Here is a 144,179-nt window from a genome sequence, read left to right as displayed (position 1 = left end):
ATTAGGTTGCTCTGACATCCCAGACTTCTGTCTCCTCATGTAAGGCTAAATGTCAAGTCCCCTTCACCCTCCAGTTACACGTCAATTACACGTCATGCTGCTGCGCGCGCATCTCTGCCATATATTTCTGCTGACACTGCAGGATTCTCTTATGGATCCACCCACCTGTGACATCTCATAATGACGTCTCTAGTACATGCCCTCATGCACGCCTATTGTAACGCCTCTTTCATTACGTATGTGTATTCTTATCTCTCCTCTCAGCTGTTACGCCTCCTGCATCTGCCTTTACTGTAATGCATTGACTATATATATGATAAGCTGTCAATAAAGTATTGTCTATCCCTTCCCGAACCTTCGTGGTGACGGAATGCGATTTGCCTGGTTCGAACCATATAACCAATTCCTTTTTAAGGAATAAAACTCCTTTTAAAACCTCAAATACCACGGATTCTGCCTCTTATTTTTGACTGAGTTATTCTTATTGAACTTTACCGCATAAATTAAGTATAGGTAATTTATATTTACCACATAATTGGCGCCCGAATAGGGACCCCTCCCCCACCTTACGCGCCGGCGGTGCGTTGCAGGCCCGGTCCCCTGCCACAGCCAGACGGACAACTACGCGTACCCGCAGGATTTCCTGTATCTCCCTCAGGCCAACGGAGGTGACTGAGGCTGCGATCAACACCCATACGAGGCGGTGAGGAGTGCGGAGGATCCCGACCAGAGCCAAGCTGAGAGAGCAAGATCCGAGGTATACGGAGGCCCACCAGGTTCCGAAGTTCCGAAGTATCTACGTCACAAGTCGAGTCCAGTCCAGTCCAGTGTCGAGTTTCCGAGGCCTTCTGTTCAGTGCTTCCCGGTGAGTACCGTTGCTGGGGACGCATCTAGACGTGCGCATTAATTTGTGCCGGTCAAGACGGGTTTGGGTACACAGACCCGGTATGCACTGTTTTTAACGGTGTATCTGTACTGTTTAGCAGTATATCCGGTATGCACTGTTTTTAACGGTGTATCTGTACTGTTTAGCAGTATATCCGGTATGCACTGTTTTTAACGGTGTATCTGTACTGTTTAGCAGTATATCCGGTCTGCACTGTTTTAGCGGTGTATCTGTACTGTTTAGCAGTACATCCAGTATCATGCAGTTAGCTAGTTTTATTCTAATTATTGTTGTTCGTATTAAAAATGTTTTAATGTGGTTTTAAATGTCGTGGTATGAGTGATTGTTCGATCTTCGTTACTGTGTTCATTGTATTAACTGTGTTCAAGTTCGCGTAAGTATCAAGTAGCAGGGTTCAAGATGCCACTGTTCTCCAAACTAAGACAGATAAAAACCAGAAAAGGGATACTCGTGGAAGCTGTTCCTATTCCACCTAGGGACACTCCAGGGTACTTTATGTACCATAAGCATGGCCTAGATGCCGTATTATATCTCGATTTGTGGGTAGATTACACCAAAGATTTAACAGAGAATCAGAGATGGCCCGCTGCTGGGACATGGGTTGCTGATTGCATCATGAGAGTAGAAGAAGCATTATGGAAAAAGAAAGCCAGACAGTCACAGAAGGATGCCATTGAATTATGGCGTAAGGAATCGCACAGACGCACAGAGAAAGCGCTCAGAAAAGAAGAGAAAAGTAGGGAGGAGTCTGACAAAGCCCGAGAAAACGTATTAGTTGAGGAAGGTATACGAGTAAAAGCAGAACAAGTAGACAGACAACGAAACACTCTTATGAATGGTATGTATCCTCTTATGGCCGAGGGTTTAACTAAGGCCACCCCGGAAGTACCAAAAGATCTGCCACCTCCATTGCTTCCGACTAAATTACACCACAAGACTGCAAAGGACATATTCCTTTCATCCTACTTAGACGATGTAGCTCCCGCATATACAGATCCACGTGTCCAGGCACCACCCGCTGATGGCACTCCGCCCGAGATAATCCGCCCCCACTTCTGCAGCAACATACTCCTCCTCCCGTTCCACACCTTCCGCCCGCTCCACCATTCCCTCCTTCCTGCACCTATTCTCCCTGCCTTACACTCAACGAATCCTTTTGGACCTGGCACCTCAGGAGGTGCCACAGGAGGTTTTCAGACCCCACCACAAGCGCATAGACTGACTTTTAGGGATTTAGCACACCAACGTACACCTCAAACAGCGAATTACGACATACTTAATGAGCCTCTTACAGACTGTAGATATGATCCAGTGCCCGGTAAAGGTGATGACAGAATGATGCTATCATCAGTACGTCTACGACGAGTTGCAAACTATTTAATGATACTACCAGGAATGATTGATCATCTAGATAAAATATATCACTTTGTCCAAACAGGGCAAGGTCCTGAAAGCATTGGCGAGGCCATGGCATACCAGAAAGTAGACACTCAAAAACTGTTGTTACGTTTCTTCATAAACTGCTTGATAAGAAACAGAGATAGGCCTGGTGTAGACCAGGAAGAAATGAAAGCACTTAACAAATGGGGTCAGAATATAGCAGACGGAAAACATGATAAACAGAGTAGTATAGAAAATATGTACCGAAGGATCCGAAAAGCAGTAGAACAGATACATGAAAGAGAACAGCCTGAAAGAGAAAATGATGCAGATAAGACTGAATCCTCGGAGGAGGACGAACAAACAGGAACAACAACAGGACAATTACAATTACCAGCTAGAGAAATGATAGCTTATGTAGGTAAGGAAAGACCCTTGAATAATTCAATGCGTCCGGTATGTCCAGAAAGTAAGAGACTTTTTCAAGCTGCCATGTCAAATCCAAAGACGCCTGAACACTTATTTCAGGCTACTGATAAAATACTTCGAGAACGAATGGGGTACCATGTACTCGATTCTATGGATGAACAAGAATTAGCCAGGTCAGCAGTACAATGGGCTGACAGTTCTGATAAATATAGTGATGATGCGCTAGCACACACGTTTTTGAATCTTTCACCAGACGAACAGCGTTTAGCTGGTATGTACATGATACAACATCTCCTTATATTGTATAAAAGCCAACACTCTGATCCAGGTCCCCTACCCGATATATTGATAGAACTACTCATGGGGAAATGGAGAGGTCTAGGTACTGATTTAATTAAAGTAATTCTCGAACATCGACACAGATATAGCGCCTTCCTGTGTCCACAGTTTGATCCAGCTACATCCATGGAAAGAAAAACGTATTACATAGACAGACAGAATCCCTTACGAGAAGTACACCCAGTCAAGAATGATGATGATACTTTTAGACGCGTGTTTGTGTACACGCCCATAACTAAAATAGAACTATTGGAAATGAAAAAATTAGTGCCCAGCCATGACAAAGATCCAGCAGGTTTCCACCGTGAAATAAAAGACATGTTACTAATGGGTGATTATACCTATCCCGATATCATGAAAATCTTGAAAGTATTATTGCCTGCCGGTATATACGAGAAACTCAAAGAAAAAGAATGGGAGGTGGGAGAACAAAAGATTGAGTGGGCTGCCTTAGAAAACGAAGAAATCACTCGAACTCCAGGCCTAGGGCTTGGGGACAAAACTAAAGCATTACCAGGATTGTTAGTACAAGTATTGCCACGTTTATTAGCAACGAAAAAGGAAGACTGGGATGCAATCTCAGCCTGCAAACAAAAACCCGATGAAGACACTAGTGATTTTTATTCCCGATTTGAGAAATGTTTTGGTATTAATAGTGGCCTGAAAGCAAGTAGCGAGTCATATCCACATCTTTTTGTATCCAAATTGGTCGAGAATTCCCTGCCACAGGTTAAGAACCGAGTATTGAAAATCGAAAGCACCTGGCAAGCTAATACCCCTTCACAAATGTTACAAATGTTACAGTACCACCAGAATAGATTTAGAGAAGAACATGAACACGAACAAAGACGTATGAAAGACACGAAAATGAAAATGCTAGTTGCTCAGTCAGTTCCAGCTGACGGTCAGAAAAAGGGTACAACACAGTCCAATAATTCAGCAGGTCCTGTTAAAGGGACATGTAACTATTGTAAGCAGCCAGGTCACTATATAAACGATTGTGCAGTTTTGAAACATAATATCTCTACGGGTAAAACCAAAGAGAGACCACGTCCACCCAGACAAGACCAGGTCCAACAACAAGTACCACAGAATATCCAGCCTATGCAAGCCTCACAACAGACAGTACAGACCGTAGCGGTGCCACAGTCACAGCCCATCACCGCAACACAAAACACGACACAACAGATGTACCAGTATGCGCAAAATGATTACCCTGACTATCAGCGATACACATGAAACAGCCTAGAGAGGGAGGTTGGCTTGCCTCTTATTGAGGTTCCTGTAGATCAAGAGGGTCCTTATGTACATAGTCAAGTGTTAGGGAAAGACAGAAAGTTTTTAATTGATACAGGGGCAAGCAGGACAACTATCAGTCACGACGAGGTTCCAGGGGCACCCCTCTCAGGCTCACAGAATGTTTCCCTTGGATTTTCAGGAAAGCCTATTGTTAACGAAGTATCGCAACCACTTCCCCTTGCAGTTGGTCCTTTGACACGTACTACAGACCTGCTACTTACAAAATCATGCCCAGAAAACTTGTTAGGTATAAAGACACTGAAAGCTCTAGGAGCTGTAATATGTTGTTCTCCGGAAGGAGTACGACTATTTTTGCGCGACTTTAAAGGTCACTATGTGTTGAGAGATATTGATCCCAGATTACAGAATGTCCCCGCACATTTATGGGCGCAAGGCCCCACTGATGTAGGTTGTATGCACATCACACCATATCGAGTTACACTCAAGCAAGGAGTGGTATTACCACGAATGCGACAATACAAGTTACCCCCAGATGCTGTAGTGGCTTTACAAGCCCTGATCTTTGGACTGGGTAAGAGTGGTCTGCTCAATTCAGACACTCTGTTCATCACCACCCCCTTTTGTAAATCGATTTTGGCCACTATAGGTGTGGCAGGGTATACTCAGACATGAGTCCCTTTCTCACTGCTCCATCAGGATTCAAGCAAGCCGGGCCGAAGACAGCTGAAATGCCAGAAACCGGTCCCCGGTAGCTTGTCTCCTTTCTGGTAAAGAATTGGCTTGGTAGTTTAGTCTGCCCTGTTCCCATGATGCACTGGGCCAGGGACAGACTGATTTGCATATAGCCAGGTTCTGAGCTGGGATGGGGCAGTGAGATAAATAACGGTGATGGATCAAGCCCTGATCTTTGGACTGGGTAAGAGTGGTCTGCTCAATTCAGACACTCTGTTCATCACCACCCCCTTTTGTAAATCGATTTTGGCCACTATAGGTGTGGCAGGGTATACTCAGACATGAGTCCCTTTCTCACTGCTCCATCAGGATTCAAGCAAGCCGGGCCGAAGACGGCTGAAATGCCAGAAACCGGTCCCCGGTAGCTTGTCTCCTTTCTGGTAAAGAATTGGCTTGGTAGTTTAGTCTGCCCTGTTCCCATGATGCACTGGGCCAGGGACAGACTGATTTGCATATAGCCAGGTTCTGAGCTGGGATGGGGCAGTGAGATAAATAACGGTGATGGATCAAGCCCTGATCTTTGGACTGGGTAAGAGTGGTCTGCTCAATTCAGACACTCTGTTCATCACCACCCCCTTTTGTAAATCGATTTTGGCCACTATAGGTGTGGCAGGGTAAACTCAGACATGAGTCCCTTTCTCACTGCTCCATCAGGATTCAAGCAAGCCGGGCCGAAGACGGCTGAAATGCCAGAAACCGGTCCCCGGTAGCTTGTCTCCTTTCTGGTAAAGAATTGGCTTGGTAGTTTAGTCTGCCCTGTTCCCATGATGCACTGGGCCAGGGACAGACTGATTTGCATATAGCCAGGTTCTGAGCTGGGATGGGGCAGTGAGATAAATAACGGTGATGGATCAAGCCCTGATCTTTGGACTGGGTAAGAGTGGTCTGCTCAATTCAGACACTCTGTTCATCACCACCCCCTTTTGTAAATCGATTTTGGCCACTATAGGTGTGGCAGGGTATACTCAGACATGAGTCCCTTTCTCACTGCTCCATCAGGATTCAAGCAAGCCGGGCCGAAGACGGCTGAAATGCCAGAAACCGGTCCCCGGTAGCTTGTCTCCTTTCTGGTAAAGAATTGGCTTGGTAGTTTAGTCTGCCCTGTTCCCATGATGCACTGGGCCAGGGACAGACTGATTTGCATATAGCCAGGTTCTGAGCTGGGATGGGGCAGTGAGATAAATAACGGTGATGGATCAAGCCCTGATCTTTGGACTGGGTAAGAGTGGTCTGCTCAATTCAGACACTCTGTTCATCACCACCCCCTTTTGTAAATCGATTTTGGCCACTATAGGTGTGGCAGGGTATACTCAGACATGAGTCCCTTTCTCACTGCTCCATCAGGATTCAAGCAAGCCGGGCCGAAGACGGCTGAAATGCCAGAAACCGGTCCCCAGTAGCTTGTCTCCTTTCTGGTAAAGAATTGGCTTGGTAGTTTAGTCTGCCCTGTTCCCATGATGCACTGGGCCAGGGACAGACTGATTTGCATATAGCCAGGTTCTGAGCTGGGATGGGGCAGTGAGATAAATAACGGTGATGGATCAAGCCCTGATCTTTGGACTGGGTAAGAGTGGTCTGCTCAATTCAGACACTCTGTTCATCACCACCACCCCCTTTTGTAAAGCAAATCATTGACGAGCTCATTGCACAAGGAGTGGTTGTGGAAACCGACTCCAATGTATGTAATTCCCCTGTCATTCCAATTCTTAAACGCACCGATCCCAATGCACCTCCAGTTTATCGATTAGTTATTGATTTGCGCGAATTGAATAAATGTATTGTACCACAGTACCCCGTGGTCCCAGATATCTCTTCATTGTTGACAGCCATTGATCCAGAAGCAGCGTTCTTTACTGTAATTGACCTGAAGAACGCTTTCTTTAGTGTTCCAATTGACCCGGAAAGCCAATACTTGTTCGGATTCTGTTTAAATGGACGAAGCTTCAAATTTGCACGCGCACCTCAAGGATTCACAGAAAGCCCCAGCATCTATAGCCAAGCACTGAAAAGACAACTTGACAGTATTCATATGCCTGATAACACTGCTTTGCTTCAGTATGTCGATGATCTGCTGATCACCGCCCGAAGCGAACCGGAATGTGAAAAAGCATCACTGACGGTTTTACATTTTCTGGCCGACAAGGGGCACAAGGTGTCCCCTTCGAAGCTGCAATTCGGTGTTCAGCAAGTTGTTTACCTTGGGCACTTGCTGTCCAAAGGGGGGAGACAGCTCACACCTGATCGCATCCAGTTAATTGTAAATATGTCACGACCCAAGACACAAAAGGAGGTACGGGCCTTCATAGGCCTCACTTCTTACCGCAGACAATGGATTCCTCAGTATGCATTTCTAGCAAAGCCACTCATTCAGTTGACAACCCAGGAGGCAGCGTCTTCGACTGTCCTCCCTTGGACTCAGGAACATACACAAGCTTTTGAAGACTTAAAGAAAGCCTTATGTCAAGCACCTGTTTTAGCAACACCATGTTACAGTAAGCCTTTTACACTTTTTGTCACAGAACGCGAAGGTACTGACTTGTCAGTACTCACCCAGGAACAAGCAGGTTCACACAAACTGTGTGCTTACTTTTCTAGCACATTAGATCCAGTAGCCCAGGCTCTGCCTGCGTGCTTGAAATCAGTTGCAGCGACAGCTCTAGCAATCAGACAAAGTGATTCTATAGTGTTAGGACATCAGTTGACAGTACAAGTTCCACACTCCGTGGAAGTCCTTTTAAACCGAACACAGACCCAGCACTGGACTATAGCACGACTGACAGGTTATGAGTTGACATTGTTTCAGCCACACATAGAGATCAGACGCTGTAGTACATTAAATCCTGCTACACTTTTGCCGTTAAATGGAACAGACCCATTGGCACATGATTGTATTGAAGTCATTACTATTACGACGAAGCCTAGACAAGACTTGACAGACACTCCATTACCAGATCCAGACCTGACACTTTATGTGGATGGTTCATGTATGAGAACAAGTACAGGAGAGTTAGTGGCCGCCTACGCAGTCACGACAGACACTGAAGTCATAGAGACAAATTGTATTGACACCCTGTCAGCTCAAGCAGCAGAGCTCATCGCTCTGACACAAGCCTGTATTCAAGCCAAGAACAAGAGAGTTAACATATACACAGATTCCCGTTATGCATTCGGAGTTGTGCACGACTTCGGTGTATTATGGCGAGAGAGAGGTTACTTAACTTCTCACGGTGCCAACATTCAACACGGTCCCCTCATTCAAGCTCTGTTAGATGCAATACATCTGCCTACTGCTATATCCATCATGAAGTGTAAGGCACATACAAAAGTCACTGATATCGTTTCCCAGGGTAACGACCAGGCAGACCGAACAGCCAAGCACACAGCTCAGACTCACGCAACTGACTTGACAAAGACAATAGTTCCGACACCGACACACTGCATGACAGTTAGGGATCCCGCCCATGATGTAATTGACATACAGACATATGCTACATCAGACGAAATCAAGAAATGGACTGAACTAGGAGGGATCCAAACAGATCAGGGATGGATGACGAAGGGAAAATCTACATGGTTTCTCCCCGACTCTATGGTTCAAGTCATCATTAACACAGTACACAGTCCTGCACATCTAGGAGAAAAAGCTATGCTAGACAGTATTCAAAACATCTGGTTCAACAAACACTTACGAGCAGCAGCCAAACAGAAAGTGCGTACTTGCATGATTTGTTGTCAGTTCAACCCAGGTAAAAGCATTCCTGTAGAGCAAGGTGGATTTCATCCTCCCGATCACCCTTTTGAAGTCCTCCAGATGGATTATATCCAGATGGAACGTTGTCGAGGATTCAAATATGTCCTCGTAGTTGTATGTGCACTCTCCCGATGGACAGAAGCATATCCAGTCCCAGATTACACTGCTCCGACCACTGCCAAGCAGCTGGTTCGTGAATTCTTCCCACGGTATGGTTTGCCCCATATCGTATACTCAGATAACGGTCAGCCATTCTCATCCGAGCTTGTAAAACAAGTTACACTCCTGTTAGGCTATCAGTGGAAATTCCACTGTGTCCGACATCCCGAGGCAGCAGGTCTCGTGGAGCGCCATAATCAGACTCTGAAAATTTGACTTGCTAAAATCTGCAGAGAGAAAGGCGTTGACTGGATAGTAGCTTTGCCAGTTGCGCTCTTCTACATGAGAATGATAGCGCATTCTCGAACAGGGCTATCCCCGTATGAGGTGGTCTTCGGTAGGCCACCAAATATGTGGGGGACGCCTATACCTCGTAAAATAACTGATGTTGATTGTAATATGCTGACAGATTACCTTGCCTCCTTGATGTCTGCACTACAATCTTGTCGTTCACAGGTAGCTGCAGCCTTTCCCGACAACACCGAGGTGAAGCCCCATGAAGTGGTTCCTGGGGATTATGTGTTTGTAAGAAATTTCGACAGGAGGAGCCCACTGGAGCCCCGCTGGCAAACGCCGAAATTGGTACTTTTGACGACGAGGACAGCAGTGAAGATTGAGGGCCGCAAGGGGTGGCTGCACTCGAGCCACATCAAGAAATTTCACGGACTGCCTTCTGATTTGAACTCTCAGCCCTGCCCTCCTCCACAGACCGACTCAAACTCCCCCTGGTTGAGAAAACCGCTTCCCAGGAATATAAGCTGAAACTAAGGTCTAGCAAGTCAGACAGTTTAATTGTTTAAGTCCTCCCCTAGGTGAATCGGTTAAATTAGTCTCTGACATGTATCCCCTAGACCGAAATAGAGAGAGAGATAGACAGAAACAGCTCAAGAAACATGAATATTGTAAATCACTTCGTAGTCACTGTATAGTGACACTATTGATTATGTTTTTTCTAAGTCTTTTGATTATTGCTGCAAGTATACTGTTACACATATACTACCCTATTTTCAAGCGTGCACATTCTGCTTTCAACGTCACTGCTGAACATTCTTTTAGTGAATTACCCCCGCATGAATTATCTTACAGACTTGCGCTACGCAACAACACCTTCATTAGTATGTTACATCACTCTCATCAGACCAGCAACGCTACAAATTGTTGGATATGTGGCCGACTCCCTCCCTACCAGAAATACAAGGGAGTTCTGCCCCTTTTCCCGTACCCGTTCACACATAATGGTTCCTGTGGCGCATGGTTTAGTTTGATTAATTCTTTAGATTCAAATACCGTAGTTTACCAGGGCAACTGGGTATGGGGAAACCTGAACACTGTTCTACATAAAGTATGTTTCCCTGACAAGGAGGGACTTCCCAAAAGGACAGGGACTGATCTAGAAAATGAAGTATATGGATTAGGTAACTTTACCCTTAATCTCATGATTCTGAATGTTGAATCCGAATCCGAGCCAGTCTTGCCTGCTATGTCAGTATTACCAGTCAAAGGTGAATTATGTGTTAGAAAGAATGGTTCAGTACACCTGGGTCATAGTAAATGTACTACTGTGATCGAATTCAGTGATAAGGGCAAGTCTGCGTTTAAAGCTTCACGACATTCCTACTTCATTTGTGGTCATACCGCATATATACGTTTACCTCTAGATTGGGATGGTACCTGTTACATTGCATTCCTTCTGCCACCTGTTTTTCTAGCCCCTCCTGATTACCATAGGAATACCCATCTAGTACACACTAGACCCCAGAGAGATCTCCCGATTGTCGACTATACTGAAACGGCATGGGAGCAATACACAGATTTCAATAAAGGTTTCTTTCCCTACTTAGGTGCTATCTTTAATAGTAAACTGATACGCAAGTTAACCAGAACCCTCGAAGCAGTAGTGAATGAGACTACTTCTGCCCTAGGCAACTTAACAGAGGAGCAGTCTGCGATGCGGATTGTTGTTCTTCAAAATCGTCTCGTCCTTGACGTCATCCTGGCCGATAGGGGCGGAGCCTGTAGAGTCATCGGATCGAGTTGCTGTGTTTTCATTCCAGAAAACGCGCCATCAGTATATAGAGCCATTACTCGTCTTCACAAAATTGCAAGTTTGATACACCAGAATCCAGGCACCTGGACTTGGTCCGGTTGGTTCTGGACCACGTTGTCAGCCTGGGGATGGAAGGTCCTATCCTTCGTGGGTATTGCCCTTCTCATAGTATTCAGTTGTTGCCTATGTCTACAATGTGGGCCAGCGATTTGCGGCTTGTGCGCCACATCATGTATTCCTCATTCAAGTTCCCATTCAAAACGACATAAGAAGAAAGAAGGGCAAATGATACTACGTGAACAGATTGATAGATTTATGAGTATCGATATATCATGAAGGGTCTGTAGGGAACAAGGAGGGAATGAGGAAATATAAATTTTTATGGTCAGAAATGTTCCCTAACATGTACCCCACCTTCTCCATGTACGAGCTTAAAGTGCATGTAACTTCCCTTCTGTGCCAGCTATGAAGACGCAAATACATTTGCGTCCAACGTTAATATGTCCTCTTTCAGATCCACCATGAATGGGTCGGATATTCCGTTCCTAAGTGTGCCTTGCCAACGTCTTTTCATGGTGCACTTTTCACGTTTTCCCTGGCTCAGGCGAGTTAGGCCCTGATTTCTGTCATCGAGTCCTTTCCTGCTTTCTGCCTCTGAATGCTCCAGCCTGGATGAGCATCTGTATCCATGACCTTTGTCTTACTCCCGGCGCGGCTAACGGTGCCTGGCTCAGCCTGTTGCCTGCCAAGACTGTATTTTGCCTTCAAGTTATCTGTTCCGCTCCTCGAAAATACATTCCTGTCTAGTAGTTTAGGAAAACATCCTTCCAGCTGCAGAGCAAAGGGCCCGGCCCCACTGTCTCCATTCAAGTAATTCATAGCTCCTGTTACCATGGTAGGCCCATGCCCCCCTCGCATCTCATGTAGACACGTAGACGCATATGCACGCACTAGCAGTCAGTATAGAATAGCCTCTGCCCGAGAGACCTTTCCTTCCAGATAATACAGTTCCTTAAACACAAGATATTAGATACGAGTTGGGATTAGGTTGCTCTGACATCCCAGACTTCTGTCTCCTCATGTAAGGCTAAATGTCAAGTCCCCTTCACCCTCCAGTTACACGTCAATTACACGTCATGCTGCTGCACGCGCATCTCTGCCATATATTTCTGCTGACACTGCAGGATTCTCTTATGGATCCACCCACCTGTGACATCTCATAATGACGTCTCTAGTACATGCCCTCATGCACGCCTATTGTAACGCCTCTTTCATTACATATGTGTATTCTTATCTCTCCTCTCAGCTGTTACGCCTCCTGCATCTGCCTTTACTGTAATGCATTGACTATATATATGATAATCTGTCAATAAAGTATTGTCTATCCCTTCCCGAACCTTCGTGGTGACGGAATGCGATTTGCCTGGTTCGAACCATATAACCAATTCCTTTTTAAGGAATAAAACTCCTTTTAAAACCTCAAATACCACGGATTCTGCCTCTTATTTTTGACTGAGTTATTCTTATTGAACTTTACCGCATAAATTAAGTATAGGTAATTTATATTTACCACAGTGGAGTGGCTGATTCCCAGTGTTTCCATCTCACATAGGACGGCAACCATATACCCAAACCCTCAGCCATGGCACCCACCACACAGTGCAATCCTAGATTAGGCACCAGAATGTCTAAGTTCCCCCACTCCCGCCAGCCAACCAGATTGTGATTGTCACCCACTCAACTCTGTCTATTTATACCCCTCCAGCTATCTATATCGGATATTGGGTCTCTGCTGCAATCCTACAGTGAAACCTCTCAGACACCTATATTGCCAACTTATGCCATACAGATCAATACTAACACTGACATACGGAAACCAAACTGAAGAATACAACTCTATCCTCAGCTCCAGGGGCAGGACATAAATGCATGCTACACAACTACAGATCCATGGCCAAACATGCAACAGACACAGCAGAATCAATCAGACAAAGCTAGACGTTATGGGGCTTTCTTTTACAAGCCCTTGAGCCTCTGGTACATCACCTTATCCCATAATAAAAGTGAGGTACCAGCAATGCAAGGGGCTTGTAAATAATCCCCTATATTCCAGAATGAAATGTCGATAAATCACTCCTTTTACCCCAAAGGATAGCCTCATGGTTTTGAACTTCCAGATCAGCCACAGTAATAGGTTCACTGGATTACGGTCATTCAGTGAAACTCCATAAATATTGCTTCTTTCCCAATTGATAACTTTTCCACCTCTGAATGCAGGGGAGTCAAAAGTTTCACAGTACTAAGATCAGTAGCTAAATGAATCGCATATTCTTTGGCACTCGACCAGGGGATAACCAGAGTCATTATTATAGTAATCAATCAATCAATCAATCAGTACATTTGTAAAGCACACTACTCACCCGTGAGGGTCTCAAGGCACTGGGGGGGAGGGGTGCTGCTACTGCTCCAATAGCCTGGCCTTAAGAAGCCTCCTGAAGGTTAGTAGGTCCTGGGTATGCTGTAGGAGGGTGGGGAGGGTGTTCCAGGTCTTGGCAGCCAGGTGGGAGAATGATCTGCTGCCGGTGGTCGCTCTTAGGATGCGTGGGACAGTGGCAAGGGCGAGGTCACAGAGCAGAGCTGTCGGTTTGGGTATAGAAGGAGAGTCGTCTGTTGAGGTATGCCAGTCCGGTGTTGTGGAGTGCCTTGTGTACGTGGGTGAGGAGCTTGAAGGTGATCCTCTTGTTGACAGGAAGCCAGTGCAGGTCTCTCATGTGTGGTGTAATGTGGCTGTGGGGCGGTATGTCGAGGATCAGGTGAGCAGAGGCGTTCTGTATGAGTTGTAGGCGTTTCAGGAGTTTGGCTGTGGCTCCTGTATGGAGGGCATTTCCGTAGACCTGCCTGCTGCTGATGAGGGCCTGGGTGACCGTTCTTGTTTCGGTGGGGATCCACCTCAAGATCTTGCAAAGCATGCAGAGGGTGTTGAAGCGAGAGGATGAGACAGCGTTGACTTGCTTGGTCATGGAGAGTGTTGAGTTGAGGATAAACCCCAGGTTGCATGAGTGGTTGGTGGGTGTTGGTCCTGCACCCAGTGTGGACGGCCACCAGGAGACATCCCAGGCTGAGGGGTTGGAGCCGAGGATGATGACCTCTGTCTTGTCTGAGTTCAGCTTCAGAAGCTGTTCTTCATCCACTTGGCGACAGCTTTCATTCCTTCTTGGAGGTTGGTTTTGGCGGTGAGGGGGTCTTTGGTAAGGGAGAGGGTCAGCTGGGTGTACACTCCCTTCTACATACTAACACCATCTTTCTGATAATGATAATGATAATGATAATGCTGTTTATAAAGCGCACACATACCAAAATGGTGTCTCAGCGCTGAATTCAACCTACACTGGAATGATGAAGAGAAACACCAACTACTGCTCTAAAAGCCTTCTTTGCAGACATTAACATTCTACAAGCAAGTGGAGGAGTGTGGCTCAATGGTTAGAGCAGCTGACCCTGATGCAGAGTTCTGGCCAGGGACCAGGGTTCTATTCCCGCCTCGGCGGGGTCTCGGGCTCAATTTCCTCGGACCTGTTAATTCTCGCCTCAATGCCTATTCTAATCACGGGCCCCACGCTGCAACTCTGGGCAATAGCTTGCTTAGCCTTCATACCGGCCCCAACAGCGCTAAGGATGCCCGGCTTCACCCTGGGGGGGCCTAGGAGTGGACACTTCACAGGGAAAGCCAGGAGGGGTTCCACAGCGGTATGAGTATCAGCACCAGGAAGCTGAATAGACGACACCCCAAGGTGACCGTCTGGTGACAGTGCGCTCTATAAGTACCATGACATTTAGATTTACATTTACATGTACAGGCCCAAGACACATCAAAGAGAATATTATTGAACACATAGTCAAGGATAAAGTACTGCCCATCAAATCCACCCACCCAATTGACTGCTCAGACAGCCATTCAATCATTTTCCATCCCACTGTACACATACAGAAGCCAAGGGATCAAACTCAAACACTGGATAAGAGACACTAAAATGTAAATAGGAATTATCTAGTCTCACTTTTCAGGGGAACCTTACACCCACAAATGAATTGCAGAATGCACAGGAGCTAATTGAGCAGTACAACCTGACAATGACAGACACTATGGAGGTATTAGCTCCCCTGCGCCGCAGAAGACAGAAAAACAGAATCTATGACAGAAAATCGATGGACATAATATCAACCTACAGAGCATCGACGCAAGTATATCGACACCAAATCTACAACATGGTAAGTACAAAAATATCGAAACCAAAATATTGATAATAAAAATATCGTAATTTAAAATATCGTTTGTTTTTCTGTTAAAAAAAAGTAAAATAAAGTAAATAATACTTACAAATAAAAGATACATATTTAACATATTTAATAATGTTTAAAATTAATAAATAATACATAATTTTTTTTTTTTTTAGTTCTCATTTGCCATAAACTCCATCCACAAAGACGAGCCAACCACCTGCCTGCCTTGAGAAAACTTGGAGATCTTTCCTCCTTTATGTCCTTTCCCAGGCACGATTTGTTGGTAGGCGGGAGACCAAGCCTCAAATGTGGAAATGGAGAGATGGGCACAGCCCTTTTGCTCCCAGCCAACGGTATTCAACCTGACAGACCCAGAATTTTGTTTCGGAGGGGGCCACGTCCCAAGGTCCCCTGAGCATAGTATGCATAATCATAGGACCCGGGAAAAAAAAAACGGAAATCCTATCTCCAAATAATTAACAGATCCCAAAGGGACAGATTTCTTTTACTACACGATCTGGCCAAGTCCGACTTCGAGGTTTCATGCAACGACATTACCCAGGCTGCGTGCGATGGAGCATTAGAATCCACCCAATGTTTACATATTTGTCGTCTTGCCAGAATAATAGAATAAAAAAGAAAAGTCTTTGCCTGGCCAGTTACACTTTCCTCCAATCCAAAGATTATTATTGGAAGAGTGATGTTCAGGGATATACTTAAGATTGATTCCAGGGTAGCCTTTACTTCTTCCCAAAAAAACTTAATAGCAGGACAATCCTTAACCCCTTCCCCGCGGACTAATTCCCCTTTGGCCCGGGGGGGAGGGGGCGGCGCACGGTGCCGCTGTGCTGATGACGAGCCGAGGCTCGTCATGCAGCATGGTGCTTGTGTGCTGGTGATGAGCCTGGGCTCGTCATGAGCCCGCCCGCACAATGGAACGCTCAGTACAGCGGGAGAATTATCCCCGTGTGTGAGCGTTCCACGGCTCATGACGAGCCAAGTCTCGTCACCAGCACACGAGCACCATGCTGCATGATGAACCTGGGCTCGTCATCAGCACAGAAGGGGTTAAACATGTGTATGTCTGAAGCTGCCACAAAGTTACACTTATTACACTTCTTCCCCGGGAGAAATTTAGAGAGCCTTAGGGGTGAGAAGTAAGCGCGATGCAGAGTGAACAGATGATTGCGACTTAACCATGCTGGCTTCACTATTCTATAAAGGAAAGTGAAGGATCTCATCCATAAATCCTCGCACTGAAAGGCCAACTCGTTTCCCCATAGCTCATCTGGCAAAGTTAAATCCCTATCCGCCTCCTCCACTATACTCCAATACCAGGTTGCCACCTCTTTATCCCCCTCTCGCTTTTTTACCAATTGTTGTTCAAGGTAGCTGTATTTCCCCAGTTGGGGACCCCTCCTACTTACTGCTCGAGCCCAACTGTCCAGCTGTATAAATTTGAACCTAGAAAGAGTCAGCCCACCCTATCCCTCAACCCCTTCCAGTCCTGTGCCCTCCCATCAACCAATAGCTCTCCCAATCTGAGTATCCCAGCCTCATTAAACAGGATTGCCAGACTGTCCTGCATACAAGGTGGCTGCCCTGGAGACTCCCACACCGGGGCAAAATTAGAGTAGTAGTGTAACCCGACTTTCCTTTTAATCTGCACCCAATTTATTATGGCAGACTGTAAGGTCTTTAATCTCACTTTCTTGAAGTATTTCATATCTTCAAACTTGAATAGAAATCCGTCCGGTGGAATATCCACTCCCACTAACATGGACCTGAACATAACCCCCAAAGATGATCTTACTGGAGTTTTAAGGAGCATCCTAGATTAAGTCAGCTAGAATGCCCATGCATAGTATAACAAATCTGGTAATGCCAGCCCTCCCTTCTCCCTCCTCCCTCCTCTTTCTCAACTTCTTCCAGGCCAGCCTGGCTGTTTTATAGTTTCATATAAACAAGTTAAATTCGCACTGGCTTTTTTCCAATTTTTCCAATCAAACATCAAGGGGATGGAATTGAAAATAAAATTAAACTTTGGTAGGATGGACATTTTAACTAGATTTGTTCTCCCGAGAATAGAAAGTGGCAGGAACGACCAAGATTTCAAATGTTTCCTATACTCAGTGGCAACCCGATCTAAATTGGTCTGTGCCATATTGCCTATTTCTTGGGCAATTCGTATTCCCAAATATCTCATATATGTTGCCACTTTTAGTTGTAAATTAGGAACGTTCCAGCACATGATCTCTGTTTTACTGGCATTGATGTCATAGCCAGAGAACCACCAGAACTCCTCTGCCTTTTGAATTACAGTCGGGAAAGCTCTTTCCGGATCAGACGTGTAGATCAAAATGTCGTCTGCATAGAGCGCTATCCGCTTGTCCCACTCACCAAATACAAATGGGGGAATATCTACTTCCTCTCTCAACACTTGGGTGAACGCCTCCATGTATAGGTTAAATAAGAGAGGGGAGAGCGGGCAGCCTTGTCTGGTGCCTCGGGTAATTTTTATCGGGTCTGTTAAGGCGCCATTAACTAGCAATCTAACCCTTGGAGCCCTATGCAGGGTCTCGATGACCCGACCGAACACCTCCCCTAAGCCAAACCTTCTCATCACCTCCACCAGATAGGGCCAATTGACTTTGATGGCGTCCAAAGTCAGAGTGGCCAGTGGGAGAGAAAAGGTGGTTGCGATATCAATCGCCCCCACCAGGTCTCAAGTGTGATCAGCCAGCTGGCGCCTCCTAATAAACACCCTTTGGTCCGGGTGGATTATTGAACCAATTACCTCCCCCAATCCGGCTGCCAAAATAGATGTAAACATTTTGTAGTAGTTTTTTAGGAGGGAAATTGGCCTATAGGAGCCACACTCCACTGGGTTTTTACCTGGCTTAGGAATGAGAATGATCGTGGCTTCATTCCAGGAATCTGGGGGGCTCTCCCACCTCCAAAGAATACCATTAAGAAGGGCCGTTTATGCTGGAGCTATGGCGGAGCTTAACCCCCGATATAATTCTCCGGGTAACCCATCCGGGCCCGCCGCTTTTCCTTTCTTCAGATGACCTATCGCTTTTCCCACCTCCTCCTCTGAAATCTCCCTCTCTAAGTTGACCCTCTGTGATGTTAGCAGGGTAGGTAAGGCGATGTTATCTAGCCACCTATCCCTAGCCTCCGGATCATTCCTGACCACCTCCTTACATATTTCTTGAAAGAATTCTTGAAAAGCAATCCCTATCTCCCGGACCGAAGTCCTAGTAACGGTCTCTCCTTCTCGTTTGATCTCTTTGATGTGGTTTTTTGCCTGATCTGCTTTGACTTTCCATGCGAGGATCTTTCCCGCGGCTTCCGCAAATTCAAAGTGCGAGATTTTGCTTGCCTCTCACCTTTTAGTTAACCGTTCTTGTAGTATGGGTTCGAGCTGACTTCTCAGATTGGCCTGTTTCTCTGCCACACCCGGGGATGCCATAGCGGAACCCAACTCTTGATCTATTTTGGCCAGCTCCTGCTCAATATTTTTGATTTTCTCCAGTACACTTTCCTTCTATACGTGGCTCTGTTAGTTATGCTGCCCTTCATATAGGCATTCATGGCATCCCAAACTATATTGATATCTGCTGAGACCAAATTTGATTCCAAAAAAAACTTTCCCTCTGATAACAAAAAGTTAGTTTCATCCTCCTCTAAAAGAATCGAAAAGTCAAAAGACAAAGAGAAGTCTTTTTTATAATTACCCATTTGAAGATCAAATACAATTGCCATATAGTCCGAGTCCTTTAAAGAATAGCTAAAAAGGGCGTAGTCAATTCTTGACTTATGTTTGTATTTAAGGTTTTAGAAGGAAACCCCCAATTTTGTTTCCTACCCTTTCCCTCCATACATCAGCTAGACCCAGATGTTCCATTATATTTAACAGAGCCAGCCTTGATTTAGAAGGTATAAGCACTCTTGACTTGGATGACTTATCTAACAGAGGGTTAAGTACTATGTTAAAATCTCCGACCCAGATAACTGGATCCTAAGAAAGTATAAGGTGGTTCTGGATTACTTTCAAGTAAGAGGGGTCGTCTTGGTTTGGCCCATAATACCCCACCAACGTCAAAGTCGTGCCCTCCACAAAAATTCTCAAAATCAGCCATCTCCCGCTGCGGTCCTCCTTACATTCCAAGACTTGAGCTTTTGCTGATTTTTTGAAAATTATTAGGATCCCTTTTATATTTGCAGTTTGGTTCGTACATAAAAACGTATCTACCCATTTCTGTTTCCTTAACATCTCGCAGACCTCCGCTTTAAGTAAATGCGTCTCCTGAATGACTATGGGCTGCGCAGGAGAGTCTCTCAAATATTATAAGATTTTATACCTTCGACTCCTTACTCGCAGGCCATTGACGTTCCAGGATAAAAAAAATTATAGGGATAATCTATTTTTTACCTTCTCCCCTTACTTTTTTCCTCTGCCATAGGGTCAACTTTACAAAGAGCTGAGTGATTTAAAAACCATTGCAAGTACAGAATTTAGAAGATAATAAAAAGTTTCATTTAAAATACATTAAAAGTTCATTTAAAAGAGGGGATAAGTAATGTCCGATATGGGTGAGAATGACAGGTGAAGCCTGCCAAGACATTAAGCCAACGAGTGACCACAGACTGTGGGCCCCTCACAATGTTTTTTTGCTGTGTGATCCATAAATCTTACAAGGGCACAGTTTAGTTTAGAGAGCTGAGAAAGAGCTGAGATATAACAATTATCTGGTGATAAAGGCTTGTAAGAGAAACTAACCTTCTAACCTTTGTGAGGTCTGACTCCGGAGGAATTTTATTGTTTTTCCCACTTCCCCCCTGTGCCCCCCTACTTCCCTCCCACTCCTGGAAAACCCCTCCTTCCTTACGCTAGCCAGGTGTATGGCTAGGTTTACGTCCCCCACATCCCACACCCTCCTACCCTACTGTGCAACCTGTTTTCCAACTAGTTGATAATAGTGAATAATAGATGCCGGTTTAATCCCTCATCCCTTAATCCCTCATTTTACCAAATAATCTGCTGAAAGACAAAAAATAAGGAGAAGCTCCCCTACTAATATATGCAGATGTCAGTGTATACCTATTAAGTCATCTGGTAAAGTATAAGATATATAGTATCTCACTGTCTCTCCCGTCCCTATTTTTGGTTATAAACTATGTTTAATCTATATATATATTTTTTTTACCATGCTTCTACACCCCTCTTTTTTTTAATTATCTCCTTTTTTTGTCTTTTTTTTGGGAATAGGTAGTTCTTAAACCCCTTAACCCACACGATGCCTTACTATATTTCTACTAAGAATGCAAAAACATCCAGCTGACCTATCCTATTAGCTTTCCCCCCTTAAACTCTACCGCATTTTCCTCAAGAACTCATCCACCTCAAAGGGGGATCGGATGTTGTACATTTTATTATTGTACATTACCCGCAGAAAGGCGGAAACGGTTCTGGACCGTGGCCCCAGCTGCCCTGAGCTTTTCCATCCTCTGACCCAACTCCCATTGCCGATCTAATGTAGCTTTTGAGAGGTCTGACCTGACTTCACACAAAAAGTCGGTACCCTTGAGTGTCTTGGCCTTCAGTGTGAGATTCAGGATCTTCTCTTTCAGTGTATATGTCTGAAAATTTACAAACATTTTTCGTGGTTTGGTTCTCCCAGGGTTGAGGCGGAAGGGATCTCGATGGATCTGCTGGATATCTCTATCTAGTAACTGGACTGATTCATCCAAATTTAGGGGCTGATTAGGATGGAGGATTTTCCGCATCCTCCGGGCCGGCGGAAGCCACCGCCGGCCTGAAGGATGCGGAAAATCCTCTGCGGACCCACCAAGACCCACCGCCACATTAGGATGGCTGGTGGGCCCTGGTTTCCGTCCGCAGCTTTTCCTCCGCGGTTGGCTTACAACTACGGCGTAAAAGCACTAATATGGTGACAGTGTCTCTCAGACACCGTCAGCCAGATTAGGATGTGCTTGGAAACATGCTTTTTTCCGCAGCGGATTTTCTGCCGTGGAAAAGCATGTGTAACTTCACTGCGAGGGCCTGTTGCGGGCCCCCTAGGTGAAGGGGGGGTGGTGGGTGCACATGGTACCCCCCCTGCATTTGTATTCAGTAAGCGGCAGGCACCGAGCGGTGCCTGCCACTTTCTACATTCAAATGCATTGTGTGCATTTAACATTGCTGCGGGTGCAGCTTGAAGCTCCACCCGTTGCAATGTTAAAAATAGAGGATGTGACCGCCACCCTGGCGGTCACCTCCTAATCTGCACAGAGGGAACGCCGCAGCCCATGCGGACGTTCCCTCCTACTCAGGGGTCACGGACGGACTCAAGTCCGTCCGCCATCCTAATGACCCCCTTAGAGAGTCCTTCAAAAGCGCAACCACAAAAGCTTTTATATCATCCCCTTCTTTTCCCTCAGGGACTTTCAGAATCCGCAAATTATTCCTTTGTGAAAAGTTTTCCAATGACTCAACCCTCGCCTTCATAGCTTCTCCTTCCCTCTGTAAAGTTTGGATCTTGGACTCACCCACCTCCAAATTCGCTTTTATGGACCCCACCTCTCCCTCCAAACTCTCCGTTCTCTCAGACAATCCATCCACCTTTCTTTCCAGAATTTCGCAGGCCGCTCTTATGTCATTTTGGTTTGCCTTGGATACTGCGAAATCACTCCTGATCTCCTCCCTCATAGCTGACATAGCAATCAAGATAGTTTTGAGAGAGTTATTTGACTCCCCCTCCCCATCTCCACTCGCCCCCTCCTCCATGCCGGTGCCCGTCGTACTTGTCCTGAACATGGTTTACATCGCTTGTGCCTGGAGGGGCAGAGGTAGTGGTAGTGCTAGAGGTAAGAAGAATAAGAGGGGGGGAAGAGAAGAGGCCAATGCCCCCTGAGAGGGAGCCTGTAAAGACGGGGGTAGTGCGGGGGTAAGAGGCTTACTTGTTGGTCCCCCTTTGTTTAAACTCACAATTGGTTCGGGCTGATTAACCTCAGCCATACTCAACCGGTTTATCGGGTTACCAGATTTTACAGGGTTGATTGCCAGGACCTGGGGAAGCACTTTTAAAAAAAAGGAACAGAGTGACGGGGTAACGCGCACCGCGCTATTTTGTATACTCTTGTCTTTGCCTTTTCTTTTTTTCTAACCTCTTTACTCACATGTCCCCCCCCTGTCCTTCTCACTGGCCCCGGGATTATCTGAAACCAAACCTGCCTCAGCCTTATCTTTAACTGCGCTGGCTATCTTCAATGGTTTCTCCACCTCTCCTTTCCGCCCAGGGCCTATGGTTTTTTGGCCGACTTTGGTGCTTCTTATGCCCTTCCGTCTTCCCTGTCATTTAGCCTTGCCTTTCGGGGGTGTATCCTTAGGTGTTTGTCGACTTGGAATCAGCTTTGCGGCTGCCCCCCCTCCTCAGGTTCTCCCCCAGCCTCTCTGTCTCCTTCTGTCTCACACAGACCCCCTCCGCTACCCCTGTCAAATGCAATCGCTATGGGGTCCCCCGCATTAACTTGGCCGTCCACCGTGGCAGTCTTCCCCCCTCCTCCCTCTCCCCCGCCAAACCTCTTTGTAGGAGCCCGCGAGCCGCCGCACTGCAACCTCGCCTTAGCTCCATGGCTGCTTGTCTCCACTTCGGAAGGCAGGCGGGGGGGTGGGGTCTCTCGACCAGAGCCAGGCACATCGGCTCCCACTTCAGAGTTCGCTGAAAAAACCTCCACTAAGTCCAAGCGGAGCCAGAAATCAGCCGTATTCTGTCTCCTAGGTGCCGGGCTGCTGGAAATGAAGCCGCCCCTTCAAAAAGGTATGTCTCGCTCTTCAAGCTACTGGGCTGCCGGGGCCTTTTTTCAGAAAAGATTCTTGCAGTTTTTACCACTCGAAGTATCCATGTTACTCAGCCATAATCGGATGTACTCAGATAGGTCTCTGCCGGCTCAGCACGCAGTCAGGTGCCGCAGAGTAGGAGCGATGGGAGAGACGTGCGTACCGCGCTAGCCTGCGGCCGCCCTGTTTTCCCCGACCATTTGACTGTTGATAAATAATACATATTGAATAATATAACTTTAATTAAAAATAAACATAACATATAATATATACTTACCTAATAATACATTTTAATAATTATTTTAATTACTTATAAAATATTAAAGTATACTATAAATTACAAAAATATCTACACACATAAAATAATAACATAAATGAAAATAAACAAATATATTTAATAAATTGAAAAATAAAATATACTTTCAGTATTTTTAAACTTAATTAAATACAACAGTATCTAAAATAATACAAAAAATATTAAAAACATAAAAAATACAACTACTGTTTAAAGTCGAAAAAAAACTACAGTAATGAAAACATTAGATAGCGTAGAATGTAAAATTACTATTCCCACTCCAGAAAATTAAACAGTAGGAAAAGCGTTAAATAGCTTAAGGGTAATTATTAATATTCCCACTCCAGAGAATGAAACAGTAGGGATAACGTTGGATAGCGTAGGGGTAAAAATTACTATTCCCACTCCAGAGAGTGCAACAGTAGGAAACGCGTTGGATAGCGTAGTGGTACAAATTACTATTCCCACTCCAGAGAGTGCAACATAGGGAAAGCGTTGGATAGTGTAGGGGTAAAAATTACTACTCCAACTGCAGAGAGTGAAACAGTAGGGAAAACATTGGATAGCGTAGGGGTAAAATTTACTATTCCCTCTCCAGACAGTGCAACAGTAGGGAAAGCGGTGGACAGCGTAGGGGTAAACATTACTATTCCCACTCCGGAGAGTGCAACAGTAGGGAAAGCGTTGGATAGCAGGTGGGTAAAAATGACTATTCCAAATCCATGGAGTGAAACAGTATGGAAAACGTTGGATTGTGTAGAGGTAAAAATTACTATTCCCACTCCAGAGAGTGCAACACTAGGGAAAGCGTTGGATAGCATAGGGGTAAAAATTACTATTTCCACTTCAGAGAGTGCAACAGTAGGGAAAGCGTTGGATAGCATAGTGGTAAAAATTACTATTCCCACTCCAGAGAGTGCAACAGTAGGGAAAGGGTTGGATAGCGTAGGGGTAAAAATTACTATTCCAACTCCAGAGAGTGAAACAGTAGGGAAAACGTTGGATAGCGTAGGGGTAAAATTACTATTCCCACTCCAGAGAGTGCAACAGTAGGGAAAGGGTTGGATAGCGTATGGGTAAAAATTACTATTCCCACTCCAGAGGGTGCAACAGTAGGAAAAGAGTTGGATAGTGTAGGAGTAAAAATTACTATTCCCGCTCCAGGGAGTGCAACAGTAGGGAAAGCGTTGGATAGCGTAGGGGTAAAAATTACTATTCCCACTCCAGAGGGTGCAACAGTAGGGAAAGTGTTGGATAGCGTAGGGGTAAAAATTACTATTCCAACTCCAGAGTGTGTAACAGTAAGGAAAGCGTTAGATAGTGTAGGGGTAAAAATTACTATTCCAACTCCAGAGGGTGCAACAGTAGGGAAAGAGTTGGATAGTGTAGGGGTAAAAATTACTATTCCAACTCCAAAGGGTGCAAGAGTAGGGAAAGCGTTGGATAGCGTAGGGGTAAAAATTACTATTCCAACTCCAGAGGGTGCAACAGTAGGGAAAGCATTGGATAGCGTAGAATTTAAATATAACATACTTATAAATAATTTTTATATTTAAAATAATGTATACATTTTAAAATTAATCTACATCATTTACAAACAATTAATAATTATTAAAAGCAATTACATTTGAATAATTAATTAACAATAAATTAACAACAAATACCAATAAGTATTAATTAAAAATATTACTCAACAAATAATACATTTTAAACTATAAAATATTTTTCATTACAAAAAAATATTATTTAAACATAATTCACAATAAAAAATTATTAAACAATAAAATAATTATTTTTATAAAACATTGATTACCAATTAATTACAAATGTTTTCCAATCAATTAATCAGAAATAATTACCAATTAAAAATATTAATTGCCAATTTACAAAATTATTTACCAATTAAATAATTATTTACCAATTACAAAAATTATTTACCAATTGCAAACATGAATTACCAATTAAAAAAAATTACATTCCAATTAAAAACATGAATTACCAATTACAATTTTTGTCATCAATTTAAATAATTAATTGCCAATTAATAATTAATTATAAATAACATAATTATCCATAACAAAAAATTATAAATCATTAATTAATTACAATTAAATTAGTTCCCACCCAATTCCCCTATAAACCCACAACCCGCTACAGAAATAAAAACAAAAATTAATTTAAATTAATGTATAATTCCTATGCCCCAATCTCAATTCTTTCGATATTTGCAACTCCGACATGCGCTGCTGCCCAGTCTTACCAACCTTGACTCACTCCCTGATTTCAGCCCGATCGAAGCGAAAGTCTTCATGGGCGACCTTGGAGATAGAAAACTTTCGCGCATCTACCAGACTATGGTCATCCATTGCTCCTCCACCCTCCTCCCGCTGAAGGCGGCCTGGGAGGCCGACGTCGGTCAGTTAGATGAAGATGATTGGCGAGAGGCCCTGGAATCCCCGAGGGGTGCGGCTATTGCGATGCGATTTCGACTCATATAATTCAAAATTCTCCATAGGGCCTATTATACGCGTGAGCGTCTGTGGAAGGCGGGACTGATTGAGACCCCGGACTGCCTGCGGTGTGGGTTGGAGATAGGTACGTTACTCCACACAGTATGGTCGTGCCCCAGACTGATTGGCTTCTGGAGGGGTGTATGGGGCTGTTTGTCAGAGGTACTGGGCTGGACCCTCCCCCGTACCCACCGTTTGGCCTGCTGCACATCCTAGAGGGGGTGGGTGGGAATATCTACAAGAGGCACCTGCTTCTCCTGGGGCTGGTGGTGGCCAAGAGAGATCTGGCCCGAGCATGGAAGGATGCGAGGCCCCCCCCCTGAGTGCATGGAAGGCTGGCATAGACTTCTGTATGGGTTTGGAACGCCCGATCTTCGAGGCTCTGGGATGCCCCCGTAAACACTTTAAGATATGGAAAAGGTGGGCAGACTACAGGGGCTTGCAACTGGACCCCCCTGCAGAACCGGAGGAAGATCTTTAGCCCCATGTGGCCTAGTGACCCCGCTCCCTCACACATACACTTGCCGCACTAGGAATTTACGTCGACACTGTATATACACACATGCATGGGATTAGGGTGGGATCCAGGGGAGGGTTCTGGGAGTTGGGTTAATGGGTAGATGAAAAGATAAAGACGGGGTTAATGTTTCCTGTATCCTTGTATTACATTGATTTGTTGACTGGACGCTTAGTCCAATCTTCATGATTGTTTCGGTATGTTTGGTGGTGCCATCCTGATTGTAGGGGGCCACTCTATCACATGTGCTCATCTCTATCAATAAACTTGTTGTGAAAAAAAATTAATGTATAATTCCTAAAAATTATGAATTAATGAAGTATATTGAAATTACTTCCCACCCTATTCCCCTATGAACCCACAACCCGCTCTGGTACTACAACATAAAATGTACTTAAAAATAACATTATTAATATATAAAAATAATACACATATAATAAAAAAAAAATACTTAACAAAAACATATTACACATACATAATTAATTACATAAAATTAATACAAATATCGATATTAGTAACATCGAAATTAGTTACATCGATATATATGCTATCGATATTACTAACTTTGATATTACTTACATCGATATAAATAAATTCGATATTACTTACCTGAGGGTCCAACGATATTGTTGACATCGAAATTCTGTACCTTCGATATTTCCAACTTGATATTTGTGTAGGTCGACAATTAGGAATCGATATTTAGACTGTATACCAGAAAAACATAAGTTCCAGCCCTTGGTACAACTACAACTTAAATGTAGAAAGAAGGGGACTTGAACTCGCAGAGATAAGATGGAGACAAGACCATCCTCCATGCATGTAAGAGAACTCTAAGAGTTAGGGACTCCTTCATGAAACTAACATGGAGTGCCAAAGCCTAATTCTGCAGATTCTACCTCAAGAATGTGAAGACCAGCCTGGTAAATGTTTCAAAATTTACAAACAATAAGTAGGCACCAATACTACCACCAAGATCAGGAACAGGATGTACGTTGTTACAACACATGCTTTTAGCACGCATGCAGTAACAACGCGGTTTTTATTACGCATTCTTTTACAACGCATAATACAAAGGGGTGTTGGATAGTGAATATTTGTATTCACTATTCCAACACCAGTCCCTTTTGACACTAGGGAAGGTGTTGGATAGTAAATTAAAAGTATTCCCTATCCTTGAGCGCCCCCCAGAGTCATGCGTTGTAATAGAATGCGATTTAAAAACCGCGTTGTAATAGCACTGCGTGCTAAAAGTTGAGTTGTAAACGACGTTCCCCTCAGGAACGCCTCCATGGAGAACTTAGAGGAATTGCAACCTTTTGTGAGGAACACATTAAAAAAATGTAAAGATCTCTTGCAAATGACAGAGGCAATACAGACAATGAGAAAGTGCATGTACACTTCCTAATAGGAATACACAATCACTGAGAAGGTTTTTAGGCTCCTGACTATCCCCCTAAGACCTGCAACAATACAACATGTAGCAATTCCAAAACCCTCAATTGATACAACTCACCCACTGAAACCAACCTTACAGATCCGATCCCCTCAGCAATCGCAAAAGATCTCAGTCACCTTTTAACATTGGATGAATATTGTAAAAGCATCCCTAACCCAAGGCACAATTCTAGACTACCTTTAAAAAATCAGGTTTTGATCCAACTTAAATTACCTTTGTCCTGATATTAAAATCCCGTCCTGTTAACAAAGTACTGGAAAAAATGTGTACACATCAACTCTATCAATACATTAAAAAGTTTGACTTTCTCAACAACTTCCAAACAGTCTTTAGACCAGCACAGAAATAGCAATATGGACAAAACACTCAAGTTCCTGGACTAGAACAGCTCCAGCATGTTCGTTCTCCTCAACCTCTTCTCAGCTTTCAACATGATCAACTCACAGCAATATTTTGGAGGTGTTAGAACTCAGATTGGGGATCAAATACTCAAATGGTTCCCCTCACAACTAATCAAACTGAGTTCCTCAGTATGAGGATCATCCTCAGTTAGATGTGGAGTCCCACAAGGATCCATTATATGCCCCACAAAACTCAAGATCTATTTGGAACGACTGACTGAGGTCTTCCAGCATGCAAATCATGTGCAACACATGTACCTGGATGAGACTCAGTTGCACCTACAGATATTCTCCCTAGAGGATAATATCTGACTCAACAGTGCTTAAAAGAAATCCAAATCTGCTGACACAAAACCACCTCAAACTGAACTCCTTGAAAAACTGAATTCCTCCTCATCTCCCCATGACAGTTTTCCTGCATACAAGAAAGGCTCAACTTCCTCAAATGCAAACCTGTCATTATTGAGATGCCTTGGGATAACCCCAGACCAAAACCGTAACATGCCCACAGGAGTTCTTTTATGTGAAATGCAATTCTCAAATCAGCTTCCTCAAGAAGGTTAAACTGTGCCACCGACTTCAAGGCTGCAGTGCAATCCATGGTTGTATCAAAACTAGGATATGGAAGCAGTACCCTAATAAGAATATGGAGCACAATTTTTGCACAGCTCAAGGCAGCCCTCAATGTATCAGCACCAATGATAACAGGAACAATAGGTTTTAATCACAGGACATCTCTCTCATGTCCCGTCAATGGCGCCCAATTGAAGCCAGGAGCATACTTGAGGTAGCATGCCTGATACAGAAAGCACTACACAACTGAACCTCCAAATACCTATCCCTCAATCTCACCATCTCATGAGGCTGCTGCTCCCCTGAAGCTCAAGATCCTTTTTACTAGAGCCACCCAGATCCAAAAAAACGAAAGGCCTATGCCTGCACTTTCTTTGATCTGCCCTCAGAATCTGGAATTCTCTTCCACAAGAGATCTGTATAAACCCACCTACCATTGCTTTGAAGAAAGAGGTCATGACAGTGTATATTGATCATGCCAGCTCTACAGTGGCAGGCCTGGGACATCTTTTAAAGGGCTAGCGAAGTGGGAGGCACACTCAGTGCTGCATGCCCACTAGTAGAATTTTATTTATAGTCCCTGGGCACATATAGTGCACTTTTCTTGGGACTTGTATGTACATTAAAATATGCCAAATGTGGATAAGTCAATGTTGGAAAATGGCCCTCTCTGAAGAGTCACTGCAAATTTTTTCCTTCTTACTCCTCTTTTTCTGGCCATGTTTTTGTTGGCTTTAGGTCTCTGAGCACTTTAACACTCCTAACCAGTGGATGCATGTGCCCCTCCTCTAAATATGAATCCACAATTGACACATTTAATTTACCTTTAAGTCCTTATACAGTGCACTATATGTGCCCAGGGCCTGTAAATTAAATGCTACTAGTGAGACTGTAACACTGCTTGTGCCTCCCACTCAAGTAGCCCTTAAACACGTTTAGGCCTGCCACTGCAGAGTCTGGGTGTGCAGTTTAAACTGCCATGGCTGCTTGACATTTAAAAGCCCTTGCCAAGCTTTAAACTCCCCTTTCATTACATATGAGTCACCCCTAAGTTAGGCCATATGTAGCCCATAGGGCAGGGTCCTGTGTAAGGAAAAGGTTGGACATGTGCTTTTAAGTTCTGCATGTCCTGGTAGTGAATAACGCCCACATTCATTTTTCACTACTGTTAGGCCTACTCCTCTCATAGCTTAATGTTGGGAATTTCTTAAAAACACTTTTACGCGGGGGCGTGGCCAACTGCAGAGCATGGCGGCAGCTTGAAGCGGGAGCTCCGTCAGGCAAACCGGCCCGCACTATCTATCCGCACGTTGATCCGACCTATCACCCGCCCGAAGGAGCGACATCGGCTCGAGAACCCGAGCGGCGTTAATTGCTCCGCCCCGGTGGTGCTCAGACACCGGGAACAGCTCCTGTCAGAGGCGACGAACTGGGGCCTGCGCCTGCCTAGCCGCACCGACCTCAAGTGGCTGGCGGACCCGGGCGGAAGTCCATCCTCCCCGGCCCGGGCGCTCTGACACCGGCCGGCCGCTACTACATTCTGCCACGGGGGTTCCGCGAACGCACTGCCTCACTAGCGCACATCCCTGTGTGGACCGGGGGAGCTGAATATACCGGGACTAGCCACGAGCGCCGCCTGGAGACAGCGCAATAACCGGCAGGAGCGAGGGCCTCCCTGGGCCCAGGACGGCGCCATATTGGAGGGTCCGAGTGACCAGAAATGCCAATCGCACAACAGGGTAAGGCGATCTGCACCGGGGGCCCTGCCATCTTCCTGTGCTGCTGCCGGTCCAAGACTCACCCCAGATTAACGGAGGGACACGTCGGAGCCCCGATATCCTGACGCAGAGGCGGCGTAGGGTGGGGGTGTCCACGGTGCTGCCGGCCTCGTGTGGCGCCTTGTTGGTGCAAACAGTCCCGCATTGATATCACTGCAGTGGTGCGCAGAGGGAGTCGGAAGCACTACACAGGGGGCCCCCCAAAGAAACGTCTCAGCGCCGCGCTTGGTAGCGCTATAGTGCACGCGGACAACGTGAGCAGCCACGCTGTAGGCCTCACGAGAACTTCACAGAGGGCGGCGTGCTAGTCATCGCAACCGCCGGCTGCAACACTTCTGGCCCTGTGGGGAGCACACTGAACCCCTTGGAACCAGTGGAACGCACATTTACCAGCCCGATGCCCGGGGGACCTGCGTGGCTCGAAGGACAGAAGCGAACCCAGATGCCGAGTACGCACACCTCCGTCAGCACCGCGACACCATGGCCGGAAAGGGTACAAGGAGTACGTCGACACAGGCGAAGCTCGACAAATTTGCGTACGGCCAACATGGACAATCCCAGAATGGCGGCCGCCACTCCGCTGGTGCAACTCCAGAATCGAGTGGTACTCCGAAGGTGACCCTAGAAGACGTTATGAAGACCCTCAACGAGGTGCGGACGACAGTGGGCTCCATCTCCTCCGAGGTCACTCTGCTTCGAGCAGACTTCCAGAAAATGGCGGAGAGGGTGTCTCAAGTGGAGGTAGTTACAAAATCTCTTGTTGAAGACACCTCGGACCTGCAAGTAGCCATGGAGCGCATGGAAAGAGTCACTAAGCAGTTGCAAGAGAAGCTCGACGATCAGGAAGGGCGCTCCCGAAGAAACAACGTCCGCATCCTAGGCCTGCCGGAATCGGAGGGTAAAGCTGCAATGGACTTATATGTCGAGGACCTAATCAAAACCCAGCTGAAACCTAAAGGTCTATCTCACTTCTTTTCGGTTGAAAGAGCGCACTGAGTCCCTGGTGGAGCGGCCAAGCCGGGCGCCACACCGCGACCTGTACTGGCCAGGCTCTTCAATTTTAGGGATAGAGACGCAATCCTGCAAGCGGCGAGAATCTTCCCACCTGTAAGAATTCAAAACTCAACTTTGGCCTTCTTTCCAGACTACACAGCAGAGGTGGCCAGGCGCAGAAAATCGTTCATGGACGTGAAAAAGGCGCTGCGAGACAAGGGCCTGCCGTACTCAATGCTTTTCCCCGCCAAATTGCGCATTGTGGCCGAAGGAAAAACGTGGTTCTTTGACACGACGGAGGTGGCTAGAGAATGGCTTGATGGATGGAGACAGGTGGGGCAACCTCAGCGCCCACACAGGGACCGACAGCAGCATCGCAAAGGAGGACCGACGACACACCCTTCAGGAGGCCCCACGAACGAGGAAGGCGCGACGGCACTGGATTCGGACCTTGAAAGGGACCCACTTGACTCTGGACAACCTGTTCGGGGCTGATCTGAGTGGGCTACATGAGGGACAGCATGTTTATGGCCCTTGGGAACTTGACGCTTATGGAGCTGAGTAGGGCGGGCATCGGCCGGTGCCTGTAGGGGTCTCACCAACCCCACGAGCAAGTAAGATGGACGGGGATGGGACTAAGCATGCTGCCAAGTTGGGGATGCGGGCGGGTTTTCGTCCGTGGTGCAGGGGAGCAGGGAGGGGGTGGGGGGGGGAAGTTGTAATGTTATGGTTGGTATTGTTCTCAGTCATCACCACTTCAGTATGGAACACGGTCCCACTGCAGGCCGTACATTCCTGGTACCCTAGCACGGGTCATTGCACATATGCTACGCTCCACTTCCGCACATCAGTAACACTAATCATGAACCCGAATGGCCCAACAGGCTCGAGACACGCCCGCTGACGGCGGCCCGCAACTGACAGCGGTATCCCCCTTAAAACTGCTCACATGGAATGTTAAAGGCCTGGGAGACAAAATTAAAAGGGGATTGGTCCTCCAAACCATCAAACGTCACGGGCCTGACTTGGTGATGTTGCAAGAAACGCACCTGGCTGGGTCCACCTGCAAATCAATTGACAGACGTAGGTATGCAATGGCGGTACATGCGGAGTTCACTACATGGTCCAGGGGCACCGGGATACTCCTTAAGAAAAACTCCTCTTTTATGATTGAAAGCCACAGGACGGACGACCAGGGTCGGTTTGCGGCGCTGTATGGCCAGTGGGAAGGGAGACCCCTCAACGTGGTGTCCGTGTACGTCCCCCCGGCGCTGCACTCCACAGCACTGCCGGCGCTGGGTCAATTTCTCGTTGACCTCCCAGAGGGTGACATGATCATTGGGGGAGACTTTAACGCCATAACAGACCCACTGTTAGACACCTTTCCCGTACGGGACCGCCAGAGAGGGACTGCCACGCTTCCTGGTTTTCTGACCGCGCTAGGCCTCACAGATGTTTGGCGGCAATTGAACCCCACAGCGACTCAATACACGCACTACTCCTCTACACACAACAGTCTCTCACGTATTGACTACCTTTTCTTTTTAGGGGTGGGACTGGGCTCAGTAGACAAGCTCGAGATCCTACCCAGAGGTGTATCTGACCACTCCCCAGTGTCCCTCCACATTACGTCTAAGGAGAAGAAACGCGCCAGGCTCTATCCAATATACCCCAACTACTTGCAAATCCCTGGTATCAGGAAGAAGCTTGAATTGGCCACATCACACTATTTTGCAGAAAATGTAGGGACAGTTTCCTCGCCCTCGGTACTCTGGGAGGCGTACAAGACAGTCCTGCACGGCGCAGCGATAGCGACTATCACGGGGCACAAACGAGACTCCAGAAGTGAACTCGCTCAGTTAGAATTGGCGCTCCACGCCGCGAACGCTGCCCACATGTCCGACCCCACCCCTGACACCACACATGCACTACACCTCAGACAACAACAACACTTGGCCCACCTCAAGACGGTGACCAAGGGACACTTGGTGAACACCGCCCACAGGGTATACGACGTGGGGGATAAAGCCGGAAAAATGCTGGCTTGGTTAGATAGGAGGGGTGGTTGCAACAGAGGCATTCAGAGATTGTACGCACAGGATGGCCAGCTGCTGACGCACCCTGAACAAATAGTACACACTTTGGCACGCCATTATCAGGAAATATACACACCGGTTCGGGCTGTCTCAGAACGGAAGGCGTTTGCATCACTCGACCACATTACTGTCACACACTGTAACACAACAGGAACTAGACACTGACTTAACAGAAAATGAAATCCAATTGGCAATACAATCGTTGCAATCTGGCAAGGCGCTAGGTCCTAATGGGATACCCGTGGAATGGTACAAAGCGTTGGCCCCCCTATTGAGCAAACCCCTGCTGGAGATGTATGAAGAGAGTTTAGACAAGGCTGAACTCCCTCTGGACCAGCGCACAGCCACAATAGTAGCCATTCCTAAGCCAGACAAGCCACAGACGGTATGCACCTCGTACCGACCTATCTCCTTGCTCAACGTGGAAGCAAAGATCCTAGCGAAACTCCTGGCTAGTCGCCTGACCAAGCACCTACACACCCTGATACACCCCGACCAATCAGGTTTCATGCCACACAGAAGCACAGCACTGAATCTGCAGAGGGTACATGGGGTCCTAGCGCGAGCGCATCTTCTTTCGGAACAGGCTGTCATCTTATCCCTGGACGCCAAAATGGCCTTTGATCTGGTGGAATGGGAGTACTTATTTGCAGTCCTTGCTCGTATGGGCTTCGGCCCAAAGTATATAGCATGGGTTTGACTAATGTACAAGTCGCCCATGGTGGTGGCGAATGGTCACATTTACACCAAAAATGGGGGTTGCTGTACTGTTCCTTGAGAAGGTAGAGTAAGGAAAGTTCTTGCTGGCGTGACAGGGAGAGGGAGAGGGGATGTTATTAATACCCTGGGGAATCCATTATGTTGGATTTATTTGCCTCACACACCCCGAGGAGTGTCATGCTTCATCATCGGCGGTTGCTCCTCGTCGGGGAGGCGGTGCAACCCCCGACGGGCACACCTCAGAGAGGGGCTCTTTGGCGGAGATCTTTTTCCAACTGCCTGTAGGTGAAGTGGGGGTATGTGGGCGGGTAGATGTATACCTATATTGAGGTGGCTAAAATGTAGATCGGGGTACCTGAATTGACTTTTATTCTGGGGGTCCCCTAGCTACGGTTAAAAGGTGAAGCTAGTCCTCTAGGTGTTAACCAATTACGTTGTGTAACCCTAGAAGAGACTAGTGGTGCATGTGGTCAACATGTTTCTCGCTCATGGTGCATTTACCGCGATTCTTCAGGACCAAGAAGTGAAGATAACATCATGCTCGTATCATATGTTATTGAAATTTACCTTAGTGGGTCCTCCTATGTCTATGTCTAAAGATCAAGACCTAGAGGCCCCCTGAGTGTTCGGCAGGGCTGAACTGCAGCGCTGAGCCCAAGGTGTGGCTGTCGTCCGCTGCGTCCGGATGTAATGACCTACCCTTCCCCGCCGAGCTCACATTTCACAGCCCTTCCCATTGGGACGCGGAACCAGACAAGGGTGCCCGCTATCGCCCCTACTCTTCGCGCTGGTGCTGGAGCCGCTGGCTATCCTGCTCAGAGCAACACCACTGTTTCGGGGCATCGCATGGGAGGGCGGATGGGAAGATAAAGTATCCCTGTATGCGGATGATATGCTTATCTATATGACCAATCCCAATGAAGGTATCCCTGCCCTGTTGACCCTGTGCGATGAGCACAGAAAGGCGTCAGGCTACACCCTGAATTGCTCCAAGTCTATAATATTCGTACATAGGGGCCCGGAGCCGTTATTGCAGGATGACTGCCCCCTGCAGTTGGCGACCGGCTTATTTAAATACCTGGGCATTTTCATCACCGCTAATGCAGCGGACTTTTACACCGCGAACCTGGTGCCACCTCTGGCGCGTCTCCGTGCAGACGTTAAGTACTGGGCTACCCTGCCGCTAACCCTCCTTGGGCGAGCAGCATTATATAAAATGATGGCTCTCCCTAGATTTCTCTATGTGTTAGAAAATACCCCTCATGTGGTGGCCCCACGCTACTTCCAACAAGTCGCTGCACTTGTATCTGCTCTGTTGTGGAACAATGGCCCAGCCCGTATAGCTCACGACAAATTAGTTAAAAGCTGGTATGAAGGAGGGATTGCGCTACCCAATCTTCAATTGTATTATTGGGCATCCCAACTTAAGATAATAAATCACTGTATCCACATACCGCGGGATGACCCCGCATATAAGGCGGACTGGTCCCAGTTGGGGACGGACGGCATGCTCTCTGTGCTATACAATCACTCACAGGTCCGGAAACTGTTTGGACCGACGTTACACACGGCAACCTTATGGCATGCAGCACAATCTCGACTGGGGTGGAAGGGAAAAATCCCCAAAATGACGCCGTTGTGGGACACTAAATCATTAGGAAACTTAAGGTCCAGTAAGGGCTTCGCACACTGGGACAAAATAGGGATTTCGGTGGTAGGAGACCTTTGGGATAAGGGCTCGGTGATTGCGTTCTCACAACTACAGCAGCAGTATGGTATGGGCCCCAATGAAACATACAGATATGTGCAAATCGGACACGCCCTACTGCACGCAATCCCACCTGACACCACACTCCCGGAATCGTCACCACTAGAGGACAGGTTGCTAACAGACTTTATGGAGCAGAAGGCAACCTCTCTTACATACAAAAAACTAGTTAATAACCTGCCAGACCCCACGCAGACGCTTAGAGAGAGATGGGTTGGGGAACTGGGGGACATGGATGACACAGAATGGAATGAAGCGCTTGCGTCACCAAGGGAAGTGGGCATCTCGGCTAGGTTCAGGTTGGTCCAGCTCAAGATCCTACACCGCCCCTACTACACCAGAACACTTATGCACAAGATACAGCGGGCACCACACCCCTTCTGTCTAAGAGGATGCGGGGAGGAGGGAACTATACTCCACACACTATGGGATTGCCCGTTGATCCAAGATGTCTGGAAACAAATTATGCGCACAGTCTCCCAGGCCCTTGAGATGTCGCTCCTGCCTGAACCCCGTAAGTGTCTGCTGAACATTTGGGACCCTACTGACCTGAACAAATATGGACAGTTGTGGGCTACGTTGGCTGTGACAGTGGCCAAAAGAGACATAGCACAAAAATGGGGTGCTCCAGAATTACCTACGGTATCTGGCTGGATTAGAAATATGGACCTCCTCATGGTGAAAGAAAGGGCGGTGTACGTATTACGGGCCTGTCCACGTAAATGGAATAAGGTGTGGACGCCGTGGAATAAATACAGGGGAGAACCGTGTGCACCCTTACCAGAAGACGAAGACCTAGAGTCAGAGGAGGAAGAAAATTAGGGGGGGCGGACTGGTATGTGACACTCTGATTTGTGATGGGGTGGAGCGAGAGGACGACATTACCTTTGAACAATGTACGGATTTTGTGCAGTGGATGACACCTGTCTATGAAAGGGTACAACTTTATACTGTAGTGATGACATTAGTTGAGTTTTTGTAGAAGTCATTTTCTTTCTGTAAGTCAAAATTACTGAGAACCAAATGCTGTTTTCTAAGTGGGCAAGTTACGAACTGGAACTGGGTATGGAATGTTGATAAGTGAAATTCTGTAAGAAATGGTTGCGATTATTTCTCCCTTATCCATAATGTGGGAATAGACTCAAACATCAGTCTGTACTGTGATTTAGCCGTATCTGCGGAAAATATGTAATAATATGTAACTACTGCTAGACAATGATAATGTGAATAACTTCTTTGCCTTCTTGTCAATAAAGTTTTTCAAAAAAAAAAACACTTTTACGCTGCAATCCAGCATGAGAAGGAGAAGACCTGTCATGTTTTATATCATTAGCATGGTAATGATAAATCCGCCTTACTGGTAAAGTTGGATTTAACGTTATTATTTTTTTAGAAATGCCACTTTTAGAAAGTGCTGTGTGTTAGAGGGTTGGGCCCTTGACAGCAACCACTGTGGACCTCTATCAATATTCAAAAGAAAATAATAGGTTGCTGCATGATTTAAATATACTTTACTTTGAATAACGTTCACATTACTCAATAACCATGACCTTTAGATTTATTGATCATACTGTTGCACCAATTTCGACAATTTTGTGTACATTAAAGGAAGAAAGAATTCCAGCTCAATTCATATTCATGGTTCTTATATTCAAAGCAGAACAAAACCTAAATATCTCAATTATAAATTATAATGAAAGTGGTAAACATATCCAAATTGATTAGAGGGCCAGTATGTAAACAGACAAATGCCTGCACTTTCTCTGGATCTGCCCTCAGAATTGGAATTCTCTTCCACAAGGCGCCACATCTTGCCAGGCTTCCCAAATGGCTGCACAGCTTACCAATACCTGCTAGGACATCAGATCAAACTCCTGTATCTAAAAAAAAATCATTTAGCCTTCTTTGTGAATCTTGGATGAGAAAGTGAGAAATAAATCTTGTGTTTAATTGCTGTGCAAAGATTTTATAGTGACTATTTCAAGGCTTGTAGAAGGGGAGTGATAGAGAAGGTGTGAGGTGACCGAGAAGGTGTAATGGTCTAACAGCGAGAATAGGGGGTTGTCTGGTTCTACATAGGTTGATTGGTAAACCAATTAGCCTTAATGGACCCTAGACGAACAAGCCACATTGGTGTTTACTGACCTCACAGACACAACATCCACTCCATGAATTTACTCCATAATCACTGTCAGACTACCATATGACTCGCTTTCACGAGTGCTACGGCTCCTAGTTTTGAATTTTACCTTTCTAATCAAATATATGCAATTAATTGCATATTTTACTTTGATACTCATCATTCTACATCTACATGTCTTATTGATTTAAAATAGCCTGGAAATAGTCAAAGTCATGAAACACATGTTTAAAATAATGCAAGGTGAATGGAAGCCCATATTGCCTAAACCAAAGTGGATTGTAGAATCAATACACACCAAGCAATCATGTTGCATTAAGGGAGCGGTTTTACTCATTAAAAGACCTATCAAACTGTTTTACAGGAGTGCAAGGTAGATGATGGAGGACATTGGATTATTACAAATATGAAAATACAGAATGTATAGTATGCTTTGGCAGGATGTTATGGGACAAACATTGATGATGTCACACCCCTGAAATCCCTATTTTATCAGCTTTTGGAGTTTAAAGCCCCAATAATTCTGAGAGGGGATTTTAACGTGTTACTGAATCCTAATCATGATAAATCTACCAAAGGGGAGTGTACTACTTCTCCAAAAATGAAAAGGTTTATTAAGATAATGATGGAAGATCTAGGATTAAAAGATATTTGGACGGTTAAAACAAAGGGGTTTAGTGGAAATCAAAATTTTACTTTTCACGATTGAAGGCATGGTCATGCTTCCAGAATAAATGTTTTGGGTTGAAACTCACATGGTTAATATAGTGAAGAAGGTGGAACATATCCCAAGCATCTCTCAGACCCTTCAGCAGTTCTCTTAGAGTTACAATTAGATAAGGGATCTGCCTACAGTAGCTGGATTTTTGAGAGATCCCTATTAGATTCAACTGCATGTTGAAGAGAGATACAATGGATTTTTCTTTAGTTAATAACTTCTCAGCTTTAACACACATAAAATGTGACACTTACAAGGCCTCTATTAGGGGTTGAGTAGTCAGCCACACAGCGAAAAACCTAAGGAGAATCGATACAAGATAAAAGATCTGGAAGGTGACATCTTAAGCGCTTTGAGTGAGAGAGTCTTGCAATAAGAAGAGCAAGACCTGGCTAATAAAGACAATGAAATTAAAACTACAAGACAGGCCTGAGTAGACTACTTGGACTGTATATTAAAAAAAAATTGGAGGTCAGCAGATTAGTCCATTATGAATACGGGGAAGTATGTGGGAAGCTTCTTGCCTGGAAGTCAAAAACTGAATACACAAGATATATAATAAATAAATAGTATCTAAAGAATCTGGGAGGGGCTGTACAGAGAACATAAAACTAGAAAAAGCATTCACAGATTTCTTTCAATAATTACATAAGGAGGACCTTTCAGCCTCTGAGACACAGTTAAAAGACTATATCAGCGGTATAGCACTGCCTTTGCTCAGTGACGATTTAGCACAGTTGCTTACTCAGAATATTCCTCTAGAGGAGGTTTAGGCAGCAGTTGAAAAAGTAAAGAGAGGCAGTGCTGCCAGAATAGATGGTATTCCTAAAGAGTTTTACAAATCTCTTACCAAAGAAATTGTGCCCATTTTGGCTAAGCTGATGGAAGGAATATTTTTTGAGGATCTATCGAGCCTGAAGTCTTGGGACAAAGCAGCCGTTAGCTTAATCCTGAAACCAAATAAAGATCCTTAAAAATTGTGAGTCTTACAGACCAATTTCATTGCTAAATTGTAATTTTAAAATGTATGTGCAAATTCTAGCAAACAGGTTGGATTCAGGATGATCTGAAAGGTATTATTGAAGGCCATCGGCTGCATGATTTAACACATGATTTGACAGGTGCAATTGAATTAGCTATAATAGACAACTTTTCTTTATCTGTTCTTACATTTGACGCAGCAAAGGCCTTTGATAGAGTATGCTAGTCTTTCTTACTTCAAACTATCCATAAATTTGGTCTGGGTGAGAAGTTTGTTACAGCTATCAGTGCAATAAATAGGAAGCCTACTGCGAGGATTTAAATTAATGGGACCCTCACTTAAGTCAATTAAGATAGAACGAGGGACAAGACAGGGTTGAACCTTATCCCCTTTTTTCTTTTTGATTTATATATCAAACCTGTAGTAAGGAAAACGTAAGCAAATCAAACTCTCTTGCCATGTCTGGGAGGGGATGTAACCTTGGGGTTAGAGCGGTCGACCTCAAAGCTGGAGAACCGGGTGGGAGTCTCTGCAACAACGCTTAAAATCCTGTGATTTTGGGCAAATCACTTAATGTCCCTATGCCCAATAAAAATAAATGTGTCCTTCTGTAACGAAACCGGTGCTCATGTAAAGCACTTTGATACCCGATGTCTAGGGTCTATAAAACTTTTTTTAAAAGTGGCAAATCATGCTGACGATTTGATGGTTTTTACAAGGGACTTTGTTTGTACCTTTCCTGATTGATTTTGAGGAGATGTTTGGTATCGAATTAATCCACAAAAAAACTAGATCATGTCATGGAATACTCAATTAAATAAGCCCCTGATAAAACAAGCGATAAGCTATCTCAGGATACAGGTTACTCAAGACCTTACCAAGATGGCCCAATGATGGAAACTAGAACTTTGTTAAGGTCTTGGGGTGTTTACCACTCTCAATGATAGGCCGTTCGAATCCATTTACCAAAATGTACTTTTATTTTTGATACAATCCTGTTATCATTGAAACTAAAAGCTATAAAAACTCTACAAGGAGAAATTACAAGTTTAATTTGGTCTTGCAAGGGAGTGAGGATCGCTTGAAAGAAAATTTGAAGATCTAAATTCGATGGAAACATTGCAGGGCCCGATTTTCGTTTATACTGTTGGGCCTTCAAGCTAACAGATATTAGACCTCTCCTGTGTAACTCAGGTTGTTTTTCTCCTTGTTTTTAAGAATAGACAAAAGACTGACCTTTTGGTGGTGATTTCTTTCTTTTTAAATTTGGTCACCCAAAGTTTAGTGTTAAACTTAAGGTATTAAAACCGGCAAGTGAGCTTTGGTACTAGATCAGAAGAAGATGCCCTATTATAGTCTACCCTATTACAGTCTCTCTGAACCTATTTGGAACTCCCCAGGGACTCCTTATTGTCTACAGGATAAAATGGCTGTCCCATTGATGGAAGTAGGAATAAATAAATGGGGGTAATTACTGCATACTGGATAACAAAATAGTTTACTAGGAGACCTTAAATACTATCACAAACCAAAGTTTATCTAAGTTTACGTTTTATCAATTACCGACCTACTCACGCACCTTATGGTAAAGACGGGGAAGAATGGGAAAATAAACTCTATGCAAAGATGTTTCCAAGTGGTACTGTATGCTGGTAATGGGGAAAGATTTGGTTTCAGGACCTACTGAGGAATCCTGGAAGATAGACCTGCATATGATAGATGTAGCATACCTATGACATCTATGACATGTATTGATGCACACTCTATGGTCGTTTGTTAAAGCTGTACATCCCAAAAGAAATCATAATTTTACGATTCACAGAGCGTAATGGACCCCTAAAAGATTATCAAAACTGGGTGGTGAAGGATCCAAATCTTGCTCAAAGGGTTTCCACGTAATGCCGATGATGTACATATGTTCCGGCAGTGTCCTCAGATCCACGTCTTCTGGCAAGATGTTGGTAAGGCTATCTCAGAAATGTTTGAAAAAGAGATCGAGGTAAGCCTTGCTTTGGCTATTTTTGGGGTCTTGCCAGGAGAGGGGTTACACTTTAAACTTATTAAACAGCATGCACAACTGTTATGTTGCTAAATATTATTGGAAAGAAGGGAAATCTGCTTGAAATGGGTATCTCCTTCAGTTCCAGTATATCTGGATTGGGTCTGGTCTGTAAATAGAGTAAACAGTCTAGTAGCAGTCTACTAAAAACAAGATAGTGAACTTGGGTGGCTTTGGAAGAGTGGGTTAACAATAACCATTAGATAATATCTATTAAAGGTCCAATGATTATGAAATAAGTAAGACCATGGCAGGATGGAGGAGTCATTTTCAGGTTGTTATTAATCCTCTGTTTGATTGGTTCCCTTGAGATTGGCTCTTTGGAAATCTCAGAAATGGCTGGAATGCCCTGAGTAGCCAAGCCCCTCTCCAATTGGAATTGCTTTTGAACCCATAAGAAAAATTTCTTATTTGTGAATGAGGACTAAAAAATACAATAAAGAAAGAAACACGGTTGCTGTTTCCAGACTCACGGCATCTGCCATGACACTAATATTATCATCAATTGACCGTATTTGCAATACTGCCAGTCAAATTATTAAAAGGACCCCAATATATGTTTTGCACACCTCATGACAAGATCAACACATCTATATAGAGCAACACATTAGGACTACCTTTATGCATATTACAAAGGAACAAACTGTATATCAAACTTGCCAATAAACTCGGACCTTGTAGTCCATATCACAGGATGAGAATGTTTGCTTTTTAAACATACATTATTGCTACTGTGCATGGAAACATATAAGGTGTGCTCCAGACAGTCTGAGTATACTCAAATGAATCACACCTAATCATAAAACTGGATTTTCCTAATTTTTCACGTAACACAGTGCACTAATTTGCATCGTGCAAGTGGGAAAATCCAATGCAATTTAGAAATGACCTCCACTCCAGTGGTCATCACTGTACCTTGAGAAGTTTCCTTCTAGGTGCAAAATGTTTTGCCGGTGGTTGCCATCAGTTCCTCCAAACCATCAAACTGAATAGGAATTTGTATCTGAAAAACAAAAAGCTAATGCCCCTCACACCCTGAGATCTTTCTCACAGGGCAAAAGGGTTATTATTACAATTGTCTGTCATTCACTGTCAGGTTTTAGATGGTGGTGATGGGCAGAAAAAAGGAGATTACATTGTCTACCCTCAATCAATCAATCAATCAGGGGGATTATAAGCGCGCTCCTCACCCGCGAGGGTCTCAAGTCGCTGAGGGGCTGGGGGTCAAAAAGTCTGCTTAGCCAAAGAGCCAGGTCTTGAGGGTCTTCCTGAAGGTGTTCAGGGAAGGAGCGCGTCTGATGTCTACCTGTAGCTCATTCCAGGTCTTGGCTGCGATGTGAGAGATGGATCTTCAGCCTGCTCTGGCTCTATGGATGTGCAGGGTTTCGGCCAGAGTGAGGTTGGTAGATCGGAGGTTTCTTCTGGGTACGTGGAAGTTGATTCTGTCGTTGAGGTATTTTGGCTCATTGTTGTGTAGTCATTTGTGGTGAGGTTCTTGAAAGTGACACATTTCTCCACAGGGAGCCAGTGGAGTCTTCATAGGTGCTGGCTGATGTGTTCCTGCTTGGGGATGTCTAGGACGAGTCTGGCGGAGGCGTTCTGTATTGTCTGGAGTCTGCAGAGTAGTACTTGATGCCAGCGTAGAGTGCATTTCCATAGTCCAAAATGCTGGTGGTGAGTGCATGGGTGACCGTCTTTCTTGTATAATGGTTGGTCGATTTAAAGGTTTTGTGGAGGATTCAGAGTATGTGTAACGTTCTGGATGTGTTGGCATTAACATGTTGGTTCATGGTGAATGATGAGTCGAGTATGATGCGGAGGTTCTTGGCATGGTCTAGGGGGGAGGTGGGCTTCAGAGGACAGTCGGCCACCGGGTGTGGGCCCATGCAGGGGGGGGTGGTTTCAAGGATGAGGACTTCATACTTCTCGGCATTGAGTTTCAAGCAGCTGTTGAACATCCAGACTGGGACGTCTTGCATACCTTTCTGTAAGTTGGGTTTGGCGGTGTAGAGGTCTTTGGTGAGGGAGAGTATGAGTTAGGTATTGTCAGCGTAGGATACAATGTTGAGGGCGTGTTGTCGGACAATGGCAGCGAGGGGGGCCTTATAGATGTTGAAGAGGGTCGGGATCAGAGGCGACCCTTGTGGGACTCTGCAGGTGATTTTCATGAGATCAGAGAGGAAGGGTGGCAGTCTGATCCTTTGGCTTCTTCTGCTGAGGAATGATTGGATGCATTCCAGGGCTGTTCCCTGTATGCCGGCTTTGTGTAGTCTTGTGGCTAGTGTCCGGTGGGAGACAGTGTCGTAGGCTGCCAATAGGTCGAATAGTATGAGTGCTGTGGAGTGGCCCTGGTCCAGGAGGGTGCGGATGTCATCTGTGGCGGTGTGTAGGGTGGTCTTGGTGCTGTGGTTGCTTGGCAATCCAGATTAATAAGGGTTGAGGATTTGTTTTCTTCGATGAGTCGTGTCAGTTCCCTGTTGACTGTCTTCTCCGCAAATTTGGCTGCGAAGGGGAGGAGCAAGATGGGTCGGTAGTTTTTTAGGTTGTTGGGGTCAGCCTTGGATTTCTTGAGCAGGGGTCTGACTACTGCGTGTTATCAATCATCTGGGAAGGTGCCTGCTGTGAAGGTGGTGTTGATAGTGTGTTGTGGTTCGGGTGCGGTGGCGGCCGTAGCTCTGTGGTAGAAGTGAGGAGGGCAGGGGTTGGTGGGCGTTCCCGAGTGTATACCTTTAATGCTCGAGGCAGTATCTTTGGTCGTGATTAGTGTCCAGTTGGAGATTGGTATCCATATAGGGGTCACCAGTTGTAGCAGCTGTTACCACTGGCTTGTGTCTTGTGAACCCTGGTTGTTCCCTTGCACACCCTGCCTCTGAGCGTGCAGGAAAGTTGCAGGAATATAATGGACACCACAAACATTTTTTACCTTAACGAGAAATTCAACAATTCTGTCCCAACATCAGCTTTTAACCATTATTAGAAACTTAAAATCTGTGGAATATTGGGACATGGAAAGAAAACTACCAGCTCCTTTCATCCAGCTGTGGAATGAGAAGACCAGTGAATACTGCAAAGCAACAAAGTTGAAGCTATAAACAAGAATCTGAAGAGAAATGCCATGCCACCCTTACCATTGAGGATTGACGGGGCAGAAGTTTGCCAATTGTGCTAGCTTCACCAATATTATATTTAGTTAGTCATGGCATTTTGGCAATGACCATCTTGTATGATGGGATTAGTATCTTTTCTTTTCTTTTCTTTTATCATTGAGGGTGTCGGCCTACAAGTTTCAGCCTTCATGTTTTCTCTGAAAAACAATAAAACAGGACAAGCTAAATGTATTGATTACAACAAGAGGGCCCCTTTGAACAATAGGGAGAGAGAGATCCTGCAGTAAAAACAAAGACAACAAACAAAACTCTATTCGCCCTCAAATATATATTAGAGCTTAAATTCTATGGTTTATGAAAATTGATTTAAAGGAGCCAAGATCTTTATGATCAACACTTATTATTTTTGTGATTTTTTATTTCTTCACTTATACAACTGATAATGAATAAGAATGATTTAAGAAACACATATTGGGCCAAATACATAATTCTTTACTTCAAAGATTGATTAGATTACATCATAAATACAAATAAGCCACCCAACCATCACTCATACTAAAATAGCATGCACATACATGTCAGTCATAACCCATACACAAGACAATAGTAAATTGCTAGGACAGTTTATGTGTGTGTGTGTGTGTGTGTGTGTGTGTGTGTGGGTGTGTGTGTGTGTGTGTGTGTGTGCATTTGTGCATAATTGTGTGTCAAGTGGAGTTTGGCTAACAGTCTGCATGTACTGGCATTTGGCTGGTAGTGTGTGTAAACTGGGACATGGCTGGCGATGTGTGTGGACTAGCGCTTGGCTGGCAGTGAATGTGGACTGGCGCTTGACTGGTTGAGTGTGTGTGGACCTGGCACTTGGCTGGTGGTGTGTGTGGACTAGTTTTCATAAATATAGAGATTTGCTAGATTTCCCTAGCTGCCGGATGAGCTCGACCCAAAATCCACAGCTAGACAAATTACAAAAAAGTGTCTGTTTTCATTGGAAAAATGTGATGTATCCACGTTGCGTTTTCAGCCATTTTCTGTTACTGGCACTAGTCCTACCCACACAAGTGAGGTACCATTTTTATCGGGAGACTTAGGCAAAAACAGAACAGTATGGGTACCCACGAATTCAGAGATGTACAAATAACCACTACTTCTAAACTCCATAACTTGTTCCCATTTTAGAAATACATAGGCTTCCTTGATACCTACTTTTTCACTAACTAGAAGGAGGTTGAAGGCACATAAAATAGGAAAAATAGGCTATGTCCCTGTAAAATGGGTTGCTTCTATTAACTTTAATAACATGCACTTACCATCATCTGGATCAAAGGTCATGTGGGTTAACCTCATGCGATGTCATTGGGTGTTAAAAGTATGTAATATCATATCTGCCAACACAAGCATTTTTTGCGTAACTAATCTCCTTCGACCATTCCAGCCTGTTAATGACCACGTTTCAAGCCTTGACCCTTCCCCTCCTGTATGCAGGTTACACACTACTACTCCTCATCTCATCAAGCGTGTGAAGAACTTAGACCACGTTCCTTAAACTGACGAAAATGTAATGGCATCATATTGAAGCCAGCGGCATTGCCCACGATACTATCAGAAACAGCACTCCTGTTTACCTGGCTCAGGAACTATCTTTCTTGGAAAAGAATGCCTTACCAATAAACAGTAGAAAACAAATCAAAAGCCAATACTGCACACTTGATGCCTGATACTAATTTCTCAATACCTGCGATTGGAACGACAAGTAGATCCACACTTGTTGGACAGAATAAATCTGTTTTTTATTTCTTTAACTTCAGATTCTTTGTTTGGTTAATTTTCACCAATTTCATATTTGAAACATCTTATACAAACATCTCTACATTGAATACCAAAATTATTACCATATCATCACGCAAATATATTTACAGTTACATTTACATTTACAATATTCACAAAACACCATATGCTGATGGTTTGAAATCAGGGGTGCCGGCCTATACTAGGGAGCTCCTGCTGACCATTGGCCAGCAGACTAACTCTCGCTGCCTGCGCCTGGGAGAGGTAATGGAAGGGCCTTTTTGTTGCCGAAATTCTGGTTTTGACTCATGCCCTTCATGCCCTCCACCCCTCCCCGCACCATATAAGCCCATCCTGAGAATCCTACTCCTTAATGTCCGCTCCCTGATCAAACATGGAGATTCACGACCTAATTGAAGATGAAGCGCCTGATGTGTTTTTTATGATGGAATCTTGGCTAACAGACAATACTGTGGCTGAGCCTGGCCTTGCACTCCCCCCAGGGTACAGCATCCTGACCCTAAATAGGGAGACTAGAAGTGGAGGCATAGCTGTCATCTTCAGGTCCAAGTTCGCCTGTTCATTTGTCAGGGAGGACATAGCTGGGTGCGAATGCGCTCGCTATGTTTTCACTGCGAGCACTCACTTTTCCTTCACTGGTATCTTAGTTTATCGCCCCCCAGGTCCGGCTGCAGAATTTAAATTAGCTATTGTTGAGGCTGTGAGCACTCTTGCTTTGACTTCAGCTAATTTCACTCTCATCGGGGACCTTAACCTTCATTTTGATCGCCCTTCAGACCCAGAAATTGGCAGCCTTCTGGCCGACCTACCTGCTTGTCAATTGAGTCAATTGGTGGTGGGTGCTACTCACAATGCTGGACATCTATTGGATCCGGTCTTCTCCGATATTCCTTTGCTCACAGCCAAAGCGCCTAGCCCAGTATGCTGGTCAGATCATCACCTAGTGTCCCTCTCCCTTCCGCTTCCTGATACACTCCCCAGAGCTAACCTTAAGTCCACTCTCAGACGCTGCTGGCACAAACTCAAGTTGGAGGAGCTACTTGCCATTCTAGAGGCCTGTCCACTGACGTTAGGCACTGACACGGAACAATTGTACGAAGCATTCTGCAAATGGCTTTTACATGCTTTAGATACTTTGATTCCAGCAAAGCAGTCTATCAGTCGCTGTTCGAGCTCCAACCCCTGGTACAACGACTCCCTTGCTGCTAAGCAAAGTACTTGTAAAAAATTTGAACAGGCCTGGAGAAAGAATTATGACCGGGGGGTGAAAAAGTTGTATCAGGATGAGATCAAATGCTACCACAAGGCAGTACATCTGGAACGTGCAGCTCACCTTACTAGCGAGATTAAGTCCAGCAAAAAGCCCGCTAAATGCATTTTTTTAAATACTGAATGATTTTAAAAATAGGAAAAATCCCCCTATTCATACTTTCACGTCAGGTCAGCAATGTGAGGGACTGGCCAATTTCTTTGTTCAGAAAGTGGAAGTCATCTACAGATCTTTCCCCAGTTGCCCCTTGGACCTGGTAGCCCCTGTTGCACCCCTCCCCGCTGCCACTCTGACAGCGATCCCATCTATTACTCAGGACGAGCTTCTTTCTCTAAGTATGAAGGTCAAATCAGGGTCCCTATTAGACCCCATGGCGCCCGGCCCAATTTAAAGAATGCCTTCCGGTCCTTCTTGCACCCATAGGCCAAATGATCAATTCCTTCTTCACTTCGGCTGTGGTGCCAGTGGCATGGAAGCTTGCTAGGGTGGTCCCCCTGCTGAAAAAACCCTCCCTGGACCCCACTAAGCCTGAAAACATTCGTCCAATATCTCTTCTGCCTTGGGTCACCAAAATTTCGGAGGCCCACACTAATACTATCCTTTCAGGTTTTCTGAATAGTAATGGTATTTTTGACCCCTCTGAGACAGGCTTCCGCCCCGGCCATAGCACCTAGACCACACTTCTGGCGGTATGCAAACCATTCTGGATAAGGGACAGACTGCGGCTCTGATTTTGCTTGATCTCAGCGCCGCGTTCGATACTGTATCTCATCAGATCCTCCTGTGTCCCCTAGAGGAAGCAGGGGTAGTGGGTTTGGCACTGGATTGGTTTGGTTCTTATATTTCGGATAGGGCGTTCCAAGTCACAGCTCCCCCCTTCCTCTCCCAGGTCCATTCTAGCAAGCAGGGGGTGCCTCAGGGTTCAGCATTAAGTCCCTGTCTGTTTAATCTCAACGTCCAGCCTTTGGCGAGAGTAGCACACGACCATGGTTTGGCCCTGGTTTCTTATACGGATGACACACAACTGGTGGTGGCCCTTTCAGATGTCCTTGACTTGGGCCACATGCAGTTTCGAACTGGGCTTGAGGCGATCTCACGTTGGATGACGGCCAATTGTCTTCAACTTAATGCAAGCAAATCAGAAGTGCTGCTGGTGGGAAAAAATAAAGAGTATTGAAGTACTCAGTGGTGGCCTACATCCATTGGCAATGCCCCTACTCCCAAGTCAGTGGTAAAGAACCTAGGGGTCTGGCTGGACTCTACCCTCAGGTTCCAGGAGCACACCAAAAAGGTAGCGGGCACCTGCTTTGGACTTTTATGGGGGCTGAGGCCTATCCTGGGGTTCTTCGATCCTGCCACGCGCCAACTAATCATCCAGGCGACTATTCTGTCGCGAATAGACTACGCCAACTCTTTGTTGCTAGGCGCCAACAAGGCTGAGGTGAACCGCCTGCAGCAGCGAGTCCAAAATGCTGCCGCACGAGTCCTGCTCAGGCTCCCTAGAACTTGTTCTACATCAGGCGCCATTAGACGTCTTCACTGGCTGCCAGTTCCTAAAAGGATTCAATTTGAAGCACTTTGTCTGGCTTTTAAAATCCTCAAACTCTCGCCCCCCGAGATTCTATCCACTCTGTTGACCCCTTATGTCCCTAAGCGTCAGTTACGTTCTGCTGAGCATCTGTTGGCGGTGGTCCCCCATGTAACAACGGACTAGAGCTGGGGGCCGGTCTTTCCGCTATCTAGCTGCTAAGCTTTGGAATTCTCTCCCCGCTCAGGCTCGCCGCTTGGATGGCCTATTTTCTTTCTATAAGGCAATTAAAACCCATTTGTTCCCTGTGGGCTTGTCCTGCTGCCTTTCTGAGCCCGCTTTCAGCTCCGGGACGCCCCTTTGCTGGGGCAGCTGCGCGCTTTATAAAATTACATAACAATAACAACAATAACAATAGACGTTTGATAAATATAGTCTTTTTGAAATTTGGAGCGTTTTTTGAAAAAAGAATTGATGTAATCTTATTTCTTAACAAATATGGTCTACGCGTTTCAAACTCTGAATCAGTTAGGAGTTCTCATCAGGACCGAAGCTCCAATTAAAGAGCTTATTATTTATGTATTTATTTTATTATTTATTTATTATTACAATTTGTAAAGCGTATACGTATGCCCATGGGCGTCTTGGCGCTTATTGAGGAAAACACGAGGCAGGACATTATCCTACATGTATCCACATGCAACCATTCGTTGTTTTGATGCATGGGCCTTGTTTGTGGGGCCCATGCCACATAGAGGGCTTAAGATCTGCTGGCACTGTACGGCAGTCTTTTTTGAAAACGAGCTGTCTGCAGGAAAGCGTATTTTGTCGGCTCTCTCACGTAGCCTCGAGATGGACCAATAAACAGGACATATATGCACAGGAGGCAAAGAAGTACAATAAAGAAAGGACAAGAACATTTATCCACGTCTATGTCTGGCCTCAGGGTCTGGAACAGCATTCACATCAACATCAATTTTGAACATACCAAGCAGACATATCTTCAAAGAGCCCACACAGCGCACACCCTATATTAAACAAACTTATTCCTAGGCCTCGCCCACTGTTCAGCGCTCCATTAATCTCTAGATAGAGACACTTTTCTGTAAAATGGCCCCCGTTATTCCTGTATTTTAGGAGTGACATAGTAATGCAGCATTGGTTGTTATTTGCTGACAGCCGCATGGTCTATCTCAGGGACTACATCAAAAGGAACATATTACTAAAATAAATTCTGTAGGCTCACCAGCATTTTTCATCTGCTTGCTGATATATAGGGCAGCAATATTACTGGTGCTTTCTTGATATTGAAGTGTATGACCATGGTTCTAATTGAGGGTGAATTATGGGAATATGTACAGTGAAAAAGATATGACCAAAAGCAGCCTCCGACGTCTTGAAGATAGTTTAAAGCAAGTCAATTTCGATGTGTAAAATGATTGCCAATGTGCACATGAATAGCTGCCCTCTTACATTGAACTCAAGGTGGGCATTTTATTCATAATCTGACACTGATCGCTCCTTATCATATCAAGCCTGTGAATGCTAATTGTATAAGTGGCACTTGGTGATTCAGCTGCTCTTCCCACTGTCTCTGGTCTGGCTCTGGCAGCAGGTGTTGTGCACCACAACTGCACCACAACTGCACAACAATACATTAATACCATAGTGAGGCTGTTTTCTATTGCAGAGGATTAGCAATGTCATGACCACAGTCTGATAAGGACTTGGGTGCAGATATATACACAGGCATAGGGGGCTTTCTATATGTCATGTCTGCCTTCCAGCAGTGACCTATATTAAACAAACTTATTCCTAGGCCTCGCCCACTGTTCAATAAAGAGTATTGAAGTACTCAGTGGTGGCCTACATCCATTGGCAATGCCCCTACTCCCAAGTCAGTGGTAAAGAACCTAGGGGTCTGGCTGGACTCTACCCTCAGGTTCCAGGAGCACACCAAAAAGGTAGCGGGCACCTGCTTTGGACTTTTACGGGGGCTGAGGCCTATCCTGGGGTTCTTCGATCCTGCCACGCGCCAACTAATCATCCAGGCGACTATTCTGTCGCGAATAGACTACGCCAACTCTTTGTTGCTAGGCGCCAACAAGGCTGAGGTGAACCGCCTGCAGCAGCGAGTCCAAAATGCTGCCGCACGAGTCCTGCTCAGGCTCCCTAGAACTTGTTCTACATCAGGCGCCATTAGACGTCTTCACTGGCTGCCAGTTCCTAAAAGGATTCAATTTGAAGCACTTTGTCTGGCTTTTAAAATCCTCAAACTCTCGCCCCCCCGAGATTCTATCCACTCTGTTGACCCCTTATGTCCCTAAGCGTCAGTTACGTTCTGCTGAGCATCTGTTGGCGGTGGTCCCCCATGTAACAACGGACTAGAGCTGGGGGCCGGTCTTTCCGCTATCTAGCTGCTAAGCTTTGGAATTCTCTCCCCGCTCAGGCTCGCCGCTTGGATGGCCTATTTTCTTTCTATAAGGCAATTAAAACCCATTTGTTCCCTGTGGGCTAGTCCTGCTGCCTTCCTGAGCCCGCTTTCAGCTCCGGGACGCCCCTTTGCTGGGGCAGCTGCGCGCTTTATAAAATTACATAACAATAACAACAATAACAATAGACGTTTGATAAATATAGTCTTTTTGAAATTTGGAGCGTTTTTTGAAAAAAGAATTGATGTAATCTTATTTCTTAACAAATATGGTCTACGCGTTTCAAACTCTGAATCAGTTAGGAGTTCTCATCAGGACCGAAGCTCCAATTAAAGAGCTTATTATTTATGTATTTATTTTATTATTTATTTATTATTACAATTTGTAAAGCGTATACGTATGCCCATGGGCGTCTTGGCGCTTATTGAGGAAAACACGAGGCAGGACATTATCCTACATGTATCCACATGCAACCATTCGTTGTTTTGATGCATGGGCCTTGTTTGTGGGGCCCATGCCACATAGAGGGCTTAAGATCTGCTGGCACTGTACGGCAGTCTTTTTTGAAAACGAGCTGTCTGCAGGAAAGCGTATTTTGTCGGCTCTCTCACGTAGCCTCGAGATGGACCAATAAACAGGACATATATGCACAGGAGGCAAAGAAGTACAATAAAGAAAGGACAAGAACATTTATCCACGTCTATGTCTGGCCTCAGGGTCTGGAACAGCATTCACATCAACATCAATTTTGAACATACCAAGCAGACATATCTTCAAAGAGCCCACACAGCGCACACCCTATATTAAACAAACTTATTCCTAGGCCTCGCCCACTGTTCAGCGCTCCATTAATCTCTAGATAGAGACACTTTTCTGTAAAATGGCCCCCGTTATTCCTGTATTTTAGGAGTGACATAGTAATGCAGCATTGGTTGTTATTTGCTGACAGTCGCATGGTCTATCTCAGGGACTACATCAAAAGGAACATATTACTAAAATAAATTCTGTAGGCTCACTAGCATTTTTCATCTGCTTGCTGATATACAGGGCAGCAATATTACTGGTGCTTTCTTGATATTGAAGTGTATGACCATGGTTCTAATTGAGGGTGAATTATGGGAGTGAGGTATATCAGGCTGAAAGCCCATTTCAAGCCACAGTGGAATTATGTGGCCCTACAGAGGAATGAGGCTAAACCAAGAGTCCCACTGTAAGGGCAGGGGACTCTGGTATGACTTGCACGGTACTACAAAGGGATAATGTACCTGTTATATCATACATGTGGATACCTCCTTACTCACCACTCACCCCACAATTCTTGGTAAGTAACTCTTACATGGAAGTGAGTTTCTTGTTACACTTTTATAGAATACATTTGGGAATATGTACAGTGAAAAAGATATGACCAAAAGCAGCCTCCGACTTCTTGAAGATAGTTTAAAGCAAGTGAATTTCGATGTGTAAAATGATTGCCAATGTGCACATGAATAGCTGCCCTCTTACATTGAACTCAAGGTGGGCATTTTATTCATAATCTGACACTGATCGCTCCTTATCATATCCAGCCTGTGAATGCTAATTGTATAAGTGGCACTTGGTGATGTGCTTATGCAGCTGCTCTTCCCACTGTCTCTGGTCTGGCTCTGGCAGCAGGTGTTGTGCACCACAACTGCACAGCAATACATTAATACCATAGTGAGGCTGTTTTCTATTTCAGAGGATTAGCAATGTCATGACCACAGTCTGATAAGGACTTAGGTGCAGATATATACACAGAGTAGGGGGCTTTCTATATGTCATGTCTGCCTTCCAGCAGTGACCTCACAGCCTGTGCCTTATTGTGTAAAAAGAGGCAGCTGCACTAAGGACAGGTCCAGGAGCATGCAGCATTAATCCCCACATTAATGTTGTATATAAACCAAGGAAGGTGCCACAGTACATCACTGCATTCACACAAATCCGTTAACGTGGACAATAATACATTCCTGGGGCAACTGTCTACTCTGATGTCATCTTGTGGTTTGCACAGTGCTCAGACTCACTATCATTTAGATAAGATCTGTCGCTCGAGCCAGAATGACCAGAGCAAGGTTATCACAACCTTTCACAGGTGTACAGTAAGACCTGCCAAAAACCTATAGTGAATCTAATCAGCATAACCACATATTCATTTATTTCATCGCTGTCTGACAACCAATCACTTTTTTATAAATCTTTACAAAAGCACGTTTGAATTATTTTAGTGTATACAATATGTAGATTAATGCTAGCTATGTCAAGCCTTTCTGCATCTTTATTTCCGGCTAGAGATCGATATCATTGAGGGTGAAAACAATGCTTGTCGCGAATGATGAAAAAAACTGACGCATCAGCTAAAATCAGCTGGTAGGCAGCCACACACTCCCCCTTTCCTGCTATAAAAGCAGCAGCACAACCACTCACCTCCATCCACCGCCACCATGAGGGGAGTCATTCTAGCCCTTCTGGTTGCTCTTGTGGGTAAGCTCGCACTTCTGCTCCTTTCAATGGAAACTTGTGGGGATCGATAGAACATGTTTCTTTTAATTGTATTTTCTGCATATTTTTTAATGGATTTACTAAATCTAAACGTTTCTTTTAGAGCGCTTGCGGTAGAGTGAATAGTAGGACAATGAAAGAAGCCTCATTTATTTAATATAGTGACCTTCAATATACTGTTGACCTTTATGAATCTGGTTCTTTCTAAGCTGCTTCTCACCTTTCCTGTTTGGTATTCCTCCCACAGGCAGCGAGCAGTCCAACTATGGTAAGTACCTTTTTTGGTATAAGTGGTGTGTTCACCTGTAATGACCTCACTGCATCTCATTATCTTGCGTCAATGTCAGGTGAAATGTTCGTCTCTGTGCTCAGCTCTATGTTTTCTTCCAGAACCCGTCTTCAGTGAAAGTAAGACCTACGTCTTCCAGTACGAGGCCATTATCCTGAATGGATTACCGGAGGCTGGCCTGGCCAGATCTGGAATAAAACTGAACTGCAAGGTGGAGATCAGTGGATTCGCACAGAAGGCCTATCTCCTCAAGGTAAGAATGAACACAGTGTGAGGCGCACAGTGATGACGTGGCAAAGGGGGGCAGTGGGAGGAGGCTCTCCTACAATCATAGCATTTTCTTTCAAAGTTAAACAAATATGATAGACTTAGCCAACGTTGCCAGTGGAGCCACTCTTCCTTAAATAGCAATTGAATCATTTAATAATGTTTTTTAATCTTCTTTTTTAAAAGACAGTATTGTCCCCACTGTACCTATCGTATTGATGAAAGACCTACTGGCTCCTTGGTCTATACAAGTATAGATATCAACATAAAAACATATATTGGGTCCAGCCGGACAATAATGATTCGCTGCTTTGATATCACAATAATAAGTTCACAGTGATAGTTCACAGGGCAGAGTTCCTTTCCAGTCCTGGTCATTTGGAGGAGATTCAGTCAGTATATTCCCTCCAGAGCGCTGCACTCTGCTTCGCTTTTGGGTATCCGTCGCTGTAAGCCTATCTCAAGGGGTGCAAAGCCTTTTCTTTCCAGGCTGCTAAGGCCTGTATTGAGCTTCCTCGAGGCTTGTGCTGGATCTCTTCTGAGCTCACTTTCCCAAAAAACTTCAAACCTGGTAAGTTCTCCGCTGGGGGTTTGCGTACCTGGACTCTCCCTGTTAGCACCTGGATACTCTTCGGAGTGCGCTAAACAAATACCACTCATTCATTCATTAGGTTGTAATTACTCTGCTATGTCACCAGTGGTTGTGCTCGCTTTCCTGGTGTTTCTTCACCTTACCCAGGTCACCAGACATTGAGCGAAGCAGCAGAATGGCACATAATGCTCTTCCTCCTCACTACCCTTCTCCCACTTCTGTTGGGTCTCCATAAACCTGAGGGAGGTGGAAGAACTTAGGTCGTGCTCTGTCACTCCCCAGCCAACATCTTCGTGGTCAGCTGGAGGTCTGTAGAGACCCACAGCAGGCAGGGGATTCAGTATGTGCTGATGTGGCTTTCAGAGAGTCCCCACTGGCACTGCGCCTACCCTAAATCACAGCTTCAGGTGAGGGTGGGGAAAGCACAGAGAGTGGCAGAACACCAGACAGTACATTTGCTATATTTGGGTGTAGTTGGGAGGGGCAATAAAGAGAGGGTGATGTGGATATATGGCAGGACACCGATATTTTATTTTTCAATATTTGGGAGTGGAAGAGTTGGGTAATGCTGAGGGATTTGTGGGACGTTGACAAGATGACATGTATTTTGTTTTCAGTTGTGTTGGAGTGGAAAAAGCAGCCAGAATGTGGTGGGAATGAACTATGTGTGCACCATGTGATCAGTATTACAGACAGTAGTGCACTGTTTAATACATAGGTGCACAGTGTAATACATAGGTGCCCGCAATATGTGTAAATCAAGAACCTCAATATTCTACAGGATGCACTCAGCATCTTAGTTTCTAATGGCATTGTCTTCAGGATATATAGGAATACCTTTCAAAAATCCTAAATATAACTATTTTATTTTGCAGATCACATCTCCAGAAATCAAAGAATACAATGGCATCTGGCCCAAGGATCCATTCACTCGTTCCTCAAAGCTGACACAAAGTATTGCTGCTCAGCTGAGCAGACCTGTGAAGTTTGAGTACAGCAATGGACGTGTAGGAAACATGTATGCTCCAGATGGTGTTTCTGAAACTATACTTAACATTTACAGAGGAATCGTGAACATGCTGCAGGTCACCATCAAGAAAACACAAAATGTCTATGACTTGCAAGAGGTTAGTGTCAATTATTTTAAAACAGTTGTTAGAAATATTGAGATCTATTACTGACACCGTGTAACAATACTATCTTACATATATATTTAAGTGGCATGAACACATGTATAAAGCCACCTGCAAAGTGTGGTAAGGCTCCCTCCAAGATATAAAAATGCTGATGTCTGAGTGTTGTGAGGTTAGTTTAAAAAAAATCTTATTTCTTTCCCAAACTTAACAAATGTGTCTGGTGAAAGTACACCTTCACTTACAATGTCCAGGATCTACACCTCCTGTAGCTTCCAAGACATCATTTGATGTTAAATGGGAACCTGGTCAACAACACATTGGATGTCTTTCGCATTGTTTCCAACTAGGTTCATAGATGGTGTTGTGTGATGATGATATCTCTAAAGTATAAAACTGTTGATCAATTTTCTAGGAAATATTTTGACCTTCTGAAATAGTGATGAGAAGAAGTCCTCACAATGTTTCTCCAGAGTGATAAAGACACGTCTGCAAAGACTGTCCTAATGTATTGTTTCCATCTTGTATCACATTGGCAGAACATGCTCTGCGTTTGATAATCTAGTGAGTTCTAAGAGTTGTAGTCTTTGTTTGCTTGTATGGAGTCATTCAGACTAATGCACTCGATAATAATATTTCAAATCAGACAACTTGCAGAGAAAATTGATTCCTGCATACAAAGACAAAGGTAGCAAGGTACTCTTTGAGTTTTTTGCTTTCAAAAATATGTGTTTCTAATTTCCAAAGTGCCTGACTCAGGTGGACCTGAACATACTTAGATTCCAAAGTTTAGGCAACATTCATGATGGAGATGCTAACCCTATTTTACTAGAAATAAGGCAGTTGAGTTTCTCAACACCTTGCATCCAAGGGTAACTGATGCAGACTCTATAGAATGGAAGTGAAGTAATGACACTTGGTTGAATCGCTCACACATATGAAAGAGGCATGGTGTCCTCCCTTAAGAGTCAGTAAAATTAATTCTAGATGGTTCAGCTTGCAGCAAATCAAGATATCACCGATTGCTGTCATGGCCTGCAAATCAGTAGGTTGAATCAAGTGATGGGCTACTTACAGCAGAAACCTTTGATAATTGGCAAATCTTACTTTATCTGAATATGTTCATATAAGGACCCAGACCACTGCCTGGCAATTTTGATTGTCTCTGCTAATTTCCACAGTCTGGTGTCACCGGTGTCTGCCACACACGGTATGTGATCCAAGAAGACAAGAGAACAGATAGAATCATCGTTGTGAAATCCAGAGACCTGAACAACTGTCAGGATAAAGTGGAAAAGAACATCGGCATGGCTTACATGGAGAAAAGCGATTCTTGGCAGAAGGTACATGCTTGTCACATATCTAGACTCAAATTTGACTTTTAATATCTACCTCTCCATGATCATTTTTTCTGCTTCTATACTTTTATAGATGGTAAAGAATCTAAGAAGGGCGGCAACATTTACTTACAAGATGAAGCCCAGAGATGGTGGCGCTCTAATCACTGAAGTGACTTCACGCCAGGTTTATCAGTTCTCCCCCTTCTATGAACTCTATGGTGCAGCTGTAATGGAAGCTAGGTGGGTGCCTTATATTCATCAATCTCTGTGTGTGCTGTTTGTGCAGGAGCATCACAAAATTACATGTCATGTGTCCAAAGGATCACAGCAGTGTTATCAGGAATTTAGCAATTCCAATTCAAAATAAATTTATTTTTAGTGAAACAGCTATTCAATATGTTTCAAATAAAGTATATATTAAGCTGATTTACAGCTAGACCAGCAATAACATGGACCGAGAAACCATAAATGTTTAAAAGCTTGCACATTAAACTTGAACACAAAAAAATCAATAATTATCAATAGTTAGATTCTTCCTTTTATAGAATCAGCTACCCTTAATTTCCATCTCTTAGTACTGGTTCTGTCCCAATAAAACAATTGTCTGTCTGCCAGTGAAAGGAGAACTGACATCCCCACCTTCGTGGCCTTCTGACTTGATTATGGAAAGAGCATGTGTTTACACTTGCTTTTATATCCTATCTATTGCCTCAGAAATATCAATATTGTGGCAATAGCTTTTAAGCCACAAGTCAACTTTGTTTGATTCTTGCCAATGGCCATACCAGATCAATGAAATTGGCTTGGCTCCTAAATGCTACTACTTAGCTAGACTGGATTTATCATAGAGTTCTATCCAGATGATCACCACCAAAAACATCCTATATGTTCCAAGGCATGCTAAGATGAGAATGGGGTCTGCCCAGTGTTCTTCCAACAGGCAAGCTATAAGACACCAAGCCACTTTGAACTTGAGCTCAGAAAGACAGTTTGGTATTTTAGAAACAGTTAAACTGCCTGTCTGTTCTCTCAGTAATCATCTGGTACATCATAAGGACAAAATATGCACCCTTAAAACTACCTAAAGCCACACATATTTTGACAAACAGCTGTAAGCAAAGAATAACACTACACAAGGTATTGAGTCCACTGGCGATGCCTGAGTTCCACACATTTATTGCTAACAGAAAGGCAGGAACTTTTCTACAGTGCATGGTTCTTTGTACTATTGGAGGTTGACTCTTGGAAGGCAAAGGATGTTTGGTCTAAGTCTTGTTAGAATATGTCTGAGATTTAAATGTGTGTTTCGATGACGATAATGCTTTCTAGAGGACATTTGTAAAATTACACATGTGAAGAATAGAGTAACAGTAGAAAAGTGTGCGTCAACACCTGCCTCAGTGGTTTGAGTGCCACAATGGCAAGTTTTTGAATTGCTAAATTAATATTCACTTTGGTATTGCATAATTCAGAAAGCAAGCAATTCAAATGAATTTAAAAGCTTAGAGGAGAGCCTTTTGTTTTTTTGGTTATGTGAGTTGATTTTACTACATGAAATACAAAATGTTGCCCTTGAGTATAACAAGATTTTCCCCAAAATATGAATTCTGATTCATCTTTTTTATTCATGGAGCTGGTGTCCAGTGACATTATTTTAAGCTAGCCAAGGTTTGCAGCATTTACCTGTTGCATGCCACCCCTGGTTCAGTCCTTGCTATCTCAGGCTCTTGGATTATGCTAGGATTAAAACCAAAAGAAAGTAAACAAGGCTCTGTGAGCTCTATTTACCTTTCATAGCTTCCACTCACTGACTTTTCCTCAGGCACTTGGCAGCAAACATAAGTCTGTGGAGGGGTTCGATGTGAGACAAACTGTCAATGTACGTGATGACAGTTGTGGTCGAAAGTATTCAGGATGTCCCTTCTGCTACACCTGATGAATTAATGTCCATGGTGCTTTCTACAAAAAAGCATTAGCAGATTTATAACCATTATCTAGCAGAAGACTGGCTTGATTTTTGCTTGTAAAGTGTTGTCCTTCAACTTTCTGCTGGGGTGTGTCTCTGTAAATAATTGACACAGTTATGTTAATATACAACTATAACTGTTAATTGTAGTATCTCTAAACTGATTTTTAGCATCTCTCTATATCACCAGATCTTCTCCTTTAGATAGGTTACAATGAAGGAGGAAAGACTGAGAGGGTTCATGCCGAAGATATCTTTCACAACATAGAGCTGTACATAGAAAGTGAAAGGTGGTGAGGAAAATAAAATCTATATTCTCAGCTCATCAAATCATTGCAATGTAATGAAGTCAAACAGAGCCATGCTAAAGCGCTGTCCTCGCATCTATATATGCTACTTTTCATAACTGTGACAGAATCTGGGCAGATGCAACGTCTGAGTAGGGCCAGAGAAAATTAAACTTCTCAGTGATGAAGACAATGAGCATCTACTATTCCAAAAAGGTCCATTAGGAAGTAGGATGAGCTGAACATCAGCCCTCAACAGATCCGTACAAAAACCTTTTATTTTCAGTCTGTATTCTGAGGTCCAAATATGTGCATGTATAATGTCTGGAATGGCAGACTCCAAGCAGGTGGCATTTTAGGACCCCTGCTTACCTGATCATTTGCAAGCTAAGGTTCTTGACAAGACAAATAGGGAGCTAATACATTTTCTATTCATCTTTCTTTCAGGCAAGTGCTCACTTTTGTGGAAACGAAAAGCAATCGAGTGAATGCTCCTCAGACTGAGCTACAGAACCGTGGTGGTCTTCAGTACCAGTTCGCTTCAGAAACATTTCAAATGCCTATTCAGTTAGTGAAGACAAGGAGTCCTGAAACCCAAGTATGTAAAGCTCAAGATATCAGTGTGCATGTGAAATTCAAATTCTCCTTGAATCGCAATCAGGAACTCCTAATTTATGAAACTAATAGAGTTTCATTTAGGGTTTGCTTGTGAGTTGCATTTGGCCTACCTCATAAATATTAAGGAGGTAAGTTGCAGTTTGCGACCCATTTGGAGTCACTGCCATGACAGGGATGATTGCTGGCAGAGATCAACAGACCCCCATGCTTGTGACTGCTTTTTAACTAAGCAATCTTTTTTTTTTAAATGTAGTCTGTTTTCCTGAAAGGAAAATGGAATGTGTTCCAAAAGAAAAAAATTAAACCATGAGGTTTCATTTTTGAAGTATTTATATTTACATTCTCAATGAGGAAGGGGTCCCTTATGGACCCCTTCTTATTTGCAAATGGGTTACCACCAGTTTTAAACTGGCGGGAAAGTATTACTGTTTTGCAACCAGAATGCTATTGCAAAACAGTAATACATACCATATTGATTTAGTATTTGGAAGGTACGCCCCTTCCAAATATCGAATCACGAATGCAAAATGTGATTCGATAATAAGATACAGAATCGCATTTTGTGCACCTTAAAAAGCATTTTTCCGGTCGCAAACAGCCCGATTCCGCGAATTGGGACGTTTGTGTCCAGAAAAATGCTTTGTATATTTGGCCCCTAGTTTCATCGCAGTTGATGCAAACCTCTTACAGGGCCATCCAAAGAATATATTTATAGAATTATATTTGGGTAACATAGTATAACTGGAATGTTTCTCACTGAGGAGTTCTGAGTGGAATTAAATAGACAACAAAAGAAACGGCCAAATTGTGTATGCTGTCACTCAGAACACTGAGGTGAAAAAGATCTCTGTTATTCATATTATACCCATATACTCTTTTATATTCAGTTTATATGGTATGTTATGTATGGTGTCCAGAATCGTTTGGCCCTGCTTTCATCAACTACAAAGGGGCAGAGGAGTAATTGGGGAGCCGTACATAACATGGCCTCTCCCCCCTCTCCCAAATGTCCAAATGTAAAAAGGGAATATCTGGCCACCTGCTACCAACTTCCAACTGGCTCTGTGTACTTCCACTCCCCATCCTCTCAAAGCTGTGCTAGACCAAGTGCTGCACTAACTGGCTTGCAGAGAGCCCTGTCAGAGCAGTGTGGACTTACTTTAGGAGGTAGAAACTGTGAGAATCAACCTTTGTTTCTCACAGTTGCTACATCATAGCTGTGAAGAATCAGATTTAGAATATGGTATTCACAATAGATGCCTCCAATGGAAATATACATAGCATATAGACACATAGATGGGTAACTGTGTTTTACAGGGATGTTTTTCACTCGGGGGTTCTGAGAATAGCATCTCTGTAACTCACAATTATCCATCTATAAAGTAATGGATGGCACCTAAAAGCATATGCCCCTGCTATTCACTGCTACCCAGGGGGCAGAGGAATAATATGGGAGCACGGCCTCCAATCCCAGACCCAAATGTGGAAAAATAGCTTACTGGCCATCCTTAACTAACTCCCACCTCATCCCCAACTACGTTTTCCCTCCTGCAGCTGTGCTTTCTGCTTTCAGCTAAAGCAAGCAAGCAGAACTGTGCTGGCAGGATTTAAGACAGCCCTGCCAGCCTGGTCTGAACATCCTTCATAATGTAGCAATGGTGGATAACAGATTTTCTTATCAACTTTTGCTATGTCATAGCAGTGAGTTACCAGATTTGGAATCTGCTTTAAACAATAGAGGTTTACTATGGAAGCCATGCCTGACAAAGGAACATTTATTTTCACCCAGTTGCACTTCATTACAAATCATCAGCAATAAGTATTGTGGAATGTTCTTTGTTTACTGATGTCTGCTTTGGCTTTAAGGTATATTGAGGCATTTACCCCCAAATGTCCCTTTCGAATGCTTGGAAAATCTTTTATAACACACAAGTATGTAATCCCCTGTATCTCATAAAGAATCATATCTAACCATAAAGACTATGTCTGCCCCCCAGCACCTAATGGACTTCCTCAATCCCTACCTACATTGCATCAACCGATTTTTGAATTCAGAGTTGGCAGTTTGTACCCATGAATTGATGATACATAGGTACTCCTCCCATACAGGAAGAGGCCAGGGCACACAAGTTTAACAGTTGTAACCCCTTCCATGCTCATGACGAGCTCAGCTCGTAATGCAGCACAGTGCTTGTGTGCTCATGACGAGCAGAGCTCGTCATGACCACACCCGTTTTAGTTGTGGTCCAGCACAGGAGGGAAATCCTGCACGCAGCGATGTGGTTAACAAATCCTTGGATGAGGAAAAACATTGATGACACCAGGCTGACTCACTCTGGACACATCAACATCCATCTTATGCTCCCATGCCTCTCCCATGTCAAATGTAAAACCCTAAAGCTAATTCTCTGTCTGTTCACTCCATGCACAAAGAGCTTCATTCTGGATTTATTGCTAGTGATTGATCAATGGGACGACACAGAGCCTCCATTAGCATTCAGCCTAGCAAAGTATTGTTCCCTTTATGCACAAACCTTCTATGGCACTGACTGTGCCTGCGTTTGAGTAACAATTGTAAATGTAAATGTAAATGTATAGGCATTTATATAGCGCACTACTTACCCGGAGGGTCCCAAGGCGCTTCGACCGCTGCGAAACCCTTCCTGGCTTCCCTGAGAGAAGGTCCCTTAATGGGTATCTCCAGGGTGAGACCAGGCATCCCCGGCGGGGCCATTAGTGAAGATGAGGCAAGCTAATGCCCAGAGTTGCCGAGTGTGATCGCTGATCAGAGTGGGCACCGAGGCGAGAGAATTATCGAGTCCGCTGACCCTGGTTCAGAAACCTGCCGCGCCGGGAATCGAACCCTGGTCCCGGGCCGCCCTCTGCTCTCGGGTCTGCCGCCTCTAACTAGTGAGCCACACTACTTCAGATATGTGCTTGAGAAAACACTCTCACTAATTTATTTTTTAGACTTTTTTTAATCACCAACCGGTCAGAGTGCTGTACTGTGGTAACGGCTGGCAAATATGACCATAGATTTTAATTGGGATAGAAATATCTTTAAGCTCAGCCATTTAGCATCAATCAAAAGCATTTTACAGGTCCTACACTGATTTACTTTGTTCTGTAATCCATACATTATTTGTTAATACAGTTGTGCACAAAATGTACTTCTAGACACTTTGCCTCTATAAATTAGACATTGTACTCATACCATCTAAGAGCCCACAAATAGAAAGTAATACCAGTGGGAGAGGCAGAGGAGTAATAGGCACTGCACATTTTAGACAGTAAGAAAGTTTTGATCACCAGGGTCTGATTAAGAATTGGATGATGATGTAATTCCAAAAATTTAAAGACGAATCTGGAGGATAGTCCCACAAGGAATTTCCCACACCATGGTTATATTGTGTAGGAGAAAATAGAACAATACCAGGGATTAATTACTTTCATAATTCAAACGATTTTCCTGGGACAGTTTGGAAAAAACAAACGATAATTCAATGATGTCACTGAAGATTTTCCATCTTCTATTTTTGTCTCTCTGTTTCATATCATAAATACCATTTGTTGTTTGTTCCTCTGATGCATGCTGCCCGTCTAGTGCTCCATCTCTGGATAATGCAAGAAACCCAAAATTACACAGCAACTAATCAAACAGGGATGAGTGTGCTTATAGATGTAGTGTGAGAGAAGAGGCATGAAGAACTATCTTTGGCAATTTAAAAACTTTAAATTTGCGGATACACTCCTTTCCTCTAGCTTCTTGAAAGATATGGCACAGTATGTTTCATGATACTTTCCATTAGTTTTTTTGTAAATAAATTCCACCTATTTTATTTTTGGTACAGGTTGCTGAAACCCTCCAGCATTTAGTGCAAAATAACCAACAACAGGTACATGCTGATGCTCCTGCCAAATTCCTACAGCTCACCCAGATTCTTCGAGCAGCAAACTATGAAAATATTCAAGCCATATGGAAGCAGTTTGCAGACAGACCTCAGTACAGGTGATTTGCTGTTATTATGTCAACCAATGGCTTGTAATACTAGAATTGTATCTGCCTAACACCTGGGATTTGTATGCTACATGCAGGCGCTGGTTGCTGAATGCCATCCCAGCGGTGGGAACCATCGATGCACTGAAGGTTATTAAGCAGAAGATCCACAACCAGGAGCTGAGCCCCAGGGAGGCAGCCCAGGCTGTCACTCTAGCTGTCCAGTTCACAAGAGCAGATCACCAGACCTTGCAAGTGGCTCAAGTAAGTCTAATAAAGTGTTTTCATGTTGTTCTCTCATGTTAGTGGACATTGTGCAGTTATAGCGAACAGTGTAGTATGACTTAGAAGGGAAGTCAAATGCATGATAAAACAACCAAATGTCCCCTTTTAAGGCCTCCTCCAACTGGAGCCTTGGTCAGCCATTATTTCATATATAGAATACCATCCAATGAGTGTTACAGAAATGGTGCCACTGCTGATGTACAAACAAACTTTAATCCTATTTACATCCAAATAACAGGAACAATAGTAGGGATGCATAGTTCTCCAAGAACACTCGACCACAGTAAATTTTAAAGTCAGGTTTTGAGTCACCCACAGCTACAGATATCTTTTCCCTTTCAATGGTGATTTAAATTCTGCTTACCCATCCATCTGTGGTTGATATGACTTCCCTTCTCCTATGTTCTGTTGAACTTTGATCGTCTGTGAAGAGACCAGGTGGTGTTTGTTTTCCTGATTGAAGATTTGCAGTTTGTTACAGGGCATACCATTAGAACATACAGCGGTACCATTGAGTGTTCAGTGTAAAAATGTCATCTAATTTTGTTATCACTTCATTGCAGCTAAAGTTGAACTATTGTAGTGTCAAATTAAAAAAAAATTAAAGAGGAAAAAAAACAACAAGGCGATGGGTGGACTGATTGCAAAAAGTCACAACCACTATCAATCTTTTGGGCTGCATTCCAGTCTATGATTTTCAGCCCAGTAAGCAACTTAATACATCCAAATCAGCTCAGGGGCTGCTTGAATAGGAACAACAATGCACAAACATTGAGGCATGGTCTGTATGAGAACCCATGCAATCCCATACAAGTTTTGGCCTATTTAGGCCTTGTCAATGAGGTATACCTTCAATCCCATGGCACAATGAGCATGGGACCAAAACTGTTCCACTTCAGATAGAGACCAGCCTTATGCATGTCTATATTTGTCCTGTTCTAGTATGAATAATCGAGCTTAAACTCTCTCTGAATGAGAACACAAGCAACCCAAATCTTTTTTCCGCCACTATGGCACTTCAACTTGTCTGGGGTTGCTTGTGTCATCAGGGACTGGATGGCAGTTTGGACTGAACTGTTCCCATTGAAACAGGATCAGGGCTCATTTTCATTTGATTGGCCTCTACTAGATTGGCATAGTGTATGGAAAACACTGGACTGGAACACGGCCCCCAAGAGATTTGCTCTGCCTGAGATTATGTATAGCATTCTATCCATCATATCGGTGTCTGATGCAATTTATGAAAATGTCACACTTCGGATAAATATTCAAAATTCTTCACTCTACAAAGATTGTTTCTGTTTAATTGTGTACTTTGAAGTTTTTATCTAGCATTTTATGTATTGGATACTATTACAAACCCATGAAATTAAATTTTTGATCATGTTGTACCTGCGTATGCCATACCTTTAAGCCACCATTGACTTTTAAAATCACCCTGTCGTTGCTATTACACACCCATAACATGTTAGCTCACTCATATATCCTTAGCTGTCTTGCCTCTGTGCCACTAGTGTATGAAGTTCAATAAATAGCACTTAGGGACATGTAAAGTCCTCTCTTGTAAAATCACTTGATGAATTGTTGTTATGTAGAGTGCTGACCTGTATGATATACCTCAATGATGTGTTTTTTGTAGTGTGTTAGCCATCTTTAACTTTTTAACCCTATTCTCCATAATTGGACAAATGTAGTGAAATGTTCATACCATGTGTGGTGTATAAAATAAACACGGTCTACAAACTTCCAGTGATTAACCTCTGTCCATAACCTTGCAGGATTTAGTCAAAGAGGCAAAACATCAGAAATCCCCTGTTGTATACAAGGCAGCGATCCTGGCATACGGGTCCATGGTGAACAAGTACTGTGGGGCTCATTCTTCCTGTCCCGAGGAAGCTCTATCCGTGAGTAACTTTTCAGTATTGACAAGGAAAATTGTTTTACATATTTCTTTTATAAACACAATCAGTGTGCTCTAGTCAATCTAAGCACTGAAGTATGTGCATTAATATGGTAAAACAGCATCTGTGACCATTTTATGTCCTTCCAAAATTTAACAAACAACAAGAAATATGCCAATACTGATCCACTATTTAAATTATTTCAAACAAGGGTGCAAAAGCCATAAAACAATACACCTGTAAGCTCATTAGTAGCTTTTATTTCAATAGCACAGTATATTTTCAATAGTTTTTCCTCCAAAAGGGAACACATGACTAAATGTGATGAACAAACAATAAATTATGAAAACATTTCAACACCAATAATCAATCCTCTTGCATTCACATACTTCCAAACACATTCACTCTACACAACACCATACATATTCAACCTACTTGGTGCAAAAAGGGGCCGGACAAGTAATCCACCCAGAAAGCACCTAAAATGCCAAACAAAACTGTGGTTAACTTACAATTTTTTTTTTTCTATAACAGTACCCTGTACAATATTTACACTAATAGAATATTTACATTAATCAGGCACAACACAAACAAGCCTAATCAACAAAACCACTGTTTGGCAAAAAAACGTGGTCTAAGCGTTCCAAATCCCTTTGTTCATGGGATTGTCTTCAGGACCAGAAACAACTATTCTGAAAAAGCCACAAGATCAGTTTCAAAGAAAGTAGTTGATGAAGCTGTCGAAAGTAGTTGATGAATGCCCACTCTAGCGGTTCATAAATGACTTGGCTCAAAGGTCCAATAATTGATGGTGACGGCATCCTTCGGCGCCATCTGGTGCTTGAAAAAATCCAGCTTCGTATAATCCTTTTTTGAGCGTGTGCTGCAACAATGTTTTGTGCATGAATGAAGCAAGGTTCCCTTTCCAAACAGTCGTGACACTCAATATCGCCTACCACAATTTAGCCAGTCTTTTGCGCACACTAGTGCTCAAATTCAACCAATGGAAATAATTATTCGACGTGCATTGCACATGTCCAATAGACCATTGCTCATGTAGAACATGGGTGTCTCTGTATCAGAATATTTTTCCTCTTTCTTAGGGTTAGAAATCAAACATTATCATGGATATTTGTACTTTATGTAGAGCAATGTTAACAATAAGTTCACTACATGGAGATGTAGATGTTGTTTGTGGCTTTCGAGGAGAGCGCTTAGCTTGGAAACTGGATTTGAAACCCAGTTATTCACTGCTTTGGCAAAAGAGAAGTAAGAACTACAGAAACACAAACCACCTCTAATTTGGATTATGGTAAGAGGAAGAAAGTGAGACAGAAAGGTCATTAGACAGGGTGACAGAATTATGGGTAAATTATTTTAATACAAAAAAAGAAGGTACAAATAAAGAATAGGAAAGAGAACCTGAGAGTGAAAAAGTGGTAAAATGATGAGCATTAGATGAGTTTCTTTTGCAGCCTCTACATGACTTGGCAGCTGAAGCGGCCAACAATGCCCATGAAGAGGACATGGCACTGGCTCTGAAGGCTCTTGGAAATGCAGGACAGCCGGCCAGTATCAAGCGGATCCAGAAGTTCTTGCCAGGATTCTCTTCCAGCGCTTATCAGCTGCCTGTCAGGATCCAGACTGATGCAGTGATGGCTTTGAGGAACATTGTGAAGGAGGATCCAAGAAGGGTAAGAAAGAAGGAGCCAGATTCATCAAAACAACCATCATACTAAAATGCATATCAGAACCAAAAGAATAATTGTATAACTCACCCTGAGCACAATATGTGATTGAATATCCATTTCAGTTGGTTGGTTTGTCTACATACAATCACCATAAAAAACCCTAAAAGAACTCTTAAGTTTCATACTTATACAAAAGACAAATAATGTTGACATTTATGTGTTGCTTTGTGCACTGATTTATTGTCTTTTGGGTCATTAAAGGACAATTTAGCTTTCAGATCTTGGCTACCCTTAACAAATAGGTGGTGCTCTCCCATAGATGTCTTTCCAAATGTTGTTCAAATAGCGCATTCGAGTGTGTATGCCATCATACATGTATATGTGTGACTTTAATCTGCACACATTTTCGTAAAACTTCCAATTTCACATTCTGATATCAGTATATAGCCCAGATGGAGAGTGACTTTAAGATATCTCAGATTTACCGTAAACTATTGTTAGTTAGCAAAGGAAGCATTCATTGATCTATTGTATGTCCCTAGCAATAAGATTAAATGTAGCCTTCTATGTAATGTCTGTGTAGTACCAAAGTAGTGGAATTCTATAGGCACAGCACAGTATGAGTGTAAAGAGTATACAGAAAAAGAAGTTCATTCTTCAGGCACTTTGGTAGCAATTTTACATTAGGTCTGCCTTCTTTTAAAGCAACACAAAAGAAAATAGACCACATATGTTAAACCTAATATGAGTATACATGTATTCCAAATTGATATAATTTAATATACTCACATGCTTCACTGGATTGATGGTTGCAAAATCAGTTGTTCTCTATGTTTGGGATTCAGGAAGACTTTCTAAAAAGTGGACAATTTTTAGTTCAGTGATGTTTTCTGATATAAAATATCATAAACAAAACATGAGGGGTGCAGAAGTCTCTTGTCAGAATCAGGTGCCTTCTAAGTGTAATTTAATGGAGATCCAGTAGCACAATAGAGTGTGTCTTGTTTCTGTTAACATTTGATAGGCAGCCGCCTATTTTGTAATAGGCCTTTAACCATTCTGGAGACACACAATAGGTAACTGCATTCTAAATATAGTTTTTATTTTCTTTATTATACGTTTTTACTCATACCACCAGAAGTGATTAACCCACTTTGGTTCATCTACTAAAGTAACACCAGATTTTCCAATGTTTCCCTTACATAAATATTTCATCATTAATTTAAATTATAATTTAAGAAAAAGGCCTCTGATGCACAAATTTGGTTATGTCTCAGATAAGTATAGCCATTCTCTATGAAGCATTCCAATTGCATACTTTTTCCGACAAAATCTTCCTAATCCTATGTATAGGAAGTCTCTAAATTTTAGAAAATCCTCATCCTTATATTATGATGCCTCACATTGCTGACCTGACAGTTTTGCATGCAGGGTTTTGGATGTTGTTATACAAAGGTCTGCTTTACTTAAGAGAAGGTTTGTAACAAAGACCAGAAATATGAATTTAGAGGGAATACACTGTGTTTCATGGTAATTGTTTCAAGTTAACATATTGATTCTCATGGCCAGAGCTTTGCAGGACCAGGCACATTAACAAATATGCAGGTCCACTCCAAGTGCTGTTGGAGTACACATCTCATATTGAGTGTCCCTAATTCACTGATACTCTGCCATGTCTTATCACTTGCACATTTTGAAAATAAAACTTTTAATTACACTTTGTTGCTTCTTATGTGGTACATTGAGTATTTCACCTAAATCTTTTAATAGTAGTTGAATATTCATAGCACCTGGTGATTCTGTTATAGTTGTTGCACTGAAGATAGATGGTTTGAAAGTTGGACAAGTATTGATGGTTGCATGTCAGCCATCCTGATATCATCTTACACAGATGAAGAAATAACTGAGCAGAAAGGCGCCTCTTTAGTGACTACACACCCCACAGCATCTTCTGGGTATAAAGCTATTTATCAGTACAAATACATGTATTTTATACAAAGGTAAATTTGAATCACAGGATACTGGTTATGTGTTTTGACGCTAGATATTTCAATTGATATATTATGTTTCTCTCTGTAGGTTCAGGAAATTCTTCTGCAGATCTTCATGGACCGCCGAGTTCGTACTGAAGTTCGGATGATGGCCTCTGTGGTTCTGTTTGAAACCAAGCCTGGTCTCGCCTTAGTGACAACCATCGCCAACATTGCATCAAAGGAGAGCAAAGTGAACCTACAACTTGCAAGCTTTGTATATTCACAGATGAAGGCCTTGTCCAGAAACCGTGTCCCATCGCTCCATCAAGTGTAAGCATCAAAGTGGAAGATTATGTTATGGATAAAAACTTAGAATAAAATGTAATCATATATGCCAAATCATTTGTAACAAGACCTCAGTGATAAGAGTTAACATCATTTCCTTTAGAGCTGCTGCTTCCAGTGTTGCTGTAAAGATGTTGAACCCCATGCTCGACAGAATGAGCTATCGTTATAGCAAAGCTTTACATGTCGGTTCATTCCAACGTAAGTACATAAAATGTTTGGCAGACAGTTTTCCAATTGTTTTGCCTGTCTGCTTACCAGTTTCCCTAACCCTACCAGCTATGATGTAGGCCACACAAATGCATAATACAGAAATATATAGTTGACCCTTGAAGTTCTATAGAACTATGACTACAATTAAGTAATAGTGTTCATATAAGATAAATGCAAGTAAATCGCAATTATCATAATATTTTTAATACAAACTATCAAAAGTCAACCACTTTTTTACAGACAGAAGATATTTTGAAAGCATGGATTGCTTTTAGCCCTCACTCACTATCATAATTGCCTTCAGTACCAAATATTAGTGCTCTAACACAAACACGCCCTCCACATGGTCAGGAGGAAGACAGTGTGCTGGTGATACCAGGAGCACACCAAGTATCTCGGATGTGGAGATCTGGAGGTACCCAAATTGAAAGAAAAATAACTCGTAGCTTCAGAATGGAAAGTTAAATTAGTGTTTGAGGACACCTTGATCTAGTGAGTACACACCACATATTTGATGGTGACACAGATAAGAACAATTAAAATTAAAATTTGGGGGGATACAAAATACCTAGGCAGTGATAATCGATCATTTGTGGTTTTACCTATTTCCACACAGTGCTAAGGTTGTAAACATTGACTGCCATTGGATCAGAATGAGATACCACTCAGAATGTGCCTATGAAATAGGGCTTGTTGTGAAAGTGTATTTCCAGAAGTTGTTCCTCATGGAAGATGCCTCTATTGACATTTATATGAATTGCAAAGGTGATATGTGCCTCACTTGGCCAATAACACATTCCTCATAAACGAACATGGATGATCAGCATCTTTAGGTGGTATGTAGAAGTGAAATATGAGTTTTCTGTGCGTATATATAATCTGAGAACATTTTCTCAGAATCTTTTATATATTTCAAGCTCAATGCATTTCACGCTGATGGGGCAAAATCTGATTATCAAGCGCACATGTCCTGGAAACTTAGAATCTTGTACAGTGTCTTAACTTGTCATGCACTTATGCAAGGGCCACAATAAAGCAGCAGGAAGATGAACCATCCATTCCATTTTTTAAAGAACATGTATTTATTGTTTTACTTTAGATGCACTTATGGCTGGAGCAACTGCAGATGTCTTTATCATGAACAGCGCAAACACAATGTTCCCAGTGTTCCTCCTTGCCAAAACCAGAGGGTACATCCTCGGCGCAGAGGCTGATATTCTTGAGGTAAAGACTGCTAGTTTGCCATGGTAAAGGAGCCTACTTCTAGACCAGTAAATACAGAATGGATGAATTGTCATTTTAACCAAAGCACTGAAACCTTCAAACCACTACTCTGACCCTTTACCTGCAAAGTTCTTGATTGCGATGAAGAATTCTATGCTTCCACTTTGGACCAAGATATTCAATGCCACCCTACTTCAAGGCAATATCCCTGATTACCTAAATACGGGGCAGCTAACTCCCATTTTCAAAACTCCCATGGCTGACCACGAAGACCTCAACAACTTCCTCCCAATCACCAACATTCCGACTCTGGTGAAGCGCCTCAATAGATGTGTCTATGTACACTTTGCAACCACATAGACCAATTTCATTACCTTGACCAATTCCAATTTGGCTTCTCTCTGGGTCACAGGCCTATTACACACATAGTTGATGACATTAAAAATACTGGATCAAAACTAATCTTGCCTTCTAATCCTCCTCGACCTCTCATCAAGTTTTGATACACAAGACAGCCTCCTAAAATGCAGATTGAGTCTATCTAGGTCTGTTTTCAACTGGTTCACATCATTTCACCATAAAAGGATACAAAGAATTAAGGTCAATCTGTCTCTGTCCAAGTCTACACCGGTCACAGTAGGGGTCCAAAGGGCTCCAAGATCTCATCCACTCTCTTCAACCTGTTCATGGAGCCTTTAATTAAAATCTTGAAATCATCTAACACCCACTATCACATGTATGCTGATGACACCCAACTTGACTTGACAATCCCTTCCCTGAGGCTATCAGGCCCCTCAACATATCTCATCTATTAACTCTCAAAAGGAATTACTCCTAATTCCCCCACCCAAGCAATTTCCCATTATTGAAGAATATTTGAAACAGCTAACTGCTTTTAACTGCATGCTACAATCCCTAGTAATGTCCAGGCTGTACTATGGAAGTGCAACCCGTTGAGATTTATTGAGATACAAGATGGCCTTAACTCCGCAGCAAGGCTCATCACAGGACCCAAAAGAAACAACCTCATCTCAACAGATTTGAAATCTCTGAACTGGCACCCATGTAAGGCTCAGATTCCACTACAAATTGCCTGTATAACCCACAATGCCCTACACTTCAACACCTCACTGTACATTGCGCAAAAAACTGGATTGATCTGGTGGCTGTAGGTCCTCTAGAAGCACCTGCACTTTATTGTTGAAACTACAGTAATTTCATAAATAGAAAACCTACAACTGTGCATTCTAGGGCATTGTTCCTAGAATTTGGAGCTCCCTGCCCTCCGAATCCAGACTGAATCCCTTACCTGTGACTTTCAAAAAAGAAGTTTAAGCCTTGTTGATGAATACTAGAATTCACAAACTCTACCTCTGGACCACGTTATGGAGCATTTTCTTCACCCATGTTTGCAATTTCCTACCAATGCTTCTGTTTGTTTCATATTTGCATTGTCCTTCAGGGTGAATTAATACCACCCCCTTGACTTTGCAACAGCTATTTTCATTCTTGAATTTGTTATTTCATTTTGATCCACTTGTTTCCTTTCCCTGACTATATGTAAAGTGCTCTGATACCTTCTTGGGTCTTGTTTGCGCTTTATAAAACCTTAATAATAAAAATGAATAGAATAATTAAAGGTAGATATAATAAAATGTGTATCAGGAAATGGGAGAAACCTTGCAAACCAAAAGCCATTTGCCATGCTGCTGTAAGGGAATAACTATTGCAGTTCATAATGTACCAAATCAGTGATCAACATGTTGCTAACTGATACATCACCGCTCTCTACAGAAACTTACATTTGAATATTTGTTACTAGATTGCTGTCCGAGCTGAAGGTCTGGAACAAGCTCTCAGGAAACAGAATACTCCGTTTGCTGAATACCCAATGCGCAAAAAAATCCAGCAGATTGTAAAAACGGTAAGGTATTCATTCACATTTGTTGAACTTATTATTTACACACAATAGATTTAAAGGCAGCATTTCCATAAATACCAGGGCACACCCAATTCTACTTCAGTCAGACAATGCCTGTCAAACATCAGACACACTCCAACCGAAAGTCTCACACAAGTTCTCAATATGTGCACTGTTGCTAACATTAACCATTTCAGGTAGTCATTGAATCACACAAGAGTATTGTTTGAAAATACATTTTTCCTAAAATTGCTCAAATTATTTTGGTTATGATTTAGAAGCAGGCAGCTATGTGAAACCCACAGGTTCCTATCAGATATAAATCTACCACTGGGTGTGTTACTGATGGCTGCAGTGGTGTGACTGCTGTCTGGATTTGCTGCATCTGCCACGAACCAGAAGATGTTTACAAAAATGCAAACCTTTGTAATATTATGTTTGGTAACACTAAATTTTCATTTAAAAATTTCCAACAAAAATAAATAGAGCCTAACAATGAATATTAAATCAGTCTTTGCTGCTAGAGTCATGAAGAAGAGGTATAGGAATTGATCTGTCTAATGATAACGAGCCTTTTGGAAAATGCAGGTCTTTCTTTGTGCCTGAAATGCCATTTGGTCTGGCTAGCATGTGTTAAGATATTTAATAGACTAGGTGGTCACTCCATTTTTTGTTGCACTATGAACAAATCATTTGGGTGCAAAACAGTGACCCATCGGAGTTGAAGACACTTACACAAAATGAAGCTAATTTAAATCTCACTTGACACATGAGCTCCTTGTTTCTACTTTTCTAGCAGAGCACCACACATCATTCAGATTTCTGCCTTGTTGGTGAGTCGTGTGTTGATGAAAGCGCTACAGCTAACACATCATGAGCCCCCTTGTAAAACTTGACTTCCAACCACCCATCATGCATTAGTGGCCTGTAATCATTACTTGTGAAACAATGTCCTTGAAATGCAATCTGTTTGCACTCTGAGTATGGGATATATTGAGTTCCCTGCATATGTCAGTCCCAGGCAGGAAAAATAGGCCCATCCTATTTATGAGGCCAACAGAGGTATAGACCAAGTGCATAGGCCAGGTGACCTATACATTTGGTCTATACTGCTGTTAGCCTCGTACATAGGGTGTGGAAGGTGGGTTATCGGGTCAAGAGTTTCCAACGCCAGAGCCTGCTTGTGGCTCTGCTGTCCGAAACATAATGGGTGTCCCAACCCAAACTTAAGTGGAGGAACTTACATTTTTGTGGCACCGGACCATTAATGAATTACAGCAGGATGCTCATTCTGCCGAAATCTAAAAGCTGTCCATAGTTTCCCATTACATAAGCTGGCCAAATGGCGGGCTGGCACTAGTGGTTAGATAGTTCAACTATCGGTGCTCTTGCAATCCATTTATTTAATGTGTGACTACTGTGGTGACAGACACATAGAACAATTGATTTAGGACATGTGAGGGACTTCAATAAGTATCCTAAGAACTCTCTCTGATGTCGGGCATCCAGAGACCCAACTTCTCCATGGGAAGATGATCTCAATCAACATATGTTGGATGGGTGGTTTCAGAATCTGTAGCACTCTCTCTGAGGAAGATGATATATTTCTTTTGTCACAGCCAAGACAGAGAATCCTCAAGCAAACATCCTTAGAGAAGCAGCTCAGAGTGTCACTTCTTCTCAGTTTTTAAAAAGTTGCTGGAAACCCAGATGTACACTGATGCAGCCCATGCCTTGGGCAAAAGTTTATTGGCTAAGATTTAGTCTGAATGGTATCTGCTTTCAAGAGCATTGCATCAAACACTAATTACTTAGTGAAGTTAGTTTTACAAAGCATTTTGGTTTTATAAAGCTGTTTTGTATTTCTTACTACTTGTGTTCTCTGTTTCCACAGCTGCTGGGCTTTAAGGCTCTGCCTGCAGATGCCCCATTAATCTCAACTTACATCAAGCTGTTTGGTCAGGAGATGGCCTTCCTTGACATTGACAAGGAATTTATTCAGACTGCCATTAAGGTAACAACAGCTCAATTCTGCATTCTCATAGCTTTCTACAGCAGCAGTACCTCTCATTCAACGATCCTCTGTTTTATTCACTCACTACAGGCTCTCAATGAACCAGCAGCAAGACACAGTATGGTGAAGACTGTTATCAACAAACTTCTTAATGGTGTTGCAGGTCAATATTCCCAACCGGTGTTGGCAGCTGAGGTTCGACAGATCGTTCCCACTTGTGTTGGTCTGCCCATGGAATTGAGCATATATTCTGCTGCTGTAGTGAATGCTGCACTTAACAGTAAGTTTCTAATATTCACTTATTTAATACTTATATCAAGAAATTATGATGAGAACAACAGTTTAATATTGAGCTAGTGCTGCACAGAGATGTGGGCCTATTTTGAATGTTTGTATCTGTCTGCTTCAATACTAATCTTTCTTTTTGCAGCTGATGTGAAGGTGACTCCCTCTCCATCCTCGGATTTCAGCCTTGCTCAGCTTCTTGAGTCTAATATCCAAGTTCATGCTGATGTAGCTCCAAGGTAAAATACATATACATTAATTTATCCAATGAAGACTGGCAGAAATTTAAGTGACAAAAATTATCATTGTTAATATCCAGCGTGACTGAACATTGTGCACCTACATTTGAAAAAATTGCCATAATCCTAATGATTTTTTTTAATCCTAAAAAGTTACATATAACAATTTGGCCCCAAGTATATGCCAGGTGTAACCAGGTGCTGAGATGCCAGGTGGCTGAAATTAATGGTTCTGGTCAGTATATTTGCACCTATCTATGGGGTCGATTAGGATGGCGGACGGACAAAGTCCGTCCGCCATCCTGTCTGGGGCAGGGACCATCCGCCTCAAGGGCGGAGGTACCGTGCCCCGAATTTGGATGCGCCTGCCACAGTGGCGGGTGCATCCCGCATTGTTAAAATTGCGGCCGACGGTGCTGAAAGGACCGTCTGCCGCAATGTCAAAAATGCATGTTGTGCATTTCTCGGGACAACATGACAGGCACGCGCGGTACCTGCCTTGTTGGGGGGGGGGCCTGCCCACCCCCCCTTCACCCTGGGGGCCCACAACGGGCCGCCAAAGCAAAGCCTGTATGCCTTTCTGTGGCAGCATTGCCTCCACGGAAAGGCATCTGCATCCGGCCATCCTAATATGGCTGGCGGTGTCTGATAGACACCGCCACCATATTAGACCTTGCAACCGTGGCGGAAAAGCGACGGACGGTCTTCCCCTCCACCACGGTCCCCCCCGCCATTGTAATATGGCGGGGGGAAAATGGGTGGCGGTCTGGCATTTTTGGCGAACGCAATCCTATTTGACACCTATGTCTTATATCAGGTAAAATCAATGAAAGTGGGGAATAACTGTTGATTCCTAGAATTCATTGCAAAATTATGTGGGATGTAAGACACACATTTTCCACCTGCTTTAACCAAGTTGGTGCTAGGGTGCTGGTGCAGGGTATGGCTGGAGAGAGGTGAGGGCAGTTGATGGGACTGTTACTTGGAGCACTGCATGTTCCCCCTTGTTCTGGCTGAAGGTCAGATGCAGAGGGACAGGGACAGTGCTGCACTGCTGCACTTTCCACTTACGAGTTTACTGACTTACTTGTAGTTTATTGTTTAATGTTTGTATTTACTTAAAAGCAGGAGATGCAATGTTTAATTAATGAAGCTTTGGTTACTACCATATTACTTAATAGAGTGTATACCTCTTAGAAAGAGTGTGGTTCAGCCCCACCTGGTTTACACTTTAAACACAACATTCTTTTAGCATGTTTGTTAAACAATTCTGAAATGTCTTTTGTGTATGAGAAATGACAACATGTCCTGAGCACAAAAAAACAAAGCTCACCTTTTCTGGATTACAAGAATGAAAGGGTTGTGTTCAAGTTTATGAGTCTTACGCTGTAATTATTATACATGGTGTATGTGTGTCTGTATATCCCATACCTTCAAAAAAGCACTTTCAAATTGCTTTCCAAACTCATAGGTTCTTATAAAAAGCCTTATACAGGCCTAGTTCAGTAGAAAAAACTTCTGAAACCAGAAACATATTATCATGCATCCCACTTTCCTCTGATTTCTATAAACTGTGCATATTTGGAGAGATTTACAATATTTGTCTTGTACTATTAATACCAATGATATTGATAATAGCTTAAGGTTTATTTCAAATTTTCGGTATGTTGAAATGGACAAGCAGAGAAACGGGTATAGAAAATTTAGTTGGTTTTACTTTTATTTACCAACTGCCTGAAAAATAGTCTTAGCAACTGTGGGAGTTTAAGTGGGCCCACTAGATCAGGATGATGGGTGAGTAACCACAGGCATTTGATGCATGCTGTTCCAAAGTTCCCACAAAAATAGGCTAAGTGGAGCAAGCAAAAAAGCTTCTTAAATGTATCCTGTCATTGGGTTTTATGAGTCAGGTTGAAAGCGTTCTGTAGGGAAATAAGGAATATACAAAACCAATGATTGAAAAAGCAGGAAAATTAAAAGAATAATGGATATGTAGTTGTAATCTCTGCTTTGAAATAGTTAACTATAGTATACAGTCCGTACTGATTTTGCTTTAGTAAAAGAATACAGGTGAAATATAGGAACATGTTTTAGAAGCAATTCAATGTGAGCAACAAAATGATGGACTTTAACAGAAGTCAAAAATTACTATCAATCTGTGTGGTCCTTGAGCAGAACAGATGCCAATGTCTAAACCTATTCATGTATAGCTACAGTTTAATAAGACTTTGATTATATGATCAGTGAGTGCAATCACCACTGAGGTTGAAGCATAATCAGCTCACTGGCGACAAAACAGAGATAATCCTCTTTAGGTTGAAGGGAGGTCTATCTATTCCACTGATGAAAGTTTCCTTCACTGAGTTACTTTAATAGATCAAACTTAAGTATGAACTTTAAGTTAGACGACAAACTGGCAATATAGAGCACAACATTTACTTCCAAGCAGCACTGTTAACATAGTAAGTTTAGACTTTCTCTGGCTCTTCGTAAATATGATGATAACTTGCAAGATAGAGGTTGATTCAATGACTCAAATTAGTCCTTCAAAATAGTTTGAAGGTCTATATATTTACATGAAACTCCACATCATACAGCGCTTAAGTACCAGACTGCCTCCTAGAACAGACAGGAGCATTATGATCATCTGAAATTAACCTGCTGAATATCTTTAAATGCCAAGGACAGAAGATGGGGAAAGAAGCCTCTCATTGTTACAACCTAGATTGTGAATTGCTATTCTTGCCATTAGAAGAGCCAGTACCCTAGAATTTGCTGCTTGGAAAAAGTGAATCAAGAATCCAAAGAAATTGAATGTGGATAGACATGTAGTTTTTTTGGACAAAGCTTCATCAATTAGGTTGTAGCATACAAACTTGAAAAACCTTGCAAAACTTAGAGTACAATTTTTGTAGAGTAAGTGCAACAGAGATGTTGTTTAATAGTGTCCAACTAATATGTGTAGTACAACTGAGCCCTCGCATTTACAAGAATGTACATAAGCTGCACATAACTAATATAATTATTTTGAATCAAACATTTCGGTGAGGAAAGATGTTCATATTTCCAAAATAGTGTTTTAAAGAGCAATTTAGCCTTATCTATAGCAGTTTATTAAGGTTGTAGCCATTACATGAGCTTAATGTGAATGTTGTCTGTCACTAGGACCTTTTTCTTACCTCTATTTGCTGATTGGGTTTTAGAATTTTTCTTCCACATACATATAGATGGAGGACGATGAATGGGAGGCATTCAGTTTGTCCTGGTGGAGCATTAGCAGTGTGCACAGTCATCATTTTCCTATTTTGCAAAAGAAGAAACAAAACTACCATTCCCAGAATGAAATTGCACCTTTATATGGCCACAAACCCTCACGGTGACTCACAATATGTCTGTACAGTTAAGTACACATTATAGTAGAAACTTGTGATAAGGTTGAAAGGTGGGGGGTCTGGCTGAGAGGGCCAAGATGGCAGTTGCACTTTGAGAGTGCTCCATGACCTCCTCCCAAATCTGCTGTTATCCTTCATTGTCAGCCACACTGGTGGCTCCCAATAACCTGAGGCCTAGGGAAAGGCCGACCATTCCAGTGTAACAAAAGGACAACTGAGACGCTGGTCAAGGCAGGCAAGAGGTATGGCCATAACATTCCGCAAAGCAGGACTGACATCGGAACAGTTGCAGCTCCAAGGAGAGACAGTGCTGCAGCTGAGAGAGAACACATCCGGGTATTTGGGGAGGCTGCGGGCGCTGCAGAGGTTGCCTGCACCAAAGCTGCATGACTGTGGTCACAAGGTGGGTGATTGGCCATGGCCTTGTCTACAGTATTCCACAGCTTTGTGCCCCCCAACAGAAGTGGGCTAGGAACCCTGCAAGAGGCACCCAATAGTTCACGGCCCACTCCTGCCTGGGAAATATTTAACCACAGGAGCTGTTGCTCATAAAAGGATGTACCCTTCCCTCCCACAGTGGAAGACACATGCAGTCGGCTGTTGCCTGCTTATACTGCCCACCATCCTCAAAGAACCACTGGGGGCAAGTGGGCTTACGGTAGATCACCAACAAGCTGAATCTACTGCCACCCTTTGCCCCCTAGCCACACCTGATATTCTTGAGCCAGATCACACCAGACCCACATGGGAATGGCCCGGGATGCATTCTCAATGGCCACTTATTTCCCCCTGTACCTAGTGAGGTGAGGGACTTCTGTGAGGGGCGGGGAGCAGAAAATGCCTATCATGGGCATTGAAAAGAGGCTGCCGTAGGGACACAAATCCCGAGAGGCTAGGGCTTCCCTCCCCCAATAGAGACATGCAACAGTAGTCTGCTGGCTCCTTCTGCTGCCCTTCCCCTCCGCAAGGACCTCCTGGGGGCGTTAGCAGGCCAGTGACATGACATCCAACATCAGGCCCTCTGCAGGGAAACTTGGGCAACAAAGATGCTACAGCACTACAGATCTCCGTGGGAGACTCACGAGCTAGCCCCTGAGCTGGTCACCCTTGCCTGGGCCTTGGTGGATACAGGGTAAGTCCTGGAGAAACCAGAGGTCAGAAGGTGCCATCAGCCTGTCCCCAGAGACCTGTGGAATCTTTGTGTTACCCAACCCCTGCCCTTGCCTCCAAGAACAGTGTGGGGTGGGCACTGCATCATGGGGGAAAGACAATGGCATGGGTGCTCAATCTAAAATGAACGAATACATGCGTCGCTCCTCTGGTGTGACCGGACCCCACAAGAATGTCTCATGCAGCTCCCTATGGAATCTGGAGATCCCGCAACCATCCTGCATGCCATCCGGTCCTTCCAGAAAGCAGCAGAATCCAAAATAGGAGTGATAAAAGTTGATGTATCGATCCTACGCCAAGATCTCAAGAATGTGGCATCCAAGGTTACCGAAGCGGAGAGCAGGGTCTTGAGCCTTGAGGATGACATGGCAACCTTGAAAACGTGAGCTCCAGGCTGCTGTCCACTCTCATTGCCCTTGAAACTCAAGCAGAAGACAGCATAAAATAGGTCTCACAGAAAAAAGGTTGCGCCAGAATAACTTATTCTTTGTCGATTTCCCTGAAGATACGAAGATTAAGAACACTGATTCCTTCCTAGAATTCTGGCTTGTGTCCTTTATGCTATCAGGTCACCTGTCCAACTTATTCATAATTGGAAGGATTCACTGCTCCCTAGCACAATGACCCCTACTGGGGGACCCCAAAGACCTCTGATTGTATTAATCCCTTCGATGCTTGTGACGGAACCATTCCGTCATCAGTCACGGTTGAGCTGTGCTAATGACGGAATCGTTCCGTCACAACCACACCCAGTTATGGAATGTCCAGCACACTGAGGAAATCGGGGCCACACGGAAGGTGTTAATATAGAACTATAAAGGGACACACATGATCTGTTGAGGAAGCCAAACAAAAAATGTGTGCCATGAGCCACCACTATATGCTGATATTCCTAGCACAACTCTAAGTCCTCCTTCAAAAGAGATCCTATTTCTTTGAGACACCCAAGGCAGCTTGGTAGAGGGTAATGGAGAGGTCTGAACTACTGGTTCCTGGGACTCATTGGGGGTGTTCCCCGAGCAACACCTCTTGTGCAGCAGCGACTGCACCACAATGATCCTCCTGGTGCTGGGCCAGTTTCAATCAAGGGTAGGCACTTTACACTCTCTGACAGCCCACCCACATGCAATGATACCTGAAACTGAGAGACCAACCAAACCTAGATAATCTTCACCAATGGGGTCACCTCTTTCCTGGAAACTCAATTCAAGAAGAGAGTCTGGATACAGACCACTTGAGCAGAGACCTTATGACTACTATGGTTCGTCCTGGTACTATATAGTGTGAATGGAAAAATGACTGTGTGATCCTGGGGGCCTAACTCTAAAGAGCGTTATCTTTGGTCTGCGTTTGTTTATGAGATTTTTAAGCGGATGTATGAGGCAACAAATGATTCTGGGGAGGAAGTGCAGGTTGGTGTTGTTGGGGGAGGTGACATTATGGTGATCTTCTGTTAGTTTGTTGTTTGTTGAGCCAGACCTTTTTCCCTAGGCCCTGATACAAAACACAAACAACTTGTAAACATCGGTATTTTTTTAGCAAATTGCTCACCAGGATGAAGACACCTCACGCAGGGACTCCAACACATCTAAAACCGCATCCCAGATAAAATGATGTTCTTCTTAATGGCTTGAAATTTGAACGGTCTCCTGGACCGCATAAAATGATTTGTAGTGCTAAAATATGCCACCAAATCCAACCCTCAATCCTAATGTTACAAGAGATACATGTTTCTCATTTCCTCCAAGTGCCTTTAACTTGAAGGATCTTGGAAGAGCAATTTTGCTGGTCTATTGCTGCCAAGCTAATGATCCAAGAATTTGTAAGCAGCATATTATTCCTAAATATGGGCTTACCTTTTCCTTTCTCTATCTACTTGGCATATCATATTATCTTATATCAGGACTAACAGGAATGTGTACCCTAAATTTAAAAATATTTCATATTACCTCACACTGGTGGCTTTTCTCTACAAATCAAGTGTCGCACATATTGTGTTAATAAATACTCAAACTCAAAAGATACGTGGTAGATGAGAATTTCCTATTGTATGCATGCAGTCCTACTATGACCACCGGCTGCTGGTCCACAATATATTGGTGTCTCACTAGTACGTTCATTTCCACAAATAGTAACCTTTTTCTTTCAGTGTGTCCAAGCACACAGTGGCGACTATGGGTATCAACACCCACCTCATCCAGTCTGGAATTGAGTTTCATGCCAAGGTTCGTGCAAATACCCCAATGAAATTCACAGCCAAGATTGACATGAAAGAGAAAAATATCAAGGTTGAGACAACGCCATGCCAGCAGGAGAATGAACTATTAATAACCAGGTATTCCATCTATTTGTATATATTTGTTAACATGGATTTGTTGCAGTGCTGAGGTGTTGTTTCCTTTATCATAAAAAATTCTTAAAATTTTAAAAATAGTTTTCCTGAGAAATTGACGTGACTACATTTTGTGACTAGAGGATCTTAATGTTTCTTTGATTTGGTAAATTATCAAGGTTCTGAGCATTCCTTTTTAACAAGGCAAAAGCACTGACATGTAGAAAAAAACATCTTTGGTACTGCATTGCCTAACCGGTTGCTGTGCTTCATAAAATATTCCCTTTGTTTTAACGATAAATGAGAAGATATGCACCACTCACCTACAATTTCATTCTATGAGGGCAAAGGCATGAAGTTTGGTTTTTACGATATAAATGTATGGAAACAGCTGTACTAAGTGTGTGTGCTCTTAATTACAAATGTGGAATCACTCCTAAGATGCATACAGCTATTCTCTCTATTTTTGAAAGTTACAGGGAGAGATGGTGTAAATTTCATAGACAGCCTCACAATCTACTTCCATTTAACATGTTCGCTTAGCCCAAATATATATGGGAGTCAATTCCTGACCTAAAGAAGTGTTGGGTTATTCATATCTCTAACACTAGTTCTGGTCAGTACTTTTCGCCCCTACATGGTATTATACATCTATCACTGTATAGTAGGGATAGTAACCCATTACCCTTATCTTCCTAAAACAAATGCTCCAACAAACATTCCATAGTCTCTGTTATGTTTTTATCCACCAACTTTCCCTTTTTACCATTATGTCTATGAGTGAAAATGTCAAGACTAAAATGTCCTTTGCCTCAGAAAATGATGGATCTGCATGAATTGAAATGGAGAAAAAAGTATACAGTGTCACAAAAAGCAAAGTACACTGATACTTCAGTTTTGGTTTTTGTAGAAAGGGTCATCCATCTTGCTTTTTCCAGACCCACACCTCACAAAAAATTGGCCTGTTTGGCATTAGCTGGGCATCTCTAAAACAGTAACTAAAATTACACAATTAGGTTAGACCTTGATAACTTCATATTTCTTGAGTCATTATTATATATATTGTCATCTGAGTTTCAAAGCACTGCCCTAGAGCAGGTAATGGATAATTTGCCCTATCTTTACCCTCCTTTGTATAGTCCTTTATAGACTTGACTGCATCCTAACTAGTACTGTGTTTATTTGATGAGATGGTCATAAAATATATGCTACTTGGGCCAATGACAATAAATTAAAAGCTATTTTATATATAAATAAAAGGTAGATTCAACTATACACAAACCGACCAGTAGATATAAGATGGTATGTGGCAATTCCCTTGACTGAGAGTGTGTTGAAAAGCCATAGGACTTTTATTAGTAATCCATGAAACAGATGTAAGAGCTGTTAGTGGAGATATAAAATCTGTGCACCCATCACAAATTAACTTGCAGCTTAAATAGCTACAAGACAAGACTTAGATAAAGTTAAACACTGCAACCTTGAGGGATAAATTGCAAGAATTAATGACACAGTCAACAGTTCAATTGAATCTGTGATTTTGTAGCCTGTCACTTCCTTATATTAAGATAAAACTGTCCCTAGTATAATCTCACATCTCCAAACATCATCTTTTGGGGTAAAATTGCTTTGTTGCCCTGTTTCTACATTTTTTAACCTTCCTCTGTTAAACAAGTATTTGTTTCATAAAAGCAGCTTGGAGTATACCTTTAAGGCTGAACTTGAACCTACATGGTCTGACATATTTATTGAGCACTGCATATTGTTTACAAGCATGTTATCCTTTTATTGCAGGCTTTTTATTATCACCACCAACGAGGCAATTTTTTTGTAGGAATATATAGGACAGAATGTTTATATCTGACAATAATCTGATAATGATGTACTGGTGCCGGTCTTTCTGGGGTTACCTCATGTTTGCTCTGCATGTTGTAAACCACGATCAGATGTGCAGCCTTTAGTTAGAAGGAACATAAACTGTGAAGTCTTCAAATATAACCCTTCATGGATGATCAACTAGGTAAAGTATGAATAAGTACTGTTTTTCATTGGCTACCAGTGGAGTTGTTAATACAATTATTACAATCAGTTTTGTGATCGGAAGCAAGAGGTACAGCAGACCACCCTGCAAGATGCCATATATGAGCTGCAGAGAAATAATTGTTATCCTTAACAAGGGTCAATTCATTAACTCCATGGCTGCTAAGGCAATTCCCCTCCTGTGCTGGGAAATTGCTATTTTCATTGTTTTATGACGAGCTGGGCTCGTCATCAGTGTATGAGGAGGCTACACCATGACGAGCCCAGCTCGTCATGAGTGTGGAAGGGGTTAAAGGTCAACTCTGTGGCTCCACTACTGGATCAATCTTCCAGGGAATGCCAAATGCACATGTAAATATTTGCACTATATTTTCCAACTGTACATGGGCATTGTGGCATCTGTGGAAAAGTTAACAAAACTAAATATATACTAGTCAGAACATCTACCATATGAACGTCTTTTAAAGCATTCCTCGCCCTATGCCTGAAACCTACAAATGCAGCACATTGTCTAAGGATTAAGGGGCATATTTATGAGCCCTTTGCACTGCCAGAGCATCACCTTTTGTGGCACTCTGTCAGTGAAATCCTATCTAAGAGGCCACACAAAGCCACTTTGTGTGACTTTGAATGACCAGCTATGGATTCCCTACCAACACCCACGGATTTTGATTCTTCCTCAGATTTTCAAAACCATCTAAAACCAGTATACACCAAAAGATTATGCCTTCTGAGGTGAGGCATAACAAGGGGAAATAACTTTATTTCTCCTTGTTTTTACTTCATTCCATGTGTGCTGCATTCTGCAACACACAATGAAAGAGGAACACGACTCCCAGGGTTGTTTTGTGCAGGAAGGTGGCACTTCCTGCACAAAAACAATCCTGCAGACAACACAGGCTTTCTTGTACCATGGTGCAAGGGTGCCTGCATTGGCCCTAGTCTGCAGAAATGCCACCAGCTCAGGGGGACAGGACAGAAATATTAGACATTTCACTTTGACGTAGGGCAGGGTAGAAAGGTTGCCCTATGCCAAAACCCCATAAATATGCATCTAAACTCAGAATGTAAAGCTCACCTCTGAACCTTCTGGTGCAGCCCCAGTCCATCCGACAGATTCATAGTATTTATTCTTTGTGTCACCAGAGCTCAGGTATTTGCTGTTACAAGGAATGTAGAAGACCAGGATGCAGCCAAGAAGACCCCATTATTGACACAAGGAGCTGTGCCAAACATTCTTAAGAAACATTTTGAGACAACAGGAAAGTCATCAGCCGAAGCTGCCAGCATGATGGTAATATAGGTTTTACTACTTCACTGATTCTAATTGAAAAGGGAATAAACAGGCATATTGAAATAAAGTTAATTTCATTCTGTTCAAAGTTCAAATGTTTTATGCAACCAAATTACAAATGAACAAGGTTTGAAACTTAATGCTCACTTATAATCAATTACTTAGATTTCAGATCAGGACAAAGCAAATTAATTTGTGACCATGTGGAAATGATTTAGGAACATATATGCCTAAAATTTTAAACAGCACCTAATTCAATGAATGAATTGGAATTCAAAAGAAAATAAAAGCAAAGAATAATATGAAAATTTGTTGCACAAAAGGTATTGCATTCCTTTTGACTTCATGTTCACAAAATATGGTCTACATCTAAAGGAATACTTATGAATTACCTGTACAAGACAGAGATCGACAGATTGTAGGAAGGTGGATATCTGACTATGGTTACCCCCAAACTTTTTGCCTGGTGTTTAGCTGGTTTTTGACTTAGTTGGCCTGGGATCCTGCTATTCAGGGCCCCAGGATGATTGCTCTCTCCTTAAAATGGACTCCATGTACCTTAGGTGCATAACACAATTGGGACTGGTTCACCTTATGAGCCCCTGTAGTAGAGTACCATAGGTACCCACGGCATAGGTGTAGCCAAGGCCTACCAGGGGCTGCAGCATGTATTGTGCCACCCCTGGCCTGGCCTCCATATTTGACACAACTGGCTGATCACTCAGCTGGGGTAAGTTGGTGTAATCACCTCTTACTTAGGTACAGTATGCCTGTGCCTAACCCTAAACTGGACACATATGTTCCTATCAGCCACTCCTATGGAAGGCCTCATCAATCCTGGAGGCAGAGTGCTTGGAAATATGTGAGATGGTGCTCTAGCATGAGCTGAGCCTGTCTGCAGCTGTCGGGAACCACTCCCTAAGCTGTTCCGGGATATTGCCATACCATATACTCTTAAGTGCATTATAATCCTCGCGGTTAAATGCTATCTTTGGTTTGGCTTTATCAAAACATGTCGAGTAAGGTGTCATACGAATTGGAATACTATCCCCTCGCCAGTTCTGGCGACGGGGATAGCATTCCACCCTTCTAGAGGGACACGACATGTGTGTAGCCTTAACCCCGGTTAAAGTTAAACAGAGCCTCAGCATCACAAAATGGATGCTGCCACCACAGACACATGTATGACCTCCTGCTGCTGGGAGTCCTTCCAGCGAGGAGGGCCTGGACAAAGGGTTTCCTTCCTGGGGAGGTGCGAGCACCACCCCAGACAGGGTTTTGTGTATTGGGTAGGACAGGGCTGAATAGATTGAGACATGCCTGGGGCACACAAGGTGTCCCTGTGCATAAGCCAGCCCAAACCGGTTCTGGGGCTTTCCAGCCCCAGTCCTGGCGAGGAGTTGGACAAAGGAGAGGGGGTGTAACCACCCCCCTTCCTGGTCCCACCCATAGGGGAGGGACCTAGTAGGTGATCCACCCCTCAGATTGGGAATAAGAGTGGGAGCAGTGCCATTGCACAGCAGATCATCCTGAATCAACTTTACACGAAGAAGAAGACTGGACTTCGACATTCTGCTGCACAGAAGACTGAAGAGAATCTCCCTTGTGGCCTAGGAGTGGCCACCCTGTGAACACAGGTACCAACCAGCAACTCGACGTCTGCTTTGCCGCCGCCTCCCGCCGGAGCCCGAGCCCAGAGCCTGACAAGAACCAGACTCCCAGACCTCTCAGAGCCCGATCCACAGTCCCTGCAAAGAAGGGACCCGTGGAGGCACCGAGTGACGTGGGACAGGACCTCTTGGAAGACACTTGAAAAGCTGACTGCGCAGCTTCTGAGGCATCCTCGACGTTGTGCTTTGGGGACTGAGAATCCCCACCACCGAGCAGCCCTTGCACCGAAGATCAGCCCTCCAGCATCTCCACGATCTGCGTGGGGCCCTTTTGCATTGTGCCACTCGACGCGCCATCCCGGCCACTAGCCACGTGGTCAGCGGCCATCTTGGCGACGAACCCGAAGATTTACACAGCAGGTCTGGTTGCTCCAGACCTACCCAAGCTCCTGTGAAAAGGAGCACCCGCTCTGACCTTGCTGGTCCGAGTGTTAAACATCTTTCAACTTCTGCCTGGCTTGCCTTTGCCAAGGCCTGTTTGCTCCGATCAAGGTGCCGACACCGCCAACAGCGAGAAGCCTGCGTGGGACAGCTCGTGACCCACTCCTGGACGTCCTCAACCCCGGGTATCCACGTGGCTGCAGAAAGAAGCTACCCGACAACGCCTGTTTGCACCCGACATCGCCTGGTTCCAATCTGGTTCCACGGTAGTCACTGGCTAGTGACTTTGAACACTGTCCCCTCTGCTTTCAGGTCTTCACATCTTCAGATCCACCCTTGGATCCACCGGAGCTCTTCGCATCGAGCCGCCTGCAGCATCTTCAGCTCCAAGCACCATCGACCAGCGTGACGAAATCCGACACTACTTCGACCCTGTGCACCCGCTTCCTGTGGGTGAGGTAACTCAGCTCCGCCGGTGCTCCTGCACTGGTACACATCCCAAGGGCCTGTGTTTTAAGTTTCAGCTCCGTAGGTCACTCGGAAGGGTCCTAACTTTCTAACTTTGTACTTTTTACGCACCATAGACTTTGCATTGGAAAGTGCGTGCACTTTGAACACTGCACCCGAGTCCCGCGGGCCTTTCCCGACTTAATCATTGCTAGTCTCGAATAGCTCCAGCGATTCCCAAGGCCCTAGGCCTGTTCCCTTTCCTATTGGTATCTCTTATACCACTTTCTTAGTATATGGTTTAGGTGGCCCCTAGGGCTTCTCCATATTGTGCAACTTTTGTGTATTTTAAACTGTCTTGTGATTTAACGCTTGTGCTTCTGTGCTCATAAAGAGTCCAGGGGATTTTATAGTTAATACATCAATATATATTTTTAATATATATCTGTGTGGTGTCCCTTTCATTTGGTATTCAAGGGGGTTGTGTATGGTATAACAGCTGGCTTCACATGCCTTTCAGAGTTTAGCCTAAGACTGCTTTGTCCACGTTACCACTAGGATAACTGGTCTACAAGGTTGAATTACAACCATCATCATAAGGGTTGCTTGGCATGGTACAAAGTGATCACTAAGAATTTAGTGAGCATTATATACCAGGCCAACTTCTCACATTGGTGAGCAGCGGATTGGGATCTGAGCTTGCTGTTGTTTTACCATTACAATCTTTGAGATTATCATTTGAAAGATCATACAGGTACCTGCTAGGTACATATAAAACAAGACTAGTATACTTAAGTTCTACTGAACTTAGTTGTTGTAGAGCAAAGGGAGTAGCACACCCTAGCTACAACTACTAGATAGGTTTAGTAGGTAAACACCAGTGTAGGTAGATTGCAACACATCCACCCACACTAGAGCAATGTCTGGAGCAGAGGGGTCCAGTGGACTTACTCCTGTTGAGAGTGACCCTCCAGGGGCACCATCCAAATTTGCTATTTTTTCCTTTAAGGAATTAAGACAGCTTTGTGTCTTAAGGGGTCTGAAGACAGGGCCTTCCCCTACTACAGACCACCTAAGAGAGCTCTTAGACCAGTCTGAGACTCTAAAGCCCTCTAAAGCAAACACCACAGGGAATGCTGAAGGAGGCCATCCTTCAGAGGATGACACTGTAGACACCCCTGCCCCTATCATCCTGGTAGATGAGGAAGCCTCCACCACTGGAGCTCCTCAGGTAGATGTAGAGGAAGAGGAAGAGGAGGAGGAGGTGGAAAGCAGTGAGTCAGATGATGACAGAGATAGTCAGGTGCTGGTCAGTAGACTGAACCAGGCTAACTTAAGTGTGTTTGGGACTGAAGCAAGGCTGACCTTGCCCAGCCACCCAAATGGACTTAACCAGGGGCATAGGAGGAGGAGGAATCACTCAGGTGAATCCAATACCTCCCATGTCTCTAGAGGCTCTCATGGTCACTCCAGAAGGGAGATGACTAGCCCTCAGAGAAGGGAACATGAGGCCAAATTGAGAGAATCTCAAATTAGAGAGGCTGAATTGAGAGTCCAGAGACAAGAGTTAGAAATTGCCCTGGCCCAAGAGAAACTTGCTAGAGCAAGACAGCCTAGAGAGAGTAGATTAGGATCCACTGGTGGCAGCAATATCCAGAAGGATAAAGACAGGTCCTTTGATACAAGAAACCTGAGTAAGATTGTGCCCCCCTACAAAGCTGGGGATGATATCCATAAATGGGTTACTGCAATGGAGAGAGCCTGCAGAGTACAGCAGATCCCTCAGGAGCAGTGGGCAGCAATCTTGTGGCTCTCCTTTGAAGGTAGAGGCCGAGACAGACTCCTCACAGTTAGTGATGGGGATTCTAGAAACTACCTGGTCCTGAAGAGTGCTATGATTGATGGGTTAGGCTTAACCACTGAACAGTACAGGTTAATGTTCAGAGATACCCAGAAGACACAGACTCAGGACTGGTCCGAATTTGTTGAGTGTGCCACTAAGGCTCTGGAGGGCTGGTTGCTGGGAAGTAAGGTTACTGACTATACAGGATTGTATAATTTAATTATGAGAGAGCAAATCTTAAGTAATTGTCAAAATCAGCTTCTACATCAGCACTTGGTTGACTCTGATCTGACCTCCCCACAAAAATTGGGTAGGAGGGCAGACAAATGGGTCAGAACCAGGATCAGGCCTAAGAACCAGGGTGGTGACCAAAAGAAAGAGACTACCAAGCCTCAAGAGAAGGGTGGGGATAAAAGTAAGGAAAAGACTTCCCCAGGGCCCCAAAACTCCAAGAATGGGGGTGGGTCCCAAGACACTTCTACAACCCAGAAAAAGCCTTATTGTCATACCTGTAAACAGGTGGGGCATTACAAAACAGATAGCTGTTGTCCCAAGAATGGCAATAAGGAGAATATACCTCCAGGTAAGGCTCCAACACCTCCTGTCACTGTTAGCAGTGGTCCCCCAGGTGGTGGGAGCACCCCCAAGAATTTGGGTGGGTTTACTTTTGGAGGACAGGTGGACTCCGGCCTATCAAGGTCCCCTAACACAGATACTCTTGTCTATGAGACTGGCATGGGGTTTGCCAATTTCACTGCTTGCCCAAACACTTTGAGCAAGTATAGACAGAGCCCCTCATCAATGGCTTGAAAGTTGAGGCCTTCAGAGACACAGGGGCTAGCATCACCATGGTGGCTGAATGTCTAGTCCCCTCAAGGCAACTTTTACCTGATGCCAAATATCAGGTGACAAACATTGATGGCATAGAATCCAATCATCCCATGGCAGTAGTCAATCTTAGCTGGGGAGGTGTCACTGGCCCAAAGAGAGTGGCAGTGTCAGCAAACTTGCCTGTAGATTGCCTACTGGGTAATGATTTGGAAATCTCAGCCTGGGCTGAGGTTGAACAGCAGACCCATTCTAGAATGGTAAATCTCCATGGAAAGGTTAGTAGGGCTGTAATGGCTACAGCCCCAATTCAAGATGTCCTTCCTGAAAAGGTTGGGGGGGCTGAGCAAACCTCAGCCCCATCTTTAGATAACTTCCCTCCTGAAGAGAGTAGCAGGGCTGTACTGGTAACAGCCCATACCCAAACTGAGTCTCCCCCTGAAAAGGTTGGAGGGGCTGTGATGGCCACAGCCCAAACTCAAACTGATACATGGGTAGTGAAGCCTGAAATGATGGATCACTCAACCCAAACAGAGAGCATTGAGGAGGAAGAGAAATCTCCCTCCCCCCAGACATTAGGAAAGGATCAGCCTCCTCAGGGAACTGATCTTACCCCTGATGAAGGAACTGCCCCAGAGGTTGTTAGGCCTGGCCTGACAGAGCCTCTGATGGCAGTGGACCCTTCTCAGGTGGGACCCAGTCTGGAGCAGGTAACCTGCCCCTCTCTACCTTGCCTTACTCAGCCCAGGGCTGCAGAGGACAAGAAGGACAGTGAGACCCAAAGGGCCCCCTGTCAAATAAAGCACCCCCATCAACAGATTAGGGGCACCGAAACTAGTAGCCCTAGTGAGGTGAAAACTTTAAAAACTCCTGAGGGATCCCCCTTAAAAGTAGTTAGGGACCTCCCCCAGATGGATATTGTTGGGCACAGCCAAACCTGGGACCAAAAGGCCCCAAACCTGACCTGTCCCTCCAGTAAGCCAAACAGAGGGACCCAGCCTCCAGCTTTAGGTAGCCAGAGGTTGACCCTGAGAGCACAGTGCAACTCAGTCAGAGAAAGAAAGGCACACATGGTGGAGAGTGATTGGAGGAAGCTGAGCCCTACAGAGGAAACTCACTTCAGTACTCCATCTCAACAACAGCCTTTGACTTTGCAAAGACACACCACAGGTAAAGATTCCCTATGGTGGAGACCCTCAGATGCCCTTAGGGTGAGGGATTGCTTAGTGGACCATGAGACAGGGGGTTACCAAGCCAGAGCTGGTACTTCCTTATAAGGCCACTTAGGCAATAAAGGCTTACCTGGTCAAGGATAGCCTTATCTCCTTTCGTTTGGGGGGGGGGGTTATGTAGGAAGGTGGATATCTGACTATGGTTACCCCCAAACTTTTTGCCTGGTGTTTAGCTGGTTTTTGACTTAGTTGGCCTGGGATCCTGCTATTCAGGGCCCCAGGCTGATTGCTCTCTCCTTAAAATGGACTCCATGTACCTTAGGTGCCTAACACAATTGGGACTGGTTCACCTTATGAGCCCCTGTAGTAGAGAACCATAGGTACCCAGGGCATAGGTGTAGCCAAGGCCTACCAGGGGCTGCAGCATGTATTGTGCCACCCCTGGCTTGGCCTCCATATTTGACACAACTGGCTGATCACTCAGCTGGGGTAAGTTGGTGTAATCACCTCTTACTTAGGTACAGTATGCCTGTGCCTAACCCTAAACTGGACACATATGTTCCTATCAGCCACTCCTATGGAAGGCCTCATCAATCCTGGAGGCAGAGTGCTTGGAAATATGTGAGATGGTGCTCTAGCATGAGCTGAGCCTGTCTGCAGCTGTCGGGAACCACTCCCTAAGCTGTTCCGGGATATTGCCATACCATATACTCTTAAGTGCATTATAATCCTCGCGGTTAAATGCTATCTTTGGTTTGGCTTTATCAAAACATGTCGAGTAAGGTGTCATACGAATTGGAATACTATCCCCTCACCAGTTCTGGCGACGGGGATAGCATTCCTCCCTTCTAGAGGGACACAACATGTGTGTAGCCTTAACCCCGGTTAAAGTTAAACAGAGCCTCAGCATCACAAAATGGATGCTGCCACCACAGACACATGTCTGACCTCCTGCTGCTGGGAGTCCTTCCAGCGAGGAGGGCCTGGACAAAGGGTTTCCTGCCTGGGGAGGTGCGAGCACCACCCCAGACAGGGTTTTGTGTATTGGGTAGGACAGGGCTGAAGAGATTGAGACATGCCTGGGGCACACAAGGTGTCCCTGTGCATAAGCCAGCCCAAACCGGTTCTGGGGCTTTCCAGCCCCAGTCCTGGCGAGGAGCTGGACAAAGGAGAGGGGGTGTAACCACCCCCCTTCCTGGTCCCACCCATAGGGGAGGGACCTAGTAGGTGATCCACCCCTCAGATTGGGAATAAGAGTGGGAGCAGTGCCATTGCACAGCAGATCATCCTGAATCAACTTTACACGAAGAAGAAGACTGGACTTCGACATTCTGCTGCACAGAAGACTGAAGAGAATCTCCCTTGTGGCCTAGGAGTGGCCACCCTGTGAACACAGGTACCAACCAGCAACTCGACGTCTGCTTTGCCGCCGCCTCCCGCTGGAGCCCGAGCCCAGAGCCCGACAAGAACCAGACTCCCAGACCTCTCAGATCCCGATCCACAGTCCCTGCAAAGAAGGGACCCGTGGAGGCACCGAGTGACGTGGGACCGGACCTCTTGGAAGACACTCGAAAAGCTGACTGCGCAGCTTCTGAGGCATCCTCGACGTTGTGCTTTGGGGACTGAGAACCCCCACCACCGAGCAGCCCTTGCACCGAAGATCAGCCCTCCAGCATCTCCACGATCTGCGTGGGGCCCTTTTGCATTGTGCCACTCGACGCGCCATCCCGGCCACTAGCCACGTGGTCAGCGGCCATCTTGGCGACGAACCCGAAGATTTACACAGCAGGTCTGGTTGCTCCAGACCTACCCAAGCTCCTGTGAAAAGGAGCACCCGCTCTGACCTTGCTGGTCCGAGTGTTAAGCATCCTTCAACTTCTGCCTGGCTTGCCTTTGCCAAGGCCTGTTTGCTCCGATCAAGGTGCCGACACCGCCAACAGCGAGAAGCCTGCGTGGGACAGCTCGTGACCCACTCCTGGACGTCCTCGACCCCGGGTATCCACGTGGCTGCAGAAAGAAGCTACCCGACAACGCCTGTTTGCACCCGACATCGCCTGGTTCTAATCTGGTTCCACGGTAGTCACTGGCTAGTGACTTTGAACACTGTCCCCTCTGCTTTCAGGTCTTCACATCTTCAGATCCACCCTTGGATCCACCGGAACTCTTCCCATCAAGCCGCCTGCAGCATCTTCAGCTCCAAGCACCATCGACCAGCGTGACGAAATCCGACACTACTTCGACCCTGTGCACCCGCTTCCTGTGGGTGAGGTAACTCAGCTCCGCCGGTGCTCCTGCACTGGTACACATCCCACGGGCCTGTGTTTTAAGTTTCAGCTCCGTAGGTCACTCGGAAGGTTCCTAACTTTCTAACTTTGTACTTTTTACGCACCATAGACTTTGCATTGGAAAGTGCGTGCACTTTGAACACTGCACCCGAGTCCCGCGGGCCTTTCCCGACTTAATCATTGCTAGTCTTGAATAGCTCTAGCGATTCCCAAGGCCCTAGGCCTGTTCCCTTTCCTATTGGTATCTCTTATACCACTTTCTTAGTATATGGTTTAGGTGGCCCCTAGGGCTTCTCCATATTGTGCAACTTTTGTGTATTTTAAACTGTCTTGTGATTTAACGCTTGTGCTTCTGTGCTCATAAAGAGTCCAGGGGATTTTATAGTTAATAAATCAATATATATTTTTAATATATATCTGTGTGGTGTCCCTTTCATTTGGTATTCAAGGGGGTTGTGTATGGTATAACAGCTGGCTTCACATGCCTTTCAGAGTTTAGCCTAAGACTGCTTTGTCCACGTTACCACTAGGATAACTGGTCTACAAGGTTGAATTACAACCATCATCATAAGGGTTGCTTGGCATGGTACAAAGTGATCACTAAGAATTTAGTGAGCATTATATACCAGGCCAACTTCTCACACAGATAACCAGAAAATCACAAAGACAGACTGACACAATGACCACTAACTAGCTAGATGTACAAGAAGACAGACAAACAGAGAGTAATGTATAATTATTTCCTACATATTCATACAATGAAGAGACCTAGCAAGACAATCACAATATGCACTACATGTACAAACACGAAAAACACATTTATGAATAATTGTTTTTCTATGTTTAAAACAGGAAGTATCATCTGAACTTTTGTCCAAGAGGTATGCCTACTCTGCAGAAGATAGAGATCACCACTATGCTGCCAGAAGTACTAATGCATATCAGTCTTGTGTGAAGGCTAAAACATTTGGCTTCCAAGTCTGCCTCGAGTACAAATCACAAAATGCTGCTTTTCTCAGAAATTCACCTCTGTACAAATTAATTGGAGAGAATGAAGCCAAACTTGTCATAAAACCAGGTACACCTATTACAACGTTTTTTGCAATTCTTGTTTTTGTTCAGGTACAAAATGTTGAACATCATTGATAATTGAAGATATATTACAGATTGTATGTAATAATTTAATTTCCCTGATTGGCTGCAGCTCATACAGATGCAGCTATTGAGAAACTGATGCTAGAGGTCCAGGCAGGACCAAAAGCGGCCTCAAAAATAATCACCATGGTAACTGTGGAAGGGAACGAAGATGAAGAGCTTGAAGACTCCGTGGTTCAAATGAAGCTGAAGAAGATTCTGGGAATTGATGAAGAATATAAGGTAATTTTTAACATAATATACTAGCCCACTCAAGAAATTGTCCTTAGTAATGTAATTTATAATAAATGGTTTTCTAATAGAGTTCACCATTATTCTTTTGAGGAAAGTTTTGAAAATATTGGACCAATATGCTTATGTAATTTTTTGTTTTAAGTTTGACTTTACTTACTGTGTTCATATCTGTTATACAACTTTTTTAATAATCATAAGAACAGCATTTGAAATGGTGATCCATTGTCCATTGTGCAAAATTACTTTGGTCACACCAAACACCTTCTAGCATTATGTAACTGTGCAAGAAAGTATTGTTGGAGAAACACTAATGCTATTTTTCAGAGCAGATACAAGACCTTGCATTCATATTCTTATTCTGATTGCAGGTTAAAAGTGAAAGCTTGCTTAGAAAAAACAAGAAACCTCAAAGGAAAGTAAAACATTCTAAGGAGCATGCTCCAATTGTTGCTGAGGTTGCTAAATCTGGAAGGAAGAAGAGTTCATCTAGTTCATCTAGTTCATCTAGTTCATCGTCTTCCTCTTCCTCCTCATCATCCTCATCATCTAGCAGCCTCTCAAGCAGCAGCCAGAAACAAGACAGCAGAAATGCTAGAAAGAACAAAAGTCAAAGTAGTAGTAGTAGCAGCAGCAGTAGCAGTAGCAGTAGCAGAAGCAGCAGCAGCAGTAAGAGCAGAAACAAAAATAGGCCAAGCAGCAGTAGCAGCAGCAGTAGCAGCAGCAGCAGCAGTAGCAGTAGCAGTAGCAGCAACAGCAAGAGAAAAAGTCCCAGGCACCATCAAACTTCTCACCATGGAAGCCAACAACAGCATCAACATAATCACAGGAAACAATGGAGCATTAGCAGCGCAAGCAGCAGCAGCAGCAGCAGCAGTAGCAACGAGTCCCACAGGAAACGGGTAATGTACTGATTTTATTGTGATATGAATTATATAATTTTGACAATGTATTCAATGAAGTTATTGTAGTAATCTTTAAAGATGGGTCTACTTGTCTGCAGCTGAGCTGACTGCATGTGCAGTCCCTGATGGAAACCAGAGAGAAACACCCAACGAGGGCCAGCCTTTGCTAAGATAGCTCCCTGGGTGTGAGTGGATGAGAAATTGTGTGCCCTTGCTGATGATTGTGAATTGAATATCCCTTTTTTCGATCAAATAGAGATCATTCATCACATTTATAGACAACAATCTTCCTTAATAAAAAACATTATACAATAGTACATAAATGGTCATAGCATAAAAGTTATACAAATGTTAAAATAATAAAATAATAAAAGGTAATTAGGAGTGTTATCGAAAAAGTCATAATGTTATTTGTAAATTATGCCTAGCCTGTGTTGTCCTCAGCTTTATCTTGTGGTTAACAACTTCGACCTAATGCACCAGGTATAAAGCAAGTACGGCAACATGGTGAATACAAAACATTTTGTAGAATCTGATCAAAATATTCGCAGAGTATTTACTGGTCACCTGCACAATAAAAGCCGACATGGAGGTATAAACCACTGTTTCCTAATCTGTGCATAGCAGGGACGAAAAAAACATATAATGGCCTAATTATTGATGACTAAGGATACATGCAGGGCACTTCGGAGTTACAGTAGCTTGGATCCATCTACCGCTAGTATAATTCAGGCGTAAAGTTTCATACCTTAATTGTAAGTAAGGTGCACGTGTCTGTGGGGGTTCAATTTCCTCCATGATTGCTTCAACTAACAATGTGCATGTAAACTCTAAAAACCTTCCTGTTAGGGTGGCTGGTGCTGCGGCTACATGACAGGAGTCCTAAATGTAAACCCAGAACTTTGCTTTTGAAGAGGTACTGTGTCTTTCGTCAGGAATTTGGTTGGTCCAGCTCGAGTAGCTATTCAGTCTGACACCAAGGTAGTCGAACACCTTGACTTGTTCAAGCATGTTTGAGCCCACCTGATTTTCACTTTAAAGCAACGGTGGGGGTTAAAAGCCATGAATTTGGTATTTGAGCAATTGGTCTCTCGACCAAAGTCAGTGCAGGCTGTTGCAAACCTGTACCTGTTCAATATATTTTGCTCGCTCATAGGTGTTTTTGGAATCAGTAGCCTTTTATCTGTGAACAGGAGTGATGGAATTTGTCTGCACGCGAAATTAGGAGGATCACACCCAGAATTGTACAGAGCTTTAATGAGCCCATTCATGTATAGGGTAAATAAGGTTGGGGCTAAGATGCATCCTTGTTGAACTCCCTTGTGCACTCCTATCTTCCCAGTGAGGTTGCCCCGTTCGTTCCAGCGAATCTGGGCATCGTTGTCCTGGTGCATATGCACTATAAGTTGTAGCAGCCCATTTGGCATACCAAGATCCTGCAGGGCGACCCACAATTTGGTGTGATTTACGGAGTAAAATGCTTGCTTAAGATTTACAAACACGTCATAGAGATGACCCTTTTTGATGATGACTTCCTTCCAGGTAAGCAGTAAGAAACAGAATACCTGCTCTAAGGTGCTAGTGGATTCCTGAAGCCAGCTTGTAGGTGAGACAGTATATGGTTTGCCTCAATCCAAGTGTTTAGGTGCATCAGGATCAACTTACTAAAAGCTTTCTGAGCGGTATCTATGAAGCTGATTGGTCTTTACCCTTACCCAGGCTGCTGATTGAAGTTACAGTTTTTTCTAGAGTAAAGGAGAGTGCTTCTTTTACTACTTTCTCTAGTATCAGGCTTGGATCATCCTATGCGATCTCAGAGTCCTTGTTGCCATCCATGGCTTTCAGCTGTGCACATTGCTCCTCCTAAACATGTGAACGAATAAAAAAATCCTCTTTTATTACCGGGTGCACTGCTCCTTTGGTCAATAAATGCCAAAATGATTTACTATTTTTCTTTCTTGATGCTTCGGCCAAAGTGCACCATTTCTCTTCCTCCCAACTTCTCTTAGCCTCTATCTGTGCCTTGTTGCAGTCTCTTCATTTAAGGCGGCCTTAGCCTGTTTTCAGTTCCCGTTGAACCACGGCATATCCCTACGTCTGTGGGTCATGCTTGCTGTCTGCCTAGAGAAACAGCTGTTGATTACCTTAATGAGATGGGTGAAAGAAGGCATGATAGTTAAGTCATCCCACCTCAAGTTGCTCATGTTAACGAGGGCAGATGCTACCTCAGCATATATGTTAGATAGGGACTGCTCACCTGAGACTATGTGGCTCCATTTGATCGGTCTATTATCATTTGAAGTGACTATAGGAGTGACCATTCCGACAGAACTCTTCAGCAAAAAAAGAATGCTGACTAATCCCAGAACCACACCATTATGATAACTGTAATGACCATATCATGTACTGTGTCTAGATTGATCAATGTGCAATCAAACCAGCTTGGAGCGTTCACCCTCTTAAATATAAAGGTAGCTTCTAAATCAGATTGCGTCCGCCTGTTGCAGGCACATACTCCCGTGGTTTGTGTAAAAGTTAGAACTTGTTGTCCCCACCTTTGTACATCTTTTAAGCGGGGTGCCTGCAGTTTTTGCACGAGGTCCTAGACATAGGCCACAGGCTCATATAAAAAGTTAAAATCTCCAGCTGCAAGAAAAAATATCCCTCTATCTGAGTTGTCTAAAAAATTTGTCAAAAGAGCTAATGTGTTAGATTCCTGATTTTTGTTTATGACACAATTATATATATTGAATAGTCTTATTGAAAACTCCCCTTTTGGAGATATGAGGTCAAGGCCTAGAATATCAGCTGACTCGATATTTAGTCTAATGACTTTGCAGGCTAGGCTTGTCCTAACCCAAATAAGTAGAAATCCAGACGGTCGGCCTGCCGGTAACGGTCTGGCTTGAATGCTAATGTTGGTGTACCCTACTGTACAAACTGGTTCTGTACACCATGTTCACTGGAACATGCTCATATAGCATTCGTCTATTAGATTAGCCCAGTTGGAATCCGACAGTTTGTACCTTAGTCCTGCAATGTTCCAGGAAATGATTTTTATTTGGTCTTTGAGATTTGGAAACACCTATAATGTAGGGCACAATACTTGCTCGTTTGTACCTGGGTTTGAATTGTGTTCTGGATAAACATAGCCTTGTGATGGGGTCATTTGCATGTTAAGTGGGGTATTGGCTCCAGGGGATCTGGCCCTCTGGGGATGAACAAGGCTGGAGCAAGATGAGAAAGGTGCTACTGTTTATATAACCTTAAGGCACATAGCTCCATGCACCCCTAGGAAAATTGGTTCCCTTGGGCTGGGCTAAGGTCGCCCTTGCTAAAGGCTGGACCCGCACTAAACTCATGTAGTCATACAGTAGTATATCCAGAGTAAATCTAGTTCACTTATTGGGTTAGACCACAGCATAAAGACTAGAGTGAATCATCATTCTTCAAACAGTTGATTCATTTCGATTCCTAAGCATGCAACACTTGTTAATTAGAGATGTGTATTGTGATAATCCCCTACCTCTCACTCGAGCCCAATGTATTCAAAACAAACCCTACAAATCTTAGCAAATTTCCTTGCTCAGCCTCTTTTGTCATACACTGCATTGTCAGCCAAAATTCACCAGTTTATGCTCCTGCTCCAGTCATGAGTGTGCGGTAACTACTCCATTTTTGTACAATTGCTTTGTGTACCACAATAAACCTTTTCTAGTGCAATCGCTTTTGTACCTAGTAACATCATTCATTTCCCATATGCCCAAAAGTATGGAAGGTGCTTTCAGGTCCAGAGGTATTTCGAATGTTGCTTTCATTTCCACACACACTCTTCTCCAATATATCTTACTGATTGGGCAGCTCAATTGCAAATGTATGAAGGTGCCTCTTGACTAACATCCTCTTAAGCGATGAGCAATAGTAGACCTGCATTTAAATGTTTACCTGAACAATCATGTAGTATACTCAGTGGAGAATCTTCAATTGCATTATTCAAAATCCTGACCTCAGGAATGGTTTGCTTGGGTACATCAATAGCTTCTCCCACAAACTCGCATTAGCGCTGCCTAGTCCTTAATCCCTGCTCTTCTATATGTTCATTAGATCCATCTGTGTGTTCATCTTTATGGTGACATATGCGAGTGATTTTATCTCCTTTCCATCCTGCTTTCAAACAGTCTGTGTGTACTTCAGCTGTGGTTCCAGCTGATTCAATTATTGATACTCCATAAATGGCTTGAGAATGGTATTTAATCCTGCAATAGTAATGCCAGTTACAAACCACATTTTGTACATATATACCTTAGCAGTACTGTGCAAAAAAACACTCTATTTTGTGAACATGTTTACAATATATCATTACTTGTGTAGACAGGGACCCATATTAGAGTATATGTAAAATAGCTCAATGCCAAATATTGAAATTCTTCGCAACAGCTGTGTCAGTACAGTGAAAAAAGACATAACGTGGCCAATTTAAAATATGCAGCAGAACAGGTATAGCCAAAACTTGTTATTTAACACACATTTCAGCTTTCCTTTTCAACGATTCCTCCAAAATTGCCCCACAAGGATCCTCCATCAGCCGACCCTGTTAAACATATACATTGCACCGCTCACAGCCATCGTCAGAGCACATGGACTCAACATCACTTCATATGCAGACGACACAGAACTCATCCACTCCCTATCCATCAAACCCAACATCACCAAATGCAACTTTCAAGACGGAATGGAACCTATCACCAATTGGATGAAGAGCAACTGCCTTCAACTTAACATGGACAAAACAGAGATCCTCATCATGGGCGCACACCCCAACACCTGGAACAACACCAAGGACCCTCACCCTCGGGGACCCCACCACCCCCACAGACCACGTACACAACCTCGGGTTCATCCTGGACTCCGAACTTAAGATGGACCACCAAGTCAACACCATCACCTCCTCCAGCTACCACACCCTCAGTCTACTCTGCAATACCTTCAAGTGGACCCCCCCCGAACACAGGAAAACGGTTGCTCACGCCCTCATCAGTAGCAGACTGGGCTACGGCAATGCACTCTATGCCGGTATCAACATGAACCTTACCTGCAAACTCCAGAACACCCAGAACGCCGCCACCAGACTTGTCCTCATCCTACCACGCCACTGCCACATCAGCGAATACCTACAGACCCTACTTTGGCTCCCCGTCGAGAAGAGAACCACTTTCAAGCTTCTTACCCACACACACAAGGTCCTCCATAACGCCGGACCCGCCAACGTGAACCACGCCTTATGTTCTATGCTCCCCTGCACTCTCTCCGCTCGGCCCACCTCTCCCTCACAACTTTAACTCAGATCAAGAAAAGCAGAACAGGATGGCGATCTTTGTCCCTCCTCGCTGTCAAGGCATGGAACTCACTCCCTCTTCACCTCCGACAGACTGCTTCGCTCCCCAAGTTCCTAAAGGACCGCAGGACATGGCTCTTTGATGGAACTCAGTGAACCTGCAGGAGCTGCTGAACCCTGCCCCCACCCACTGCCCTCTCCCTCAGCGCCTTGAGACCCTTTCCGGGTGAGTAGCTTGCGCTAAAGAACCCCCTGATTGAACGATTGATTGAACCCATCCACACTTTGAAATGAACTATAAGGGCAAAAAAAATAATGAAAGCTAGTTACTCATGATATGTTTGGGAAGCCAAATGGTATTCTGGAAAAGTGGATGTAACAATATATATGCAATCAGGATAAAGAACACCCCTTTAAGCCTCTTGGAAGAACTGAAAACATCTTCAACAGAAGTTGTCAAGTTGAAATGAATGAATACAACTTATCACTCATGATGCTTGATTCCTCAATTACCTCTAATGCAGAAGAACATGGCATTCTACTTGAAGAATGAAAAGATGGATGTGCACTATTTTGGATGCAGCTAGCAGTAAAGTTGCATTTCTAAAATTAATTAAATGCATTTCATTTTATGTGAATTAAATTTAGGAAATGTGGAATATTAATAGTCTTTAAATTTTAAAATATTGAACTTTCAACATGTTTTATAAAGTGTGAATCTAGGTACAATGCAATGAATTGCTGTAGAGGAGACAATGTATGTAGGTGAGAAGAAATACAACTTTTTAGGATGGGGAGGGTGGCGATGGGGACAAAGTGAATAGGTTTAGAAAGATCAAGCTTACATTAAATGGCAGTAGGGTCAGTGAAGTGATGGAGCCCTTCTCGAAGGGTTCTTCAGCTCCTTCCAGAACTGGAGCAGTGATATGACCTGCTGGATTTGATTTGGGGTGTTAATCCAATATTTTGACGCAGAGTTTGTCTCAGTGTGTCATCCCTTCTTTTTCTTCTTGCTGTTCCACATTTGCAGCCTGGAGACTGTTTTCCTGCATGTTGTTTGTGTTTTGTTAGAGGTTCTCTTCTTGGTTGCAAATGTATGGAAGGTTGTTGGTATTAACAGTCTTGTAAATGATGCAGCTAATGTTTAATAATTTGAGTAAGGCATGATAATCACGTGTTTGTGCAGTATCAATTGCATGTTTATTTAAAGGACCACCAAACAAATCTGTTCTCCTTGTTTCTCCTGCAGACGAACCCTGATATTTATGACCTACGTTTCACCCCAGCATACAAAAGCTCTGTAAGTGGTATTTAAAATAATCTGAAGTTAATATTTGTGATACATTATGTTGATTTACTTGAATTATGTGGAAGGAGCAATACGATTTCTGTAATATTAGCACCACGTAGTATATGTCATAAAAAAACAGAATGTGGAGTTTTCATGTGGGGAACTAAGCAATTTCTCTATGTTGAGCAATAAGTGGCACCAGTCACAACATTAAGATACACTTGTTAAAATATTGAGGCCGTGCGTCACTTTTATGCCGCCTGTGCGTCACTTTTTGTGACGCACCAGCAACGTAAAAAAATGTGCCTTGTTGCACCATATTTACAAAGTGACGCATCTAGGCATATGCATCACTTTGTAAACCCCTGCGCTACATTATACCTACGCCAGGTATAATGTATGCAGGGGGGGCATTCTGACGCAAGAAAGGGTCATGAAAGTGATGTAGTGAAATCTATAAGATTTTACTGCGCCACTTCTAGGACACAAATGCATCAATTTCTTATGCCTGCCTCACAGCAGGCGTAAGACTGACGCAGGCCTTTTTACATGGGGCTTGCCCCATGTGAAAGGACACATTGCTGGAGTTGCCTCACTTTTGTGACACACTCCAGCAATGCGTCACTTTTGCGCCATACAGAAACGTCAGAAATACTGACGTATCTGTAACTCCTTGCGCCATGATGTTTCATACTGTAAATATAATGCATCACTGGTGTCGCAAGGAGGGCGCAGTGAAAAGTGACGCATCGCTGTTTTCACACAGCGATGCGTCAATTTTCATAAATGAGGCCCTAAGTACCTTTTACAGGTCACAGTGTTTTGATATGGTTAAGCGATAACTTTTTAGATAGAAATTAAAGAATGTTTAAATCTTGAAGGCACGTGTATTTCCTTTACTTTGCTTAGCTCAGTTCATACAATAGCAACATTCATGCTCTAGCTGCTGCTTGTATGTGGAAGTAAGACCTTCGAACACATCCATTGCTGCCATAACTCAATCCAAGATATCTTTGGCAGGAGGACAGAAAGATCAGTAAAATAATGTTTGATAGAAACACAACAATACATGACCATCGAGCTCACTCGTGAGGGTTAGTTAGTCCTGAGATCTCTAAGGAGCAGTCAGGCCTGCAAATATATTTAACAAGGATTTTTTTTTTAAAGTTATTGCCATATCTATCATTTATGTAAACTGCATTTAAATTGTGCATTTTTATAAACTATTTTGCATTAATCCAGAATCCTAAGAAGAGATCCTCAGGACACAGAGCCTCTTCCCAGTCCAGCTCCAGCTCTTCAAGCAGCAGCAGTAGCAGCGCCTCCAATGCCAGAAGATCTCAGAGGGTAGGTGCTGCATGAATATAGATCAGTAATACATTATTCGCCCCATGTCGGACATCTTGGGAGGGCTCCTTTTCAGATTCTGCAAATTAACAATTTATGTTAAACCAACACTGGGGAAGTGGAGATGGAAAGCTGGCCACCTTGGGGGAGGGGTGGATCACGAAAACAGGACTTTGGGTGCCATCCAAACTATTACAAAAACGCTGTATTTCAAGGCAATGCCCACATTTCTAGAAGCAAACACGTTTTATGATTACAAATATCCACAACATACTGCCTTGAAACTCGATTTATCTGCTGTGACCATAACATTAGGGAATTCTGTACAACTCTACCACTGAAAAGTGCATACTCTCAATTTATTTTAAAGTATAAGCTCAAAAGGTTCCACAAAAATGTGCTTTCACGAATTTGGATTGCTTCCTGCCTTGGTGAAACTGATTTGTGTTACATGAAAACCGATCTGTTGATTGGTTACCTTTGTCTAATGTCAGCCATGTACACATGATCTTATGTTATTTCCTTTTGCTTTGAAAAATATATTTGGACTTGCTTCTGATCAGCATTTGCGGTCTGGTACATCTTACCTATTACACACCTTGCTGTTTACTTTGCATGTTTATGAATCTGTAAACTGCCAGCCTCCATTTAACTAGGGTGTTCCCATTTTAAGATTTTACGTGATTTACAAAATGCAATACCTCATTATTCTGAAAAGACATTAATGCTGGACACTTGTCTGTAATATATCTATGATTTGTAATTGCCTTTTCAATGCCATGCATTATTATTTATATATATATATATATATATATATATATATTACCTACTGGCGGTCGCCAGTAGGTATATATAGTTAGGATTTTTTCTCTATGGGATTTTTGAAAATTCTATGTCTAATAACTTTGGCGTTTGTGGACGGAATTGGCTGAAAGTTTCAGGAAAATGGAACATTTTGTTTCTGAGCAGCCCCTGACAATTTGGGGGGGTTTCATCAAGGGGGGGCCAAGAAAAAAGGGGGGTCCCAAAACGCTTTTTTCCCATGTTAATTTCCATAGAGCGGTTGGCCTCACTTTTAGCTCGAACGGCTGAATGGATTTGCACAAAACTTGGCAAAATTGTAGGGACTGTTAGCCCAATGTGCCTTTGCTAGGTCTCAATATATGTGCTCCAGTGGATTTTGAGTAATTTAGGTTCAAAAAAAGATATATATCTGGGCGGAGCCTAACCACACATCTGATCTGATTGGCTGTCAGCACTTCATCCAAGAAGTGTTGGCAGCCATCTTGGGACCAATATACATGATAGCACCTTATTAAAAAGCATTGTAGTTAATAGAGGGTTTTAGGACTTTAGTTACATTATAAATCATTTGTTGATGGTACCATACTCATTTTAGGAATTGTGGTGGGTTCTAAGGTGATTTTACCATGTGAAAAAACCTTCTGCTGTGATATCATGAATATTGTTTGAAAGAAAACTAATATCTCATGATTTTCCCACAGTGGTTTGGAAGGGGATCTATAAGCTAAACTGAAAGCATATTTTCTGTAAATTCACATTATCTTTCTCAGTCATGTGAAAATGAAGTCTGACATTCTCAGTAAAACATGTACATCCAACAAGGACAGAGACTGTCAGTTGATTCCTTTGTGTTCTACTGCAGCCTCCTAGAGTGTTCTAAAGAACAACTAGAGCGCTACCTACTTATTACAAAGGTATGGCACACCTGAAGCCATCTTGATTGGAATAAAGTGGTAACTCTTAAAACATTTAATTTAAAAAGAAACAACACGAGGGGGTATATTTTGCCATAGAAAGTATGATTAGTGCTGCAGAATGAAACATTAGGGCACATTTTGAGTGACTTCTCAAATCCTTTTCTATTTCATTAAAACATTCTGACATGCAGTCTCCCAAAATGGCCACCAGAGACAAAAGAGCCCAAATGTAGCCCAAATATCACCCAGATGTAGCCCAAGTATAGCCCAATGACAGAATGTCCCAGAGTGTTCTAAAGAACAACTAGAGTGCTAATAGTCCTACTTATTACAAAGGTATGGCAAACCTGAAGCCATCTTGATTGGAATAAAGTGGTAACTCTTAAAACATTTAATTTAAAAAGAAACAACATGAGGGGGTATATTTTGCCATAGAAAGTATGATTAGTGCTGCAGAATGAAAAATTAGGGCACATTTTGAGTGACTTCTCAAATCCTTTTCTATTTCATTAAAACATTCTGACATGCAGTCTCCCAAAATGGCCACCAGAGACAAAAGAGCCCAAATGTAGCCCAAATATCACCCAGATGTAGCCCAAGTATAGCCCAATGACAGAATGTCCCAGAGTGTTCTAAAGAACAACTAGAGCGCTAACAGTCCTACTTATTACAAAGGTATAGCACACCTGGAGCCATCGTGATGGGAATAAAGTGGTAACTCTTAAAACATTTCATTTAAAAAGGAACAAAATGAGGGGGTATAATATGCAATAGAAGGTATTATTAGTGCTGCAGAAAGAAAAATTAGGGCACATTTTGAGTGACTTTTCAAATCCTCTTCTATTTCATTAAAAAATTCTGACATGCAGTCTCCCAAAATGGCCACCAGAGACAAAAGAGCCCAAATGTAGCCCAAATATCACCCAGATGTAGCCCAAGTATAGCCCAATGACAAAATGTCCCAGAGTGTTCTAAAGAACAACTAGAGCGCTAACAGTCCTACTTATTACAAAGGTATGGCACACCTGAAGCCATCTTGATTGGAATAAAGTGGTAACTCTTAAAACATTTAATTTAAAAAGGAACAAAATGAGGGGGTATATTTTGCCATATGAATTATGATTAGTGCTGCAGAAAGAAAAATTAGGGCACATTTTGAGTGACTTCTCAAACCCTCTTCAATTTCATTAAACAATTCTGACATACAGTCTCCCAAGATGGCCACCAGAGACAAAAGAGCCTAAATGTAGCCCAAATATCACCCAGATGTACCCCGAGTATAGCCCAATGACAGAATGTCCCAGAGTGTTCTAAAGAACAACTAGAGCGCTAACAGTCTTACTTATGACAAAAGTATGGCACACCAGAAGCCATCTTGATTGGAATGAAGTGGTAAGTCTGAAAACACTCAATTTAAAAAGGAACAACATGAGGGGGTTAATTTTGCCATAGAAAGTATTATTAGTGCTTCAGAAAGAAAAATTAGGGATCATTTTGAGTGACTTCTCAAATCCTCTTCTATTTCATTAAAAAAATTCTGACATGCAGACTGAAACATGTACTTTGAATACCAGCAGCAGACGTCCCTGGTGAGCAGTAGCTTTACTACAGTGATCTAATGTGCAACTAGAGTGCTAACATTCAGAATTTATGGCAAATGTGTGACACATCTGAATGCCTTCTTGATGGAACCAAAGTAAACAAGCATTGAAAATGTAATAGATCTCGCCCTCGTTTAAGTTAAAGCCATTCTGTTTGTAATGAGGTGGCTTTTTAGCTTTGCTTTTATTAGTGTTTTTTTAACTTTCATGTAAATAACATGCATCTGTATGCATATAAGTATATGTATGCATGCATTTATGTTTGTATTTATATAGATATACAGATGATATATGTTTATATATGTATGTATATATATATATATTCACTGAAAAAACCATAGGCTATAGACCATATATAGTTAGGAATTAGCATTTACAAAACCTTGAAAATTCACTGAAAAAACCATAGGTTATAGACCATATATAGTTAGGAATTAGCATTTACAAAACCTTGAAAATTCACTGAAAAAAGTATAGGTTGTAGACCATATATAGTTAGGAATTCACATTTACAAAACCTTATTTTACTCACACAAAACCATTGAAATTCCATATATAGTTAGTTGCACTAACTATATATCGCGCACCCGCAATCCACTGCTGATGATGTCACATATTACATCATTCATGACATGGTCAGTGACATCACTGATGACATCACTGATGACATCTCAAATGACATCACTGATGACATCACTGATGACAACATCCAGTGACTGTATGTTTCTGTAAAGTTAAAATATGTCTTACATATTGAAGAATGAGTGGATGTATAAGTGTCTGGATGAAGGATTTAGTAGGTGCATGACTGACTGTATGAGTGAGTGATTAAATGTGTCTCACTGAGGGCATGGGTTAGTGACTAAACTGTCTTAATTTGTGCATCATTATGTCTGTTGTTCTGTAAACTGTTGCATGTGTTGATAAGTAGCTATATGAGTAACTATATGGGTTATTGATTGGTTGCCCAAGTATTTGTATGGGAGACTGAGTGTGTGTGTGGGTGGCTGGGAGGTGTATGACTCTGTGCATAGATGTGTGAGCAGTTGATTCACTAGATGTATGGTTTCAAAAGTGCATGTGGAAACAGCTGTATGGGCGGTTGACAGTCTGCATGAGTGTATTGGTGAGTGATTGGATTTCTCAGAGCTACATGTCAAAGTAAGTACATATGTAAAACACAGTACATGTAAGAGTTGACATATATAAATAACTGTGCATAAGAACCAGTGAATGTGTGAGTGGCTGTATGGATCATTGTGAACTTGTATCAGTGATTGTATAAGAGAGTAAATATGTGTTAGTATATGTTTGATTAAGTAAGGTGTGTATAACTGTATAGTTGAGGAAATGGAGGTGTGATTGATTCTTTGCATGACTGACTAGGTGTGTGAGTAACTCCATGGATGAGTGACAGTCTGTGAGTGTCTGTTTACACTGATTGTATCTAAGGTTATATTAGAGTCTGAAGAGGTTCATCGTATTATCACATGAATGATGTCATCAGTGATGTGATCAGTAATGTCAAATGAGATGTCATCAGTGATGTCATCAGTGATGTCATTTGAGATGTCATCAGTGATGTCATTTGAGATGTCATCAGTGATGTCATCAGTGATGTCACTGACCATGTCATGAATGATGTAATATGTGACATCATCAGCAGTGGATTGCGGGTGCGCGATATATAGTTAGTGCAACTAACTATATATGGAATTTCAATGGTTTTGTGTGAGTAAAATAAGGTTTTGTAAATGTGAATTCCTAACTATATATGGTCTACAACCTATGGTTTTTTCAGTGAATTTTCAAGGTTTTGTAAATGCTAATTCCTAACTATATATGGTCTATAACCTATGGTTTTTTCAGTGAATATATATATATATATATATATATATATATATATATATATATGAACAGAAACAATCTTCAAAAACACCACACTTCTGTGGAACGAAGACACGGACCCAAGGTTGCAATCAAGGAGATTTTATTTCAAACCTCTCCGGTTACGCGTTTCGAGCAACTCGTGCTCTTGGTCACACCCATAAAGTGTAACATATATATATATAGTTACACTTTATATAGGTCTCTCCTATGCTGTGCTCCAATAGCCTGTGTAGTAGATGCTATAGAAAACAATGTAAAAACTAAATAAAAAAGAAAGCTAGGAATTAGTGTTATGTACAGCAAATACATTGATAGATTTGATCTTTCTTAATAACAAACCACAGAACCCCGTACTGTACATAAGGAAAAAAGATAATGCATTGTAATTGCTCCTTTTACATGTGACGATTCAGTTCTGGTGCCTTTGTGCAGTCCTGATGTTGCATTATTAGTGTTCTATGCACAATCTACAAGATGTGGTAGTCTTCTGTGCATCAGATGGACACTGGATTAGCTGTCTGCTCATAGCCCTAGATAATGCATTAATGTTCTGTACATATTCCAAAGCATGCATAAGTGGTTCATAAGTGACAAACAAAATATCATCATGAGTGGAATGCTTGAATTAATTTCAGCCATTGCTTATTTCTCTAGCTGCTATGCAAGTCTAGACAGAGACCAGTCATATGCAACTCCCCCTGGGGTCCTGCTCTAGTAGATATAGGCCACTCTGAGCTACAATGCAAGGTCCCATACAGTTGGGGATACAGGCACCCCTAAACATGTTACAAGCTATGTGTAACGTCAGTCCAATAACACAGTTGATGGGGAACTTATGCCTGGGTTTACCCATTGCACTTAGGGTGTCTCTCTTAGCTTCCGCTATGTCTGGTGTAGCACGTTGAGAAGAAAACTATTGATTAGGCCGAGTTCATTACAAGTGATACATTCAAGTAAGGCACTTATCACTTTCTTTTTTTTTCTGTAAACCATCTTGACAATGCATAGTGTTGTCTACAACAAACTCAGGGAGGAGTCTTTCTGCACTGATGTAGAAGATATCTTCATGTTCTATATGAAATATTTGAGAAATCCAAGCAATAATTCCTTCTGCGACTCAGGAGAAGAAGTCTTTATGTTGCCTAAAATAAACTAGAGATGGTATGTTTGTTTCCATGATAAACAGCCACTGGTGTCAAAAGGTAAATCTGCTGATTAGTGTTGATGCAAAGTGTGTCGTATGAAATGTTAATGAAGATCATTTGGAAAAAAAAGCTTTTTTTTCAATGATAAACAGGCTACCAGGTGTTTTATTCAGCAAAGCAGAGAAAGTGCAACTGTTCTCTTTATTAAATTAGAATAAACTAGATGAAACGTCAGTGTCCCCTACAAGAGACTATGGGGCATAATAGCACGAACTTCGTTAAAATTGTCGCTGTTTTAGCGGCAGGAAATTGCTGCTAAAACGCCGATAATGGGCTTGCTAATATGCGTTATAGAATTCCAATAGAAGTCCAGGTTATTGGAATTCTTTAACGCATATTAGCAAGCCCATTATCGCTGTTTTAGCAGCAGGAAACTGCCGCTAAAACAGCGATAATTTTATAGAGGTTCTTGCTAATATGCCCCCCAGTTTATGAATTATTCACTAACAACAAGTGCATCAGGCTTCATGCTTCTTGATTGTCTCTAGGTCGAGAAAGCTTGCAATCACTAGAGGCAGAGGCTTAGAAGAGAGATCTTTTCAGAGTCCCACAGTTGGTGGTGAAGTTTCTAAAGACTGTGCAATTGCAATTTGGAAAGCCCAGAAAATGTTTCCTATGATGGACTGTGGAAGTCAAGGCATTATGGGTTCTCGGGGCTCTGCTATACAGCATAAGTACAACCAGTTGCGTTATACACAAGCTGGCAGAGCAATTTATTGCAATTCCAATCTGTGGAAACCAAAAATATTTGCAAATGCCCCTTTTTCTCAATATATAGCAAGGTTATCCTCTGAGCAGAGTGCCCCATGTTTAATTGTGCATAGGTGTTATCTGAACAAACATCTACTTTACTAAGTGCCTTTGCATCCCTCCTGACAATAAAACTGGTGCAGAGTTTTCAGGTCTCCATTGTAATAGCTGTTTTCCACTTTTGTCACATGCCTCTAGCCTGCTTTTATGGGAGACAACAAGCCCCCAGTGCTCGCTGTTACTGCTCAAGCGGTGAGAAATGACAACAAGAAACAAGGATACCAGGTGATCGTATACGCAGACTACCACGCCTCCAAGCCCCAGATCCAGGCCTATGCTGTGGAAATCGCCGCCTCCAGTAGATGGCGCGCTTGTGCAAATGCGGTTGTTGTCAACTCTCATGAAGCACAGGTGAGGCCAGGGGAGCAGATAAAACAGGGATAGTAACATCTCTTCTGTATATAATACATCAAATTAATATATGTAATTTCTTACATTATGATTAGGCCTACCTGAAATGGGGTCAGAATTGCAAGGACTACAAAATTGCTGCAAAGGCTCAAACTGGTCACTTTGGCAGCCAACCGGGCTTGAGGCTGAAGGTGGAGTGGCCCAAAATTCCATCAAAACTGAAATCGGCTGGAAAATGGTAATATTTCTACATTACGTAAGAATTTACTAATTGTATATGTTCAGGAAAAGCAAGAAATTCTATATTCTGAAGTAGGCACCAACAAGTGATTTCCCCTTGTGACTTACACATTAGCACTATAGAAGATCTCAATTCAATCTGTAGTTTAAATAGTGTTAAGCAGGTTGGTAGGTCTTCGGAGTACGGAAAATAAAAATGGGTATTCAAAATGTTTTATATTGCAATACTGCAGAATAGACATCTTACATCATCCGCTGACAAGTCACCACATTTCTATCCCAATATTCAAAAGAATGCATGCTTTGTAACATTAAAAAAAACATTCAATTCTCTCAGCATGCATTTATAGGCCTATACTAAAATCCTTAACTTCTAATCAATCCAACATTTTAGCATATTTTAATTTAGTTGCATAACATACTTAAAATATTTTCACAAGTTCAATAAATATGTGTTTGTCTCATGCGGTGCTAGGAATGAACAAATGCTACAATGTTTTTCAATTTTTCAATAACAGGTCTGCAGCCAGGATTGGGTACTTCTTCTAATGGGAGAGAGGCACAAAGAAATGAAACAGTTACAAACAATAAGCGGCATTTAGAGTCTGCTGGCATGCTGCAGCCTCTATCAACCAATAGATGCATCTCTACCCAATACTTGAAGTTCCTGTGCCCTGCAGAAATGGGAGGCTGCAAGGTTTCCATGGGACAACAGGCCCATAGTGGGAAGTTGCTCCATGGTATTTAGGGTGGTGCGACTGTCACTCTTATTGAAAATTGCATAGTGGCCCACACACTACAGTTGTGAGGCATTATTTTGTTGTTTTGGAACAAACTTCCACTTCAGAAGTTTGTTCTTGCAGCAGCCATATCAAACATGGTGCTCACTCATCAGGTATTCAGTGCCTTTGATGAAGCCTCCTCAGCAGCGCCTTCACTCAGAGCCAGGAAATCCCTGTCTGGCAGGTCATGATTGCTGCATCTGCTAGGGTGTCCTCTGCTAGGCGTGTGGAGGACAGAGCCTCTGCTGACCTGGTGGGTTGGCAGCTAACACTCTAAACTCTAAAGTAATGCCCGGGAATGATCTAACTCTACACTCTAAAGGAATCCCCTGGAATGATCTAACTCACCAGTGATGGCACTGACGTAATCAATGCCGAAGGGCTGATGAAGTGATTGTTAGCAATCAATGGGAACTCCGTGAGGAGCCTCTGCCTGGACAACAGGTTCATTGCGAGCCCAGCGACATGACGCAGGTGCACATGGTCCTGGCCCCTGGCTGAGGACCATGCTGAGTTGTTCGCTAAAATCAGGTGTACAACTCGAGAGGAAACACCTCTTGCACATATAAGCACCGTAGCATGTGCTTTACACACAGGGCACTGACAAACGCATACAAGCCCCTGTTACACCGTGCACATATAAGGTCATGACGAAAGCCAGTTGAAGATAAGGCCTGGCTGAAACTACTTGACCGCACAGGATGTCGGAGGCCATAAGCCTACCGCTCACGTTCGAAAGCCTTTGTTTTTATTGACTGCCTGGGGCCCACCATTAAAACAGTCTTTGGGACACCCAGGACAGTATTTTAAACCTCACTCAGAGCACACTCACAGCACCCTCACAAACCAAAAAACCAGCTCTGCAGAAATTCTGGCATCGAAGCACACCTGAGGTACATTCGGTACCTCGGGTGGGGCCCGATGATGAAGCATGCCACCAACTAGGTTGGTGGGGCAGGGCCTTCATAAAACCTAATGGGTTTCCTCCACCCGCAGACATACAAACAATTTAAACCAGAGCTAGTTCTCATTGATTGCTAACATATAAACTGAGGGAATAGACTAGCCTCTCTAGTTCTCCTCTCTCTTTTTGATTACAACATACTGATGAAGTGATTGCCAATGCCTATAATAGGACAGAACATGCACTTGAATGATTGAAGGAAAGACTCCAAGTTGAAATATACAGTCTGCAAAATCTCAACTGATCGTAAATGAATCCCTACAAATAGATCAACTATTTTTACATTCCTAAACAAGCTAAACTTACCCATTAAGGATCATAATTAGCTACTTAAAAAAATGCTACAATGCAGATCACTATATTTATGGAAACATTACCACCTAATGTTATACTTAATCTAAATGAATACATTAGCATCAGATATTACTATTGTTTCAATTATGCAGGGCTGCACAGTTTGTCCCAGGAGCTGCACTCATGGCTGGGTTATCTGAAAAGATGCAGAAAAATCCCTCTAAGAAAGCAACAGTGGTCCTCTCACTAAGCTCTCCAAGATCCATTGATGCAGTTATGCAGGTTCCAAAGGTAAATATTACAGCTACTGACAGTGACACATTTCTAACCATGTAAAGGGTGGATCCATAAATATGTAATGCCTTTTTCTGATTACTTTGCAGCTCACACTTTATTACAGATCCATTCAGCTTCCATTTGCGATCCCTGCTGCTCACCCTACACAGATTTCATCCCTTCAGTCCCCCAGCTGGAATATTTTTACTGAAGCCCCTGAGAACCTGCTGGACAACCTAAGAGGTAAACAACTGGGAACACTTATATCTAACTACTCCTTTGCTCTCGAATGTCAATTAAATTTTCTTTTAAGGCCACACATGCTGTTTGTGTGGAATTTGATTAATATCAGAACATGCCACACATTTGTGTAAAAAAAACCTAAAATATAAAATTGCAAAAATTAGAATATATACTTGTCCTCCTAATTACAATAAATAGTTTGCGGAATATTATAAAATCCCTGAGCACAAGTCCCAATAAAAACTGGTACTACATCATACTTTCAATGTAATATACGTGTCTAAACTTTTAAACGCTCAAATAACAGGCACTCTAATAATATATATTCATACCATGGGCAAGGCATGAGAATTGAAATTGGGAATACATATAGAATTTAACGAGGCATGTTGCAATCCATGCAACCATGACTTTGCCATTGCAAAATAAAGGAGTATGCACGACGAAGAAAATGTGCACTCATTTACCTGATGTGAACATAAATAAAATCAGGTTTTTACAATTAGGCACTTGGTGTTGATGATAGGGCAAAATATTTAAACACAGATGCCAGTTAGTAGTAGCAGCAGCTACCCTCGGCTTTCCCTTTGGTAACTTTGATCTCAGGCTTCATAAGGGCAGAGGCAGTAATATAACAAAGGCTAATTTCCATTCCTAGCATTTCCTCATCACTAACAAATATGCATTTGATGAGCTCCATTTGAGAAAGGGGCCAATGCAGCAACATCAACCTTTAAAAAAGTGTCCTGTCACTTCCAGTGACCAGTACATTGTTGATAACCAATATCCTGTTAGTAGAGTTTCTGTTTTTCTCACTGTAAGGTGTACAAACATAAATATTTGAGTTCTTGTTTATAATTTCTTAGGTCGCTGCACAGTTTCCAAAGACACAATCACCACCTTTAATGATGTCGCTTTTAACTACTCGATGCCAAGAAGCTGCTACCATGTCCTGGTGCAAGACTGTAGTCCTGATCTGAACTTCCTGGTGATGGTGAAGAAAGTGAAAGAGTCTTCCGAACAAAAGGCCATCAATGTCAAACTTGGCAGCTAGTGAGTATTTTCAGTCTAACAAGCTGAATGTTCAAAAGTGTGTATCCGTGGTGTTACCCTTAGATGTTAATCTCTCAAAACCAGTAGAAATGTGTTCCTTGTGTGTTTTATTCTATGACATAGTTGTCTAATGATTTTTATGCTTTATTGGTTTCCAGAGGTGTTTGATTCAATGGTTGAATTAAGTAGTATGCTATATGGAAGTTTACATAGATTATTATGTTTGAGCTATTCAAACATCAGTATCTTCTTTACACAATTTGATGGCCTCTGCGGACTAAGATTATGCTTTTAACCTAGTACTGAAATGAATGTGTTTACTTCATTAGGCACCACATGGCACATTTCTTCATCAATTTCCTAAGCAAGATAGCTAGTGCAAGTAAAGTCGCATAGGTGTCAGTCTGGGGAAATGTGCAGATTAGACTGAGGGACACATGATTCAAAAGCCTTGAAGGACATAAAGAAAAACTGTGCACTCCAGTTCTAGTTTTAAACAGTTTAGGAACACTCTGCCTGTTATCTGAGGAGGAGTTTTGCTTGTGGTCAGGGCAATATCTTGCATCTCGCTGAGCTACAAAAATATGACAATAGCTATAAAAGGATTAAAAAATGATGCAGAGTATCTTACAGTGGATCATTTGGCTAGAAAGAATCCAGTTGATCTCTGTGGTACCCTGTGCCAACCATACTGTTTGCTATTGCCTACAAAGAAAAAACTGTAACCAATTAAGCTCACTCCCCTCCAAGCCATCTCTGATGATATGATTGAGTAGGATAACATGATGAACCATATCAAATGCTACGGATAGGTCGAGGAAGATTGAGGCATTGGCATGTCTCTGATCCAAGCTCATTTGTAGGTCAATTAAAATAGATAACAGAACAGATTTAGTATTATGTGGTGTGTGAAAGACAGCTTGTGAATCATCTAAAAATGTTGTCTCTTGTAAATGAGTACATAGAATACTTCCCACACATTTTTAGTGGTTTGGGGAATAATTGGTAAGAGTGTAATCGGATGATTCTCTTTATGTCTTATGAGTCACTGTCTTTTTTTTAACTCTGTAACAACAGTTTCTTTTTTAAGGGTGCTAGGAACTAATCCTTGTTCAAGTGGAGAAATAAAATAAACAACCAAAGGGTCAGATTTAGTGCTGGATAATTGTTGGACAAGGTTCCAATGGGTTGGCTGAGTTTACTTTGGCAATCATAGAGAGTACGTCTTTCCTAGTTAACTGGACTGAAGAAGATACGTTTCAGAACTGAATTTTTGGTTGGGGAAGCAGGGAAAAAACCTTTGTAACTATCTAGGCCGAAGTTGAAAAAGTTTTACATAAATATGAGGTGAGTTTCTTGCCGAACACTTGTGATGGAATCAAGCAAGATGTTATTGTTGAAGTTTCAGAGAGCTCCTGAGAATCAAAAATATGTATTTCTGCTTATTTGCAGAGACACTGATTACAAAGAAAAAAGTCATTTTGTCTGACCCCCAAAAAATGTGCATTTTGTATGCAGCTAGCCCTTTTCTTAACTCTTCTGTAACCTTTAACATGATCATTGAATGATACCCCCATTTGCATTGTAGCCAGCTGAGTTTGAATTTGACCTGTGCTAAATCATTAGAGTACTATAGAGCAGAAACTCATTTAGAAGTCAAAGGGTCATGGTTATCAAATGCCATCATTAACCACTTTGGGAAAAGCAGACATTGATACTAAGCTGAATTCTGTTTTTTAAAACTAGTCCCATCAAAGGACTTGACAATATCAGTTAATATTGCTCTGTTCACTGCAAGAGATCCTAATAGTATAGGAAGTCTGTGTTTCCTTCGGTAACAATATTCAGATTTAATTAAAATGATGGTCATATAGGGAGAGGGAAGGACAGAAGGTTTACCTAATGACAATTAATAATTGGACATGTTCTAACGCATTTCCTTCCACAAAGGTGGGTACAGGTAGTCATTGTATTAGTTGCTCTGTGTACATTCATTCAAACAATTCATTCCAAAAATGCCCTTTGCCTCTCACCTGAGCTTTCTGTAACCTGAGTGCTCTGTATTGGGTTATTACGCGAGTAGTGATGCAACACCAGACAAAATTTGATCAGCTTGTCTCTACTGGGAACATTTTCAGATTTTGTATTGTTATGTCCATTTGCCATTTAAAACACAACTTTCATCTATCAAAAAACTACTTTGAACAACGTTCATATCCAGTATTATTTGTTTTGTGGAACATAGAGTGAAGGGGCTTGGTTCAATGCCTATATTACTTTTTACTAGCAGGATGTTTTTTGTTGGCATATTTCCAACAACTTGGTTTCAGGCATAGACTCCAAGAGAAGTTGTCCAGTCTGCTAATTGTTTTCCCCAGATACCAGATAAATGGCTATTTGCCAGTAATGTTGCCAGTGAGCAATTTTGTAATAGAAACATCCCTATTCTGAACTTGGCCATTTAAAAACAAATCATACAACAACATATTATTTAACTGGGGGATGTAGCATATGTAACAAGCAGCATGGATTTGTTCAGTAATTAAAATCATAGTAAAACACGGACACTTGCTAATTGACCAGTCCTATCCCAAAATGCAACTGATGTCAAATTAAGGGAAATGAGATAATAATAGATATACAAGCTAAAAGATGGGAGGTGGCCCATCATGCTGACCCAATCTGCTGACTACCATGAGCCAGAGAACAGGCATGTGGTAGGGGTGGTGGGTAAAGCCAATTTTTTGGGTGGAAAATTAGAATTACGACTCTCGATTGTCAAATCAGATGGTGCAGTGTTCGTTCTTAGGAACGTGCACCATGCAGAAGGGATTTCTTGATTTGCCTGAAGTATGTGTCAGGGAAATCTTTGAATGCCACCTCCTGATCATGTAAGTGTTTATGCAGTGACACATTTTTGGCTTTACAGGAAGGGCCTTCTTTTATTCCAAAGTGAAAACCTATCAAACAAACAGAGGAAAGTGTTATAAGCGCTGGGCCTCATACTTACCATAACAAAGCATTGGTAGTAAAATATATTACAGACTGACATATAATCTGTTCTTCTTTTGCAGCGATATTGACATGTATCCATCTGCTGACTCCCTGAAGCTGACGATAAATGGCATTGAAGTCAACAGGCTGCCATATGAATCACATTCTGGTAGGTGACAGGGTTGTATTGGATGCCTCAATAATCAAACAATCACTTTCATCACAACTGAAATGAGGACCCATTTTAGGGTCAGTGGCAGGGGTCTACCAGGTTACAGCTGATAAGTTAGTATGACTCATTTGCTTCTATCATGAGATGAAGCTAGCAGGTGATGCTGCGGTATCATCAATATCAGCATCAGGGAATAATGCTCAGTTAAGATTATTTAAGAGTCCTGTAGTTTTTCATTGTCTTTCTATGTGTAAATGAATTCAGACTCTTCTCTGGGCCTTCTCCTGCACTCCCCTGCTCCCCCTGTCCTTTTATTTGAATCTATTGTCTTCTCTTGCTGGTTACCAATTCTCTCTATGCTTTCAAATTGTATAAAGTGGTCAAAAATGTCACTCTAGTTCTGTAACACTCATTAAAAGTGTAAGATTTGTGGTGCAGATTAGATTGGTTGTTGGTCCTACAATGAGGAAATGAAGTATATGCCTGTATTTCTTGTGAATCGATGCACTAAGACCACCTTTAAAAAGCCAGGAATCTACTCCTACGTTTGAAGCAGATTTTTGACTTTTTGTGTTGCTTAACCATTATAATCCAAGATCCTAGGAATCCATGCCATTCGCACTATTCCAAGAGCACCACTACTCCCAAAATTGTACTCATTTGAGTTTTCAACACCCATAACATGTGCATGAGTAAACATGAGCATTTGTGAAATTTTTCTCTGGAAGGTTGATTTTTCCCCTTTGTGTAAGCCCTGTGTTCTACCCTTTATGCTTACATTTAAAAATGGAGTGTTCCTTTTGTTCTCTTATGCCGAAAAGGTATTTTCTCATACCAGTGACAGGAGTAGTGTTATGTATATTCCCAGGGTGGGAAGCCAATTTCAAAATGATCATCGCACTTTGTGCTTTCATAAATCACAAAAATTACACACAACTCCCAAGTTACCCAAAGTAACTATATTTATCTGACAAGTAGCTAAATCAATAGTTACATGTCTGAAATGTATTAATTTCAGTCTTTTCTACAAGCATTGAAAAATCTTAACTTGAATTGATCACTTGAAGTTAATTATCGCACTTTAAAGATTTTGAATGCTGACTTTTTGTGGCAACACTGGTTGATTTAAAGCAGATAACTTATCACCAGGAGGGAAATCAAATATACAAGTGGTTATGGTACCACAATATTACGTTTTGAAAGCTGACATGCACAAATATGGAGACCAGCATATTAACTTTTAGAATATATGGAAGGTAAGTAGGCATAGGCTTGCATAGATTTACTATACTTAACTCCAAAGGTAATACCACAAAAATACACACACACATGCACACACACACACACACCCACACACACACACACATATATATATATATATATATATATATATATATATATATATATATATATATATATATATCCCAATGATACTGAGGCATAAAGTTAAGAAAAGTAACTCTACACTTACCGTTATATACCTGCTTCCACAATATTCTGGTTGTCAATTTCTTAACACAATATTTGTACATTTCAATATTTCTGTAGTCATTATTCTGAGACACAAGTACAAATGTATTTTCCCTTTATGATTGAGTCAGACCTAATGTGGAATTAATAAGCCTTTATTGTTAGTTGATAAAGTGTGATGATTTGGCACAGAACAGGCCTGTAATTATTTGGACAATGTTCTCTAGAGATTGCACATGCCTAGGAAATAAATTAAAGGGCCCCATCCTACATAGTAAGCATGTTTATTTGCTGACTTGTTGCATTCTAAATAGATGTTTCAAATTAAAACTATATGTACAGCTCCAATTTATTAACAGATACATCTCTATCTCTTCTTGGAACTATCTCTAGCACATTTTTTTATCTCTGCTGCATGTGTTCTACAATATATTCTGAAGTTCTTTGTTCGTTTGAAATTCAACCACAGTGCACTTCTTTTGATTCCAGAACTGCATTTGAAGATTGAAAAGGAGACTGATGGGCTGATCCTTCTCGCACCGGACTTTGGCATTGAGAAGCTTCACTACAATGGAGTCACATGCCAGGTATTCTGATGCATTTCACTCACTGCATGGCTGGCCGTTATGACAAGATTACATAGATTTACATCAGAGGTCTCTTTATTTCTTTATTATAAAGGTCACACCAGCTTTGTGGATGAAGGGCAAGACATGTGGAGTTTGTGGCCATCATGATGATGAGCGGGAACAGGAATATCAGATGCCAGATGGATATGTTGCTAAAGATGAGGGGAGTTTTGTCCAATCATGGATTACAGAAGAATCATGTTCTGTTTAACAGTGATAAAAGGTTCTGAACGGGTGAGTTGACAAAACGGATTCATTGGAGGAATGCAATAACTCTCGCAGAGTGGCCATCATTTTATTGGAACCAAGTCTACTATATAGATTGGCAGAGGGGCCTATGTATCCAGTAAAACCTTTCCTCTCTCAAGTAGTTTTCCCGCATTTAGCTTCCTGGTATTCCTAGTCAATATTGAATATTATAACTTGATATGTTAGCACATTTCATTTTGTCTCCATTTCCAAATAGTATCTAGAATGTCAAATTATGAACATGATTTGTTTAATGTTAGAATGAATATCACAATTTAACTTGTAGGCTAAATGTTTGCATATCTCTTAATCATTTTGATTAAGACTGTCAAGGAGTAGCAGGGTTGTGCTGCCATAGAAAGTAGGTTGTTTCTACCCAATACACACTCCATGCACAAATGTTACTACACATACGCACATATAAACACACCCACATAAAAATACCTGCATCTTCTATTTGCGAAAGAGATGAAATTTGACACTTAAAGTGGTTCCAAAAAATTTCAGATTTTAAAACTATTAGACGATATTGCCTGTGAAGTACAAAGCCTTTAACAGAGAGAATCCAACACAGAGGAAGGGAAGGGAAAAGAGTGATCGACAAATGTTGAAGCACTCAGTGTTTTGTAAAATACCCCTCACACACCAAAAGGCCCCTTGGTGTCATGCTTCATCATCGGGGTCTTCGCACCCCTCTATCGGGATGCGGCGTGCTGCGACCTACGACTACGCGGGAGCACTTGTAGTAATGACTATGTGTGGTGTGAGGTGTGTGGGGTGTATTTGTTATAAGTGAGTGGTGGGATGTGGTGAAAAATTAAAAAGTACCTGGCACATGAGTATAAATGAAAAAAGTTTTTATTCTAAACTCTGGCTGGTATTGTTAAGTGCAGTGTGAGGTCGAATCTGTTATATTAAAGAACAGGACCTCTGGTGTGCGGTGGAGCAAGAATCCAACCCTTCGCTGTACCTCCCTCTTGTGTTTTTGACAAAGCCTTTAACAGTCATATCTCCTCAGATTCAACATTTGCAACATCGGATTCCGAATGGATACCAGTTCGTTTTTGGAACAAATGTGTTTAGGGCTCCCCTTCAAGGCCAATTTGATATCATATGTATCAATTTTTTGCAACCAAATCCAAATTGAAAACATTTACATTTTGCCAACCCCCCACATTGGCATGGTAGCCCTTCACAAAACCTAAGTAGTCCAATTTGGAAATCTACTAAATATCAAGCAGATATGTCAAACTCTTCTTTTTAAATGCATCCCGGTTTTCTTTATGGAAAACAGCTGTATTATAAAATGTGATGGCCTCCAATTGGAATGAATATTAATGAGGGAGGTTGAATTGCGACCCACTCTGACTCTGAATGTTCCAACTAGACCCAATGATTCATAGATCAGTTCAGAAAAGTAATTACTGGACACAAAATTAGTGATTTCAAACTGAGACCTGTATTTTGCAGCAAGCAAAAAAAATATTGGTCCTATGATTCCTCATCACCTTGGGTTTTCCCCCTGAACTAGATCACTTAGCCTGCCCTTCACTATGCCTGTTTACTAGATATTCATCCATAAAGTAATTGATCACACCCATGAGACAGAGAACCAATTATGCCACAGCACAGAGAAGCAAGTGACTCTAGAAGGTTGTTGACGTGTTTCAGCTTTGTCTCATAGATGTACCTTGAGTCCCCTGTTGGTGACGTTATATGAGTTAGGCCCAGGTGATCCTAGGGAGCTCATATGTTCCCCAATGCAAAGAGTGTTAAGGTAATTTGACTGAAATGAGGACCCAAATATGGGTCAGGTGAAGGAGGACTACCTAGGTATGGCTGATATCCTGTATGACGGATTGATAAAATGATGCCCTCTGGACAAAGCCAATGGATCTAGACACTTACATATTTTTCTGCTTGTGATTAACCTACCCTGCAATTGAGTGGAAAGGAGGGTGGGAGTGCAACTACAGTTCTGGTCTTATTTATTCTATACTCCTACAAATGTTCTGCTATTGGAAAATATAATCTTTCAAATACAGCCTTTATTGACTATGAAGTGGGGTTTACTTATGATTTAGATTAAAACAGTTTTTTAATAGAATTTATAGAAATAGAAGTCTGCAACCAAAGAAGTGAAAGAGCCTCTCTTATAATACTATATTTACAAGACAACTTGTCTTGTAATACCACACTTTTCCCCATACAAATTTCGCAAGGTAAAACCTAGTGTAAATTGTGTGAGGAAAACACAATTTGGTCTTAGTTTCACAGCTTGTAGAATGGGAACGGAGCACAGGAAGATAATATGGCATCCAGTAAACATTGCATCCTGTGGTAATGCCTGAACTTATTCTGCCAATTATCTGGGAGCTTACTGCAAAAAAACAACCTATACTCATATATGTTCCGTCACTAACAACATATGTATCTGCATTTGTTTGTGTGCATTTATTGATGCCTAGTACGATAAACACTGTAAGGGCTTCAACATCACCCTGGCTGTTCCATGTTGATTACTTTCACTCTTTTTGTACAGATTCTACTCTAAACTCTGCTGAAAGTCTAAAGTGAGCAAGGAGTGAAGATTTTAATGACACAACATGATGCTGATTTGGAGAACTACAAAGCACTCCACAGAACAACCACTCAGAGGATGAGATTTCCACATCAACCTTTCACCAGTGTGCCATTTTAAATTATTCTAATTCTAAATCGACCCATGATTTGCCATTCCAACTATAAAATGATAAATTCCATATAAATATATCATTTCCAAATAAACATTTCTTTCATTCAAAACGAAGCACAGGCGTCATTGTTTCATTTCAGTTAGCAAGTCATTAAGGCGTAAACATAAATTTACCTTTTTGTTCAAAGAATTAAGATTGGTTGAATTATTTTGCAGTTGCACTGGAGCTAGGGGTGCAGCACCTGATGCAGTCCCAAAAGAAAGCTCAGTAAAATATTGGAATATAAAGAGAACGCTTTAAAATGGTTTATTTTTCCTTCCAGAATTTCATCTATTTTAAAATACATATATGGTTAAATGCAAAGCACGCTTTCCTTATACTAATTATTCATTGATGAAACAATCCCTGTTTGGTTTCTTTTTGGCTGTGTAGGACCTTCATTCAGTAACCTGCATCCAAGTTATGCTTAACTAAAAATCAGGAGACTGGAAATAAACGTTCTAAAATTGTTCTAAAACACACAAAAATTTGGCCCTTACCGGTCAAGGGAAGCTTGTTTCCGGTCCAGGGTAGGCATGGCTTGGCAGTTCGGGCTGGACTGTTCCCATGAGGCACAGGGTCAGATTGATTTGCATATGTCTGAAATGGGATGGCAGATTGGGCTAAAGAACGGTGATGGATTAAACCCAGATCTGTTGACTATGTGTGAGAGTTTGATTGGTTCAGATGCTCCGTCCATCACCACCCCCTGTTGTATCGCTTTGTTCACCATAAGTTGGCAGGGTATGCTCAGACGTGAGTCCCTTGTTCACTTTGCCACTGGATTCAAGCAAGCCTGGCTGAAGACGGCTGTAATGCCAGAAACCGGTCCTGGGAAGCTCGTTTCCGGTCCAGGGAAGACATGGCTTGGCAGTTCGGGTTGGACTGTTCCCATGAGGCACATGGTCAGACTGATTGCATATGGCCATGTCTGAACTGGGGTGGCAGAGTGGGCTAAAGAACGGTGATGGATTAAACCCAGATCTGTTTCCTGGGTGTGAGGGTTTGATTGGTTCAGATGCTCTGTCCATCACCACCCCCTTTTGTACCGCCTTTACTAGACATTAAGCATATTGAAAAATATATCACCTTCATGAGACCTACAAATGAGATATTTCCTGTAGTTGTTTGTGTTAGATACCCTACATTTTAGAAGCTAGAACACAAACCGCGTACAATAGTTATGCAAAATGATATGTATACAAGCCTATATTTTAAAAAGTTCCTTCTTAGTTAAGAATGACTCTACTGAAGATCCACAACAGAACGGATATGGTGTCCTCGAATATTATATTATTTCTCTCTCCTATGGTGTTAGTCTTTTCCATGGATTTTAGATTTTCAAAAGAGTAAGCAGCAGTAGCATAAACCCATTTAGCTAGCACACAATTGCATGACACTATCAGCTAGCTTCTAAGCTTTAAACCTTGACTCTGAGTTCTTCTTTAGAAATAGGTGTCTCATAAATGTAGGGCCCAATTCACAGGAAAAGTTATAAAATGAAAGATGTGTGGACATAGCATAATCATTGTAGACAGTAATGAGTGTTCTTCTTTTCACCAACTTCCTCTGTGTATGTCAAGACAATACATGATTTACGTAGATGTCACTCAAGGGAGTAGCCAGAAAATTAAAATACCCCCACTTTCAATTATAGTCCATTGGCTTTGAGTTTAATTTCACACAAAAGGCCCCATTGGCAAACATTTATGTCACCCCGCGAGCTGCCGAGGAAGGAGCAGGGCTAATTCATGGTGCCTGTATCCTGCATGTGGCTGACTGATTACCGACTGATTACTGCACATAGATGCATTGCCTTACATTATGCCTAAAGACTGCCCTAGATCAGAACAATGTGAACAATCAACATCTATAACCTGATTAAAATCATGAAATCTTTTTTTTCCCCAAGCATTAGAACGTGACAAAATTCATTGTTTTCAAACCTTTTTTTCTAAGGTGAGGTCAGGGTAATGTCCTACACGAAATAGGTAGAACATTTACACCTACTTTATGTCTGTGTAAGTTCAGAAATATGGAAAGGGCATTTGTGGGTGTTCACCAGCTTGTATTGTCCACAATATATTAGCATCAGGATCTCAGATTTCCAATTGTAGTTTTTTGGGGGATGCAAATTTTACTCATGTTGTGAATATTTCACAACTCCACAGGTGAGAAGGAAAGCCTGACAGCACTAGTACTAAGTTTGGATAACATGCAATGAGAGCATTTCTACAATGGCTCTGCAAAGAATAGGCAATGTCCAGTGGAGCCACTGTCACACAATAGTTTTGTTTGCATTTTGAATTGTTCTAGACCATGCAAGGAAACTGGATAAACAACTGTAGTCTGGCTCTATCTGTCCAAAGTAGCAACACCACAAACTTTCTAACCCTGGTGGTGCGTAGGCAGTAGGGAACAAAAAGTAGAATATTAATTTCAATCTGTCAATGGTAGTACCAGTGAAATTGCAGTAAATGTCCAAGGTGAACAGGCTAGATTGAATTCTTAACATCCTGGTTTAGGCCCTGGTTTAGAGTCTGGTGGAGAGTGTACTTCTTCACAGGGGTGACAGAGTACCTTTTCCACCAAACCGAAATTCTGGCTACCTGATTTAGAGTCAGGCTGAACTTCAGCATGTCAGTGATGGAGACTACTCCAACTCTGCTTTTGACATACACCTCCAATGGTCTGACGGAGTAAGGGCCAAAGGAGTGTTTGGCCATACGATTACCCATCCGATTTAGAATGGGCAGTCAAATGGCCATTGTTCCCTTCACGTTGCCACTGGGTAAAATGTGGTTGTAAGGGACAGTGAAAATTTCCCTCAGACCTTGGGAGACAGCTCCCATATTGCTGCAGTCATTGTTTTTTATTTTCATCAAGAAAATCCTGCTTTGGTATTGTTAGACTTAACATCCTTGATGTAGTCTTCCCCCAAAAGTTTTGCCTTCTACCCTCCTGTGTGCTGAATTTTGTTTTTGTTGGCCTTAAGACTCTGTGCAGTTTACCACTGATAACCAGTGCAAAAGTGCTTCTGCTATCTCCATAAATCATCGTAAAATTGGTTTACACCTCATTGCCATATTTAATTTACTTATAAGTCCCTATAAAAAGCACTACTCGCATCCAGGGCTTGAAAATTAAAGTCTACCAGTGCTTGTAGCATTCATTGTGCCACTCACTTAAGTAGCACTTTAAAACATGTCTCAGGCCTGTAATTAGATCCTGTATGGCAGTTTTAGGCTGCCAATTAGACATGGCAATAAAAAAACATTGGCCAGGCCTAAACCTTCCTTTTTAGAACATATAAGGTACCCCGAAGATAGGCTCTAAACAGCACACAAGGCAGATTGCATTGTATTTTAAGCATTGGGTTATCGTGCTACTTTTAATAAGTGCTAACATTTGATTGGGAACAGATAGGAATATCACATTTCAACTCAAATGAATTGGGATCTAAACCCATCTTTAACAGCAAAGTCAGATTTAAGTCACATTTCTGAAAATTATGCTTTTAGAAAGTTGCCATTTTCTTGTCCCAACCACTGTGGTTGGTAAGATGGGCCAGCATGCCATGATAGATGGGGCAGATCAGTTCCCTGCCCTGCTGCCATTTCAAAACTTGACACTAGCCTTTTGTCACCCTAGGCTACTTGGAGCCTTGACAGGGGAAGGGAAGATCTTTACAGACCAGATTTGGCTGTAGATAGGATGGTAAATGTACTTCAAAGGCTGGGACTAGGTATAAATGTTGGGCCTCTTGAACCACCTATTCAGTACACTCCTGCACCTGTGGACTACAGAAGAAGGACTACCTTGTTCCCTAGAGGACTGCCATTCTTCTTGAGGTCACCCTAGCTCTTCAGAGGATTGCCCCGCTACAACCAGAGGAGTGCTCTGCTGCTTGAGGTCTGCCTTGTTCTCCATGAGTCTGCCCTGCTGCTTGAGGTCTGCCCCACTCTCCCTGAAAGAAGAATTGACTTCCTACCTTCATCTCAGGGTACCTGATTGACTCAAGGGTCAGTTGGCTGACTTCCTGTTCTGAGATACAGGGACACAGCAAGCTCAAGAGGCCTCATTATATCTGCTCCCTGACACGTTCCAACTGGGCCAGTAACTAGACCTGCCTGAGCCCTGCTGGCCTCTGCTAGAGTGAGTCCTTGATCTGTAAGAGGGGCCTCTCCAGGTCCCATTGGTTGTGTTCTGAGTGCACTTCTCTGCAATGAAAGGTGAAATCCAGAAGTTTCAATTTCTTTGCATCCGCAAATGGGCCCATTCCCTCCTAGACTTTAACACCGCCTACTACTGCCAATGCAATGCTCTGGTGAACCTGACCCTTTGCTCTACAGCGATCTTTAATTACATTAGACAGGCAACATGAGTAAAGAGTACACAAAAAGAAGATCAGACAAATAACAAAGCAAAACAGATAATTCCTTTGTCTTTTAAATCTTATTCTTGTTGTCTGTCAGTGTACACAAAAGTGCAGCCAACACATTTTGGCCTATAAGGCGCTTCATTAGTGCACACATAGGTCCTGGTGACCATGGCCTGCGGGGCTTCATCTGGTCCCTCCCCTGCTGTCCAAGGCTCCTGTCACTGTCCGAGGCTTTAACAAGGCTCTTACTGCTGTCCGAGGCTCCCAGTTGTGTTGGAGGCTCCCACTCCTGTCTGGCTGTCCGAGGCTAATGTTTGTGTCTGAGGCACTCCTGCTGCTGCCCGGGGATCTCACTGCTCTCTTGAGTGCTCCTCCACTTCCTTCCAGTGTTGACCAAAGCCTCTGGTCCGAGTCGTCCTCTGCTGCCCAAGACTCTCAATGTACAAGACTCCCACCGCTCTCCTCTGAATTGAACCATGCAGGGCTGAGTTACTGCACTCTGCTGGCTTGGATTGCCTAACAGACTGCTACTGATAAGCAGTGTGGGATTGCCAGACCACCAGCGACAACCAACAACACAAGATCTGCACTTTGTGCTACAGCAACAACAGCCCACAGAGACCACCAAAGTGAAGCTCCAGTTATTAGCATCTGCAAATCCCCATCAGATCTACGAGCTACTGCACTGACTGTCCCTGATGCCAGTTCTGCTCTTCTCACTGCAACTACGGCCATCTACTATGTTCTCCTTGTGGCCTCCTCCTCTATGATTTGGACTTATTGCACCAGACTTTGAGAAAGTTACTTTTTCAGTTGGACAAATCTGGGTCCTGAATCTGCCCATCCTCCATCCCAGTTGGCAATAACTTTTGACTTTCCTATGGTTAGCATGACCAGATGTTCTCTAAAGACAATCTGTACTTTGAGGCACTATAGTTACCTAAAACCTTTGAAATTGCATATCTCAGGTTCTACTGAAAGTGATTTTTATCATTCTAATGTCATTTTATTTATTATGATTTACTCAATTTATCTAAATTGTTGTCGAATTATTTTTGTGTTTAGTTATCACTTTATTACTGTTGGTGTGCTGCATAAACACTTTACACATTGCACCTAAGTTAAACTTGACTGCTTTTATGCCAAGCTACCAGAGGGATGGGGGTGTGGCTGAGAGCTCAACATGGCAGACGCGTAGACGCGGAGCTCCATCCCGGGCAGTCAGAAATCCTCCATTTCTCTATCTCAAGGTGCCCTCATGGGGCTAAATTAACAGAGCAAAGGCTCTGCAGCGAGAAGAGTGAAGAAAAGAGAGTCTTCGAAGTTGTTGAGATCCGGAACCACGAACGACAGACCGGCTACCACAAACAGGCCTGTGACAATGGATGATGTATGAGCGAGCATGGCCGCCTGAATGGCCTCACCAGTAATAAGTCAGGCCGTACTGGAGTAAGAGTGGAACTCCTGCAGGGATCAAAGTAGGCAAAGCTGGACAACTGGAGATTATCAGTACAGCAGACAAGGGACAATGGAAGGAGAATCCGGTCTCCAGCCTGCGTCACTGAAATGAGAGCAAGTGAAGACAGTGGAGCACTGCCCTAACCCTCACCACGGAGTAGCGGTTGCCTCAGCCAGGACGAGAAAGCGTAATGCCCAAAGGGACAACTGAGCTCAGGTGGGTGCCAAGGACAGTGCCACATGCCGCTAAGACCAACAGGTCCATGACTCCGGAGACCAGGAGAGCCAGCGCAGCCGCTCAAAAACCCCTATTGGGCCATGAACACAGTAAGTTAAGCCGTACCGAAACAATGCGAGACCCCTGCAGATTGCATAGAGGCCAAAGCTGGACAACTAGGGATGGTCAGCACAGTGGACAATGGGCAGCGGTAGGAGAATTGGGTCCCTGGCCACAGAAACCAAAAAGAAAGTGGCAAAGATAGGGGAGCTCTGCCCCAACCCTCACCGCAGAGTGGCGCTCGCCTCAGTGAACCCGGGAATGCTTGACACCTGGACGAGCGATCGAGTAAGGGTGAGGACCATGGATGTGCCTCACGACACTAAGGAGGCCCCTCTGGGAGAGCCCCGGCATGGTACACAAGCCTGAAGTAAACACAGAGGGAAGAACGTGGCACTGGGGTGATCAGGCAGCCATGATCGATGCCCAGAAGGATTCGGGGAACTGAGCGGCAGAGACTCAGGCTGGGAGGAATTAAGGTGGTCACATCGCTCAAACGGTGAGTGAGCCCTGTTGCTGGGTAAGTCTGAAGGCTGTATTTGGGGCGAGAGGCCTAGGGAAGAGTGGAAACCACCTGAGGGCAGGGGCCCCTGGATAACAGGTAACAAGACCCCTGGGGAACAGAAGGGACACAGGCACAAGCAGAAGGAGAAGGAGGCTGAGTGAAGAGCAAGAGGCTGGTGCAACAAGCAGAGACATGCCACAGGCTGAGTGCAAGACCTCAACCCGGGCGCTGTGTCAAAAGGCCCTATAGACAATAGTTAGACCAGGCTGAAAAATTCTCAGGCCCGGCTGGAAGTAGTTGCCACCGGACAGATAGGCACACAGGATGGATTAAAGAAAGGAGTGAGCAGCCACCATCTGGTATCTCTGCCAGCAGTGAGAGTGAAGAGACTGGACCGGGAAGGATAATCAAGGCCTGCAAGATCAAGGGAGAAATCGAAGGCCTGGCCCTGAACATGGAGAGTAGGTCGTACGTAAATTAATGCAGGACCCTGCTCCAGGTTTCCTCAATAGTTGAGGAACAATGGGAGTCTGACAATTCTAGCGGTAGAAGCTCCTGGACACTCAGTGACTGGAAAGGGGGTGGAAAGAAGAGGCTGAAGAGATATTGAAAGAGCTTCCCATACTTCACCTTTAACACCGTAAATCAAAATGCTGAAACCAGAAGGCAAGGCAGGGGCCATTCAGCCCATTACTAGGGAGTCCTCTCCAAACCCACTTGAAAACCTTGGCGTAGAATCTACAAACTCTGACAACGCACTACATCTTCATCAAGATAAAGTGCATGCTGCAATAGATGATACCAAGGTACCACTCCAGCAGGATATTGGGACAGTGTCAGTGGGGCTGGGACTACTACTAGTTGAACACAGAAAATTGGCTGATAGTGTCAAGGAAGTGGAAACCACTGTGGAAGAGCTCCTCCCGGAACACAAACAAGGGGCAGCGCGCCTGGATGATTTTGTCACCAGAGTAAACGAACTGGAATGAGGGTCCGAAGTGAAAAATAGGAGAAATAACACAAGTACGGTGGGTATCCCAGAGGGAACGGAGGGATCAGACATAATAACATTTCTTTAGAAATGGCTGAATGAAGAAATGCCCAATTCCCTCTCTAAATTCTTTGCTCTGGAGAGAGTTGACTGAGTCCCTGGGCAGGTGCCTACTCCATGGAGACCTCCTATACCAGTGGTAGCTAAACTCCCACATTATAGGGACAGAGACTCGATCTTACAGGCATGGGCTCATGGGCCCTTTATCCTGGGTAACAGTAAAGTACTGATGCTCCCTGACTTCACTGCTCAGTTCCAGGCACAGCGAGCCTCCTTCATCGTGCCTAGGAGCGCTTCCTGAGAAGCTGGACTGCAGTATTCCTTGATCTATCCAGAAATGCTCAGAATTATATTAGATGGCTCTACGCAGTCCCTCAATATCCCTGAGGAAACATAGGCTTCGTTGGAGGCGCGCGAAAAGGGCTCACCCCTTCCCAAAACACAACAGGGCCCTCGAGGGACTAAGCTCGCTACTAGGCCCCACAAAGACGTCCGAAGAAAGCGAGTGTACTTCAGAAGCCCACATCATCCCAGACAGAGCAGGAAAGTAAGGCTGCTCTGCAAGCAGTAGGATCACTGATGTCGTCCCAGAATTCGGACAAAATAATGGGCTCATCCTCTGAGCAGCTTGCCGGATCATCAGAGTTGGAAGTGAATACAAGGACCGAAACAGACCCTCCGGAAGTCACTCCTTGCATGGCGGATGAAATCATGGAAGAAGCAGGTCAGCTGGCAGACCTAACTTGCATGGGGGTTAGGTACTTAGAGACCTGGTAAGACCTGATCTCATGGTGGGGCAGTGGTCTGCCTTCCCTAAGAACTGGAGTGCCAGGACCGACTCAATGCCCTATCTCCCTTTCTTTTTTGGACATTTCCACCCCCCCCCCCCACTAGAGTCCCCCTTCTGAAGGAGCTGAAGGCGGCGTTCTATCTAAACTAATGTTTGTTTGCAGGTTTGGGCGGCTGGCCATTGCCGGTCCGCTCTTGGGTTGAGGGTTGTTAGTTTTAGGGTTTGTTGTTTGTCATACTGAGGTCCTCCACACAGGATCTGAGGTTGAGGGTTCGGGGGTCAGTGTATGTAGAGAATGGTTCAATTCATGGATTGAGCTGAGGAATTTAAGTTGATCTCCTGGAACATCAGGGGAATTGGTTCTCCTGCCAAGCGATATAGCATCCTTAGCTATATCAAACGCAGAGGCACACAGGAAGTAATGCTCCAGGAGACACACCTGATGGCAGAGAAAGTACATTGGCTTAAGCATAGGTGGAGAGGCCAGCTGCTTGCGATGACTTATTCTGCTTATGCTTGAGGGGCCCTTGTATGGATTAAGCCTGGCACCAGCTTTAACGCTACACACACAATTATAGACAAAGACTGGTGAAGGGAAGCTGAAGGGGAGGGAAGTAACACTAGGGAGCATATATGCCCTGAATTAGGACCAGATCGAATTTCTCCACTGTTTATCTAATCCTCTATCTGAAATAGCATCAAACTATCTGATCCTAGGGGGCAATTATAACAGTGTGGCAGACCGCGACAGATCCAGGCCACCATTGAGAGGTACAGCGGCAGCAGTGACAACCAAGGGCCCTCTGGAACGGATGTCTAAATGGGAACTGTTAGATATCTGGAGGCTGCAAAAGGAGCTCAGGAGCAAATACTCCTACTGCTCCTCACTCTATGGCCTACATATTAGGTTAGACATGTTCCTTTGCTCCAGGCAATGGGCACCAAACATGGCGAGGTCAGAATATTTAGGACGTGCTATCTCAGGCCATAACCCCCTATTTTTTAATTTTACCCCAACCTTTGAAAGAAATAAGGGCACCGTCAGCACTACCCTGGTGGAATGGGATGCATTTAATGTAGTAGTCAGGGGGTAGTGTATGGGCCAGACTGTGGGTGTTAGACAGTAGATCAACCAAGAGCTCCAGACACTAGAAACACAAAATCCGGCCCTGGATGGGGCCACACGAACGATGCAAAGGACAGGACACGATTGTCAGAAATAAATAGGAGATACAGCAAAACTCAGGAAAGGCTGAAGCTCCTAGATTTCCGAGCAAACCAAGAGAGGCAACATACAGAAGGATAGAAGGCTGTGAATCTGCTAGCCTGGCTGATCGAACCAGATGCCAGGGGTTTCCTGATCCCTAGTATAGTATCATCAGAAGGGCAGACACTCTCCTCTTCTAAAACTACTAATTATATGTTCAGTGATTACTATACTGCGCTGTATGGAAAACCCGGGTAGGTGCGGGGAGTGGATATATTGTCCTACCTGGAGAGCTTGGAGCTTTGGGGAGTGGACCTGGCAACGTGGAAAGGTCTTGAGGCAGTGATAACTGCCTAAGAAATTAGTGCAGCCATTAAAGAGCTGGCCAAAGGGAAAACACCAGGCCCAAATGGTCTACTGACAGAATTTTACACCTTACCCCACATCTAGAAAAAATGTAGGCCTTGGCCTTTCAGGGGGGACCACTCCCGGCATCCTCAGGGGACGCACTGGTGCTTCCACTGTTAAAAACCAAATCAGACTCACTTGGTATAGCAGGCTCTAGACCGCTGTCAATGCTGAACCTTGATTTTAAACTCTGAAGCAAAGTGCTGGCTACAAGACTAATGCCATATCTGCAGAGACTGGTCCACTCAGATCAAAACAGGTTTATCCCGATCAGGTCAACCTCTAATAACCTGAGGAGATTGTATCACATTCTATTCCATAAGAATCTACTGAGATACCCGAAGGCTGTGATGGTGGCATTTGACCTGGAAAAGGCTTTTGATTCTCTGCGGTGGGACTTTCTGTTCCAAGTGAAGAGGATCATGGGCCTGGGAGAAGAATGGTTGCAATGGGTATGATTGCTTTACTCGAAGCCCATAGCACGGGTACTCAAGGGTAGAAGGGTTTCCTCATCATTATATATAGGGGAACATGGCAGGGCTGACTACTGTCACCTCTGCTCTTGGCGATGGAGCCACTGGTGGAAAGATTTCAACGAGAGGGAGGAAGACATGGGATTGAGCTTGATAAATCAGTACATACGATCTTGTTATATGCAGACAATATCCTACTCTATATTAGGGATGGAAGGCTGGGGATACAGAGAGCATACCACATACTCGAAAAATTTGCACAACTGTCAGGACTACAGGTGAACACATGCAAGACCCAGATTTTTCAAATGAGACCCACACTGAGCAGACCAGTGGGCTTGCCATACAGGCCTACATGGGCACCTTCATCCTTTAAATACCTGGTAATCCATGTTTTCCATAGCCAGATAGACTTATTAGAGGGGATTTTGGGGAAGGCTGGTCATGACTTAAAGATGAATGTGCCTTCCGGCAAACACTCAAACTCCCAGTTATGACTAGAATTGTACTCTCCAAAATGGTGATATTACAGACATTGTTGTACTTCTTCGTAAACCTCCTGGAGGTGATCACCAAGAAATGGTTTAATTACATGGAAGTCCTGTTAAGAGAGCTGATATGGGACAGAGGCCGGCATAGAGTGTCTCGCAAGACCCTGAGACAGTCACGGACTATGGGAGGTTTGGGAGCTCCAGATTTTGATCCATATTACCTGGCAGCACTACTCCAGTGGTTGGCACAGTGGTTAGATGGGCTAGGACTTGAGACACTGGCACTGCTGGGAAACCCCGACATGGGACACTACTGCCTAGTATGTTGCAACCCAAACATAAGATTGAAAATAAGGCAGTGCTGTTTAAGGTGGCCCTGAAATGCTGGAACAGGTGTGTGAAGTGCAGAGTGTGGTTTCCCCCATTTGCACCTTACTTGCCTGTGGTGGGGCTGCGTCAGGAGGGTGGTGCCCCCCCCCCCCCCACACATGGCCAGTTGAAAGAATGGGTGGAGGCAGAAGTGACCACTGTCCAGTACTGTTATCTAAACGTGAGTTATTACCCCTCAAGGAATTCCTGGAATACCACAAACTAGGACCAGGCCTGTTCCTAAATTTTCAAAGTCAGGGGAGCAAACGCTGCACTTTGGGGCAGGGAATCACACGAGCCTAGATTACACCCTGTCCTCCAGGTAGTGGTAATGTGGCATCCAGCAGACATCTGGTAAAATGGTTAAGTGGGCAATTATGGAACTGTTGGTACCGACTCTGACCCACCTGCAGGAGAAATGGGGGGAACTAATCAGCAGACCTCTGACTGCTGTGGATAGGGAAGAAATGTTCTGGGAGCATTATGAAAATATCTAGCAAAGGCTAATTTTAAACATATACAGTTCAATATTCTTCATATGACCTGCCTCACTCCACACAAGCTCAACATCTTGTATGGGACTGAAGACAAGGCATTCCCTAGATGCAGAGAACACGACACCAACTTTACACACATGATATGATGCATGGAAATACAGAGGTACTGGTTGCAGATAATAAGGACTCTTAACGAAGTGATTGCACGCGCTTTGAGATGCAGTCCCAAGATTTGCCTGCTGGGGCTTTATCTGAGACCCAAAACCAATAAAATGGCTCACAGACTGATTGACCTAGCCTCAATGCTAACCAGTAGGTAAATGGAGCGTAGATGGCAAGCAGATAAGGGCCCCAGATTGTCTGTCTGGGTGATGGAAGTCTCGAACCGTGCTATAGCAGAGGAACGTGCACTGACCCCAGAGGACAAAGTAACTAAAAGGCAAAAACTCCTAGCTGAACCTTGGACTGAAATAATGAGAGGGTGGGAGTCCAGAGGAACATGAGACATGGAGAACAAAAGTGAAGGCCATGCAGGAACACAAGAGGAAGGGCTCTCTACACACCATACGTTAAAGTAGTAAAGACGGAAAAGGCTCATTGGACATGAGGGAGAAAAGCTAGACCTGTGGCGTTAATTGAGTGGGCCCCCTTCTCTATATATTTAAGTATTTTTTCATATTTTTCATTCTTGTTCCTGTTGTTTTCCAGTATTAACTTCTGTTGTCTCATCTGCTTCTCCCACTTTCTGCATTTTTGCTTTCTTATTGTTTCCTAGTTGTCCAGAATGGCTATATTTATGTTTTCAGCAAACATAGGGCTTTTCATTCATTAAATTTGCAAGTCACAATGGGAGCTTTAGTGCAATATGGAGAGCATTTCAAGACCATACCATAGCAATAAGCCACATAAGTAGCTCAAAGCCCTCCAGGAATTCTCCATCAAAGGCATATTTATTGTTGGAGCAAATGATAACTCACACAAGGTTGACCAACCACTCAGTTATGTTCCTATTCCTCTCTTACATGGTGCTAAAACCCAAATGAGTAAAATCAAGACCTACAAGCATGCAAACAGAGAATACATTTAGAACAAATGTTATTCAGTGGACCTTAGTGCAATGAAGAGGGGTAAATAAATATGCACTACAATTTCTGATTTTGTAATAGGGAATGAAACAAACTACATTAGCTCCAAACTAAAGTTTTGCTCAATACTGTGGTTGCTGTATTTCCCTAATATGAAATTCTGATAATGTATTGTATACACTTTTCAAATTATAAAGTTGAGAATTATTTGAGGCCAAGTCAGTGTGTTTCTATTTTATCAATTAAAAATCAAATATGGTATAAAATCATCTTGAATTATTTGTTGTTGAACCTGGGGACAGGAGCTGATTTCCTGCTCCAGGTAGTATGGTCTAATTTTACATTTTACAGTAGCATCACTAATTTTCAAACTCTGCATCATTTGGCAAGGCACACACAGTCTTATTCCCTTTGGCTTGCACATTTCTGCATATGGGTCATTACAGTATTCTATCTGAGAACAGTTTATTACCCATGCAATTGTTTCTAAGTAGGCTTCTGAAAAATAGGGCAAATTACTTTTTGTCATATTCAACAGCAATAGAAATAGCAAAATATGGTGTTAATCAAAAAAAAATGTTGTATAAGCTTTATTCGAGATAGTTTCTCATAAAAGCACAGTATAAAATTTAAAACTTTGCAGAATAAAACATAACATTTACAGATATAAATTCATATAAGCATTCTGTGCAGCTCATACAATATTAGCATAATAAAATTTACATATGACAAAATGGTTTTACATTTTAAACCATAGAATTAAAAGGAAAACCTGATTATCTAATCCCCCCAGAGATCGTCGCCTGATAGCCCAGGCCCATCCCAAGAATTTGGCTACCCCAATAACTATCGATTCCTGAGTTGTTGTACACAAAATTCTTAAAGCCACTGCACTGTCACATGTCCCCAGATTTTTGCATACAGGCGTAAGCCATATTCTCCTGGGTGATGAGTATGCTTTACAAACAAATAGAAAGTGGCCTACACTCTCCGCAGCATTTTCACAGGCTGGGCATAACCTATTAGTCGATCTATGCCAACCTGCCGTCAATTTCTTTAAGGGAATAGATCCGGATCTTAGCTGGAAGACAAGCTTCCTTTCCATTGGTACTGTAATAGTATCCCAGTAATTTTCTAGGATAGGAAGAATTTTTGTCTCCAGGTAGCGACCAGCCATAGAGTCAGACCTAGCGTCTTTCAACAGATTACCACCCACCCAATCCCAATATTGTGATTTGAGGGCTTCTTTGCTTGGGAAGTCTTCTTCCACAGGGTTATTCCAGAGATTGGAAAACCCCAGATTAATTAGCATGGCCCTTAGATTTTTAAGCCATTTTATCTTGTGGAAGATATCTTCCTTAATTATCCAAAGAAAACCCTCCGCATATTGTCTAATCTCTGGAGTCGTCCAGAGACGTCTCCAGTAAAGGACAGGGCGCAGTCGTGCTCTGTCGGCAATTGGGCGTCTACCCAGCTCCAGAAACAGTGGAATTAAGGGGGTACTCTGAGGAAGTCCTGTAATCCCTCTAAGGAACTTGTTCTCGGATGTCTGTAGGGCCGCAAGATTATCCCAAGCCCATAACTCCGCACCATATAAGGTGGCGCCTAAGACCTTTGCATCGTACACTATAAGTGCGGGTTTAATCGGTTTTGTCTTGGATTTGCGGTGTTCCCCCCTCAAAGCACCTGAAAGCTGTTGATGTTTTATGGCCACTTTTTCCAAGTGATGCGACCAGCCAGCACCCTCTGCTATCTGTACCCCTAAATATGTGAACTCTTTAACAGTATCTAGCCTGCTATTATTTAGGGTTACCTTGGGATATATTCTGCGGCGTGGGGTAAAGGCCATTAGTTTCGTTTTCCCCACGTTCACTTCAAGCCCGTGCTCAGTGCAAAAAATATCAAAGATATTTAGTGCACGTTGCAGCCCTGCAGGAGTCTTAGACAAGATAAGGGTGTCGTCAGCGAACATCAGGATCGGGACCCTGGCGTCCGCTAACGACGGAGCGTCTACGCTTGCTTCCAACATTCTCTTGACGATCCCATTAATAAATAATGAGAAGAGTAAGGGAGCCATGGAACAGCCTTGTCGGACACCCCTTTCCACGGGGAAGTCCGGGGTTGACTCTCCATTTCCACCCCACTGAACTCTTGTGAAATTGGATTCATGCAGTCGCATAATTAGTGTGAGCAAGTCGACAGAAATTCCCAGCTTTTGCAAGACCGACCGTAGCTTAAACCTGGGGACTAGATCGAATGCCGCCCGCAGGTCGACAAACGCGACATACCTAGTAAAACCGTCTTCCACCGCAGTATGGTAAAGCGGAAGACCTGGTCAATGGTGCTGGTTGCTCGCCTAAATCCAGCTTGGTATGGGGAAAGGGCGTTGTTGTCGTCAACCCAGTCCATAAGCTGGTTTGCAACCATTCTCCCCACTACTTTTTGCATGGTTGCTATTAAGCTTATGGGCCTATAATTTGCAGGCAGTGAGCGATCACCCTTCTTGTGAATGAGAATAATAATTGCGCCTTTCCAAAGGTCGGGGAACACCCCCCCTTGGCTAGGGCATTTGCTACTAAAAAGATATACCTCGCCCATCTCGTCATGTCATACTTGAAGATATCCGGGGGTATCCCGTCTAGCCCTGGTGCTCTCCCACATTTCACGGAGCTAATCGCGATTTCTACTTCTTTGAGGGAAAACAAATTGTCGATAGCATAGACTGGCGTTATGCCCTCACCTACCCCGGGGTGCATGACTTCGGCATATTGTGGTCTAAAGTAGTCAACCCAGGCATCTTCAGCTACATTATTATCGGGCTTTGCAGGGCCACCTCCTCTACCCCACTTAATAATTTTCCAAAAGGTCCTAGAGTCCTTATTACTAGAAGCCTCTTTTAACTCGGCCCAGTGGTCTTCGTCCCATTTCTTTTTGGCTTGAAAAATGGCCAACTTGTACAGTTTCCTTGTCTCTTTTAATGCAGCACGTTCCCTGTTCCTAATAGCTTGTCCCAATTCTAGTTGTGCCGATCTACATTGGCAATCAAACCACCTTCCGACATCATGAGTTTTCCTCCCTTTCTTGCTCTTGTTCAAGAAGAATGGTTTAAGGAGGGAAAATAACTTGTTGTGGATATCGGTGATGCCCCTAGCCCCAGGAACTATTGGATCTGCCGCCTCCATTGCGGAAATTGCACTATCAACCTCATGGTTGATATAGGTCATGGTTGCCTCATTTGCCAATACCCTTGGCCATTTTAACCTACGTTCATCGTTGCTCATAACTGGAACTTGGTCATTCATTAGGTGCAAGTTTCCCACTTCAACATTCCACCACCTATGGGACACACAAAGGGGGTTATGATCACTTTCTACTCTAGGCCGAATGGCCATATCAATAACCCCCTGCCACAGCTGGAGACTACATATTATATAATCAATTCTGCTCCTGCTGTTACCGTTGTCAAAGGTACAACTACCCTCCTTATCCCCTGGTGTTCTCCCATTCAGGGCTCGTAGACCATGTTCCATACAAATAGCATTTAACAATAAAATTTCTTTTGTCCACCGGTGGACGGGGTTTAAACATAGAGAAGGTACTCCCCAAAGATTGTTCTCGTCCTTCCCAAGGGGATCATTTGTGCAGTCCAAAGGTTCAAAAGTCCTGTTAAGATCCCCAGCTATTATTACCATGCTATCTTGGGACTTGGTCTCTAAGGAGGCAGACAACAGCTCTAAGGTGGATGAATTGGTTGTGTTACTGCCTCTTACATAAACGTTGTACAAATCCATTGATGAACCCTTGTCCGTGGATATTCTTAGCAGTTGTGAATCGCTAGTTCCCAGGTCCAACATTTTGATGGTAATGTCCAAGTCCTGTTTTATCCAAACGGTAAGGCCTCCCTTAGGCCGACCCCTTCCACCTTTTAATGCTGGTCTGAAAAAGTTTAGATAACCAAAACAAAAAAGGGGGTCACAAGCCCAGGTTTCTTGAAAACAACAGACGTCAAACCCACTGATATATTCCACCCAAGATTGAGAGTCTAACTTACTACCCAACCCAGCGACATTCCAAGATAGAAGCGTACCAAAGCTAGACTCAATCCCATCATGATTGTTAATGTTGGAGCACACTTGAGAAATCGTCGGGCTTTCGATGTTATTGATGTGCTTCCCAGGGTCATCGATGGGATCAACAATCATGTTAGCTGTTGTTAAGGGTAATGTCACAGCACTAACATTTATGTTCCCCAACCCAGTACCACCTTCTTCAACAAAACTCCCCATCTCTATGTAAACAACAGTTAGACTTGTAACAGTAGTACCAACATGATCTTCACAGGCCCCTTTAGACTCATTATTATTCCCTCCTATCCTACTGTTCCTTTCCTTGTTGATTTGTCAACATCCCCATCCCGGGTCCTGCCATCCAACATGAGGGTTATAATTTGTGCATGTGGTATAGTTATGGCCAAATAGTGGAGCTGGTATGGAACTAATTGGCCATGGTACAGTAGGGGGGTTTAGGGGTTCATTAAGCAGGCTAGTCAGTACACTGGTTGGGCGGGGGTAGAAAAGGTAAGGTCTACAATTCCAATACCTCCCTTATTTGTACCCCAACCCTGCCTAGTTATCCATCCCGCCACCCTTGGATCTTGGAAATTGACCACGATACAGTCCCCACCCAGGCTTTTCGGTGTATACCCTATCCAGTCTATTCTCCTTACCCCTATGATTAACCCATCGATGTCTCCGGGGAGAGGACGATTTTCCCTTAACCAGTGCATGATCTTATTTTTGAGCATCTGGAAGGTTTCTCTCTGCCCTATAGGTAATGGTGGGACATTTATAAGGACTGCTACATAGGGGAAGGAATCCGGAGTAAGATTCACTGGGGGTTTTCTGTGTGGTGGCTTTGTCAAGGGAGGTGGGATTGATTTAGAAACTGTAGGAACGGGGGGGGTGCAGGTTTCAACATCTGCTGGTTATTAGTTGGTTGGGTTGGTACTAA

The 144,179-nt window shown here is 43.2% G+C and overlaps 1 protein-coding gene across 1 annotated transcript; it reads left to right on the top strand.

The window, feature by feature from the left end:
* The first annotated feature begins 54,705 nt into the window (after window positions 1–54,705).
* Window positions 54,706–126,251, top strand: LOC147747525 (vitellogenin-A2-like). Its single transcript, XM_086953992.1, has 34 exons — window positions 54,706–54,782; window positions 55,048–55,068; window positions 55,191–55,342; window positions 56,824–57,075; window positions 58,263–58,424; window positions 58,513–58,661; window positions 61,122–61,272; window positions 65,144–65,301; window positions 65,388–65,553; window positions 67,353–67,478; window positions 68,951–69,169; window positions 71,246–71,469; window positions 71,588–71,685; window positions 72,797–72,921; window positions 74,744–74,845; window positions 76,737–76,856; window positions 76,947–77,136; window positions 77,287–77,380; window positions 84,092–84,277; window positions 87,461–87,608; window positions 97,087–97,312; window positions 97,439–97,611; window positions 97,992–98,522; window positions 105,110–105,160; window positions 106,394–106,498; window positions 113,864–114,076; window positions 114,172–114,314; window positions 116,509–116,647; window positions 116,740–116,875; window positions 117,742–117,928; window positions 121,003–121,091; window positions 123,054–123,151; window positions 123,246–123,427; window positions 125,985–126,251. Exons 1-33 carry the CDS (start codon window positions 54,743–54,745, stop codon window positions 123,402–123,404), a joined length of 5,133 nt encoding a protein of 1,710 aa, XP_086810118.1. The 5' UTR covers window positions 54,706–54,742; the 3' UTR covers window positions 123,405–123,427; window positions 125,985–126,251.
* Window positions 126,252–144,179: the final 17,928 nt, after the last annotated feature.

The sequence above is a fragment of the Lissotriton vulgaris genome, chromosome 1_1 (genome assembly GCF_964263255.1).
Source record: "Lissotriton vulgaris chromosome 1_1, aLisVul1.2, whole genome shotgun sequence".
NCBI classification, from domain to species: Eukaryota; Metazoa; Chordata; class Amphibia; order Caudata; family Salamandridae; genus Lissotriton; species Lissotriton vulgaris.
The sequence above is the reverse complement of the archived record's forward strand: the minus strand, read 5'-3'. Positions and strand labels throughout refer to the sequence as shown.

Bases quoted from the DNA above. Each gene is read 5' to 3' on its own strand.
- LOC147747525 (XM_086953992.1), top strand. From the start codon at position 54,743: ATGAGGGGAGTCATTCTAGCCCTTCTGGTTGCTCTTGTGG. The intron at 55,343-56,823 runs GTAAGAATGAAC...TTTATTTTGCAG, and splicing joins AGAAGGCCTATCTCCTCAAG to ATCACATCTCCAGAAATCAA. The intron at 97,313-97,438 runs GTACACCTATTA...GATTGGCTGCAG, and splicing joins CAAACTTGTCATAAAACCAG to CTCATACAGATGCAGCTATT.